Source organism: Arctopsyche grandis, chromosome 1, assembly GCF_051622035.1.
Source record: "Arctopsyche grandis isolate Sample6627 chromosome 1, ASM5162203v2, whole genome shotgun sequence".
Classification (NCBI taxonomy): Eukaryota; Metazoa; Arthropoda; class Insecta; order Trichoptera; family Hydropsychidae; genus Arctopsyche; species Arctopsyche grandis.
Genome location: NC_135355.1, coordinates 11,948,177 through 12,053,308, shown reverse-complemented (window position 1 = coordinate 12,053,308; position 105,132 = coordinate 11,948,177). Strand labels below are relative to the sequence as shown.

At 32.5% G+C, this 105,132-nt stretch overlaps 5 protein-coding genes across 5 annotated transcripts; 4 read left to right on the top strand and 1 right to left on the bottom strand.

Moving 5' to 3' along the window:
- Positions 1-7,008: 7,008 nt before the first annotated feature.
- Positions 7,009-7,609, bottom strand: LOC143919506 (endocuticle structural glycoprotein SgAbd-2-like). Its single transcript, XM_077441855.1, has 2 exons — positions 7,478-7,609; positions 7,009-7,406 (listed from the first exon to the last, which is right to left on the bottom strand). Exons 1-2 carry the CDS (start codon positions 7,484-7,486, stop codon positions 7,083-7,085), a joined length of 333 nt encoding a protein of 110 aa, XP_077297981.1. The 5' UTR covers positions 7,487-7,609; the 3' UTR covers positions 7,009-7,082.
- A 14,051-nt stretch (positions 7,610-21,660) lies between these two features.
- Positions 21,661-39,956, top strand: LOC143919491 (uncharacterized). Its single transcript, XM_077441852.1, has 37 exons — positions 21,661-21,914; positions 23,520-23,642; positions 24,979-25,157; positions 25,473-25,781; positions 25,903-26,107; positions 26,186-26,359; positions 26,675-26,809; positions 26,884-27,066; positions 27,258-27,395; positions 27,523-27,699; positions 28,050-28,187; positions 28,259-28,438; positions 28,565-28,702; positions 28,788-28,964; positions 29,084-29,215; positions 29,301-29,477; positions 29,597-29,728; positions 29,814-29,990; positions 30,110-30,241; positions 30,327-30,503; positions 30,597-30,725; positions 31,167-31,346; positions 31,573-31,710; positions 31,782-31,961; positions 32,088-32,225; positions 32,311-32,487; positions 32,581-32,709; positions 33,151-33,330; positions 33,614-33,739; positions 37,261-37,431; positions 37,502-37,639; positions 37,748-37,875; positions 37,944-38,474; positions 38,638-38,823; positions 38,908-39,203; positions 39,283-39,468; positions 39,567-39,956. Exons 1-37 carry the CDS (start codon positions 21,851-21,853, stop codon positions 39,886-39,888), a joined length of 6,582 nt encoding a protein of 2,193 aa, XP_077297978.1. The 5' UTR covers positions 21,661-21,850; the 3' UTR covers positions 39,889-39,956.
- A 1,794-nt stretch (positions 39,957-41,750) lies between these two features.
- On the top strand, positions 41,751-51,475 carry LOC143912817 (uncharacterized). The gene is made up of 4 exons (XM_077432238.1): positions 41,751-42,099; positions 50,301-50,804; positions 50,878-51,016; positions 51,104-51,475. The coding sequence occupies exons 1-4, from the start codon at positions 41,893-41,895 to the stop codon at positions 51,406-51,408; spliced, it is 1,155 nt and encodes a 384-aa protein (XP_077288364.1). The 5' UTR covers positions 41,751-41,892; the 3' UTR covers positions 51,409-51,475.
- A 1,457-nt stretch (positions 51,476-52,932) lies between these two features.
- Positions 52,933-63,213, top strand: LOC143921357 (proteasome subunit alpha type-6-like). The gene is made up of 5 exons (XM_077444643.1): positions 52,933-54,471; positions 61,033-61,209; positions 61,299-61,454; positions 61,528-61,801; positions 63,085-63,213. The coding sequence occupies exons 1-5, from the start codon at positions 54,396-54,398 to the stop codon at positions 63,140-63,142; spliced, it is 741 nt and encodes a 246-aa protein (XP_077300769.1). The 5' UTR covers positions 52,933-54,395; the 3' UTR covers positions 63,143-63,213.
- A 6,642-nt stretch (positions 63,214-69,855) lies between these two features.
- LOC143910998 (uncharacterized) lies at positions 69,856-99,398 on the top strand. The gene is made up of 11 exons (XM_077429681.1): positions 69,856-70,068; positions 75,625-75,824; positions 96,849-96,942; positions 97,138-97,303; positions 97,399-97,570; positions 97,661-97,761; positions 97,835-97,956; positions 98,043-98,281; positions 98,355-98,557; positions 98,633-98,786; positions 98,868-99,398. Exons 2-11 carry the CDS (start codon positions 75,762-75,764, stop codon positions 99,153-99,155), a joined length of 1,602 nt encoding a protein of 533 aa, XP_077285807.1. The 5' UTR covers positions 69,856-70,068; positions 75,625-75,761; the 3' UTR covers positions 99,156-99,398.
- Positions 99,399-105,132: the final 5,734 nt, after the last annotated feature.

Here is a 105,132-nt window from a genome sequence, read left to right as displayed (position 1 = left end):
TAAAGTTGTTGTTCTTATTAAAATTAGTACGTCCGTATTTTAAAAACCTATGAGAAAACTGGGGGAAAAAAAATTGGCAGTTTATTTCGATTAATATGAGACTGCATTATTAACTATGTACATTGTGAGATAAATTGTTACAGCGCATCAATGCTACAAATAAATCATTGCAAAATATGCAGCACAATTTGTTGTTGAGAACAAGATTGATAAAATCCCTTTCAGAATTTATTCAAAATACGAGAAATGAATTCAGTGAAATTGAAAAAGATGCTAGCATTCTTACTGAAAATCATAAATACAAGGACACTAGACGTAAAAAATAAAAATTGCAATTTGGAGAGATATGCGATGAAGTTAATTTTAGTCAAAAAGAAAACTTTATAATAATCATTCATAAAATTATCTGCGATGCATTCATTTCAGAAGTATCAAGAAGGAGCTCAATTTATGATAGTTAATTTAAAGATTTTCAATTATTTTTTAATTTTGAAATAAGTCAAATGTGTTGAAAAAATATTTTCAAAATATAACATTGATATTGACACATATCAAAAGCAAAAATATTAGGAATACTGTCGATAATTATAAATTATTAATTGGAGGTTTAAAAACAAATTATTAATTGTTTCAACGTTTCCAAATGTTGAAACAATTTTAAGAATATTTGTAACGCTTCCTATAAGCAATGCAAATGGAGAACGTTCGTTTTCAGTTTTGAAACGAGTTAAAAATAGTTTAAGGAATTCGTTACATCAAAACAATTTTAATAATTTATCGAAGATGTTTATTGAAAGTGATGTGGTGCATTTATTAGATTCTGATAACATTTTAAATTTGCGGCATCAAAATTTAAAATGTTTTCCTTTTTTTCTTGATTGTTTGCATAAGTTTGTAAATAGATTTTTGTTTATATATGTAATTGTATAATATATAATTTTTTGTTTGTATAAGTTTGTAAATAGATTCATATTATTTAATAAACAAAATACAAAATAGCACACGTTTTTTTATGTACATACATATGTACCTACATTTCACATTTGAAAAAAAAGTCACTTTATGATTAGTGGGGGGGGGGCCTCTAAATTACGTTGCGCTTGTGGCCTCCGAAGCGCTTAATCCGCCACTGCTCTTTCGTTTGGGAGGACATGCAGTATTATCACAATGTCTTGTAAACAACTCCAACTTCTTTTTTTTTTGTTTTACTTTTAACTTTAACTATAAAATTTTAATATTCCATATTCTTCGGTGAGCTTTAATTTGGAATCCCCATTTTTGACACTCTCAATTAACGTAAGTTTTTGTCTTATTTTGACCAATGTGTTTGCTCTGTACGAAAATTTCGCCTGCAGATAGTATGAGACCAAAGTATGTACTTTAAAACCGCACCTTCTAACTATGTATATATTCTGAATACGTTAGAATTAGATTTTTTACAATAGAATTTTTTCAAAGAAAATTAGATCATTTTAATAAACAGAAGCAAACGTTCAAGACAATACTTACAGTTCAATGGTAAATAAAATTACCAGATTACCGGTAGACGAAAAAAATACTGTTATTTGGGACTCCCTAGTCTATGTGTAATGAAATGGGGGAGAATATACAGGAAAACTAATGGATGGAGAATAATGTTGATGTTGCTTTTTAATATTTCAGTTACCAATAATGTTGCATAAAGCATGTGAAATTTGAAAAATTGAAATATAATAACATAATATTAGATATGGGGAACGCTATAGATAAAAGTAATAATATCATCTAACAGTAATACCAGAAGGCATCGAACGACTTTCTTCCACGCAATTGCACCTCAATCATTTGTCATATATGTACGTCTCAATTGCTTATTTGTACACTTGTGCTTACAAATATGCATTGACCTCAAATTGCCAATGCTACGAAATATATTAATGTATGTATATATGTAGTTATATAATATACTAGCGAATAGCCCGATGAAATATCATCGCATGGGTATAAAATTATTATATACTCGTATAAAACTAAAAAAAAAATCCGGAACCGGAACCGTTATTTTCGTAGACTCTCATAGATAGTTTTCATTTCTTTATTTGTAATAAGTTTCAATTCTTTAAGTTAACGTTAACAAAATGTAATATTTTCCGATTATACACAAACGGTCATTGACCTCGTAACGTTGAATATTATTATTAGACATAAAAAATTACTTGCATATACATATGATGTGTATTTACAACACGTATTCTGGGCGAGGATATGGCGTTCGGCGCGGGCTCGCGAGAACATTGCGTTTGGATCGGAGGGTCCGAGGTTCGATTCTCGGCGCCCGCGATGAATGAAATCAATTTTTTTTTTTAAATCAATGAAATTATTAAAATTACGTATTTTAATAATTTCAGGATTTGGCGTGATGTTCGTGACCATTAGCTCAATTTAGACCTATATTCAGGCTATTTGGGGTGCTCGGTTCGAGTCGCGACAAAGTCGACTCGTCGAAAAATGAATTTATCGATTTTTATCGATTCATTCATTATGTTCGGCGAGAGTTAGGACACACACACACACAAGTGGTTCCATCCGATTTCACATGTTCGAATCAAAAATGTATTCAATAACATTTTTCATATTCATATTCAACAAATGTACTCACTAACGAAAGACGAAAGACGAAAAACAATCACAAGGAAAATTTTCACAACGGTCTATATTTTATACATACATATATATGTATATAAGATAATATATATTATGTATTACATATGTATACATATGTATGTATTCAGGGCCATGCGGTAGATTTTCTCAGTATAATTCAAGCTCCGAAACGCCCCCCTCAAAATGTTTTTTCTAATCTTCAATTGTGATTTAAAAAAAACTGCACAAAATGTACGAATACCATTTTTATTTTGAAAATAGAAACAACTTTAAAATAATGATATCAACCACAATAATCTATGTACTACAGTTTTACTCGTCTAACTTTAACTTGAGCAAATTCGTTAACTATGTGATTAAATAGAAGTTAATGACAAGTTTTGTTGGGCTTATTGAACATCGTAAGTAGTGTTTTATTAATTTTTATTTGGAAAAACTTCTTTCCCTACTAGCTATAAAGACGTGGAGTATTAGTAAAATTCTCAGAACTATGGACATCAGTACATATATTCGGATACAAAGTAACTAAGTTATTTCGGCACAAATAATTTATTTGACAAAGGTTTCGTACAATAATATTTCATAAAATATTTTATAGTATATTTCATAGCATTCATAGAATATTTCAAAGCATATTTCATAGAATATTTCATAGCATATTTCATAGCATTAGGTTTCATAGAATATTTCATAGCGTTGGAGATACATCATTAGCATTTGCATATATCGGATTTATTATTAAATGACAGTATTACCTTTGGCATTATGAAAGTATTAATTAATACAGAATATGAAAGTATTAATTAATACAGACCAGGGTTTCCCAAATGTTCCGCTGAACCTGAATAGTTATTCCGCGACAATTTGGAAAGTGCTTATACACTGCAACACATTTAAAGATATTCTACTTCATAATGAATAATTCAACAAAACAAAATAATCCAGGCAAAATTTTGTTTGAAGTTTTAACAAATCCTACATGGTTGATAAAACTTGCATATCTGGCAGATATTTTTACCAAGTGCAATGAAGTTAACTTATCATTACAAGGAAAAAGTATTACAATTTTTAATACAATGGATAAAATTATATCTTTTGATAACAAAATACAATTTTAGATTTCATCTAGTTGAATCTAATAATTTAGATTTTTTTTCCTACCTTACATGAATTAATTAAAGTAGACGAAGAAGTATCTTTTAGAACACCTATATATGTAACTTGAAAACAACTTTTGCAATATTTTTCGAAAACTATTAAGGACGATTCCTGGGTTCGGAATCCATTTTTCGTAATCCATATTATGTAGAATGCAACTTACGTATCAATTAAGGCTTCCAATCCCGGGATCCTGGGCACCGGGATCCCGGGATCCCGGTGTTTTCTGGTACCGTGAATTCCGGTGCTGAAACTAGTCTGAATACCGGGATTACGGTGCTGGCAAAATTTATTTTTAAATATTATTTTTACAAAAATAATAAAGAAAAAACATAAAACAACATTATATAATGAAAAATGGTGGGATGAGCAATGACTAGTTACCGGACCCAGAAGGTACCGCGTATTGTTCAAAAGTTGTAAATGCATTGTTAAAGGTTTGCCAAACCTTTTTTACAAAGGATTTACAACAATGGAACAATGGATAGCACTGTGACTATCCTACCTCTAGCAATGACAGTCATAGTCCATTTGTTTTATTTGACCCGTTTTGACGCTGGCTTGCGTTCCCACGAAATGGTATCAACGGCCTGTATTGTATCGCAGATTTTGTGCTCAACTGCAATGATATTTGTAGCATATTTTGACTGATTCGAACTCAGAATCAATCACCGATCACGTTTTCACGTGTCTGTGTGAGTGTCCGTATGTGTGTCTGTACGTTAGTGTATTTTAGGGATTTTTTGAACACCGTTCGTCCTGTCGAACTTAAATTTAGTAACTCTCTTTTTTACTAGCCTCTTTTCAGCTTGCTTTCGATTTTTTCGTCTGACAATATTTGGGTTCTTATTCACACTCTTTTGTGTCGATGAATAATTACTAGACGAATTGCGAACCTAAAATTTAACCTATGATGCGAACCTAAAATTTAAAGAATGTAGCCAAACTCTCAAAACAAGAACGCCAATATGAGGAGTATTTTTTGCGTGAAACATCAGGAAAGTTTGCAAAATGCAATTGAACGGTTTTGAAATAGGAAAATATGCAATTGAACAATTTTTTCCTTTTTTGTTATACATTTGATTCCCGGTGCTAGCACCGTGATCTCGGGATTGGAAATTCCTAGCATCGCAATCCCGGTGCTGAAGTAATCTTCCGGGATTGGAAGCACTAGTATCAATAGTGTGCCTGATGTCAAGAAAATATGCAGCAATTCAAGGACTTAAATCATCAAAGACTTTAAGTGCTATATTTATTCATATTTTTATGTTTATTTATCTAGTTGTTTTACCCGGCTTCGCTCAGTATTTGTAATATCATATATATAAAGACGGTAATCGGTGTGTGTGTGTGTCCTAACTCTCGCCGAACATAATGAACGAATCGATAAAAATCGATAAATTCATTTTTCGACGAGACGACTTTGTCGCGACTCGAACCGATCACCCCAAATAGCCTGAATATAGGTCTAAATTGAGCTAATGGTCACGTATATCACGCCAAATCCAATTCTTCATTTCGCCTTTTTTTTTAAACATTAATTGAAATATTCCTTCTCGCCATATAAAAATACGTAATTTTAATAATTTCATTTAGCGAGGTTTTGAACCATTTTTTTTATACATTAATTTTTAATTAAATTTAAATTTAAATTTAAATTATTTATATTTTGATGACGATATTCGAGAAAAAAATTGATTTCATTCACCACGGGCGCCGGGAATCGAACCCGGACCCTCCGATCCAATCGCGATGTTCTCACGAGCCCGCGCCACACGCCATATCCTCGCCCAGAATACGTGTTGTAAATACACATCATATGTATATGCACGTAATTTGTTATGTGTAATAATAGTATTCAACGTTACGAGGTCAATGACCGTTTGTGTATAATCGGAAAATATTACATTTTGTTAACCTTAATTAACATTTTGCTAACGTTAACTTTAAGAATTGAAAATAATTAAAAATAAAGAATTGAAAACTATCTATGAGAGTCTACGAAAATAACGGTTCCAGTTCCGGATTTTTTTTTTTTAGTTTTATACGAGTATATAATAATTTTATACCCATGCGATGATATTTCATCGGGCTATTCACTATGTATGTATAAACAGCTTAAACATGGCGAATCTAATAGTAAATATTAATTTGTTTTTCTATTAAATTTATTTGAATCGAAAAAAATATAATATTCAACCAATTGAATTGTCGTGATGGAAATTGTATTTTGTTTTCGAAGTTCCCAACCAAAAATACAAACTTACAAAGTCTCTTTCAAAATTATATATTAGATAGTTACTTATAAGTATTTTTAAATAGGTATTTTTCTAATAGTTCTGATATATTTTTCGCATATTAAAAATACCTATATCTATTTTTAGTTTGTCATAGGGCCCGAAATGATTTTTCCAGGGCCCGAGATTCCTCTCGGCGGCCCTGGGAATTACCCAGCCTAAAAAATAAGCTAAGTGTTCCGTTAAAATTTCCGGGTTTACCAAGTGTTCCATTGCAGAAAAAGTTTGGGAAACCCTGATCTAATGAAACGCTATCAGGCATGCAATAACTATACATATGTATGTACCAAAAATATTATCTCTTTACAAAACATTCTCTGAACTATCTAGTAAGCCATACTGTTTAAATTTCCACACAATGAATCATTCAAAAAAAGTATTTTTCAGAATTCAATTTAATTTGGCGCAGTTCAGTTTTTGAAGTAATTGATATTTAAAATCGCTGCGCTACAAATGGATGCAATCCACGTGGCCGCATGCTCATTTCGTTGCATGCTCATTTCATACTTTTGTCTCGGCTATTGCCATTTTAAACTTGCCAGAAAGATCCAACTCAATTTTAAGAATTGCTAATCACAATGTACATCGAAATGTCATCTGCGCAACCCCATTAATATCTCGTCTTTCGTACATGCTGAAATTCAAACAGTCAAAATTCAATCGATTTAAAATCTGAACAGTACAATTTTTACGCTGTAAAATGATACGCAATGTACATATCTGTCATATTACTGTTATTCTGGTTTCAAGTTGCCACATTTAAAGTATAATATTAGCGTAACTGAAAAATGTATTGAACTGCAATAAAAATAATTTATAAATGTGTATATGTATATGTATGTTTGTACGTACATATATACACATATGTAAAGGTATGTTGTATATAAAATATCAAGAGACTAAATATTTAGATATCCATTTATTTTATTGAAGTACTTTATACATTATTGGGGCTTTGGTTGGTTGATCTACATACATATGTATTTAGGCGACGACGGATTTGGGCAAATGATCTCCTACGGCTCTGAATCCGAGATGATCAGCGACGTATGTTGTACGGAAGACCTGACCGTCTGGAGCGGTGAAGGTGAACTCTCCAATTTTGTGGAGGACATGGTCCTTTCCATCGAGGGTCGGCTTCAGGATACCCTGTTCGGCGACTGATGTTCCATCGGCACTCAAGTATCTCAAAGAGAATTGACCTACTTCGTCGTGCTTTTCAGTACGTTCCAAAACTGGAATGTATTTGATAGGGGCTTCTGGAGCGGCCATGGCTGCTGCAACAGCGAGGAGAGCGAAAACTGCTACCTAAAACACAAATAATTTATGTGATATTTTCAATTCACATTATTCTCTATACTTTTTGAGAAAATACTCACGGTCTTCATAGTTGGGTTTTTGTTTGTTGGTTGGTTGATTGGTTGAACTTGGAAGCACTAATCCAACTGATGAACATTCAACATTTCAAGGCCTATTTATACCAATTTGTAATGAGATGTAAACCTGTTTTACTAATTGGAATTTAATGCATCGCAAAATTATTTGCAAAATACTTCTTACACGTACATACATATGTACATATTTATATCCGAAATACATCAGACATACGCAACGAGAATATTCGAGGGAAAATCTGCTGCCCCCTTTTATTCATTAGTTGGGAGCCACGACCCACCATATTCTACCCTACCATCCCTCCTGATTCACAGTACATATAATATAATCAGCTTTGATGTTGAAAATATATGTATGTATGTAATACGTATAAAAATACCGACCACACCAACAACCATCAATCGAACTTCATATTAGTTTGTATATTCTATTCTACTATCTACATATCTATTCACGATTTACACTTACAATTATAATAATAATAATAGGTATACGGTGTTGTGATTTGAATCCAATCCTAAAATGACACATTGTTACTTTATATATGTACATATGTACTTACATACTAACAATAGGTGAAGTTTTATGATCATACGAAAATTCTAACTCGAGATTTTGACGGATTCAAGCTCACAATCGACCACTGATCACGTTTCCATGATCAAGAAAAGAATGTGAGAAAGTGTAGTTGTCCTTACTTTATTTTATTAAGTTTTTGGATTCAATTATCTCCCAAACCACTCAACGTATAAGACTGAAACCTTTTTACGTGTAATAGAAATGATACATTTCATACACTAATATATTTACCTGAACCGGAAGTAGTATTTTTTCCCAAAATACGCTTTTCTCAAAAACCTTTTAGTCTTTACTAGGGTTTCTGACCCGGGTCGGACCGGGACAGACAGTTTTTGTTGAATCCCGGTAATCATACAACATTTTCACGACTGCAAGAAGGGAAATAATAAATCAAATACACAAAGAATCGTAAAATATTCTCAAAAATTAAAATCGAAGAAAGAAGAAGCCTAAAACTGATTCTGATTTTATACCGGACAAAACATTCTTTAAACGTTGTAATAAAAGCGAATGTATACCGTACGGTGAAACTATTATTATAATCCTTCTTGTATTGACGATTCCACAATGGAAGAAACTCTTTTAGATTCCGATGAAGATGAAACAATTGTGTGTTTGACGATGAGTGAAGAATGAAATAAGGAGTTATCAAAGACGAGTATATAAAATAACGTAAATAAAAATAACCTCGACTTTAAAAGAGAAAATAAAATATACATGCTGACAGGAATAAAACCAATAATTTGAAAATATTATTTTCGTCTCTTATAAGTTATTGTTATAAGTTATAACAATAAAACCAACTTTAAATATGTGTGCTCTTCACGAGACGAGTGTAATCCTCGTATCAATATGATGACATCATTAAATTTAATAAACTCAAGTGGGATATTTTCCTCTTAAAAAACTCAAAAATGTTGTGACCACAGGATTTTTTCCAAGCCACTGCACGTATCAAGCTGAAAAATTATATTTGTACTATTTAGAGTTGATAATTGTTGGCTATTAATTGTTTTTAAAACAGTATTTCATTATTTTATTTTGAGCTTTTAAATTATTTCGATATTCTTGATATTTTATGTTTATAATATTTATAGTGATGTTAAGTAATAAAAAAATGAACAAAATCCGAAAACCGGTAGTAGAACTATTGTCTTATATACGTTTTCCTAAATTTGCGCTCAATTATTGAAAAAGATCTCATTGCCGTTACGTGTGAACGTGTAGATATATTTCATTATTGAATTTCGTTTTTTATATTCCTCAATTACAGATCAAGTCGTGGGTCGGTCACATCCAATTTTTCCGTGACTTCTGCAGAAACATAACGAGCAAACACAGCTAAATGCGGATTATCTTGAATCTGTACATAGATTGGTCACAAGCCAAACTGAATGCTACACCAGTTTACAAATCGTTTTTCAGCTTTAATTCGGAATCTTAAAGGAGCCGCAATTTAACCACCATAAAATATGTAACAACTAATCGGATTTTTATAATCAGTGCTTTTAAAATAATAATATCTGAAATCATATGTAATTAAAACTATCCTTAATGAATAAATATTATTTAGCAATTTTCTATATTTAAAAACATGTAAACAATCGATTCGATTATATTATTATTATAAATCTTATATACGATGCACATAATATAAAAACATTTTATTTAGATGCATGTATTACGAAACTAATTGCTATACATACTAAATCGATTTTGCAATAAGACATTTCAATTGAGCACGTCAATTATCACTAGATTGCAATTCGACTGGTTTATGTGATTTTTCAATAAGTTACACATTCCCACGAAAATGCATTTAAAACTAATTTATCACGTAATAATTTTCACATTGTATTATACCTACATATATACAATAATCAAAATATGTACGTATAATACATTATATGTATAGTACAAATATGCAAATCCGGTCCGAGGGTATGCCGTAGGCCAGGCCTGGTAGTATTTTGGTGCGGCCCGCGAGCAAAATTCAAAAAAGTTTACTTTTTTCTGATCTAAAAGTTTTTTGTTGATTTGTTAAATATTTTATCGTTTCTGACATAAGATAGAATTAGAATTTGAGCCAAACTAGAATACAAATTTTAATTAGCAATTCTCATCAATATTAGAATCGATCACAAGGTACTCGATAGCTCTCGGCGAAAGTAATGATCGAAAAGATACCGCACAGTTATTAATTTTCATACGCGGATGTAACTCAATTTGAAATTATTGAATGGCTTTTGTCATTGGAATCACTTAAAGATCAAACAACAGGAGCTAATATTTTTGAAAAAGTTGTTAATTGCTTAAAAAAATAACAACTGATGGGACACCGAGTTTGACCGGTAAAAATATTGGACCATTAAAGAAAATCCAGGATAAATTTGCGGAAATTGTCCTGATTACAATTTAATTATAATTCATTGTATTATATATCAACAAGTATTGTGCAAAAATGTGTTAAAAGTTGAACATGTGACATCTTGTATTATTAAACTTGTAAATTTAATACGATCGAGTAGCTTAAAACACAGACAATTCATTGCTTTTCTTCAAGTTATTAAATCTGACTTCACAGATATTATTTATCATAATCATATTCGATGGCTTAGCCTAGTAAAAATACTTCGGCGAGTATGAGATACAAAAGGAGAAATCGTTCTATTTTTAGAAATGAAAAATATTATCGACTTTCCCAAATTAACTGATAATGACTGGGTGTGTGATTTTGGTTTTACTTTGGACATCGTGACACATTTAAATACTTTCATCACAGTCTTCCAAGGGGAAAAATTATATGTCCATGATATGGTGAAAAGTTTGAATGCATTTAAATTAAAACTACGACTGTTTTTTTCACCATTTATTCAAACGAGTAGAACACTTTTCAACCATGAAATTGCTGAAGATACCAGAAAATAAATTTGAAGACTATGGTGAAATTATCAACGATTTAAGATGTGATTATATATTTACAGTGGGATAAAATAAATCAATAACAATGTAAATATGTTCGTGCCAAATATTTTAGATATGATCCGTCGTTTCCATTTTCTCTTTGTCGGGTAGGTTTATATCTAATATTGTATTTAGACTCACACTACATTTAACGACATCGGTCTTTCCGTCCGTAACAAACATTTTTTTCCTTTTTTAAGCTATTCAGCTCATTTTAGAGTATTATTAAAAATTTCGTCAATGAACGAGCATAGCAGGTACTAATATACCATAACTTATGGTCCATAATTATTCATTGCAGCTATTTATTTGCAAAAGATGCGAGAACAATATCTGTTTCTTGACTATTCATCCTTTATTAGTCGAAAATAAAAGGTTGGCGCCTAAAATATAAACTACGCCCAAAAAAAGTCGCGTGGCAACATTTACCGTAAACTCATTTTGACAAACTGAAACATGTCTGTATCTATCTATATATGTATTTATATAAAAATCAATGTCTGTCTGTCTGTCTCGAATAGGCTCCTAAACCAAAGAACTGATTACGATGAATGTTTCAGGATTTTTTGTATGCATATCCGGAAAGATTACTGTGAAAAAAAAAGGGAAAAAACCTCTTAAAAATAATAATATTCGTAATTACATTTTATCGACGAGAAAGTATGAAGCGCCAGATTGTACTTAAGGAAATGTTAACGTTGGCAACCAACCAACAATTGCCAACGTACAAATACATTACGTATCACTCATACCAACCTGACATTACGTACCACTCATACCAATCCTACATATCTATATAAATCAATGTTCGTCTGTCTGTCACGTATGCGTTCCTATACTTTACTATAATTTAATTTGATTATTAAGTACTAGCTGTATTACCCGGCTTCGCTCGGTAGTTTATTAAAAAAAATAATAATTTTTAAAAAAAAATTTAAAATATATTTTGTTTACGGATTATTTTTTGAAACGGAAACGGGAACGGGAATTGCATGCGTTATTGGACGATGGAACGATGAAACTTTCAGGATTTATTGTATGCATGTCCGGGAAGCTTACTGTGAAAAAACGGGTAATAATATTCGTAATTGCAATTCGTTATTCGTATTATCGAAGAGAAAGTATAAAGCGCCATTGTTGTAAAGGAAATTAGTTTGTTGACACCAACGATAGCCAGTTGGTTTTTACAATACGGTTTTGAAAAGACGTTGTTTGTTCTCCAACCATTACTTGAAACGCGATATACAAGTCCGCCAACTACAACCATTATTTGAAACGCGACGTCTCCCAACTGAAGAAAGCAAATTCGTATACGCGCAAGTCGCGGAAAAAACAGACGATCAAAGAAAACCAACGAACAATTAAATTTACAAAAACAAAGGAATATTTACAATACCAATTCAAACATTCAATTAATTATGCCACCCAAACGAAAAGCGATTGGTCAATATACACCTCAAGCACGAAACAAACAGACGAGCAACGGGGTGCAAGACTGGAAACTCTTTTACTGCAAAGGAGTTTATGAAAACAAGCGCAGTATGTGGCCTGCTCACGCATCGGAAAACCATCTATTTTATTCGTGTAAAAACAGAAACGGAAACGGGATAAACGGGTATGGAGGATGAACGAATGAGATGACTGGCATGTTAATGCACGTGTTTATTATATGACAGCTAAAGGCAGAGTGAGTAGTGGCTCTCCGAACCCAGCCGAGTTGGTTCCCACTCGCAGGAAGGCAACCAAACTCGACCATGTCGTATAAGCGAGCCGCCACACGGGAATGAATTGCAACGAAATAATTTCGTAAATAATAACGTGGCATTGCAACGAAATAATTTCAAATATTTTTTAGGGTAAAACAAACAAATTATTGAATAATTTCAAATGTGTTCGCTGCCTGCGTTTTTCCGACAAATGGGAACAGGAACGGGAACGGGAACGGGAACGAGTACGGGAAGGGGAACGGGAAGGGGAACGGGAACGGGAATTGCATGCGTTATTGTGGCATTGCAACGCATGCCGGGTTCAGCTAGTATATATGTATAATACATACATATGTACATAATTATATATGTAATTCTATATCATGCGATGTACATTTTCATTACCGCAAAAAGATGACATTTCAATATTACTTAGTATGTAAATCGAAAATTTGAATTTAATTGACTACGTTTTTTGGTTCTTCGCACAAATAACTCAATGTACAATATAACATCGCGACTTTAATATTCTAAAAGTAAGAAACACATGTCTACGGAAAATTCAATCTGTAACATTATATAATATGTATATACATACACACACATCTCCGTTTAATGAGTTTTGGGTAATTTCGATACACAATAATCAACTATTTCCATCGTTTTATATAAATCGTAATACAAGGTGTCTCAAAAGAAAGTTTATATTTAGTGGATCGATTAAAAAAAAAGTAAGCCGTGTATCGGAAAAATATTTATTAATTATTAAAGTACACAATTTGGGAATTGATTTCTTAAAAATAATACCGTCCAAATGTAGACTCTCGCGTTCGCGGCACTCATTTAATCGAACAGTAAAATTACTTATGACGGCTCGGCAGGTGGACTCAGTGATGGCTGCCATTTCGTGACGGATATTTTCTTTCAAATGTGCCAGGGAAGTCGGTTTATCTTCCAGCGGGCGCGCGGAGTTATTTCCTTTGAGCGGGCGCTTGTCGTAAATTTTACGTCATCAAGTTTTCTCCATGTAAATGGTGTTTTATTTATGTAAATGGTGATTTCTTTATGTAAATGTTAAGGAAATATTGTAAGGTTATGAAAAATGATAAATGACAATACTTTAAAAAATATGTATTTTACTTTTTAAACAAAAAACCAAAACAACACTCTAAATATGCTAACATTTCAAAACAAAAGATTTTATCGACTTATTCGATCATTAGTCAGAATTATTAATCAGAATCAATATTACGTATTAGTCAGAATTAATATTTTCATCCTTACAATTATTACAAACCACCTCAACTGCAGATTGCATCTTGCGTGTAAAGGACTCAACGGAACGCTCAATGGAAATTCCCAAATATCGATGACTCACAAAAACTTCTAAGCACGACCGATTCGCCTTCAGTTTCGTGAAACACTGACCTTCGAATAGCTCGAAGCTCGATGCTTATCACTAAGTGGTAAAAGTAGGAGATGCGATAAAGCGCATTTGTCGTAAATTTTACGACAGCGCGCCCGCTGGAAGGTTAAGATAACCCCATAGGGGTTAAATCAGGACTGCGTGGAGGCCAATTTATGTCACCTCTCCTGGAGATCAGTTTGCCTTTCACGAACTCGTGGCAGAGACGTATTGGACGTGTGTGACGTTGCTCCGTCCTGCTGGAACCATGTTCTTTGGTTATAGCCAGGAAAGTTTTGCAGTTCAGGCACCAATAAATCGTCTAACATCTCCACATAACGCTTTGAATTCAATTATAAACTTTCTTTTGAGACATCCTGTATAATCAGAGCATTGAATTGACTAGAATCTACACTGTTGATAGATGTGTGCCTTAAACGTGATTCAATCAACGATTAACCAACGGGATACCGATGATTATTCTTCCAATCAGAACAAAACAAGGACGTAAACAATTAAATTGTAACCCAATAAAAATACAGTGGAAGTCATTCGGCCCACAGTGCCCGCCGAGTGTACATAAATCGTATCTCGAAATGGGCCTCTCGAAAATATCGGCAAAACTTTACAGAATCACTCCTGTGCTCTTGCTGTTCGAATTGATAACATTTGGCACTACGAATAGTAAGTATTTGTTTTTTGTGAAACTTGAAATTAAATATCCGTATTAGAGCTACCGTAGACATCACAGTTTTAGCTGGCGATGGAAAATATTGTACGATGACGGCCTGCGAGGTGTACGAGTTGCTGAAAAAAGATAATTTTCCGAGTGACCAACCACCCGAGACAGACGATGCATTTTCCCAAGAAGCTCAAAATGCCGAATTTCGATTAAGAATGCTCGAAAGAAGATTGAGAGCCATCGAACAACCAGGTTTGATCTCGATTTTATTCCGAAATATTCGTACCTGAAGTTTAGACATTTAATTTAGACTATCAGCTTATAACATATTTCAAACCAATCGGAAAATGGAAAAAAATGGACGCAGTTGTTGTGCATCAAATAAATAGATATACGCGCGCCTAGTAATTTTTTTCAATTAACTGTATATACAAATTATTAATAAGTATTATTTCATTGATACGTTTTATGGATTATTATAAAGATTTTATAAAAAATACGATGAATACAGTGTTATTTTATACACAACAAACGGAAATAACAAGGACGATGATGGAATCTTCTCTCAATTATTTATCAGTTGAATACATTTCTTTGTCTTATTCTTCCGAGCAGTTTTAAAAATTACATATTTAAATATCATAGAAAAATTCTAAAAACAATTATACGTTTTCTTACAGTTTGGGTTATATCGAAACAATCGGATCGTTGGAAAAAATGCAAACTTGGCTCATGCAGATGCGAATGGGAGACCCTCAGAGTGACTTGTTGGAGAGCGGGTATATCAACATTGCCCAAATCGCAAATTATACCGATCGAAGTTTCTCTAATGTAAATTTTAATATTATATTGAAAATATTCCAATTCAGTGTAAGCGAAATCTACATCAATCTAAATCTAAAGTCAAAAAGTATGCATGATATTATGTTAACAAAAAGGTTGATAGTAAGATTCATATAACGATACATGCCGCATGGAAAATGCGGGCACGGAAAAATTCGCACATGGAAAATACGCATACGGAAAAATAATTAATATCACAAAAATATTAACAAACAGATAAATTTCAAACCGTTTAAAAAAACCCTATTCGTCATTGAATGTTTTCTAAGGAAATAAAATCTGATTATTTTTACGTATTATTAGGGTGACTGTAGGTATGTGCCGTTTTGGCTATATATATGTATATATATATATATATATATATATATATATATATATATATATATATATATATACATATACATATACATATATATATATATATATATATATATATATATATATATATATATATATATATATATATATATATATATATATATATATATATATATATATATATATATATATATATATATACATATATATATATATATATATATACATATATATATATATATATATATATATATATATATATATATATATATATATATATATATATATACATATATATATATATATATATATATATATATATATACATATATATATATATAATATATATATATATATATATATATATATATATATATATATATATATATATATATATATATATATATATGTCTATCGATTTTCGTATCTCTAGCTACAACCCTAACAGACTCAAAGGGTTCCCAGAAGAATGCACTGAATAGTGGCGCAGTTTCGAGAAATCCTAATTTTTAAAGGTGCCCAAGAACTTACGCAATAAAATTGCCCAAAAAGGGTTAGCGCCCTCGGATAACATACAAATACCCCTTGACGCTTTTTTGTGTAATTCTATTATGTTAGTTCATTTTGAGCAGTTTTGCAAGTTTTGGTGTCTCGAGAGTGCGGCTCTCTCAAGAGCCTTAATCCGATCACCGACTCAGAATTCTACAATAGACTTGAATCGAAGTTGGCATTGTTCTAATTTCGTATAATTCTGGTTTTGTTCCAATTGCACGCAACTTAAGTATTGTTCTAATTGCATAAAATTTTGGTATTGTTCTGATTACATGCAATTCCTGTATTCTGATTGGATTTGCTTCCCGTATTGTTCTATATAAGTATGAAAGTCGATATGTCGTGTACAGCGGCAAGTTGAGTAAGAATATTAATATAATTGAAAATCATACATAAATTCGTATCGAATATATTCTCGTGTATTCCGTATAATAAATTTGATGATCAATTATGTTGATCATCAAATTTATCAACCACTTTTTTGAGTTGCTCCGCTCCATGTATCAAGTACTTGCTCATTTATCAAGTACTTGCTCCAGCTCCACTCCATGCTCCGAATAGTTTTAATAGGAATCATATTATTTATTTAATTTATTAATTTTATTCATATACATATGATAAAAAATTACAAAAGTTTATTTATAAACAATTTATTTATTATTTAATATGTATCATGAAAATACATACATATTAAATACAAATAGTATAATTATACTACATGATGCGCACATGGTTTTCCCAAACTACCATAGTAACAAGAATAGTAAAAAAAGAATATAATTTGATCACGATGGAAAAATAAAAAAGAAACTGCACAAAACAATTACAAGAACGCACACTTCTTTAAAAAAAATAATAATGAATATGAAGCAAGATAAAATCTAATATATAATTTCGAAAAAGAGTTTGTATGTACGTATGTATGTATGTAAGTTTTGGTTCGTAGAATCCATGATGTTAAATTTAATAAAAAAACAAATAAATATTCAAATAAATTTAATAAAATGTTTACTATTAGATTGGCCATGTTTAAGCGGTTTATATTACAAATACCGAGCGAAGCTGGGTAAAACGACTAGTATTAGATATTTTGTAAAATGAATCATATTATATTTTATATAATCATATAAATACATTATATTATATTATTTATAATCATATAAAATAAGTTATATTATATAATATATATCATTATATTATATAATGAATCATATTATATTACATATATAGTATTAGATATTTTGTAAAATGAACCACTGCTGGATGAATGAGTGACTTACTCTATCCACTATGTCCACTACCCTTGTCATACTTCTCACCCACGTTTTCCGCTTCCTGTCTTTCCTCGTAATGCCGAGCATACAGCGTTCCATACTTATTTGAGTGTATTGGACTTTGTGTAGCATCTTGGCGTTCAATGTTCAAGTTTCACATCCATAGGTCATCGAAGATCTTTTTCTTCAGGCAGAGTGGCATTTTTGATTTAAAGACAACATTCATTCGTTGAAATGCACTCCATCCTAATTTCATACGTCTCTTTATTTCTTCTTTTTTACTACCGGACATGTCCATTATTAATATGTAATATAATATGTACATATATACAATATTATATATACATACATACGCTATGTCATACATATTTATATGCTATGCTGTGATGATTTTTTGTAAGTTTAAATAGTAAATAGCTAATGGCAATTTAAAAAATGAACAAATTTAAATCATTTACAGCGATTTGGGAGTAAATTCACTGACTACTTTTCACAAAAACACATTCCGCGGCCTTTCCAATCTTACCGAATTAGATTTGTTTGACAACGCTGTTGATTTTCTACCGCAGCAAATATTCAATGACTTACGCAGTCTTAAAAGTTTGTAAGTACACACACAGCTATAGTTTATACGAAATATTTGAATAATCATAACTCATAACAACGTATTGTCATTTTATTGAAGGAGACTTCAAAGGAACCGTTTGGAGGAGTTGCCATCACAGTTGCTCAAGGGGCTTGGAAATTTGAAATCAATGGACATCTCATACAACCAGCTCAAATCCCTTCCTAATTTACTGTTTGTTAACAATGTGCACTTAGAATCTTTAGATCTATCAGAAAACCGAATATCTTCTATACCGTCTGATGCATTCGTCGGAGCGGTCAGTTTGATACTGCTTGATTTGTCAAACAATCGCATTGCGGCGGTTGAACCGTGGACTTTCGCTGATATGAAGTCGTTGAAAATGATGAAGATCACTGACAATAGCCTAGAAAGACTTCCCGGTGATGTTTTCAACGATCTGATGAAATTGGAGACGTTGATCCTCAGAAAAAATAAATTAAAATCAATAAGTCGACATTTATTCAATAAGATGACATCACTCGCCTTGTTAGATTTGTCTTTCAACAGAATATCGATGGTGACGTATTTGATGCTAATTTAAATTTAGTATTGCAATATATATTCATATAATATTTTTAATTCGACGTGAAATGAAATTACAGTTGTACGGGGATGAGTTCCAATATCAAACAAATTTAATAAACCTGAATTTAGAAAACAATGTGATTCAAGATGTGCCAGAAGGGTTGTTTTCGAAATGTAGCAAATTGGAAACACTCAATATATCTGGAAATAAAATAAAATATTTAAATTCCACAGACTTTCAAGGGTTGTACCAATTGAAAAGTTTGAACATCGGCAGAAATCAATTAATCGAGATTCATCATAAAGTTTTCGCTCATCTGTCCCATTTGAAAACGTTGTTGGTATTTTTTTAAATGTTTAAATATTGTATGTATGTATACGTTATGTGTAAAAATCTACATGTTTTCATTATTAGACATTTGAACGACAACAAATTTCCATCGTTGCCATCGAGATTATTGGACTTTGTGCCTCGCTTGTCGATGATCAAATTAGCTGGTAATCCGTGGAACTGCAACTGCCACGCTTTATACATATCATCGTGGGTTATGTATATATATTTTTTTATAATATTAAAACCATAAGAAAGTATTTCATATGTTAATATATTTTATTTTTAGTTGGTTGAAATTAAATGATGAAAAGGTATGGGATTTCGCCCCCACTTGCTCAACCCCATGGAGTTACGAAGGTCGTCTTCTTGCTGTTCTGACCTTTCCCGACTTATGCACCGGACAGTGGGCCAGCATGGTGAACCTATCGCCAAGATTACCCATCCAACAGCTGCTTGCTTTGAACATAACCGTCAACCGAAAGCCGCAATTGACAAACCGAGGAAATTATTAATACTAGTAGGCATTATCTTGTCTCGATCCCCATTGATGTGTGGATCACATCGCATCGCGATGAATCAAACCTTTATTGGAATTGCGTGTAATCACGCAATTCCGTTCGAATATATAATAAATAAATTTATTCGAACAATGGAGATACGTATTGTTTCATTTACACTTATCATTCGAAGATAGTGATTGCATTATTTTATATATTTACGATTGCGAATCGAAAATACCTAAGATAAGAAATTATATTTGAAAAAATGGAATTTTTTTTACATTACATATATCAAATGAGGATTAATACAAAATAAACTTGATAAAATTTTTAAATCAATTCAATGTTTTGTTTAATCGAATTAAATAAATCCAAAATAGTCATTAATCATTCTAGACATTAATCATTCTAGTCATGAAGCATTAATTTTAGTTATACTAAAATAAAGCTGCAAAATTATTCAAAAAATATATGGCACAATTAAACGAAAAATTCCTGATCTCCTCAAGCAAAACTCCTACCGCTTACAAAACACCTTTGATTTTATCGCGAACAACAAACGCTCTTCTCCCGTGCTGCTTCTACGAGCTTGCGCAATAAATGAAAATATTATGCAATTGTGTTTAATCCAGGGCTTTGAAGCACGACCACTTTTTTTAGTTACTCCGCTCTAGCATCAAAATACTTGCTCCAACGGATCGGAAGAGTTTCAGGAGGTTTGTGCTTTAGAACGCGGGAAGGTGTGTTGAGCAGTGTCCTAGCCTATGGAAACTCGGTTGAGTTTTTAAAAGCATCCTTTATTTATATTCAGTATACAAGTTTATTACAAGTATTGTAAATTCGCGAGGAAGTGGGCTAGTTGCACACTTCAGCGGAAGGGCTGGCTGAACTGGCATCTGAGTCTGCTGCTCTGGATTATATACTAGTTAAGTGATGTCATCCTGCTTTCGGGAGCTCGAGGTTATCCTTTGTCTCCGGGTGACGAGATCATACTTGTGGAAATTTTCACAGGTATGTGAGCAAGTGATGAAATCATACTTCTGGAAGCTTCTACGAGTCGAATTGGGTCGTTACCCTTGAGTAGCGAAGATAATTCCAGGTGAGGTTAGCTCTGCATATTTGTACTGGAGCACGATGATGCCATCATACGACTTGTGTATTGTTGTGAAATAGATGAGATCACTGATTTTTATTCGGAATAGCACAAGTTGTGCTATATTCTTACAGTCCAAAAAACGTGCAAAGTGAAACTAAGTAAAAACTTGTATTAAATATTGAATTGAATTTTGAGTTAAATACTGCAAAAGCCAAAAATCTGTAAAAAGTGCGATAGTTTTTTAAACGCTTATTTTGTATATAATTTCGAAAGAGACTTTGTAACTATGTAAGTATGTAATGTTGGTTGGTAACATCGAAAACAAATCAAAGTTTCTATGACGACGATTCGATTCGATATATATTTTTTTCGATTCAAATAAATTTAATAAAAGAACAAATTAATATTTACTATTAGATTCGCCATGTTTAAGCTGTTTACATTTCAAATACTGAGCGAAGCCGGGTAAAACAACTAGTATTTCATAAACGAGAAGAAACCAACAAAAAGCAACAAGCACACTTCTCTAACTCGATAACGTATTCATATTTTTACAAGGTTCTTATTATTTATGAATTAAGTATTTATCAAGTGTTCTAAAATGTTGTTATTTGTTTAAAGAAAACAATGTGTCATCATACAGACGTACATATGTATGGACATGTGTACATACATACGGATGTATATGTATATTATTGTATATGCGTATGTACATATGTATGCGCATATCTATAGTAATCCGTTATCGATGATTATTACGAGTATTTCACATGCATATCTCGTCCAAAAGAGAACAATTTTATCTCTTCTATTATATATATTTTTTTCATATCTTTGCGATACACAGTCATCGATCGCATTCGTCCAGCGTAGCATTGTAAAACGATCCAGCTAAACTAAAAGTGTGTATGGTTTGAATCAAAATAAAATGACAATCGGTCCATATACAAAATGAACAGCGTTGTGACCTTTTATTGGACAGCTATAGTTTTAGGACTTGCGATATGCGTTACTGGTGAGTACTCTATAAGAAATAATAATAAATTTAATCATTCATCGTATATTCGTGGTCGTGTAAAAAAAATGTATTGTGTATTATTACATACATTATGTATCTATAAATGTACATACATACATATGTATATATTCGAACAAAAAACATCAGACAAGTTTGAAATTGCATGTTTTTTATCTTCAATTCAAATTCAACAATTCATTAAAATTCAAAATGAACATTTTTTTTATGAAATGAGTCATTTATGGTTTCAAAAATTTACTTTCATAATCTAAAAAAAAAATCAAAGATGTACATACATATGTATGTCTCAAAACAATGAGAGCCATTTATCGCTAAATATTGTTATCGCGTAATTTATATGAATGTTTCGATCTTTTATCAAAAATGTTTGTAATAATTTATTTGAGGCTAAAATGGGAGAACAATGTAATGAACAATTTTGATACATATATTGCAACTAAATTTTTATGTGTTCTATAAATATATTTGTAAATCGTGATTGATAAAAATAATTTAAATCAATTTTGGGCATGACGGTATAGCGATAGTGAACCCGTTTGAACTTATGTGCCTAAAATTTCTAGATCAAATGAAAAAAAGTTCCGTATTTCAACAGTGATAAAACTTTTTTTGCTAAAAATAAAACATGCAAAAGTGAGATTTTTGCAAAAGAAAAATGTACTTTTAGCAACTAACTATAATTTTATTAAAAAAAAAACAATGAATATATACTGTCAGTTATCTTTCATATCATATCTTTCAAATCCTCCCAACCACAGATTGTCCTTCATTTATGTATCTGGAAAAGTACATAATTTTCTTAAAAACTGTCAAAATTGTGCAAAGGCATTTGAATGCTACGCTGAAACTCTATCACGCTCAAATCAATATACATACATATTTATATTATTAACTATAATAACATTATATAAAATTCATTATATAAAGTCATTATATAAAAGTTTTACATACTATTTTACATTTTTTCTTTTTGATTATATATGTAGATATATTTTCTTATACATATGTATATGTATATATATTATATCTTTTTGATTATGTACTTATATATTTTCACTTAAAAATCCTTTTGCGTCGCAAAAGTGGTCACACGTGTCATAGATTCAACATTGTTTATCTAGTAAATATAATAAAAGTAAATAAAAGTTGTTTCTGTGTATAGATGAAAAATCTATCAGAACTATTAGAAAAATATCTAAATGTTGGCCGTTATTTTTTAAAATAATTGAATTAAAAATTTAGATTTCACCTGGACATAAAGAATGCATGGATCGAAAAATAATAAGCATTTAGCATTAAATAAATATAATACATGTGTTTTACATACATATGTATGTAGAATAACATAAAATATAATTATCGGTCAGTTTGACATCCCGACACGGGCCCCCTCGAAAAATCCGGACCTTGGAACTTTACCCTGGCTCCCCCCTCCCCCCCTCTCGTCAACCATGTTTATAGGATTGCGATTTACATACATATGTAAATCGCAAAGTGTCTCCAATGTCAGTAGGATCGATGTTTACCTTTGCCTCTACTACGCAATACCAACATTCTAATTTATTTATCAACACACTATAGGACAATCAACTCAATGTACAATTGATGGCGTAGGAGATAGTCAATGGAACTCTATATTAAACATTCAAATTAATGATACTCACAAAGGAACGACTTTTACAGGAGCAACTAGTAATACAAACTGTAAGTTGAATATTATGTAATCTTTGAACATCACGATTTCACAACACATCTGCATATACATTGTACATATGTTTTTGAAGAAATGCATATGTTACACCGAATCCATGAAATTGTCTATTACAAGCATTCGGCAAGAGAATTGCCGAATGCGTGAAAAATGCAAGCACGTTGCCCAGTTCACGGATTCCGTAAATTCTTTGCCGAATGCGTGAACTGGACAGCGTGTTATATTATAACCAAGTGTCAAAGTGACAGCTGAATAAGGATGTTTAATTTATTTTAATTTACATATTATTATGTATAATATTACTACATACATACGTTTCACTGTTAAAATATTGATCAAAATGTATAAAAATGGCATGGAGATGATCGAAACATATGTATGTAGTCATATTATACATAATAATATGTAAATTAAACTAAATTAAACATCCTCATTCGGCTGTCACTTTGACACTTGTCCACGCTGTCCAGTTCTAAAAAACAGCACCGGAGCGCTGCTGTCTATTTGCCGACTCCATGCTTTGAGCAGACAAATTCTTGCCGAATACACGCATTCGCCAAAAAATTTGCCAAATCCGTGAACTGGGCAACATGCTTGCATTTTTCACGCATTCGGCAATTCTCTTGCCGAATGCGTGTAATAGACAATTTCACGGATTCGGTGTAACACATACATAAATGTAAGATTCAATTTGAGAAGTGACACGTAGGTCTGAAAGGGTAGCCAATGAGTCAATTAGCATTCACACGACACGAAACGTTGCATGAAACTGTGAAAGTGTCCCATCCCCCCTTCTCCCCTCCCCATCCGTCTATCCTAAATTTTGCATAAGGATACTTTTTACTTTTGCAGTATGTAATGTAGGTATATGTAAAACGCTCGATTTTTTTTTTTAATAATAGATTCACTTTTGCACACCTTGCACAGTAAAGACAGAATACACTACATACTACATATCTATTGGCAAACAATAAACAATAATTGGGTGGTACTGAGGACCTGCAAAGACAATATTCAGAATGAAAGAATTTAGTTATCGATGAAACGAAAATGAACGCAAAGACAAAAATACACACATTTTCTAAAAATTATCAAAAACAAAATCAAAACTTAATTATCGATGCATATCAGTCAAAATCTCATGGTTGAAATTTTACACGAAATACTTATCCTTTATCAAACAGTTCATATGCATACAAAATATACAGCAATAAAATATCTAAGCTTTACTTTATTGTAATAATTACATAGATGATAATAAAAACATACATGTGTGTATGTACATTGTATGTAGTACATTTAAAATCAATTTTATTTTATACCTTTCAGCATTAATTTCTGTCGACGATTTATCAAATATGAAATATCCATATGTCAAGGTTGAGTTAATAGATAAAGAATTAATTATTACACTCGAAGAGATGTTTAACGAATTCGAAGAATATGAAACAGTACCACAAATAAATATAAGGTTAACCTTCTCCTGTACTGGAAGCAGCAGAACACTGGTATTAATATTCAAAAATATACTACGCAAATTTATTAATTTTAATACAATTCAAATATATGTAATATCTTCTTTGCATTTATTATTTAATGAATTTATCACTATAAAGTGAAAAAAGAACTCTCTAACTTCGCATGCATCTTGAAATATCAATTTATTATTCATTTTCCCGCAAAATTTATAAAATAATTTTACATGATCTAAATGACAACGCATACAAAAAACGATCAGAAGACTATAGGAATAGATTCTGAATCGTTAAGGAAGTGAAACATACAAAATAACAGAATATGTTTGTAAAAATGACTATTTTCAGATTGTGCGTCACACCATAACTGATACCAACAACCATGAACCTGTATTCTTACCGAATAACAATTTCAACATTCCTATATTCACCCCACTGGCAGTTGGTTTTCCCATTGTGCCTATATTCGAAACAATTTATGTCAAAGATGTGGATTTAACAAACACTGCAATAATTCCTTCCATAGAACCAAATGAATATTTTGATTTCACTTATGATGGTACCAATGGCACTGTGAAAATACACAAGTTTAAATTGGTGGTTAAAAAAGTATTGTACGGTCTTGAGGAACCGGCGATACTTCAAATAACAGCAACGGTATTATATTATTTTACTTCGTTAAATAATAAAATTTCTCACAAATTTATTCAAATATGATGCGTTTTATTACACGTTTTAGTGACGTCAGTGCTTATGTAATTTAAGAGATTTTTTTTAGGATAAAGATAATACTGGTGATCCACCACATACTACCAATGGTATTGTAAAAATCGATTCTGATCCTACAGTAAAAATTCCTGTTACCCCATCTTTTTCGATGCCTTTCTACAGATCAACTTTCATTGATGGAGAATTGATATTTGATGAAAAAATAGTTATCGATCAAGGATATGATGAGTTAGACGGCTTAAAACTTGATGGGGGTGATTATATATGTATTATCTACATTAGTAATAATACGGAAAAAGTATTCAAATATATAATTTCACTATAATTTTCAGAACATTCCGAATACTTCGATTGCAATCAAAATGGAAAAGAAGTTGAAATTGTAATTCTAAATCCACTTCCAGAAGATGTTATAAAACAAAATTTTTTCCTTCTATTTTCATTGGAGGCTACAAAACTTGATACTCCAGGTGGAAAAACGGCAATCAACGTTAAGTTGCCACGAGGTATTATTACAGAAAAAAATTCAATAATTTTATCTATTTTCCTGTGGAATCCAAATATTAAACACTATTTAAATATCAAAAATAACATAGTAATAAAATATTATCAATATCATAATCTAGTACATTTAATACATCTGAATGTACATAAAATTCAATAAATTTAAAAGTATTCAAATATTTGGATTTAAAGCCCAAGAATAAAAATCACCATATGCATAAAGACCAGTTTAATAAAGAAATTCCATTTTCATATACATGTATGTGTTTTAATTTTTTTATTTTATTCAATAAAAAAGATAAACAAGAAAATTTCAGATGATGCTACTTTGGAGATACTACGATTTAATGAACTTTTTTACAACTATACATATGAAGAAGAAAAACTTTCTGGACCTGGCATCATTTTGATTGAGGGTTACGATAATAACATCACAATTGCATTAGATGGCGGTAAATATTGGAAAAAATATACTTTCACAGTAAAAAATACTACATCATGAATTTAAAATTGTATTGTTTTTTAGATCATCATAAATATTTTGAAATAAAAGTTAATTCTGAGACAATAAATATTGAGCTAAAAACCGAAATTCTATTACCACCTGAAATAATAGATGACAATAATTTCATAGTATTATACATCAAAGCTGAAAATTCCAGACAAGTTTCTACAAAATCCGTTGTCACAGTCAATTTTCCAAAATCAGGTAGCATATCTTTTTTTAACTATTTAAATTCATTTTGGGTATTTAAATGAGTAAAAATCAAATTTAAAACATATATCTAAGTATGTACTTGGGTATTATTTGTGCTGGAACATACAAATAATACATACAAATAAGTTTATGTATATACAATTCAAATATAATCCATATTTTATCTTTTTAAATGGTTTTAGATATTTCACAAATGACAATCATCAAATTCCAAAAAGCATTTTATAACTATAATTACACAGAAGACGGAATATTAGATGGCCCAAACGTAATCGTGTCTGAAGGATATTCCAGCACTATTGATTTTGATATAAAAGGCGGTGAGCATTCAAATCGCCGAATGACATTGAATCGATTAATAATAGTTTTATAATATATAATAATAACAGTTATACTATAACTCCAAACTATGTGAAATTATTATAAAACAATTTTTATCTATTTCAGAATTAAGTTCACATTTCACTCCAATACATTTAGATGGAAAAGTTCAGTTTCAAGTAATAGATCCATTATCAGATGACTTCTTAAAAGAAAATCAACATATACTTTTGGTCTTGGACGCCAAAGACACGATTTCAATCCCTGCTAACACAACAATAATTATTACATTGCCCCCAAGAGGTTATTTTCATTGTCAACATTTTTAATTTACTTTATCACAATTGCAGAAAATACTTGTCATTATGTATTTAAATTTTTATCATTTGTGTTATAAAATTAAATCAGTCTTTTCTGAAAAATATCACTTATCATAATGACCAGACTTATTGAACAAATCTTTTGATCATATACATACTACATATTTACATAGGTATATCCATATTGTCGTTCGTTTTTAAGATCATATTATTCAATAATAAAAATATGAATAAGAATATTTCAGGGGATGTTACTTTGGAGATACAACAATTTGACAATTAATTATTAATTTAATAATACACCTTAATATTCTGTTTAAATGCATATTTCAGAAGACAATCCAGAAAAAATTTTGAAATTTAGAGATCCATTTTATGACTACACATACTTGGCCAATGATACGCTTATAGGTCCAGAAATTGTATTGTTAGATGACCACAACATCGATATACAATATAGTCTCATTGGAGGTTGGTAAATAATTATGTTTTTAAGGCAATCAAAGGTTCATTAAAAAACCAAAATTATTTAATACTTACAGATAATCGAGAGTATTTCAAAATCACACCGAAAGAAAATAATATAGTAATTTTAGAACTCGACGGGGTATTATCCCACGAAATATTGAATGGAAATATCTTTTTGATTTTAATTTTGGAAGCAAAAGGAGACAATATGATGCCGGGTTCTACTATTCTTACAATTGAACTTCCCAAAAAAGGTTTATGTCATACTGTTATATAGTACCTACATATAACTACAAAATAAACTCCAGAAATTCAATATTATCAATGGGGAAAATTTTACCTGTGTATCTTATTAATAAATTTGTTTATTGATTTTTCAGAAACTATCCTTGAAAATGTATTAGAATTTGAAAAACCTTTTTACAATTTTACATACACAATTGATAACGAGATAACTGGATCAGAAATTGAATTATCTGTAGAATATGATATTGAATTAGATTTTGAACTAATTGGAGGTATGTTAAGTCCAAAGCCTGTTTTTCAGTATTCCTATTTGAAAATAATATTTGCTGACACGAAAATTCATAAATATTTTTTTAGATACACAAAATTTCTTTTCAATCGAGCATTCCGAAATGAAATTAACTTTGGGTGTGAAAGAAAACTTACCAGAGAGCGTAATCATGAACAACCAATATGTAACCTTAATATTAGAAGCAAGAGGAGATAATTATAAAACTGGAATAACAGTATTGACGATTGAACTTCCCAAAAAAGGTTTATGACATACTGTTGTATACTTATAAATACAAAATAAACTCCCGATATTCAATATTAATAATGGGGAAAATTTTAGTTCTGTGAGTTATTAATAAATTTGTTTATTGATTTTTCAGAAATTATCCTTGAATTGGAATTTAAAAGACCTTTTTACAATTTTACATACACAATTGATAACAAGATAACGGGATCAGAAATTGAATTATCTGAAAAATATGATATAGATTTAAATTTTGAACTAATTGGAGGTATGTTAAATCCAAAGCCTGTTTTTCAGTATTCCTATTTGAAAATAATACTTGCTGACACGAAAATTCATAAATATTTTTTTAGATACACAAAATTTCTTTTCAATCGAGCATTCCGAAATGAAATTAACTTTGGGTGTGAAAGAAAACTTACCAGAGAGCGTAATCATGAACAACCAATATGTAACCTTAATATTAGAAGCAAGAGGAGATAATTATAAAACTGGAATAACAGTATTGACGATTGAACTTCCCAAAAAAGGTTTATGTCATACTGTTGTATACTTATAAATACAAAATAAACTCCCGATATTCAATATTAATAATGGGGAAAATTTTAGTTCTGTGAGTTATTAATAAATTTGTTTATTGATTTTTCAGAAATTATCCTTGAATTGGAATTTAAAAGACCTTTTTACAATTTTACATACACAATTGATAACAAGATAACGGGATCAGAAATTGAATTATCTGAAAAATATGATATAGATTTAAATTTTGAACTAATTGGAGGTATGTTAAATCCAAAGCCTGTTTTTCAGTATTCCTATTTGAAAATAATACTTGCTGACACGAAAATTCATAAATATTTTTTTAGATACACAAAATTTCTTTTCAATCGAGCATTCCGAAATGAAATTAACTTTGGGTGTGAAAGAAAACTTACCAGAGAGCGTAATCATGAACAACCAATATGTAACCTTAATATTAGAAGCAAGAGGAGATAATTATAAAACTGGAATAACAGTATTGACGATTGAACTTCCCAAAAAAGGTTTATGTCATACTGTTGTATACTTATAAATACAAAATAAACTCCCGATATTCAATATTAATAATGGGGAAAATTTTAGTTCTGTGAGTTATTAATAAATTTGTTTATTGATTTTTCAGAAATTATCCTTGAATTGCAATTTAAAAGACCTTTTTACAATTTTACATACACAATTGATAACAAGATAACGGGATCAGAAGTTGAATTATCTGAAAAATATGATATAGATTTAAATTTTGAACTAATTGGAGGTATGTTAAATCCAAAGCCTGTTTTTCAGTATTCCTATTTGAAAATAATATTTGCTGACACGAAAATTCATAAATATTTTTTTAGATACACAAAATTTCTTTTCAATCGAGCATTCCGAAATGAAATTAACTTTGGGTGTGAAAGAAAATTTACCAGAGAGCATAATCATGAACAACCAATATTTAACCTTAATATTAGAAGCAAGAGGCGATAATTATAAAACTGGAGTAACGGTATTGACGATTGAACTTCCAAATCCAGGTTCCATTTGCTATCCCATATTTAATAGTATTTATTTTATATAAAAACAAATATAATTCTCATATGAATCATTTTTATCAATTCAAATTCTAGCTGTTCAAAATATCTTGAAATTCGAGGTTCCATTCTACAATTTATCTTATACTGAAGATAATGAGCTTCTCGAACATGATATAATCTTGCAAGATTGTGCTGAAGGAACCAAATTTATTTTGGAAGGCTGTAAGTCACGCGACTTATTAATTTTATAGCATACTAGTTGTTTTACCCGGCTTCACTCAGTATTTTTAATATAAACAGCTTAAACATGGCGAATCTAATAGTAAATATTCTTTTTTTTTTATTTAATTCATTTGAATAAAAAAAAATAATTCCAATTCAACCACATCGAATCGTCGTCATAGAAACTTTATTATGTTTTTCGATTACAAACAAACCTTACATACGTACAAAGTTTCTTTCTAAATTATATATTAGATATGTATGTACATTCATACATATGTATACGATTTTACCTACTTATGTATATTATATACATACATATGTATGTACATAAGTTCGTATTAATTTTCATATTATGCGTTCTTTTTTTATTACATAAAAACAAACTTACATTTTTTTGTATCACTTTGTTTTTGAACATCTTTTGTGATTATATTTTAGATGCCAAAGAGTACTTCGTAGCTGAAAGTAGCAATAGTAAAAATGTTAAAATAAAAGTCAAGGAAGAACTTCCCCCTCATATTCTAGAAGAAAATTGTTATTTAATATTGGTACTTCAGGCAACAGCCGATAATATTGAATCGGGAATTACCATTGTTAACATTAACTTACCAAGAAAGGGTAAAAATTCAAACGAAATGCTGTTTTATTCACATCAATAATTTTAAACCAAATCATAATACCATAAGCATTTAATCACTCACGTTCAACTAATCTGGTCTTTATGATTTATTTGAGTTTTTGTTACCAAATTAAAATATTGCTTTTAAGACACCACAATTTTCCTTCCACACTAGATTATGTATTTCATAATTATAACATAATTTTTTTATAATATATTTTTCAGAAGACAATCCAGAAAACTTTTTGAAATTTAGAGATCCATTTTATGACTACACATACTTGGCCAATGATACGCTTATAGGTCCAGAAATTGTATTGTTAGATGACCACAACATCGATATACAATATAGTCTCATTGGAGGTTGGTAAATAATTATGTTTTTAAGGCAATCAAAGGTTCAATAAAAAACCAAAATTATTTAATACTTACAGATAATCGAGAGTATTTCAAAATCACACCGAAAGAAAATAATATAGTAATTTTAGAACTCGACAAGGTATTATCCCACGAAATATTGAATGGAAATATCTTTTTGATTTTAATTTTGGAAGCAAAAGGAGACAATATGATGCCGGGTTCTACTATTCTTACAATTGAACTTCCCAAAAAAGGTTTATGTCATACTGTTATATAGTACCTACATATAACTACAAAATAAACTCCAGAAATTCAATATTATCAATGGGGAAAATTTTACCTGTGTATCTTATTAATAAATTTGTTAATTGATTTTTCAGAAATTATCCTTGAAAATTTATTGGAATTTAAAAGACCTTTTTACAATTTTACATACACGATTGATAACGAGATAACTGGATCAGAAATTGAATTATCTGAAGAATATGATATTGAATTAGATTTTGAACTAATTGGAGGTATGTTAAGTCCAAAGCCTGTTTTTCAGTATTCGTATTTGAAAATAATATTTGCTAAGACGGAAATTCATAAATATTTTTTTAGATACACGAAATTTCTTTTCAATCGACCATTCCGAAATGAAATTAACTTTGGGTGTGAGAGAAAATTTACCGGAGAGTATAACTATGAACAACCAATATTTAACCTTAATATTAGAAGCAAGAGGCGATAATTATAAAACTGGAGTAACAGTATTGACGATTGAACTTCCAAATCCAGGTTCCATTTGCTATCCCATATTTAATAGTATTTATTTTATATAAAAAGAAATATAATTCTCATATGAATCATTTTTATCAATTCAAATTCTAGCTGTTCAAAATATCTTGAAATTCGAGGTTCCATTCTACAATTTATCTTATACTGAAGATAATGAGCTTCTCGAACATGATATAATCTTGCAAGATTGTGCTGAAGGAACCAAATTTATTTTGGAAGGCTGTAAGTCACGCGACTTATTAATTTTATAGCATACTAGTTGTTTTACCCGGCTTCACTCAGTATTTTTAATATAAACAGCTTAAACATGGCGAATCTAATAGTAAATATTCTTTTTTTTTTATTTAATTCATTTGATTAAAAAAAAATAACTCCAATTCAACCACATCGAATCGTCGTCATAGAAACTTTATTATGTTTTTCGATTACAAACAAACCTTACATACGTACAAAGTTTCTTTCTAAATTATATATTAGATATGTATGTACATTCATACATATGTATACGATTTTACCTACTTATGTATATTATATACATACATATGTATGTACATAAGTTCGTATTAATTTTCATATTATGCGTTCTTTTTTTATTACATAAAAACAAACTTACATTTTTTTGTATCACTTTGTATTTGAACATCTTTTGTGATTATTTTTTAGATGCCAAAGAGTACTTCGTAGCTGAAAGTAGCAATAGTAAAAATGTTAAAATAAAAGTCAAGGAAGAACTTCCCCCTCATATTCTAGAAGAAAATTGTTATTTAATATTGGTACTTCAGGCAACAGCCGATAATATTGAATCGGGAATTACCATTGTTAACATTAACTTACCAAGAAAGGGTAAAAATTCAAATGAAATGCTGTTTTATTCACATCAATAATTTTAAACCAAATCATAATACCATAAGCATTTAATCACTCACGTTCAACTAATCTGGTCTTTATGATTTATTTGAGTTTTTGTTACCAAATTTAAATATTGATCATCAAATCATTTCATATTTTCCCCTTCATTTACCTGGTCTTTATGCTTAATCTGATTTTTTTACTGGATTACAAATTGTTTAAGAAATTATAATTATGCCTTGCGCCTGTGACTGACTACAATTTAATCTTATTACAGACGCTATTACAACTGCTTTATTTAATAAACCATATTATGAAGGTACATACAGCGATGGCAACTTGGATATGGCAGATATAAATGTCAATGGATATGAAGATGACATTCAGTTTTTCATCACTGGTGGTAAATATATTAAAATTGTAAAATTGTCAACTGAAGATTTAAATTCCATGAGGCTGCCATGTGTTCTATCCCCCCCCCCCTCAACCCCCCAGGACGAATTTAATTTCATATACATACATACGTTTAAATTTTTCACATTTATGTAGTGTTGGGATTGAACGAAAGGCTGATGTATGGGCTATGGCTGAGAAAGGATATGTTACGACCGATTGTAGAGGGGGGATGGAAAAGTGGCAGAGGGCGCGAAAGGACCGCTATTTTACAGTTAGTAGAAGTTAACCTTCCACTGGGGGCGGTTGGTCGTTAAACCACCGCGTGGTGTCGTTTTAATAAACAACATGACTGAAAACGCACGTGTTTGATCTTCAATTCCACCGCCACATCCCGTCGTGGTCCTGAATAGCGTCATCTATTCAGGAATTCCACCCACAATTGGGGGCTCGTCCGGGATTTGCGCGGCAGTTTGAAGACCACGTGCTACAATGTATCGGAGGAGGTTTGGTCGTGGGACGTCGAGAGGGGCGCGGGAGAGGGCGACCGAAGAGCCAGTCGCCAGCCGAGTCAGGCTGACTTTCCAAGACGTGGAGGGCGTCGTCCCCAGTTTCACCGGAAATGACGACCGTCCGGTAGAAAAGTGGGTGGCGCAGTTCGAAGAAGTCGCACACTCGGCAGGCTGGGGCAGCATGGAGAAGCTGCTGTTTGGGAAACGCCTGATCAAGGGGACGGCCGAGAGGTTCCTGCACACACTAGAGGGCGTCAATTCGTGGGAGAAACTCAAAAGCGCATTACTGGAGGAGTTCGCTCGGATGGTGAGTGGGGCGTCAGTCCATAGGAGGCTGTCCAAGTCGCAGAAAACGTCAGAGGAATCGGTCAACGAGTACTTTTACCGGATGCGGGGGATGGCGAGCGTGGGTTCGATCGAGGATCGCGACCTCATGGAATACGTCATCGACGGGATCCCTGGCAGGTCTTCTATGAAGGGGATGCTGCATGGTGCCCGCAATTTGAAGGAGTTCAGGGACAAGTTGAGCGCCTTCGAAGGGCTGGTGGAAAAGGTAAAGGCAGAAGAAGCAGCCGCAACCGTAGCCACGGCCAAAGCAGTGCCCGCACCCTCAACTGGAGGCGGCTGGAGACCCAAGGCGAGGACGCCGGCACTGATCGACACAGGCAGTGAAGACAACCTCGCCGGCGAGAACTTCGTACATCGATGCGGCATCATCACTAGTGAAAGTGTTCCTGTGGTAAGAGACCAATGTAACAGCTCCGGTGCCATTCGTAGAAAAGCTGCGGAAGGAGTAAGGAGGGCTGATTCGGACTTGAAGGATGGAGAGCAAGAAAAAATCAAAGTGGAACGCGATAAAACGTCAAAACCACGAGTTCCGATCGAGGTTAAGTTGGAACAGAGTCTGCGGAGGGAAAAAGAAGAACGGGCTTCACAAGAGATGTCTGCTCGTGCAGAACCCAACGATTCCTGTTCAAGCGAGGCTGATGGAACATCAAACATGTCACATGGTCAGATGGTGAGGACTCCCTTAGAGCCTCCAGCGTCGCCGTCTCGAGCTCATTTGGACTATTCTTCAGTGCGACCGAACACAGAAAATCGATCATCAACCACAGATTCAGTTAGGATGAAGAATGATGAAAGTAAGCATCGCAAACCATGTGGAATAGACGTTTCCAATAATGAAGAGGACGGTGTAGACATGAGTGATCGAAGTGAGGACACGGGTAATGGAGGCCTGGACATGGGTGATGGAAGTATGGACGGTGATGGTTTGCATATTGGAAGGCTTTGGGACAACGGAGACATGGCGTTTTCAAATAAAGATGAACCGCCCGATGGTCAATTCAGTAAAGGGTCTCATGGTCATTCGAAGAATCCTAAAGATGAAGATGAAGAAAATGGGAAATATAAAGAAAAATATATGGATAAATCACCAGAAGAAATAAGAGACCCAGCCAAAATTTCAACACCAAAGGACAATGTATTCACTTTCAAGCTTGGTCGTAGTCAGATTGATGTTACTATAATGGAAAAGAAAATAAGACCATGGATTAAGAAAGGAGTTTTTGGATATATCGGTGAACCAGGAACGATATTGGTCAACTTCATATGTGGCAAGATACCATATGGAAAGCCGTGGGGCGACGGGAGGTCCATCGCGGACAACATCATCGGACAGCCGCGTGGAATCGCGACTGGCATCGGATAGTGTTTAGGTTGTGCCGATTGAAGTGAAGTGTGTGTCAGTGAATTAGAGAATAAGTGGAGTACCCGGAGGGGTTTTAGTTAAGCCTTACATGATATTTGATTATTGTTTTATTTTGTTAGTAGTTAAGATTTGAAATATTGTTAATGTTTTATTGATTATTCTAGTGTTTTCATGTTTTGGCGAGTGTTTGGTATGTTGAATAATGTTTTAATTTGGTCACATGCCTAGAAGAATATGAGATAATTGTATTGAAATGTAATTCTAGTGGTGTTTTAAAATGTGATTTGTTTCCGATGTAAAGGTGTTAATTTTAATGCTATGTATTTCCTGTAATGATTTTAAAATGTGATTTGTTTCCGATGTGAAGGTGTTGATTTTAATGCTATGTATTTTTTGTAATGATTTTAAATTGCAATTGTGATGATTTATGTGTAACTTTAATTGTGATGATCTGTGTGTAACTTTTTTGAAGATTGAATTGTATTGAAACGTGAAAAATTGATATGATACTGAAATATGTTTAAGGTTACTGTGGAGTAAGTTTGAGATTATTGTGGAGTATGTTGAAGACTACTGTGAAGTATGTCTGGGATTATTGAGAAGTATGTCTGAAAATTATGTGTAATATGATTGAGGAATGGCCCGGCAGGTGAGAGAAACCTGAGGGCAGGTTTGTGGTCAGGAAAGGCCGAGTTGTAGTGTTGGGATTGAACGAAAGGCTGATGTATGGGCTATGGCTGAGAAAGGGTATGTTACGACCGATTGTAGAGGGGGGATGGAAAAGTGGCAGAGGGCGCGAAAGGACCGCTATTTTACAGTTAGTAGAAGTTAACCTTCCACTGGGGGCGGTTGGTCGTTAAACCACCGCGTGGTGTCGTTTTAATAAACAACATGACTGAAAACGCACGTGTTTGATCTTCAATTCCACCGCCACATCCCGTCGTGGTCCTGAATAGCGTCATCTATTCAGGAATTCCACCCACATTTATATACATTATTTACATAAATATGTTTTATTTATTTCTATTTTAATTTTACATTTTAATTGCACGATTGTTTTTATGTATTACGAACCTTCCAGATAGATAGACAAAGCATAATGCAAGATGAAATTGATCGTTCTTGTTATTAAATATGCAAAAAATAACCTCTTACAATTTATGAACTAATGCTTTAGCAAGATCTTCTTTATGTATATTTTTTTAAATTTGAATGCCCCTCCCCAACATCCTCCCTTGGCCATTTTCTAGATACGCTAGTGATTCCATATAAATAGACATATATTATATGAAATGATTTTAATTTTAGAGAATAGTGAATATTTCACCCCAAAATATGAAAACGAAAAAATAATTATCGAAAGCGATGGGCTTCCAGAATTGATCGCCAATACAGATGGAATTATAGTTCTTACTTTAGATGGGCGAAAATCATTTGATAAAATTGCGTGGGCCACTTTAATCATTACCGTTAAAAAAAGTTGGTATTTCATAATACTTTTTCATACCTTATATAAATATCGAATAATAATTGTTACATTTTAATTCAGGAACTGATATAAAACTTGAATTTGATTCCCAATTTTACTATGCAAACATTTCAACATCCACAATGGGAACTATTATTAAGGTTCGTGCTGTAGCTAGTGACAACTCTAAAATTCGTTACGAAAACATTATCACTGATGGTAAGCTTCTTTTATATATAATATAATACTATTATACAATAAAACTGTAAGTTCAACATTATGTAATATAATTAGATAATTAAATGACATAAGTATTTACTATAATAGATTATTTGAGACCACTAATCGAAATCGATGAAGAGTTTGGATCAATATCAGTTCGATCGTTCATCAATGAAGGACATTACAAATTTCAAGTTAAGGCAATGACTGCACAAAATGAAGACTTCGCAATGGTATATACATATTCACTAGTGAAGAACACTTTAACAATTTTAACATTTAAAATATTTTCAATCAATAGGTTGAACTTGGTGTCTTTGAAGACGGAACATTGGAAATTCACTTAAATCCTTTAGTAGTGGTTGACATAACTGAGCACCATCCATCCAGCGATATTGGTGTAAAATTAGATTTAATGACTGGATGTATATACGAAATTGAAGATGCTTGGCCTACAGGTAGAGATTGGTTTATAATCAATCAAAATGATGGATCTATAGCTTGCAAAGATATCGATAGGGAAGACGATAAAATAGCGCATATGCATGTGTCGCAAGTACAATTGAAGCTAAGTTGTAAGAATACTACCCCGGAAAATACTCGAAACGTGTGCTTAAATCCAACGGTTCAAAGTTATGATAAAACCAACGTTACCAGAACTTGGATTTTCACAGAAGACATAATATTATCAAATAATAGATTCATTACTGTAATCGTGAATGATATAAATGATCAAAAGCCTGTGTTCAATGAAGATAGTCCACTCACTGTTGGATACCCTACAGGCCAACTCGCTAGTATACTAAAACCACCATACCTCGTAAAAGTGCATGTAAGTTTGTCTGGACTTTGAATTAATTTTGTAATAAAACCCAGCAAAATATATACTATTTTGTATATTGTATGTACACATTTTATTTATTTTTTTACACACATGTTATTCAATTTCAATCCACTAACTTAAAAAGGTAATTAATAATGTAAATAAATTTTAGGCAACTGACAAAGATATTGGTCTTAATGCTAAAATCAAGTACGTAACAGAGAGTGATTACTTTGCAATACATCCAGAATCAGGTGTAATATATCCGAAAGAAGACTTTTTGAATCAAGATATGAAATTAACAGTTTCAGCATGGGATCAGGATGGTGAAGGAAACAAAACAGATCTATCTATTTCTGTATGAAAAAATATTATAACATTATTATTATTCATTTATTAATTGAAAAATTATTCAATTTCATGTGTATGTTTACGTTTTCAGATCAAAATGATTGATATTGATCATTTAACAGTAATACATATTAAAAAAGCTCTTTCAGAGGATACCAATAATGTGTTGGAAAGTATATCAAACAAAATAAATATCAAGTTGAAATCTTTAATGTCTATTGTATTGCCTCCAAACGAAGATAATACCAGAAAATATAAAAATGTGTGGTCATCCAATAGAGTTATTCGTTCTAAGAGATCTGAAGTAGACTCTGACTCTGTGCTTACAATCTTTGCATATGCATTTGATGAAAATGGAAATTTCATAAGTTCTGATGATTTAACGAGGTATGTTTATATGTATAAAGCATGAATTTAAATTCGATATCGAAATTCGATTAAAAATATGAGTTCTATTTTACAACAGTAAAATTGAAGACGACGCAGAGGGTATGCCATGGTCTATCGACAGTGAGAAATTATCACAGAGCTTCTTATTAAGTGGTGGTATTACATTTACCGACAATGGTGGATTAGTAATTGCAGTATCCATTGTTTCTGCTCTTCTCATTCTTTTAATTATTGCAATAGTTGTTTGGTTTTTAGTAATTCTGTAAGTAAAGAGATACTTGATATTGATAAATTAAAAAATAATAATCATTATTATTTATTTTCAGTAATTAAAAAATAATCATCATTATTTATTTACAGTCCAAGAAATTACCTTCGATTTGAAAACGATAGTAGTAGAGGAAGTGTTAATTCGATGAATTCTGAATATGAAAAAAATAGTGAAATTTCTCCCGATGATATACCAAATATAATTAATAGAGATCCAATGATATCTAGTCTTGAAGGGGGAAACATACCAGAACAAATTACTAAAGACAAGAAACCCAATAGTACTGCAGAGGAAGATAATTATGGTAAAATAGAAATTACTACACCGGACAACTTCAAAAAATCAACTGTAAAGTTTAAGGAGACTGTTCAACAAATTGATATTATTGAATATGAAGAAGATAAATTTTAAAAAATAATTATACTAAATTATATACCTACCTATTAAATATAACATAAAATAAATATAAATTTTGTGATACATTATTTTTTATTACAATACTTGCTGATATGAGTTACTATTTAACAAGTACACTTATTTTATCTAGTGGCACGCCTAGAGGGCCTTTTTCGTCTTAGGAAGATGTTCACATGACATTTTATTTCGATGCACTCTCTCTCGTGTCAGATACACGCGCTCAGCAAGTTAACTAGTCTTAACTTAATTCATCCACTTGGATACCTTTTACATGCAATACCAATGTTTTACGATTCATTTACATATGTATGTAGAGTTCAAGATATAGGGAGGATTGCAGGAGAGAGACATTAAAAGGCGATCTTGATTCTTGTTTTTTTTAGGTTGTGTTGATAAGCGTGTCAGTAACTAATATTAAGTTTCGGTGTGATGGGATTAACGGTATTCGAATTATCCCCAAAATAATCAAACACACATACATTTATTCTAAACCATGAAAACGAGTTCAAATCAGTCAAAATCTTGAAGTTGAATTTTTGCATTATCACAATATATCTATTGTTACTACGTACATACAAAGTAATAAAAAATATTATTCTAGTTAAAAATGAGGGGTTCAATTAATATTTCTGTAAGGAACACTGTAATAAGATGTAGCGAGCCAGCAATAAGTCGTCAGTTTGACAGTTATTTTGAGACACTACTGATGATTTTGTAAAAATGGCTGAACTAATGCTTCCTTGATTGGCGTGAACTCGGTTCACGCAGCGCATTTCCTCACTCCCGAGTCATCATCAGTTCGATTCTGGTGATCATGCTGATACTTGGAGACGAGATCTAGTATCCGGCCGGGTGTGAAGTGAGGAACCCTGGTCTCTATTCGTCGAAGTGAGACCACGTCGCCACGTGTTTGGGTGAGGTTGTTGCATAACCACAAACCAGCACGTATTCGTTTGTACTCAACCCCCCTCCCCGTGCTTGCTCTCTGTACATTTCAAGTTTAAATATAATTATAAACAGATTTACGACCTGTTTTCATTGATATATAACTTCCCGCCATATCCTTTTCCCCACATCACACGCTGTACTGGAGAGAGAGGGAGACAGAGAGAGCCATCAGCAGAGACGACGACAGATGACACCGTGGGGGAACCCAGCACCGCAGCCCTCTATCTGAGTAAATACAAACACGTCACGGAGTTGCTCGTTTGAGAACGCCTGGCGTACGAACATTTATTCTTAACTACTAAATGAAATTTGATGCTAAATTGTAATCCCTACTGCAGATACAATGTATCCCTACAGTTTCATTTTTGAAATAGTTCCGAACAAATTGAAGGCCCACCCTCATTTGTCACCGTGGTAATTTATCGTTTTAACGTTCTTCAAGATTTTACCAATTTGAAGCGTGTAGCATTTACTCGCGCGCACATTTGTAATAATGACGTTCGGCATTTAATGTTAACGCGCTTGACTTACATCTCATCCAACACCACGCTTCTACTTCAACTTCTCTCATCCACTTGAACCATCTTCGACTCCAAACTTTTTCTATATGCTACACATGTTCTTAATTAATTTTACAAAATGTGATTAGCAGCTGGTTAAACGTCAAACTACGAACGAGATTGGAGTGTGAGTAATACAGATATGCAGGGCTGCCAACTTAAATCAGTCAAATCTTAAAGGTCGCTAAAACGATAAATTACCAAAATAAACTCTGGTGCTGGCTGGAAAGCGTTGCGCTACGGTTACGGCACTCGACAGCAAGTCGAGTTCGATAGTTTTAGTTGAAATTCTTTTGCCAGTTGGGCTCGGCCCGCCGGACGTTTTGGTTGTGTGTGTGTGTGTGTGTGTGTGTGTGTGGGTTTTTTTTGTACTTCTGTTTGTGCTATGTAAATAAAAACATTAAACGTCACATTTGACAATATTAAAACATGTTCAATTTGAAAATGATACCCATTCCAAATTAGCTTGCAAAAAGTGAACCGAATAATAATGGCGTTCTCGCTGCTGAAGGTGAAGAATATCTTGAATCAGAAGAGGGGCCGTTTAGCCGGAAGCGGGAGCCTCGAACCGGAAGTGGGTGTGCGCGTGTCGACTCGTGTGGGACCTCCGGGCCCTTCGGTGCGAATTACTCTCATCGGGGCCAGACATCTGCCTTCGCTGTTTGGTCTCACGAGGGCCAAGGGATATGTTGTTAAGGTCATACATCATTCATCATTGCAATATTTTCGATCGATTTATTCACAATTCACAATATGTGCTTCTTTAAGAGCACATATTATTACTTTTACTGTCGTTAATTTCATTCAATTGCAATCGATTTTTTGCTTTGCACATTACATTTTCGCAACGCACGTTATATATGTATGTATAATATATATATATATATATGTATGTGCGTATGTACATATATATGAACATATATATTTCCATTTGATAAAGTATTCTCATTACAATTCAGAATTACACTATTGACTTTCTCAATTATGTTTATGACTTATACATATATCTTATTATCATCACTTAACTCTGCTTTTGAAATAATTTACATATGTAGGGAAGATCTTATCATGCGTAGAAAAACATCATATATTTTACAATACATACAGTCGCGAACACATAAACTGGAACACTAGAAAAATATATTTTTGCGTAATATTAGACATTAAAATGTTAAATTATACTGTATTTCATTATTTTAACACCAAAAATTGGAAGAAGGACCAGTGCCGGCCTTACACCCAATGGCGCCCTCGGGCAATTTTTTCTAAACACCCTTAGAAAAAAATTTCGCCTTTGGCGCTCTAATCTAAAATTTTGTATGGCTTTTGGCGCTCTAATTTTAAAATTTAAATCGCCTTTGACGCATCGAGCGGCGCCCTCGGGCACCGCCCGACCCAGCCCCCCCCCCCCTAAAACCAGCACTGAGAAGGACAAAAGTAATGGGCTAGGGACATTTTCAATGCGAGACTGTTTTTCGACCAAAAACATTGTATAATGAAATTTGGGATTAAAAAAAATTACTTTTGTCTTCATTTTATATTTACTTAATCACATAATACTATGTATTTACAGATTTTAAGTTTAATATTTCGTTGCAGCTCCTTTTGATTTTATAGCAGCTTTTATCCGGTTAGTTATAGAATCGATTAAATTTTGCAAAATTTTAATGGGGAAATCGTTGTACCAAACCGTTTCAATTTTTTTATAATAATTTAAAACTCGACATATTGCTTTTACTTAACCTATATGTATTTGATTCTCACCAGGCGCGTAACTACTATGCCGCACGGGCATGCAGTGTATGCGGGCCTTTACGATTTAGGGGCCGAAAAGGTTTTTAAATAAAAATACTAGACATATAAGTTTCTAAAAATTATTCATATGACTAATAGGAAACACTAGTTACAAGTTTATACTCCAAATTTGATACGAAACACTTTCATTTCATTTTCATTTTTTTTTACGTGTCGAATTTTCAAGATTTTGTACTCCTTCTCACGACATTTACTAGTTTTCCATTATGGTACAGTTCTAAAAATACCATGTTAAAAAAAATAATGGTAAGTAAAATATTTTAGTTTCATTTGTGTATATGAATCTCAAGTTTACTTTGAGAAACTCTAGAGAAACTTTCTGGCATTTGATATCTTTTGAGATTTTCGGATAGTTATTTCATTTTAAATGAAATATTCGATAACGTTATTTGCTAGTGTTTTTTTTAAACATAATTTTTTAATTGCTTTTCTATTATTTTAAGGCAACAAATTAAACGGTCAGAATTTAAATCATTTTTGGGTCAGACTAAAAATCAAATTTCGGTCAGAATGTTTGGCTGTTGTCGCCTTGACCACTTGTACTAATCTCCAACGTTGCACTCACTAGTAATGATACTAGTGCCAACTGACAAAAATGAGTCTGACCATCTGTCAACATAATTCTGACCATTTAATACAAATATTGACCAATCCAGTTTAAACTCTGACCATTCAATATAAATTCTGACCAATTATCATAAATTCTGACCATTTAATATTTATTCCAGTTTTAGTATTCTGACCGTTGTATTCTGACCGTTTAATATTAATTCTGACCAATGTAATATAAATTCTGACCCGAAAAATACGAGCCTTATTTTAATCAGAAATTTTAAATTAATTAAGTATACGAATAAAATTGAGTGTAAATAAATACATAAATTAATTGTAGTATAAAAATAATTATAACAATGCAAAAAGGATAGTTTGAAAAAAAAACACAGTGGAACACAGAAAAGCAAAATGAAAAAAAAAGAACATGAAGCATTAAATAAATTTCCAAAACTTGACCAATATTTATTGAAAAATCATTGAAGAATTGGTGAGGAGTAAACGTCCCAATTAAAGCGGTGATCTTTTCGGATTAATCTAAACAACGAGCTAACAGAGGCGTGTCGAATTTTGCAGAAATTATCAATATCCGGACAATTACTGTAGAGTTTTTATTGTGAAACGTGTAAGAAATTGAGAGTTGGTGATGTACATACTGCTATGAAACGCGTTTACCTCGATAAAAATTTCCCCTGCGGCACATTTTTGAGAACTAAAATTAATACGCTCTTCCATTTTAAGGCACATATTGTACAATAAATACGAATTTATTTGCAAAACGACAAAGACAAAATACAATGGGACTTTTATTATGAAGACCTATAAAACAAATTTATTTACAAAATGACAAACGAAAAGTAGAAAAGCACAATATAATATGAATGGGGCTTTCGTAGAAATTATAATATGAATTCAATCAGCATAAACTACATAAATAAGCTTGGGAAAACAATTGATCAAACTTTCAATAAAACAAATCAATTTAATTTTAATAAATAAAATATTAAGGGGGACTTTTTACAAAAATTATGAAGAAAAAATATAAAACAACATTATATAATGAAAAATGGTGGGATGAGCAATGACAGTCATAGTTTATTTGTTTTCCCTGACCCGTTTTGGCGCCGGCTTGCCGTTCCCACGAAATGGTATCAACGGCCAAATTGTGTCGCAGATTTTGTGCTCAACTGCAATGATATTTGAAGCATATTTTGACTGATTCGAGCTCAGAATCGATCACTGATCACGTTTTCACGTGTGCTGCATGAGTGTCTGTATATGTTTCTGTACGTCAGTGTATTTTGGGAATTTTTTGAACACCGTTCGTCCTATCGAACTGAAACTTCGTTTACTGAACTTATTATCGATACGACGAAATTTTTTTCAAATTTTCAAGTTGACCGGAAATGGTACCTCCCATTATAGGTGTTCTCTTTTTTACTAGCCTCTTTTCAGCTTGCTTTCGATTCTTTCGTCGTGACAATATTTGGGTTCTGATCCACACTATTTTGTTTCGATGAATAATTACTAGGCGGTACAAACTATTTGTAAAAAACGAATCAATGAATCAAAGTGATGTTTTTTACTTTATTTAATTATGTAGATTAAAGGATGTCTTTTATTTAATCTTGAAATCTAGAAATGGATGCGAACCTAAAATTTAAAGAATGTAGCCACACTCTCAAAACAAGAACGCCAATATGAGGAGTATTTTTTGCGTGAAACATCGGGAGAGTTCGCAAAATGCAATTGAACATTTTTTCCCTTTTTTTTTGTTACACATTTGATTTCCCGGTGCTAGCACCGGGATCCCGGGATTGGAAATTCCTAGCACCGCAATCTCAGTGCTGAAGTAATCTTCCGGGATTGGAAGCACTAGTTCCCAATCTGTTCTTTCGTCGATTTCAATCGAGTTTTCATCATTGTTTGTGCCAGAAATGGTTTTCTCGCTGTTCAATCATGTCATTGATATTGATTGAAAATTCATCAACAATATTGGTTCTTATCCATACATCAGTTTTAAATCGCTGCTATGGAGATAATCGAGTTTTCAGGGAATATTGTCTCTCGGATAGGTATCTTTTCAGTCTGGTCCCCTTTTTATTAATACCAATTACTAACCTCTTCTTAGTTCGGAATCGATTTTGTCGTTTGACGAAGTTTGGGTTCTTATCCAATCGTTTTCAAACTTTGCCATTTTGCTCGGTTTGGTCATCAATATAAGTGGAAATAACGTCCGCCATTACGATGGTGAAAAATAATCGTAATAGACACGTTTGAAAATACTGCATCTTCATTCACGGTGACGTCTATCGTCCACACTGTCGCATTTGTCCACACGGTTCTGATTGTTTTTTCCCTTTTCGCCCCCCCCCCCCCCCCCCCCCTCCCGCTATGGCAGATTGAGTACTTTGCCTTACTCATGATCAAAGTTTACGGAGAGAATTGGTGATTTCTCAATTAGGTTTTTTTATATAGGTACATTTATTTTTTATATATTATCCTAATTTTATAAACAAAATATATGTAGAAGAGGCTAGTTTTTAAAAAACATTTTTTTTATTATTACGAGAAAAAATCCAGATTCCTTCTTCTTTTCCAATATTCTTGATACAATAGATATGGAACATCCAATTTGTGTAGAAATTAAATAAGACGATATAATTGACCAAGACGAAATTTTGATCACGCATGAAACTGAACTTAATTATTAGAAAAAAAATTATATTTCAAAGATGCAATCATTAAAAATCCTATACATAAAGGGATAATGCTTTTATTGCCCAAAAGTCATAAAATCACAAGCGTTCCGGTTTGTGCTCGCAACGGATGCGGTGCATCCGCTCTAAAATCGCCAGACAAATTGAACGACAGATTAACGGACGGCTGCTTTAAATGCAATTCTCATCTTCTCGAATGATAGATTGCACATCAGATGATGGGTAACCTTTCGATGTGCACAGATGCAATTATTAAAATGGTAATTATTAAAATTGAGTTGGATCTTTCAGGCGAGTTTAATAAGGCAAGATTCGATAAGTTCCGAGCACATCGAAAGGTTACTCGTCATCTGATGTGCAATCTATCATTCGAGAAAACGAGAATTACGTTTAAAGCTGCCATTCTGTTAATCTGGCGATTTTAGGGCAGATGCACCAATCCCGTTCGCAACTGTATGTACATAATGATATATTTTTGCCAATTAGGGCTAAATCAAACGTGCTCATGAACTCCCCCCTCTCGAGAGCTGTTCGACTCCTTAACTTACTGGCACATTACTTGGACCTATTCGATGCCAGTTATGTTGAGTTGGTGGAACACATCCTAAATAGCACGATATAAATTTTTCAATCTTATTTCTTTGTTTTTATTTTGTGTACATATTTTTTACTTGATTTTTATTATTTTTTTATGATGTTTTTTTTTTATTTATGATTTTTATTATTTTCTTATGTTTTTTTTTATTTATGATTTTTATTATTTTTTTTATGATGTTTTTTTTGTAATTTTTATGATTTTTATTATTTGTATTAAAATCACATTGACGCTTTGGGGCAACCTGTCAAGTCTCTGTGGTATTGATTTTTTAAAATAAAATAAAAAAAAAATAAAAAATAATATGTCAACCTTTTTTCTAATTTTGATATTTCAAACACGTTAGACTTAAAGCTAATTTTAGTTTTGTTTAATACATATTTCCAAATTAATTAATGAATTGTTTCGTTCGTGCTATCACATTGATAAGATAGTGTCGTGATAATTTTCCATGTATGGGTTGTGTTTAGTAAAATGCATATACATATGTATGTATAATGTTAAAACAGTATGAAATGTTATTCACAAATCACTGTTATTTGTTAGTTAATTAAACAATTACTTTGATTAAAACGAAATTTATGACTAATTTGATGCCAGATGAATAATTGAAAAGATCTCACTCTGCAACCAATTATATTCAACACGTGAACGCATGCATAATTGTGTATTATAATTTCATTCTGAAACGGTGTTTATCATCACGTGCATTTTACTTGTTGGAATTTTTCAAGAAGCATGCACAATGCAATAATCTGCATGCTTCATCGTCTCTATAGAATATCTCTTTAAAGATCTTGAACAAAATATAATATTAATAATCGTATATTACTACGTGTACATACATTAATTATCTACATACATAGATATATATGTATACATATGTTATCCTCAATATGAAAACGTAAATAATTTAAGATTTAACAATTTATGTATTTTTTATCACTATCGTAACACGCGACCTCTATATTCAAAGCACGATTTATTATCAAACACTAGACGTGGAAACTTGTATTATAATGTGCTTGAAGGCCACGTCACATTGTAACGATGATCAACAATGGGTGAATGCTCATAAAATATTCAATGATAAAATTTCAGATTTTAAAAAACATTTGAAACCACTTACTCCTTAAATGTGCAAATTTCACAATGACTCTCTAAAGCAATGGTCGAGAACATCTTAAATTCAATGAGCAAATCATTTTATTTTTGAAAATTTTTCATGGTTAGTGGCCTACTAATAGTGGATAAATTTAATACTACTAATAGTGGATAAATCTAAGCTCACTTCTCCATAAAATACAGTATTTGTTACACACAGTTGTGTTTTAGGTTGGATTTGTTTACTAAATTGTATTTTTCTACTAAAATTATTTTTTTATGATATCTTCTTATACCAGGCTTGTTTTTATTTGTCTATATTTTTTCAACATTTATATTTTTCTACTAAAACTACCAAAGTCTTGGTATAATGAATAGTATATATAAGTATTCGAAATAAAGTTAAAGTTTACCAAGTGAATAGTATCTAATTTAATGGTAAAGTAGCCAAATTAAAGTTCAGTGTACTTAGTGAATACTATCTAATATACATATATTCCCCAAAATAAATTACCACCATTTGGTTATGCTCGATTCTGTATCAAATATGTTGAAATGTATTATAATTCTAACGAGTTCTAAGTTCCAAAACCTTTTCCTTAACACACTTGACACGAGGTCAATGGCCACCACCCTAGAGGACTACATAATATTATACATATAAATAATAGCTCAAATTCGCATTCGGCATTTAAAAACGCAATTCAAACGCGCCTTTTTGGTCCAAAAAGTAACATTATTGAATTGGGGGTACGAGCAGACCACTCTGCCCTTCAAGTATAAAATGTTATCATGTGCATAATCAATGCATCTGATCCATGATCTTTCGTCTACACTGCGAATTTCCGCTTTTACTGTATAAAGTCGATTTCCGAGATAAAGTTACGTTATTATGCCTGCAAAAACTAGGTTTTTGCAGGCATAATAATGTAACGAAAAAAAATTTGTGTATTAAAAATTAAAAATGGCCCCCACCTTGCAAATTTCTTGGAGCCGTCACCGCTGGATACACTCATATGTATATAATTAAATTAAGTCGTACATAGTTGAATTAAATTTCGATTCCTTTGTGATTTTATTACTTAAAAATATTATTATGAATTCATGCTCCTAAATTATAGCAAATTGAACTTAATACATATTGTATAAATAGCTGTTTTAAATTAAAATTGTTGAAATTAACAAATTATTTGTATTTAAGGTGTCTGTGTTTTCGTTCAGAACACATTTATAGACCGATCTGTGTATAAAAACCTGTCGGCCTTCATATCCCATACACATAGGTGGCCATCCTTCGTCTGTCACTTGCGCTGTAGTTCCACAACTGCTCGATGAGGTCATCAATTGACCACAATTGTCAACCTCTATATCACCTTTGACATGAGTTTAATTGAAACAATCCAATACTTTTCATAATTTAATCACCGTCTATTGATCGTGTACTTCTTTTAACATTTCTAGAAAGAACTATTTTTTGCTTGCACAAAAATCACAATTTCATTTTAGATGCTCTTTACAATGAATATGTTGTGTTAGCTGGTCTTGAAAGAGCGTACATTTAGAATGAGTTGTATTTATGGCATGTTTTTTTAAGTTGTTTGTGTATTTAACTTTTCAAAAAGATTTTCTGTAATTGCGAACGTTCCTATCCAGGGCTTATCGAGGTGATTCAGAACGTTTAAGTTTCGACGTGCCTCGCAGTTAGGAGTGGCTCAGAGCCAACTACCTATTAGCTATGTGAATTGATAATAGTGAAATCAACCGTAATGTTGCTCAATTTAGCGTACGCGTGATGCATTCCTATGGCTAGCCTTTATATGGAGTCAATAATTAAGTATCTACCAGCACATGTGGGTTATTCGTATTCACTGCACCAATCCTGATCTGTGTTAAGGTAATAGTACTGAAATTCCAATTAAAATTCAACTGGAAACTAAACAAAATGCTTATGTGAATTTATAAACATACATACATATGTATGTGAAACATTAAAGAAATTTTTTGGCAAATCTGATTATTGAGTTGGCAGCAATTAACATTGTACTTTTATGTGTGTCGAACTCAATGCATACTGCGTTCGATTTACTCAAATTATGCTGTTGTCAATTTCAGGTAAAACTTTTCCCCGGAGATGCCAAATTCGAATCGCAAATGCAGGACACATCGTGGCCTGTATGGAACGAGGACTTCACATTTCAAATCGATAACAAGAAGTCCAAGAAATCCAACGAATCAACCGATTTGTCGCAATTCAACGGGTACTTTGTTTCCTTGACTGTATATGCAGTATTAGAAATTGCCGCTCCTGCAAAAGATGATAAAAAGAAGAGAAATGGAAAAAATGAAACTAATTCAACCGAAAAGACTGAAAATGCTGAATCCACTTCAACTCTGGCCAAATTTGAACGTCTCATGTCCTCTTCTTTTAAAGGGTCGTCTAAAAGTTCACAAGGCAGTTCCAGTTCTCCGGACAAACGGAGAACGGTCGGTGTAGCTACATGGACTTTCGACTTGAAATTGTTTCAAAATAATCTAAAAAACAATTTTATGGGTACTCCTGATATATGGAGACCTGTGGAGCAAATGGGCAGTGGATTGGCACCAGCTAATGGCCTTGTAATTTTTTTTACTGTTATAAAAAGCATGATTATTATTACAACAAATACAAACATATTTTATATCGTTTTAGCGAGAGAATAAGAAGGGACAAGTTGAAATTACATTATTATATACCAATAGTGAAGATGGCTGCAAAGATACTATACAAGTTAACGTCAACAAAATGCGTTGTACTGTTCAAACAATGCAAGAACATGAAATACATAAAGGTAATTTTCACTCTAGCTAAGTATGATATGTGTGTATATTAAATTAATCGTGTACCTGATATTCAATTCGATTGTATATATTTTTAGAACCCTTATACATCAAGGCAGCTATATCAGACCGCGAACATGAATCACATTGGAAGAGTGACAGATTTTTCCCAACCATCTCGGCTAGATGGGATGTTAAGACATCTTGTGCGCGACTACGTTTCGATTCCAGGAACTTGTCCAACGTGACCGTATATATAAGTATTGGATGTAAGAATTCTGTTGGCGTGAAAGAAATTCTAGGAAAAGTCGTGGTTGGCGAGAAAACGCCCCATGCTGATATTTGGAAAAGCTTGACAGATTCCCCGGGTGTTTCAAAAACTCATTGGTTGCCATTCGAATGATTTGTATTTAAGTCAAAATTTACTTTCAATATGTGACATAAATTAAAATAAAAGTGCCCTTATATATATAAATATACATTTCATTATAAATATTATATAACAGTATTAATATTTATTCCATATATTAAGTATTTATAAATTTTTAAAGTTTAAAACTTTAAAAAACATCATTTTTGTGAAATTTGCATTTATTATTTTGATCTTATCACAAATTAGCCAGGTGGATTTATTTATTGATATCTCAAAACCAATTTTATATCATATTTTAATACTCGTATACAAACTTTTAAAAACGATCCCGTTTTTATATAAATATAAAGTAAACAATTGGATTGACAGCAAGTACAATACAGTATGTACTTGCTAAAATTGACATTTGCGTATTATATTGTTGTTTTTATTACATTTATATTATTTCTTATTTAATAGTTTTTACAAATACAAAATTGAATTTTCATGAAATTAATGTCATTGAATGATAACTTTCATTTTGATGAATCAAATTTATGTAATATATTGTTAATTATATAATATAATACATTTATATTGTGTTTGTGATATTTTTTATACTAAATGAAATATTTTTTTGTAAAATTTCTAAACTTTTGTTTTATTTTCGAAATTACATAAATCCCTAATGAAATGTAAGATTTAAATTTGCTGAAATTCATCATCTTCAGTCTTGTTATTCTTCAACTGCTGTGTTCTACATACATACGAATATATGTATGTGTATGCAGGGCCGTCGAGAAGGGGGGGGGGGAGGTTAGTGCTAAAGTTCCAGGGCCTGGACTGCCTGAGGGGCCCTGTGATGGGACGTTCGACTGATCGACATTGATATTTTATATTATTCTACATAAAAATACATCTATTTCTTTAATGCTAAATGTTTATTATTTTTTGGTCCGTGCATTCTTTGTGTCCATGTGAAATCCTACCTGTTATATCATACTTTCTTATTCGATTATTTCAAAAAATAACAATTAACACTTTTGGTATATTTCTAATAGTTCTGATAGATTTTTCACATATTAAAAATAAATTTATAAGATTTTTTTTGATTAGTCATAGAATATGGAATTATTTTTTCAGGGCCCGGGATTCCTCTCGGCGGCCCTGTGTGTATGTATACATCGGTAACCCAGATTTTTTCTCAATTTAACTATTCATAATCCACTCTGCCTTTCTTGCTTTTTTCTTTGTCGTTGTAATGAATATAAAAATATCGAAGACATAAAGTGGTTGAGCATAAGTATTGTGGAAAAACTAATGTGTACTTTTGAATTGGAAAAAATTGAATCTGAACATTGAAAGTTAATCATTGCTATGTACAACTTGGTTGATCCACACCTGTTGTCCATATTCAGAGTGAATATGATGGCGTAATAAACCACATTGAGGAACATTTCGTATTCATTTGTAGACAGCTGATCAGGATCACAACGTATTTGAGTCACTTTTGGACGCAATCAAAAATCTTTGGCCTCCGGAATCTGAATTATAATTTAATTAAAAAGTACTTACACAAGTTAATTCAACTTTTGAAACAATATGTGAGATTAGGCTAGTTATGTTTATATTTATGCTATGTAAACATAAAGACATTCCTCCGAATAAAGGTCTGTTCATACCTAGTCGGCACGAACCTACTTCAGCAGGTATCCGGCCGTACGAAAAGTATTCTTTGGTACATTTTGTATGGGTATGTTCATTTTAACCGTCACGTTTACGCCACGCCAGGCTTACAGCAGTACCCGACATTTCCTGTTCATATCTTACAGCGACATCCGTCAACGTATCGTATCCGTCTTTTTGGCCATCGTGGAGATATACACTCGAACTACGTGCCATGAGTCTGCCGCTTTGCTGTTTTGGACCAATTATCGATAGTGACAGTTGACAGCTGTTCAATCTTTCGACATGGTTTTGGCGCTTACTTTCGGTGATTACTGGTCACAAAGGACTCGTCACCAAGTCACTAAAATCTCTATAACGGAACATCTAGCAGCCGAAAAGTCCATCATACTAACGAGAACTTGAATGCCAAATATTGTGTATTTACGATTTTCATGGCAAAAATTGTCTTTGTGACCACCGCAATGGGACGAATAATCCAATTACCAGAGGAAGTTCAACGGTTGGGTGACTTTGTAAGTTTGTATGTAAGTATTTTTGGTTGGGAACAATTCAATTGGTTGAATATTATATTTTTTTCGATTCAAATAAATTTAATAAAATGCACATCAAAACGCCTCCGTGCTTTTTATTGCCTTCTTGGGCTTCTTCTTCCAACAACAACGCGATTATACATAATTTTTCGTTCGATAAACGCCGAAACATTTTTGCTGACTTGTATTTTGACGCCTAGCTACGAATGCACGTGTATATATTCATATTGTAAGAACTCAACAATATTATCGACGTAAGCAATATTGCGCCGTATCGTCATGGCCTGTAATGTATAAGTAAGCCGATTTTGCCTTGCACTCAGCCAAAGAGCTGTAAGTGTGACGTGACCGCGACGTGTAGGTAGATATGAATAGAAATGTAATAAAATGACATATTTGAAACGGAGTCGTGCAGTGCTGAAAACGTGTAGTGCTGTTATGTGTGAAAAGACCTTAATGGGGATAGTACTCAATGATGTTCTTGCTTCGAATAACATCTGTTAAAAAAACCCTAATTTATTTTAGGGTGACCAACCATTGCATTCGAAATGTTCTGTTGTGAAATTGAAAATCAAATATCATAAATGTTGAACTTATTTTATTCACATTTGAGATGAGTGTGTGGTGATATGGACAATATGTGTGGTGTTAGGAGTGAGTTGCGTCGAATGACACGGTGAAAACCGGTGTCAGACGCGGTCGCGGGCGTCACGTCTCTCACTTTGGATCAAAGGAGAAGTAGAAGTAGAAGTAGAAGCAGAAGCAGAAGCAGAAGCAGAAGCAGAACCAGAACCAAAAGTCAAATACTCTCTCGCTGAAATGGCTCGCGGCAGCAGTGCTGGCTTCGATCGCCACATCACCATCTTCTCACCCGAGGGCCGACTCTATCAAGTTGGTGAGTTATCCAGAATACCGACACCGACACCGACACCGATACCGATACCGATACCGATACCGATACCGATATCATCTCGCATCCACCTGTTTCTATTATTTATATACGCCTTTATATGGTTCAATTCAACTTTGCCCAATCACTCTCGCATAACCTCTAAACTTATCATAGCGTCAATTCACTCGGATACAATTAACATTCTTGTTGATTATACTCGTCTGAATATAAACATTACGTTATTCTTCAAATATTTATTAGTGTATAAATGTCATATATATATATATATATATATATATATATATATATATATATATATATATATATATATATATATATATATATTCCAAAATTTTAATTTTAGATGGCAGCGGCGTTGCCAATGTCACCTGGTGCGTGGTGGTGTCACCTAAAAAATATTTTTTATTAATTATTAATGTTTGTTTATTGTTATGACTTACGAGAGAGAAACGCCAAAAGAGAAGCAAGTTCACACTTTGTTTCTGAATTGCGACTCCGTCTGACTGAATCAGTTAACCTTCTTACCTTTAGGTACATACACTGGTTTCTGAGGAATTCGAACAAAATCCAATTATGGCTCATATTTGATGCTATATATACACTACCGGAGTTCGGTCTATCGTGTCATGCGGGGAAGACGTGCTCTGCGTTCTCCCCGCTACTACTCGCTTAAACCCGGCTATTGCACGAAATTAAATCTAAAAACTTAACCATCCACTCACTTATTTTACTAATTGCATCCTAGTATAATTTAAGTGTAAAAATAATCAGCAGATCGGTCGTAAAGCGTATTTATATCAGTGAATTCGTAAAATTTTGTCATATTAGTTTTTTTTTGTTTGTGTCTAAAATCTGTGCAAAGCCAATACGGCCGGGGTATATTCGTAATATCTCCCTACCTGAATACAAAAAATAAGGTCCTTTCCCGTCAGTCAATAGTTTGTCCCACAGAAGCAATAAATCTTCCACATAATTGCTTCCAGCAAAATTTTTAACGAACTTTATTTAATAACAAGCAGAAACAGTGTTTCCCAACTTTTTCATATTTAAATTATATCAAAGTAATTCGTGTAATTTTATATTCTTTACTAAATTTATTATTAAAATATTAAATTGCAAACCGCACTCACACATATATAAATCCGTTGTCTCCAAAGAGGCGTCTCACGATAAAGATCCGTAAAAAAGTAGTATAACAATTGCTAATCTATTATTATCATAACTAACTACTTTCACTTACAAAGTAACCCTGTTAAATGGCATGTAATAATTCATAAGTGATCCAAGTGATACCTAGGATGACTATCTGTCAAAGCTGACCACAGAGAAGAGTCTATGGCGGTAAGAACTCACTCCTTGAATGGAAATCTCTCTCAAGTACCGCCTTTTTCTCAACACATCTTGGATAAATGCGAGAAAAATAATATCCAAACCTCCAACAAGGTAAGAGTGACGATGGATGATAGCTTAGCTAATAGAAACCTGTATTTAGCCACGTACAATGTAAGAACGTTATCGAGTGAAGGAAGTGTGCTTGCATTAGTGAATGAATTAGAAAGTATCAAATGGGATTTAGTAGGACTTAGCGAAGTAAGACGAAAACAGGAAAACCAAATAATCCTAAAAAGTGGTAACTGTCTCTACTGGAGAGGGCTACCAAATGGTAGAATAGGAGGAGTAGGGTTTCTTATCAATAAGAGAATAGAAAGAAATATTATAGAAATAAACGACATATCGGAACGTATATGCTATGTAGTATTAAGAATCTCGAGCAGGTACACTTGTCAAATCTTCCAAGTGTACGCCCCCACATCTAGCCACCCAGACGAGGAAATAGAAGACTTCTACGAAAAACTACAGGGCGCATACGATAATAGCCGCCACCACTTTAAAATAATCATGGGCGACTTTAACGCAAAAATAGGACAAAAGGCAAACACAGAAAGAGCAGTAGGCAATTTTGGTACCGGCCAAAGAAACGACAGAGGCGATCGCCTCATAGAATTCGCAGAACACAACAGGCTCTTTATCACTAATTCATTTTTCAGGAAAAACGCCAACAATAAGTGGACTTGGGAGAGTCCTAAAGGAGACAGAAACGAAATCGATTTCATCCTAACAAATGCCCTGCACTCCGTTAAAGACGTTAGTGTTTTAAGTAAAGTAGATATAGGTAGCGATCACAGATTAGTCCGTGCCAAGATGGCCATTAATATAAATTGCGAACGTAGGAAATTAATAAAAGGATGCAGTAACTCTCCAGATTTCGCTCAACTAAGGTCTAGGAAAAAGGAATTCGAACTCGAACTTGGAAATCGATACGGGAAATTAAACCCAGAAGCAGACATCGAGGAATTGAACACTGTAATTAATTCGGTTCTAGCCTCAACAGGTAAGAAATTAGTTGGACTCAGGAAACAGATTAAGCTAAGTAAAATTTCAGAGGAAACCAAAAATCTAATTAAGCATAAAAGGAAGTTAGATAGGGATAATAATAAGCAAGAATACAATCTAGTAAATAAGGAAATTAAGAAGAGAATAGTCAGGGATGTCAGGGATTTTAACAGCAAGCTAATAGAAAATACCATTAAGAATAACCGTAGCCTGAAAAAGTGCAAACAAGATCTTTTCTTAGGCAAAAACCAAATGATCGCAATCAGATCAGAGAGCGGAGTAATAATTAGGAATAGAGAAGAGATCATAGACAGAGTTTATACGTTCTATGCAAAACTTTACGAGAACAACAACGGTCAATTTCCCGCTCCGGAATCGACACACGGCCAAAGGGTTCCTGCAGTATTGCCTAGCGAAGTAGAGGCCGCGCTAAAAACTGCAAAGAACGGTAAAACCCCAGGGGAAGATAATATTCCCATTGACTTACTAAAATGTGGCGGCCCCCCCCTAATTAATATCTTAGCTAGGCTTTTCAGCAAATGCATCCAGAACCAAGCTATACCAGAAGGATGGAATAACGCAACTATCATTTTAATACACAAAAAAGGCGACAAAAGCGATATCAAGAACTACGGACCCATTAGTTTACTTTCAGCGGTCTACAAGCTCTTCACGAAGGTTATTACAGAAAGGCTGAAGAATATCCTCGACGAGAACCAACCTATAGAGCAGGCAGGGTTTAGGGAAAATTTCAGCACAATGGACCACCTCCAAGTAGTTGGCGAACTAATCGAGCGCGCCAACGAATATCAACGGCCATTGTGCCTAGGTTTCGTCGATTATGAGAAAGCCTTCGATACAGTTAGTCATAATGCAGTACTTAACGCTCTACAAACACAGGGAGTGCCGGAACCCTATGTGGGACTGTTAGCTGCAATATATAAGAATGCCACAGCTTCGGTTAAAATTTTTTCAGGTACAGATAGATTTAGCATAGGAAAAGGAGTAAGACAAGGAGATACAATCTCGCCCAAGTTATTCAATGCGGTGCTTGAGGGAGTTTTCAGGAACTTGGATTGGGATACAGCCGGAGTAAGCATCAATGGTCGCTTTTTGAGTCACCTTCGGTTCGCAGACGATATAGTTTTAGTAGCTCGTGATTCAGCTGACCTACTTATCAGACTAACACAGCTGGACAGGGAAAGTAGAAAAGTAGGATTAAAAATTAACGTAGATAAGACTAAACTAATGTTCAATAGTTATTGCATGCCTGATAGCATCCCCTTAGATGATAAACCAGTAGAAGTAGTAAATAATTATTTATATTTAGGTCAAATAATTGACATGTCTGGTAGTAAAACTGAAGAGATAAAGAGACGTATGAAATTAGGATGGAGTGCATTTGGACGGATGAATGCTGTTTTTAAATCAAAAATGCCACTCTGCCTGAAGAAAAGGATCTTTGATCAATGCGTTTTGCCAGTGATGACGTATGGATGTGAAACTTGGACACTGAACGCCAAGATGCTAAATAAAATCCAATGCACTCAAAGAAGTATGGAACGCTGTATGCTTGGCATAACGAGGAAAGACAGAAAGCGGAACACGTGGGTGAGAAATATGACAAGGGTAGTGGACATAGTGGATAGAGTGAAGAGATTGAAATGGCAATGGGCGGGTCACGTAGCTAGGAGGATGGACGAAAGGTGGACAAAAGAAGTGCTTGAATGGTACCCGAGAGAAGGCAAAAGAGTAAAAGGAAGACCGCAAGGAAGATGGGTGAACGAAATTAGGAAAATGTGCGGAATGAGATGGATGAGTGTTGCGCAAAACAGAGACGAGTGGAAGCGTGTTGGAGAGGCCTTCATCCAGCAGTGGATGGGGAATGGCTGTAAATAATGATGACATATGTATAGTTTTTTTAAAGGGAAAAAAATGTTTCCAATCAAATTAGTTTGCTAATATATGTATATTCAAAAGATGTAAATCTTTAGCTTAAATGATGATGATGATGATATACACTACCGTCCATATGTTTAAGACCAAAGTGTTTTTGGAGCATATTTTACACAATTTTGGACCAATTTAAAAAATATAAACTCAGTTATGTTCAAAAAATACGCATTTATTAAAATAAATAAAGATATTACAACAATTAATAAACATAAAATTATAAAAAAATAAAAACGTCAAACTGAACTTTCGTCAAAAAACCCACCCTTACTTTTAATCACTGCTGCACATAGTCTCGGCATTCTATTTATTAAATTTTGAAGTGTGATGTGAGGTATGGACTTCCAACTTTCCTGTAGATGATTCCAAAACTTATTTATGGATGTTGAGCGATGGATTCTGGTTCGTCTGTCCAATTCGTCCCACAAAAGTTCTATTGGGTTTAAATCGGGGGATTGAGGAGGCCAGTTCATGATTTTTAAATTATTTTTTTCTTCTTGTTGTAAGAAGTCCATGCATAGCTTTGATTTATGTTTTGGGTCATTATCTTGTTGGAATATAAAATCATGCCCACATAAGTTCCGGCCGCACGGCAAAACTTGTTCTTTTAAAATTTTCAAATACCCTTCTTTTTTTAAAATTCCATCAATTTTGATTAAATTCCCAACTCCAGCTCTTGAGAAACATCCCCATATCATTATGGATCCACCACCATGCTTGATTGTTGGCAGCACACAGTCTGGCATCATTTTTTCTTGGGGAGTGCGCCGGACGTAAACTCGTCTTTTCGAACCGAACAATTCAAACTTCGATTCATCGGACCAAATCACTTTTGACCAATCTTCAATTGACCAATTACGATGCTGAAGAGCCCAAGCTAGTCTTTTCGCTTTATTATTTCTTCTTAATAATGGTTTTCTTACTGCTATGCGCCCTCCCAGCTTCACTTCCATCAGCCGACGTTTAACCGTGGTGACCGATACTTTTTTGAAGGCTGTCTTTTCTATGTCAGAGGCGATTTTTGGTGCCGTTATCCTTCTATTTCGCTTGCTCAATAATATAATTTGTTGATCCAATGCTTGTGTTGTGATTCTGGGACGTCCTGATTTTGATAAATCCATAATGTTGTTAGAATTTTGGAATTTTTTTATCGTCTGTTGTACTGCAGTCTTCGAAATATTCAGATTTTCGGCGATATATCGTTGGGTTTTTTGCTGTTTGTAAAGAGCAATAATGGCTCCTCGAGTTTCCATGGTGAGATTTTTATTTTTTCCCATATTTCTTCAAAAATTTTTGTCCTCTTTATGTATTATAAATTTTTCGCTAATACGACTTCAAAGTCTGACTGGTCAGATTAAACTGAACCAAATTCATTTAGGGTTTATTATTTTGAACTGTTTCGATGTCATATCAGCAGGATAAAATAACAAAAAAAGTTCGTAACATAAACTGCGTATAGTAGAGTTGTCGAATTGCAACATGTGTCGATTCGTCACGCGGTGTCTTTGAGCCCATTTTGAACCCTTATATAAAAAAAACAACAAACCAATGGGATAATCCCTGCTTTTTTTTGCTCAAATTAAATCCAAGGGTGTAGGGAAACAAATGATACCCATTTCTTTGAACTATTTTACGCTAAATTATTTTAATGGACATTAGAAATCGAGTTATAGGTTTGGTCTTAAACATATGGACGGTAGTGTAGCTGCACCAGACGGGTTTCGCGATAGCTGTATAAATACAGAAAGCTGTATATATACAGAAAGCTGCATATATAAATAAATTGTAATGAGGTGGGTAGCCGCTCGAGGACCGTCATACAAAGAATATGTTAAATTAGCGTTTTCAATTTAAACAATTTGGTGGAAGAATGGACAATGTGGACAAATCAAGTGCTGGAATGGTACCTGAGAGAGTGTAAAGGTGTGAAAGGAAGATGAGGACGAACTTAGAAAAGTGTGTGGGGTGAGATGGATGGGAATTGCAAAAAACAGAGACGAACAGAAGCGTGTTGGAGAAGATGTTGATGATGATGATTTCCTTATGTTATTGTAATTTGTAGATGGGTGCTATTGAAATAATCTTTTAGGTTTCTGACTTTATCCGGCATATTATTATAATTGACGAAACTGCAAATTGTATGTATTTCTAAAAAATTTAAAATTATTTACTGTTCTTTATTTTTTTCTGCTTCAGAATATGCTTTCAAGGCTATCAATCAAGGTGGACTTACATCTGTCGCACTTAAAGGCACTGACATAGCCGTTTGTGCAACTCAAAAGAAGGTTCCTGACAAGTTGATAGACCCGGCTTCTGTATCACACATTTTTCATTTGACGGAAGACATCGGATGTGTAATGACTGGAATGAACGGTGATTTATTGATATAATTAAAAAAAAATTTCATATAACTTGAAGACTACAAAGTGATTTAGATAATTCATTGAAAATTTAAATTCTAGCTGACAGTTTGTGCCAAGTGGAGAGAGCTCGTTACGAGGCAGCTAATCACTATCATAAATTTGGCGTTGACATATCTGTCGATATGTTGTGTCGTCGTGTAGCCGATATATCTCAGGTCTACACACAAAATGCTGAAATGAGACCGCTTGGTTGTTGTAAGTATCACTCGATCTAACTTATCGCTACGAGCGAAGCAGTACAAGTATGAAATGTCCTATTTTTTTCCAGGCATGCTTCTTATTGCATATGACGAGGACAAGGGACCGTGCATTTTTAAAACCGATCCGGCTGGATATTTTTGCGCTTGTCGTGCTATCTCAGTTGGCGTCAAGCAAACTGAAGCTAATAGTTATTTAGAAAAGAAACTCAAAAAGAAGCAGGACTATTCTGGCGATGAAGCAATCCAACTAGCGATATCGTGCCTTTCGACCGTTCTTTTCGTCGATTTCAAAGCTTCTGAAATTGAAGTTGGTGTGGTCACTAAGAGTGATCCTAAGTTTAGGTATATGAAATGAAACTACATATTATATTTGATAACATAATTCGGATGTGACCAACCCAAGACTTATTCGAGGAACATAAGATGGTTACAAAACAAAATTCGATAATTAAACATGCATAAACATTCACACGTACCTACTATGAGAGAATTTTCGATACAAATTGAGCGCAAATGTAGGGAAACTTTCACAAGATAAAAGTTCTATGTACATATGTACTTCCGGTTGGTAGATTTTGTTAAAAAAAAATTATTTCTTAAGATCACTAAACATACATATTAAATATCAATAAAATAAAAATAATTTAAAAAGTCAAAATAAAATAATGAATATTGTTTAAAAAATATCACTTCTTCTGGTTTGCGAATTCTGATCAAACCCTTATCAACTCTAAGTTAGTACATAAAGAATACAAATATAAATTTTCAGCTTGATACGTTCAGGGGTGTGGAAAAAATCGTGTGGTCACAACATTTTTGACTTGAGGAAAAAATTCTACTTCCGGTTTATTAAATTTAGTATTTTTTTATTATTTTCATCACATTAATACAGTCATTATACTTCAATTTTCTCGTGAAGAACGCACATGTTTCAGGGGTCGAAAAAAATAGTGGAATAAAATCCAACAGGAGTAAACTGTCACTTTCGGTTGACGGGTGCTCACTTAATTTTAAATATAACTTGTTATTAAGTTTAAACTTCTAGATATGAAATTTCAATTCAATAAACCAAAAAGTTTCTGAAAAAAACATAAAAACCTCGATTCACTAGAGTAAAAGTACTACTTCCGGTTATGGTAAAAATATTTTTAAATTTTTAGTCTGATTCAGCTAGCTTTTGTTTGGAAGATAATTGAATTCAAAACTTAAAAAAAAAATAGGTCACCTACATATGTATAGGCAGGGGTAGCATTTCCAGTCAACTTAAAAATTTGAAAAAAAATTACATCGATAAGCATTTTAGTAACCGATACCAAGTTTCAGTTCGATAGAACTTACGGTGTTTAAAAAATCTCCAAAATACACAGATATTTTTTCTAGATCATAAAAACGTGATCAGTGATCGATCCCGAGTTCTAATCAGTCAAAATCTCGAGTTCGAATTTTCTCGTGATCACAAAACTTCATCTATTATTATTAAGTACATATTAAGTTAAAATTGGCATGACTAGCAAAAAGTAATTTGCTTGTTGCCGATATATGGGGGCGTTAATTAAGCCACTGATTACAATACTTACATATAGAAATGTTTAATGTATTTTATTAATCACTCTTTTTATTTATAGGGTGTTGCCTGAAGCAGAAGTAGAAAAACACTTGATAGCAATATCTGAAAAGGATTAAGTTTATTTTTTACATGCTTTGCTTACATTATTTTAATTTCTTTTTTTAATTCAATAAATACTTTAATACAATTAACTCTATTTTATTATCCCTGTAGTTATGTTTATTAAAATTTAAGCTAAAGATTTACATCTTTTGAATATACATATATTAGCAAACTAATTTGATTGGAAACATTTTTTTCCCTTTAAAAAAACTATACATATGTCATCATTATTTACAGCCATTCCCCATCCACTGCTGGATGAAGGCCTCACCAACAAGCTTCCACTCGTCTCTGTTTTGCGCAACTCTCATCCATCTCATTCTATAAGTTTTCCTAATTTCGTCTACTCATCTTCCCTGTGGTCTTCCTTTTACCATTTTAGCATTTATTTTGTCTATCTTTCGTCCATTCTTCTAGCCACGTGGCCCATCCATTGCCATTTCAATCTCTTCACTATATCCACAACCAGTCTCATACTCCTCACCCACATATTCCGTTTCCTGTCTTTCCTCGTTCTGCCATGCATACAACGTTCCACACTTCTTTGAGTGCATTGGACTTTGTTTAGCAACTTGACGTCCAATGTCTCACATCCATACGTCATCACTGGAAAAACACATTGATCGAATATTTTTTTTTATTCAGGTAAAGTGGCATTTTTGATTTAAAGACCGCATTCATTCTTCCAAATGCACTCAATCCTAATTTCATACGTCTCTTTATTTCTTCTTCTTTACTACCGGACATGTCAATTATTTGACCTAAATATAAATAATTATTTACTACTTTACTGATTTATCAGCTAATGCAGGGTTTCCCAAACTATGTTCTGCGGAACACCAGTGTTCCGCTGAACCTGAATAGGTGTTCTGCGACAATTTGAAAAGGTTTTATACACTGCAACTCATTTAAAGATCTACTTCATATTAAATAATTTAGCAAAGCAAAATAGTTCAGGCAAATTTTTTTTGACGTTTTAACTAATCCTTCATGGTTGATAAAACTTGCATACATATCTAGCAGATATTTTTACCAAATGCAATGAAGTTAACTTATCATTACAAGGAAAAAGTATTACAATTTTTAATACAAAGGATAAAATTGCATCTTTTGATAACAAAATACATACAATTTTGGATTTCATCTAGTTCAATCTAATAATTTTGATAGTGCCGCGTATTGTTCAAATGTTGTAAATGCATTGTTAAAGGTTTGCCGAACCTGTTTTACAAAGGATTTACAACAATGGAACAATGAGCGGCACCTTGGCTATCCTACCTCTAGCAATAACTATACGTATTTACATATGTACCAAAAATATATCATTTCTTTACAAAACATCCTCTGAACTATTTAGTGAGCCATACTGTTTAAATTTCCACACAGTGAATCATCCAAAAAAAGTATTTTTCAGAATTCAATTAAATTTGGCGCAGTCCAGTTTTTGAAGTAATTGATATTTAAAATTTGAACAGTACAATTTTTACGCTGCTATGACTCACGTAGAACAATTTTGCGTTGCCGATCATAGCGAGACCTTTTAACAAACGCATACGAGAGCCAAATTTGCATTTATCTGCATTCAAATTTGCATATCGCTGAGTGATACAATTCATGAAAGGTGTCCCAAAGTGGATTGACATATGAAATGATTGCTTCATATGTAGACACAGTGCTTTAGAAATTTTAATACCCATGTCATAAAACTCTCCCAACTAAAAGATCGAAAGAGGTCTGTTGGATGTATGTACATATTTCGTTGTATCATGATCCAATTGATAGATTTCTCGAAATTGGTGATTTAAACCCGACTGGTTGTCGCCTATCGTTTCCATATACGGAGACAACAATCGAAAGTAAAAACATATACTTTTGGATCGACTCATGAATATTCGAATGTGGGGGAGTCATTCAAGAAATTGAGAGTCGTGTTCATATCTATTATTGGCCGTGAATGTTTATTAATTGAATTATGTAAATGATTTTATATAAAATTAAGTGTCCACCTATGGTGAATGATCCCTATAATAACATGATCATACTTTTTGATATTTGTAACTGTTGGTAAATTAATATGTTATTTTTTTTATGAGCAACTAATACAATCATTAATCAACTTTGAAGCATTATTATATATAGTGTTTTTAACCGGCTTCGCTCGGTATTTGCAATATAAACCGCTTAAACATGGCAAATCTAATAGCAAACATTTTATTAAATTTATTTGTATAGTTTTATTTTATATATGGTTCGTAGGAAAACAAATCAATATTCAAATAAATTTAATAAAATGTCTACTATTACATAGATTGGCCTTGTTTAAGAGGTTTATATTAAAAATACCGAGCGAAGTCGGGTAAAAACACTAGTTTCCTATAATATTTTAGAACTTGGATAATACCTTTGCAAGTTCTAAAATATTATAGTACCCTTTCGCTATTGTTTTTATATTAATATACATTTAATGATTATCTAAATGTAATCTGAAAATATTATTTTCTAAAACGTTATTAACATTTAATAAACGAACTTTATTTTATACGAAGTTAATTTTTAGTATTCAAATATTATATTTCTATATTTGATTTTTAAAAACTTTTTATTGTTCGTATGTTCACAATTAGTGTTTCAGCTCTAGAATTTCTCGAAAAAAAATCATTTTTGCAAGGATTTTGTTAGTTCTCTTTGTTCAAAAATTTTATATTACGAAAATATGTAAAAGAAACTGAATAAATGAAACGTAAAGGAGGTATGTAAAAAAGAGCTATCACTGATTTAAGATTGCAAAACGAGGTGGGAACAAATGGTTGAATCAGTCAAAAAGGAGTGAATTTATTTAAATATTGATAATATTTATAATGAAGAATTTGTTAAGACTGCTGAAATATCAATGGGATGAAACCCATTAGAAAACTGACGCATCTTCGAGCAGAAAAGATTTTACGCTGATTTTATCAGAAAAGATTTTACGCTATTTGATGAAGTAGCACTCTGCACTTTAGAGAAGATCAATAGTCAAATAAGTTCGGAGCTTATTTTTGAAAAAAAAAAAATTGTATCCCTATGTAAATTTCTTCAAAATCCTAGTGTACTCAGCAGTGCCGGTTTTAAGGGGAGGCTGGGTCGGGCGCCAAATAAGTTAGGGCGCCACACGATGCGCCAAAGGCGCTCTAAAATTTAAAATTAGAGCGCCGAAAGCCATACAAAATTTTAGATTAAAGCGCTAAAGGCGAAATTTTTTTCTAAGGGCGTTTAGAAAAAAAATCATTGGGTCTAAGGCCGGCACTGCTACTCAACTTTAAAACTTGTTTCTAATAATAATTCACACAGTATAGCGAGAGAAATGTTTAACAGAATCTTTGGAAGTAGAAAAACCGAAGAAAAAAAATGATATAGAATCGAGATGGAGCGAGAATTCCTTATTCCTTATATTCCTTAATAATCACAATATATTTTTAATTTATTCCAATAGATACTGATCCAGTGGTCATTGTTTATTTTATACATTATTTGTCTTGTTAGTTAGTATTCATAATATTATCTTATTTTAATGTAAATGCTTAAGCAAAGCATAATAGGAAAAAAGCTCAAAAATCTGTTTACGATTCAGTATTCATTCAATATGCTATTTTTAACGATCTAAAGCAGCGTTTCCCAACCTGTGATACGCGGTTCATGGTTGGTGGTACGCGAAAAAAAATCAGTACTGGCGGACATGCAGGAATGAATGATTTACAATCATAAATCGAAATCTGGCAATCGATTTTAGAGTGCATTTTTAAATTTACCGCGTTAGCGCTCCAATAAATAAATAACTTGAATTTGACAATTGAAAACAACTCGATAATGATCTTTAATGTTGCAGATAAAATTGAAAGTATGATTAAGAAATTAGATTTTGGAATCTATGTTTCGAAAATGATCAAACTGAAGTATTTGAAACTTTACATAATTTCTTATCTGAAAACAAGAATAGTATGTCTCAGGATATATGTACGTGAAAAAATAATTGAACATTTAAAAGGGTTGAAATCGTCTTTTACGCAGTGCTTCCCCAAACCTTAAGAAGCAAACAATTGGATTTCAAACCCTTTGATAATGAACATTTTCGGACAGCTACCAAGGAAAAGGAGAACTTGATTGAACTTTCAAATTATAGCATTTAAAAACTGAATTCGAAATAAATAAAGTTAATATAATAATATGAACTGCTTTCTGACATAGAGCTTATTAGCGATAAATAGTTTTGATTAAAACCATTTTTCAATAATAGAAGTATGACAAAATAGCAGATAAATATATTAAAATTTGAGCACTTTATAATTGTGACTCGCAAATAACTTTTTTTCCACAAAATTTCTTACCAAAACGTGTATCCTGTCTTTACACTCCTGCGTGTATCCTGTCTTTACACTCCTTACCATGCAAATACTATATATAATAATTACACTTGCAAAAACAAATTCCATGAAATACAATCATTTTTTTTATATCGTGGTACAAGTTAGCGCTATCCATTGTTCCATTGTTGTAAATCCTTTGTAAAAAAGGTTCGGCAAACCTTTAACAATGCATTTACAACCTTTGAACAATACGCGGCACCTTCTGGGTCCGGTGACTAGTTCTGATAAAACTGTTCGACACGAAAAATGGTTCAGAGACGAGATATGACTTTTCTTATTGATCTATGCCCAGTAGACACGAATCTGGTAATAAAAAAAATGTTGATTGGCTCGATATTCGGAGATATGTGTTTTTTAAATCGCGCGATTTTTCTATATCTTCGTGTTGTTCGGTCGATGTCTCAAAATTTGTCAACTTCCTGTTCAAAATGAATATTGGAATCTATAGTCGGGTATTTTATCTTTCATTTGTAGTACTTTTAAGCTTTCAAATCTCTCTAAGTAGTCGTCCAGTTCAAATCAAAAGTCAAAAGTACGTATTTTCACTTGGGATTTTTTCCCACTGTTAATACTATTTTATATTCAGTATTTTCTATTGAAGCATGTTTATTGGGATAGTGTTCTAGCCACACTATTTTTTGTTTTCGTTTAAAAGGGTTAATTGGAAGTGTGAATTTTAAATCGGTAAAATTGCGAGCTTAAAGCTCGTACTAGTATTTACACGAATCTGAATTGAATTAATAGGGATAATGTATTAAATTGTCTTTATATAAGAATTAAATAAAATTCCACTTTCGAAAAATCATATTTCGACTATTCTTGTGGATTAATAACATAAATTCGTTTGATAAAATAAATGAAATACGGCTATATCCAGGGCCGCGCCTAGGAGTTCGGCCGCCTGTGTGTAAACTTAAATCGGCCGCTCTTTAATTTATATCAGCATTTGTATAAATCATATTAATAAAAATAAAAAAATTAAGTGCATGCGAGTAGTGCAAAAATCTTACCTTGTGATAAAAATTGTGTTGAAAATTTTGATCACAATAAAAATTAACCAGAAAAACAGACAGAAAACCAAAAAGTTTAGTTCTGAACAGGACCATATGACAAGAGAGACTGAACGTTTTCAAGTTCACTCATGAAAATATAGTGCTTTTATCCCAATCCCATATCTAGGACATTGTTCTTTTGATGACCAACCAATAATAACATAAAAGACATAGCTCTGTGCGGACCGAAGCTATACCTGCTATCCCGTTATTTCCCAGAAGTATTGTTCGGGTGTGTTACAAGCTGTAACTTGCAACAGCAATCCACAAGTATACAACAAGACAACCTAAATGCATTTTAAAAAGCACGATGTCTTGTTTCTTATTTTTTAAGGAATATATTTTTTTTGACGAATGCCAACCAACAAAATATGGTTTTGTAAAATCCCAAAAAAAAATGAAAAATCACATCCTGAAAAGGATGAGTGGGGGCCCCAAATTTTAAATACGCCTGCCCCCCCCCATTTACTTAATCCGCCACTGAGTTTATCATTCAAACATGTATGTATATATATATATATATATATATATATATATATATATATATATATATATACATACATATGTCTATGTCTATATATACGTATGTATATGTCTGTTTGTCTGTCTCGTATAGGCTCCTAAGCCACTTAACCGATTACGATGGAACTTTCTGGATTTGTCGTATGCATGTCCGGGAAGCTTACTGTGAAAAAAAACGGGAAAAAACCTCTTAATTATAATATTCGTAATTACGATTTTATCGACGCTAATGTTTGAAGCGCCATTGTGTAGTCAAAGAAATGTGTTCGTTGCTAACCACGTTACCAGTTGGTTTATGACGACACGGCGTTGAAGAGACGTTAGTAGAGCTCCCACCATCATTTGGGTCGGGAACGGGAATTCATTGCATATATGTATAATACGTAAAATAATATAATATCCGAAGAATATTTAGGGAATGATGTCGTTCCTAAAATTGAAACTTTCGCAAATATGGCCATTAGATGCATGCTTAGCATAATTATTTCGGGATCTTCAGTACATGCTGATGACGACACACATACATATGTATGTACTCGTATACACGAACTTTTCTGAAAATAAACAAACTGCTCAAATAATCATAATTGACAAATGAGAATGTTTGTGAAGCGTAGCTCAATGGGTATTCCCTTAGGTGGGATCCGAGGGGCTTACGAGCTTCAACTTGTGTATTGAAGCAGCTAAGCACTGAAATGTCGTATTTGCTGGAAAGTGGGGTGTCATAAAAGCCTAACGTAAACAGCACGTGAGTCAGTGTGAACTCGACGTTCACGAGGCGTGTGCTTGTGCGGTATCGGACCGGTTGTGAACGCGCCATTATACCAATTTTTAAAAATACGTACGCTCTCAGCAAAGTTTCAAATTCAAATCCAGTGTATTGTTTGACAGATAAATAGAAAAAAAAATAGTAACGACAGTGACAATGTTGAGATTGTTTCAAAATTTTACAAAAAGTTTAAGGTATTAAACTATTATTTAATGAATTATGTATTTACAGTATTAAAAATATTTCAAAATTTTCCCTTTTTCCAATACGTGTTTGTAATTTTTTCATACATATAATGAAAGAAAATGTCGCATATGTACGTATGTACATATGCGACAGTTAATCTCTGTATTGCAACTACTTATTTAGTTATCATAAAATCTAAAAGTAGCTGTTTTGTTTAATATAATACATTAAATGCTAAAATATGAAATTAATTTTGGTTCAATTAAAAAAAAGCTTAAATTTTGTAATAGTAGACTCAAAGATTCCATCGGTTCAATGTGATATTTTTTTCAAATTTCCTTTCCAATTCATCGGAAATGACCTAATATTGCACCACTTTTTGCTTAGCAACCTGGACAGACTACCTTCCGTATAAGTAATTTTATTGATAGATATAATAAAACAAGCGATAAGCCCGATGAAATAGCATCGTATGGGTTATGACTTAAAAAAAATAGTAAAAGAATCAAAATCAAAGTAGAAATCGGAATCAGGAATCGAAATTGGAATTGAAATCAGGAATCGGAATAGAAATCGGGATTGGAAATTGGAACCTAGGATCGGAATTGAGATTAGAATCGAGAATCGGAATTGAAATCAGAATTGAAATTGGAATCGAGAATCGGAATTAAAATCAGAATATAAATCGGTTTGGAATCGGGAGCGTTAGGATACACACTCACACATACACAAAATAGCGTCTTTAAATATATAATTACCAGATATTTCAATTGATTCGTTGAAAATAGTTAAAATAGAACATTTAATAAATCAAACAAACATAACTCTTAACCTTTTTCAAACTGGCAGGGTCAAATTGACCGTAATAACTCAATGGCTCCGACCAGCTTCTTCGATACGTAATCTGATCCGTTGGCAACGTATCATATTTCACCGTTTCAATCATCGTTTGTCAAAATTTCTCCATTGAAATTTTGACACTCGTCAAAGAGTTGAATGCTATTTTTCGTACCAGTTTATCTTCTTATTCTAATGCCGCATCCGTATTTGGATGTAGGCGACTACCATGGGCAGACATTGTTTATGGCCCTTGCAAATTCTGCCCTATCATGGGCAAGCCGAAACAATTTTTCGAGTCCCATCCATGACCTGATTGATGTTCCAGAGCCAAGAGAGCTCCTTTCCCCCAAGCCACCGTTTGTCTTCTATTTTCCCCTCCATGATTGTTTGTAGAAGGCGATATTTAGGGCCGCGAATAATTCACGTCGCCAAAATATTCCATCTTACGGCGCTTTGACGTATCGAGAAGCTCTCTCTTTTTAAATACCTCCTTTATTATGAAGAAGCTGGAAGACCGTTTCGATCCTCACAAGCTCCTTCCATGAGATCTTTAACATCCTCTATCTCTATCCTGTTCTTCTATGCTTGATGCTAATTTTCGAAACGAACTCATTCTGACAACGAAAACTTGGTCATCCCAATTTTTTGCACTAGAATTTGCAATTCGAGATGAAATGCAATGGTAATAACCGGACAATGTGCGATGCATTAATAACGAGTTGTAAATTAACACAAATGAAGTGCAATTGGGAATGCACCCAATAATTACTTCGCCAGACGTATTCTAATACACACTCGTCAATTATGTATTCTCATACTAAATCCGGAAGTGTTTTTCCTGTCTTTGAAAATATTCGCCCCTGTCGTATTAATTTTATTTATTTGGCAAATCTTCAAATATTCCAGCAAATAAAAATATGTTTTATGCGTATGTAAAATTATATTGATATTCCGTATATGTACATAAGTACTGTACGTGATTCGAGTGATAGTGCAATCGTGAATCATAATAATGACTCATAGATTCCCTGAAAACTCTTTTTTTCTTTTTGTTTTGATAATGTTCGTTGAGTATACTAGAATTAAGTGGTTTTCCTGTGTATATTTTCCAGTTGTTATAATAATAATCTAAATCATAAATTGAGCTAGTTAATGTTTAATAACTAAAACTATAAATTGCATAGTTACAATCGTATTACGTATATATATACATATGTACAATACAAATACAAATAACTAACATAGATAAATCATAATTGATGGTGATACATAAATAATAGATTCAGATTAAATTAAATCTTGACAGTGATCAATATTTTTTTCCAGGAATATATGCAGGCGCGGCTCGTGCATAGGAACTGCGGCGCTGCAGCACCCCCAGAAAAAATACAAAAAAATCACATATGTATACATTTACAACTTGTGAATATAATTTAAATAAGAATGATTAGATATTTGACATAATCATTATTAATTAGTATGTCAAATATATTTAAATACAAGTTGTAAATGCGTTTGTAATTTTTCTGGGGGTGCTGCAGCGCCGCAGTTCCTATGCACGAGCCGCGCCTGAATTTATGTACATCAAAAAGTAAATCTTATAGATATAATACATACATACATATATACTTATGTATGTATTTATACATTTATTACCTTTGAATCAATAAATTTAAAATTAATATGTACATATATATGTACATATGTAGGTACAATTTTTACTAAATAATTAATGTAATAATACAAAATAATGAAGTTCGTTATATCGTTATAGCCATTATATTTGAAAGTGGCGGAAGTCCAATTTTCAGCTCCAAAAATACTCTTTTTGTTTGACTTAATTCACAAATTGTAATCACTTATTTTAACTCGATATGTCCAAAATCTTGGAAAAGTAGAATAAACGTATAGCAGGTCACCAGTATTTTTAAATATTGTTATTAATAGAAAATTTAAATGTCGTAAACTATGACACTTTCCTATTTCGGTGGCTTGATTTTTATCAAGTCGTCTTTGATAAAAAAATTATTACGAAGTAACATGGCATAACAACAATAACGAGGAAATAAGTGTTATTTCTACAATTATTTCTGATTCCAATGTAATATATGTATGTGTGTTAAATAACTGGTCAATTATTTCTGGTTCTAGTTTATTATTTGTGCATATGTATTACTGGGGATTTTACAATGTCAATGTACATTGCACGGCGTCCAGTCAAAACCGCTCGGTCAATAAGCGCCCCGACATAGCCGCGCCGACATTACCGCGCCGCGACAAAACCGCTAGAGCCAAAACTGCGACAGAAATAACTACGCTAATCTATCAAAATCGAGATCGAAGTCAAAATTTATGTTTTATTTTTTTCATATATTCTGGCGCGGTTTTGTTGCCGAGAGCTTATTGCTGGGGTGGTTTTGTCAGCGCGCGGTAATGTCTGTCGCGGTTTTTTCGCAGCGCGGTTGCATGTCGGGGCGCTTATTGACCGAGTGGAAAAGTCAGGGTACCACATTGTACATCAATCATTTTGTTGATTAATTTAATAACCACAACAATGGTATTAGTAAAAAGATTGACCATACTGCGGATGTCAAAAAAATACCCATAAAAGTTAGTTCCATTAAACAAAACTATTGAATAGAAATATCGACTATCTATTCGATAGTTTTGTTTAATGGACCTAACTTTTATGGGTAATTTTTTGACGTCTAATACACATCACACGGTTTTAGGTGCCGTATTAATTTATTTAACTCGTTGAAATATAACCTTTTGTCAGTAGATAGGCTCACTGACTAGTTCTATACATTCCACACACACCTACACAGGTATGTACATTTGGTAGATAATAATCTTTAAGGATAACTATGCACATATGTGATACATAAACCAAATTAGTTACTGATAAATTTCTCCGAGTGATCTTTCAACATGAGTGTACATATGTATGTACATAGATGGATGCAGACGAGACCGGAGCATCCATCGATTAGGACTTAATCGAAGTGATGTCGTTTGCAATATGGGCAAAGTGGTTTGGCAGCACAGTATGGGATTTGAACTGGTGACCCTCGACTCGGTAGCCGTGACCGACGCGCCAGCACGGATCAACGCCCCAAAAAGCCGACCATCCGTGGTCAAAAAACCAGAACACAGATCCGATCATCCCAATAATCAATAGCTCCAAATTCGCACGCTGTGACTTGACTGAACCAACGGAGCTCAAACCTTTGGTATTTTAGATACGGTTGCACTTTTTATTCAATTTCATTTTTGAGCAGTGCAGTGGCGTAACTACTATGTCGCGGGGGTATGCGGTACATGCGAGCCCGTGGGTCGGGAGGGCCTTCGGGAACATCTCCAAATATTTATATATATTAAAAATAAATAAAAAAATATAGGAAAATCAATTCACCCTAATTGAAAACAGGTAGAAGTGCATATGTATAAAAAAATTCTACTTGCTCTACGAACTTGAACACGCGAACTATCGTACTAACGAGAACTCGAGTGCCAGATATTTCGTATTCGCGATTTTCGTGACAACAATTGTCGTGTGGGCGATCGCAATGTGCGAAATAGTTGCAGCCCGAAATGATTTTTTTCATCACCAAGTGTTTCATTGAATATATATCAAAATCCAAATAACGAATCTATATTCACTGTATATCCTACATCGAAATCTATATAATTTTAGAATGGTTATTTTCATAAATATCATATATTACCTTCTTTTATATATTAAAAATTTTATTTTCTTTAAAAGAAAAATAGAGTATTAAAATAGATTTTAACTTTAATCAAAAAAATATATTTTTACGCACTGCAACCCGCGAGCAATTAGAAAATACATAGATAAATTGGCTCATCTGTACATAAGGTTGCGCATCAATGTTTATAAACGCCTTTGTGACTATTCCGCACATGGCGATCTCGAAAAAAAATTGGCACAAATTCTGTTACCTTGCAACTATATTTTTTTAAAACAGTGTACATATGTATGTATACATATACATACAATATTCAATGACACAGTAATTTTCATCTGACTATCAATCTATAATGGATTTCAAAATAAAAACTTTATTTTAATAAACATTTTTTTTTTAAATAATATTTTTTTTATTTCATAGTATAGGTATAAACTATTTCAAAATTGTGTAGTGTCAAGAGTTTTGACACGGTGATAATTGCTTGGAGAAATTAAAGTAAAAATATCAACACTTGAATGAATTACATAAATATTATTTTTAAAATAAAAATCCGACACATCCTGAGTATATATGTATGTATGTAGAAGCTAAGTGCTTCTGTAACTATAGCGTGTGGCGTTGAAGGATTTTTTTCTGCATTTGAAGTGAACAATTAGTCGTTTCAGCGTTGAATCAAAAGTGAAGGTCGTAAACGCACCTTGAAATGTCAATATAATCAACTGGAGTTTATTTACCTCTTGTGCACACGCGTTAACCCATTAGGTGACATTTTCCCACAAGGCAATGCATATAAAACACCCTTTTCCAATATACACATCTTTGAACGGGTTTTATGACTAAATCAACCATACCGAAATAAACACACTTGCGTATTAAAAGTGGCAAAATTACAATTTTATATGATGTAATACTGAAATCAATGAAATCGAAAAAAATTGGAAAATTTTGAAAAATTCAAATAAAATTTATGATCTGTAATGACTAATTTCATTCTGTGCATCTTCACAATAGATCATATAAACTTAAGAAGAGATGAATGAATATGTAAACATGAAAAAAATAGCACTGTGATATGGATCATCATGTGCGAGACATTTTCTTATTAAATTATAGTGCTTAGTGATTTAAAGTGATATTAAGTTTTTAAAATGAAGTGCCATTTTTGGACATTGTATTTTCTTATGTTCCTGCAATTCGGTGACTCTAAAAAGGTAAGATTTTTTTTATTCAAATCGCAATTTGTATTTAGTAAGCCACTTACTCGAATTATCTACATAATATGATAGAGATTGTGCGTCTTTTCCAATCCCAATGGCTATAATTAGGGATTGCAATACCGGTATTCCGGTTCACCGGTAAATCGACACAATGTCGCCATCGGTAAATACCGGTGAATTAAAAAAAATACTGGTAATAACAGTAAACTATATTATCGCGAATTAAGTACATATACAGACATATTATTGCATAATATTACATTAAAAATCGATGCAAATGGCGTATTGTGGATTAGGTTGTCTGGAATTTGTTTATTTTCAGTATATATTAAATGTGGTAAATTGATAAATTCACAGGCTAACCAAATCGTAATAAATGCGATCAGACCGAAACTTTCAAATGGTCCAAACTTTATATAAATAAATATGATTGGTATTTATTTATTATTGCGAATTAACTTTAATGCATTTATATGACATTATTCACCTGAAATTTTTTTTAATTATTTACGATTCAATCTATGTAGGTTAACGTTTTTTGGAAAAAACCCGAAACAGTTATCTAATCCACGATTTTTTTTAATTTACCCGTAAAAGGAAAAATCATTTACCGTTTCACTTAAATCCTTTAAAAATACATCTGCATACTTTTACTACCTATACATATGTATATGTAATCATTTATAGTATTTGGTTTTCTTTCTTTTTTTTGCTAAATGCTTAAAAAAATATTTTCATAGTAAAGGCACATAAAGTATTCATATTTTTGAAATTTTGCGTTTTTAAATAAAAAATTCCACTTTGCCTGAAGAAAAAGATCTTCAATGTGTTTTGCCAATGATGACGTACGGATGTGAAACTTAAACATTGAACGCCAAGATGTTACACAAAATCCAACGTATTCAAATAATTATTGTAGGCTGTATTCTTGTCGTAACTAGGAGAGATAGGAAGCGGAGTGAGAAGGATGACAAGGGTAGTGGATATAGTGGAGAGAGTGATGACTAGTCACCGGAGCCTGAGGGGGCCGTGTATTGTTCAAAGGTTGTAAATGCATTGTTAAAGGTTTGCCGAACAATGAATAGCACTGTGACTATCCTACCTCTAGTGATGACTGATGAAATTGACATGCCAATAGACGGGTCACGTACCTAGAAGAATGGACGAAAGGTGGACAGAAGAAGTGCAGGAATGGCACCCGAGAGAATGTAAAAATGTGAAGGGAAGGCCGCAAGGTAGATGGATCGACAAAATCGGAAAATTGTGTGGGGTAAGATGGATGAGAGTTACGGAGAACAGAGACGAATGAAAGCGTGTCGCAGAGACCTTCATCCAACAGTGGATGGCGAATGGCTGTAAATAATGATGTAGTCTAATCTGTTCCGCAAAAAAAGTAAGGGAAAATATAAATAATTGAATTTCTGAAGAAAAAAAAACATGATTCACTTCACATCTTCACTTTTTTTATTTTCTCACATTTATTATTATTTTTTCGGAACAGATCTAGCACATTATATGAAGGTTGGCTGTATTTATACATTTTCCAAATCGTTTGTAAAAACTTCAATATACATATATTTTCCATTTGTGAGTACATACATAGTATTTTTTATGAACCATCTCGTCGCAATACGTGTCATAAAATCCAACTTATTAAAATGCTTCGCTAATTTTAATACCAAGTGAATTTTCTCAAAACGAATTAGCAAAGCAAATATTTGCTAATTTACCCCAACATCGACTTAGTCGAAACGAAACACACGTTCGTTCGATTAGCAATTAGCGTAACTTACCGACTTTTATCAATCGGTTATTTATTTGATGGCCAATATCAATTTAATGTGGTAGATTAGCGCAGTAAACGGCACTCAACGCAACTTGCGCAAGACAACCCGGTGCTTTATTACCATACCAGTATAAAGCCGTCTTCGATGATGTTTTTTTTCCAAGTGCAAATTTGATAACGTTACACTAGGAAATCGAATTTTTCTATATGTAAATTAAAATCGTACCATATACGGTACGATTTGGTTCACGAAATACAAATCGCTTCCCAACAAATGTAATCTTTTAACAAATTCGTTTAATGATATTTTTATATTCGATTATAGTAATGATAATTAAATAAAGCAAAAAAAAAAACATAGCCTTGATCTGAAAAGGTCACCAGAATACAAAAAGAACACAAAGACACAGCTCAATGAAAAGAATAACAATCCAAAACTGACATCAATACAATGCACAGTGATTTAATCTCACGAAGACGTATTTTAAAAATATACTGTCTAGACTTTCAATGCATATCATTGGCTAATATCTAACATTTTGTATATTGAGTAGGTACATTCACTAAAACTTTTTTCGAGGAGAGGAAATATGTATTTTTTGCTATTGCGAGTCGTGAAATAAGAATATATATGTAGTAAGAATATATATATATATATATATATATATATATATATATATATATATATATATATATATATATATATATATATATATATATATATATATATATATATATATATATCTATTAAAATTTACGTGAAGTAAGAATATATATATATATATATATATATATATATATATATATATATATATATATATATATATATATATATATATATATATTAAAATTTTTCGGGTTAATTGTTATTTCTAGCTTAAATAATCTTTTAGCAGTTTTTATTTATTTTTTGTTATGTTTTATGCTGCGCGTATGTTTTTTATAAAATAAATATTGTCTACGTGTATGTGAGAGATACAGCATTGGAATGGTAATTAGATTATTCGTCACATTGCGGTGGTCACAAAGACAATTTTTGTCATGAAAATCGCGAATACACATTATTTGGCACTCAAGTTCTCATTAGTATGATGGACTTTTCGGCTGCCAGATGTTCCGTTATAGAGATTTTAGTGACTTTGTGACGAGTGCTTTGTGACTAGTAATCACCGAACCCACTGGAATATCTCCACCAGCATATTTTACAGTGTAAAATTTAACACGCACATAATGCAATTTAGAGTTTATGTATGTAGATATCTTCTTGTATTAAGACTTCTGTCGTGCTCGGGCTATTTTTCATCTTGCTCATTATAAAAATTCTAGTGGTTTTACCCGGCTTCGCTCCGTATTTATAATATAAACAGCTTAAACATGGCTTATCTAATAGTAAGTATTCATTTGTTTTTTTATTAAATTTATTAAAATCGAAAAAAAATTATATTCAACAATATCGATACCCCCGTCATAGAAACTTTGATTTGTTTTCGATGCTCCCACCCAAACCTTACATAGTTACATAAAAAGTGTCTTTCGAAATTATATATAAGATACCCCCTGATCATGCTTAGCAAACATAAATATGATTTAGGAACTAGTGATAAAAAGAAACATCCCATTACTATGGAGACCAAAGTTGACATTATAAAACAATATGAAAAATACATGTTCTCTGGAAAAATATGATAAGATGGCAGACATCCAATGGATCAAAGTGTAGTACATACATTTAAAAAAGGCTTTACCTATGAAACACATTTAGGCAGACAATTATAGCTATTGATGGACAAAACAGCAAATCGTTTTTTGTAATTTTGTAAAGAGTAAGGCATTTATAAAACTGTTAAAAATATTGGTGATGCCTGGAGTGAAATTTCAATATCTAGTGATGGATTGGGACTCCCCAATAGTATACAAACTGAAGAAGTGGACAATTTTATTAGCGAGTTGGTCAAAATAATCAAAGAACTTGACCAAAATCTGGAAAAGGAGAATTTTGTTAATTTAATCGATAGTTTTGATGGAACCATCAGAATGACCAGAAAAAAATACTCTTTTTCAGTAGAACAGCAAAAAAATGAACAACCAAGAAGATGACTTAAAATTTAAATATGATCGAGAGTGGATTAGCTGGCTTAGAGGCTCACATCTAGGGTTTCTGAAAACTCGGATTTTCAAAACCCGACGGATCCGGGTCCAAAATCAAAGCAAAAACTTATTTTTTTCATTATACAATTCTGGAAAAATATTATAGAAAGTGATAAAAAACATATAATAAACAAATACAAATACAAAAAAAAATTCGATAAATCCAAAAATGTATATTTTAATGTCGAGGCTATTTTTATTTACGTTATTTTGTATGTTTGTCTTTGATAACTCCTTATTTAATTCTTCATTCATTGCCAAACACACAATTGTTACATCTTCATCCGAATCTAAAAGAGTTTCTTTCTAATTTTCAATTTTTGAAATAATTCATCGGTAAGGTCAAGTCCTTCAAGGTCAAGAATTACAAGAAACGATTTTTGCCAAACGCACAGAACCATTATGAACTTCCACGATCGGGGAATGCGCTGTACTTACTGCTAAACAACAAACTTTTGAGAATATTTTAATTAACACATATTATTTCAAAAATTGCCCAATTTTAGGTTTTCCTCGACTAGACTCGAAAACCTCTGGAACGAATTAATCGCGTAAGCGAGGATTTGCTGTACATACATACATACGATGTATGTATATCCGCACGTATATACATATGTATAATATGTGTGTACGTATCTGCATATATTACAATATGTATTTGCAATTTGTTATGTTTTTTCTACCATTGAGCGTCCTGTATTCAAAAATTTTGGATAGGAAATGTGGTATTTTACATATGTAAAGTACCACAACTCAAATAGGTGCCGGATTTCACTTATTGTCTAGATTATTTTGTAGAAAATTATATTCAATTATCATTTAAATTAAATTTTAAAGAGTTTTACCAATGCCACGGAGCGCATACAAAATTAAACATAATTTATCTTTATTTAAAAAAAGCTTTAAAAAAGGTGCGGGAGCGCCGTTCCGGTGCGTTATGTCATAAAAAAGCACTAAATATATATATGAATGTAAAAAAGTATGAGTTTTTAATTTAATTAATTTTCGTGTTTTCATTTATGGTTTAAAAATTGAATTACATATAAACAAAATATTTATTTACGAATATTTCATTATTTACAAATTATTACAAACTACCGTTCGATTTACTTAGCGTCATTTGGGTGTGCCACTCTTTCTTTGATTTCTCTTCTTCACCACTGTGAATTACTTTTCATATTTTTACATATCAACACATTTGAGAATAGCTAAAACTAAAAGATACCAATGAAAAACCGACGTCACAGTCCTACTACAGTTTTTTGCAGGACTGTGGAGTCGCTTCAAAATTTACCGACTACGACTTGAACTATATTAGTAAGATCGACTTTTATTGCCAACGTCTAAAATAATAATAACAATAATAGCGTTTTTCAGAATATAAAGAAAATTTTATAAATCACTAAAACAATAGACATTGATCAGAACCTATCAAAATATCTGCAATTTAACGATTTTATATATAACTAGCGGCTTTTACCCGGCGTTGCTCGGGACTCTGTGAAGATAGACTTTAAGCGATTGTGGACTGATTACATGTTGTATAGTATTTATAAAAGAATTGTAAAATAAATAGTTTCTCTGAAGTTGCTTGAACTTTTAGTCGATGGCAGATTAGTAAGTATTGGTTGTAATGGGGTGATATAAAAAATGATATTAACAACTCAAATCTTCATGTGTTATTCATCTTGGTTACTCGATAAAGTAGTTTCTTTAGTTAATTTTTTTTTCTAAGACTAGTTGACTAGTTGACGCATACCGTAATACTATTAATTAAAAAAATATATATTAAAGATCCATTTTTTACGACTCCACATCCCCTGGTTTTTCGTTTTAGATATGTATGTACATATGCACGTATACAATATATTGTTGGATTTATGCGAATATACATATATGTATAGCTAGTTGTTTACTTTCTGTGACTTTTATCAGGATTTATAATATTAAAAATTACAGAAAAACCAATCAAAAGAATGTGTTTATGGATTTGCAATGGCGCGTTTTGTTCAACTAATTTTCAAAAGAAAAAAAAATGATATATCCGACCGAAATTCACAGGACTGAGCTGGTTATTATTTCCAGAGAAATGCATGCATTATTCACGACCGATCAAACCGAAAACGACCCACATACCTTTCTTCGTCTCATAAAATGCGCATTGATGTGAAGGAAAAAACCAAATACCTCTCCGTTTCGCATAAATGCCCGTTAAGAATAGTAATTATAAAGATCAATTTCAATTTGAGCTTCTCATTCGACCATCCAACCCCATTTTTTTCCCGTCATTACATATTTAATAATCGATTTTTGTAACTATGATATGAATACCGGAAATAAAAAAGGACCCCGTGTATGTGCCAAATATTAGATTTAGAGATACATTCATCGATTTCAAAGAATTCCACCTTGCTTTTGATATATAATACATATTTATACAGGATTTTTTGGTTCTTTTTTATTTCCGCTATTCATATATTATTTCCCTCTTATGACCAAACTAAGTCAAAATACAAGGATGTGTGTATTTGTAATAAATAAAGAGCAGCTTTCAGTCGATGCTCTATGCACAAAAAAATGCTGCATTATTGTCAACCATGTTTTTTTGCTCTCTTGCTTTATACGGCAATAGAGAGGTCTATTGTTATTTGACGAGCACCAAGCCATCGCCGAAGTCTGGTAATAAATCATTTCTCGTATGACATCGTCATTATTAGGTGTAGGATAGTTACAGTCAGTGGCGGACTGGCCATACAAGCGTACATGCCCGATGGCATGTGGGCCCCACTATCCATTAGAAAATATGGGCCCTCAGTAAAATTAAATAACTTTTTAATTTAACTATTTCACGTGTGTAAAAATTTATAGGATATTGCACTTTGGAACCTAGAGTTTGGGTATTTCAACAAAACAAATTTCTTACGATATACACAAACAACTAATGCCTGCTTTAACAGCCCAAGGATCGGTTAACTTTTTTTATTAGGCTCGAAATGTAAGTTTCAACATTTGCGTGGGCCCTTTTACCGGGCCCATTTCCAACCTCAATATTATGCATATACCAATACCTATGTAACAACTACCTACTGAAATAAAAATGGGAATAAACAAATTTTCCTGAATAATATAAACTGAATTGCTTAAAACAATTTTGATAGGACGATTCATCATCAACCAGCGATTTAAATTTACTTCATACATACTTTCAAAATAACATTTGATTATACTTCGACGATATAGTAAGATTTAAATACACAATTTTAAACAGTTTCCGAATATTAAATCTATTCCTAATCTAGACAAATCCATGTATATAGAAACATAGGATAGGGGCCCCCTCCCCAAAATCCTGATTTTCGATTAACATTAATTGAAAATTTTATACATTTTTTGTTTTCAGGGACGTAATTTGGGGGGGCACTCGCCCCCCTAAATTAAGGAATAGTGTGAATTTAGAAAATATTATGGATTTAATGATTAATGAGATACTATGGATCTATGAATGCTGCGTTTATTTCTTATGTACATATGTTACTTTTGGGTAACTAATAAAATAATCGCTGCTATGTGCTTTGAAAAAAAAAGATTTTATTATTTTGAAGCAAGTATATTTTGGTTTTTAAGTGGTATGCCATTAGTAACATTCTTAGAAATTGTTCATCCCATGGAGCGAATCGTTAGAAAGGTCCCCTTTACTTTATTTTGTCTCAAAAACAGATGTGTATCGTTTATTTTTCCGAATGTACGTATATTTTTTGATATAGTGATACATTTTGATGGTCGATTTTTGTCAACCATGTGAAGATTTTTGGAAAAAAATTTTCGCCTGCGGCGCTTTTTTGGCTTTTTACATAATATTTTTTTATAATTATTCTTTCAAAAATAAGCTTAATTTTTTCATATATTATATTTTCCATTTTTATTCCGATATAAAAAAGATTTTTTGAAAAAAAATTCAATTTAACCAATCTTTGCCTGCCCCCCAAGAAAAAGCTGAAATGACGTCCCTGATTGTTTTCTACCGAAAGTGAAAGCCGCTTTTATGCCGCATTCTTTTATGATCCATTATATGACAAGGATTAAAACGAAATATACAATGTAATTTATGGATCTATTTTGCTTTTGCCATTTTTCTTGTACCTAAATTTGTTTATTCCCATTTTTGAAAATTTTATTTATTTTTTGCCCTTGATTTTTAGCGTGATGGAAAGAAGAAAATTTTGTTATATGAGGGGGGGGACAAATTTTTTTAACCCTGGGTGGGGGCCCCCTTTGACTCCTGGCATGCACTGATTTCAGTCCCAGTCCGCCACTGGTTACAGTGCTATCCATTGTTCGGCAAACCTTTAACAATGCATTTACAACCTTTGAACAATACATGGCCCCCTCAGGCTCCGGTGACATCGTCATTATATGTAATCCCAATACGCTTCTGTCTTGCTTCAAGTTCAAACAATCGAATCTTAAACACTGTCGCACTAAGAAGTTGTCGGACTATTGGCGATTAAATGACCCGAAACTCAAGGCCATTTCCAGGTCAAGAAACACTGGCAAAAGTAGACGAGGGATTGAGACGGATTTGAACCAGAGATATCATCCACGGTCTGTCGAAATGGGATGCTGACTGATCGAATCCTTCAGTGCCTTCAAAATTACGGTCTGTTTATTGTTCCAAAGTCTGAGGAGTTACTGTTTGTTTTTTTTTAATGCCACAGATTCCGTTTCTAGTTCCTAAAATAAACTATTCTACGACGAAATCTTCACATACTCGTATGTAAACAGAGGTACATATGCATACATACATACATTTGTAAGAAAGTTTTGTCTGGAATACTTTAATTTTATTTTTGATTTTATCTTAACTGTTACTAATCCCAATGTGGTTTCTCAATCAATAACAAGTGTCGTTACGGTGTTGATTATTAGCATTACTGCCAAATTCGTTCACCCGGACAAGTCCTTGATGTTTCGAGCGATGATTTTAACGTATTATTTTTTTTGCAAATTTAAAACAACCTTCACACCTTTCAAAAACTTTTTAGATTCAGACTCAATTGTCACGTTTCGTGTTAAATATAATGCAAAAAAAATTACATTTTTAAAATCTTGTGCTTGATTCTGTTTCATTGATTTTTGTTTTCAACATTCAATGGCTTAATTTATCTTTTAATTGTATAAAACGAAAAAAAAACTATAAACATTCCAAATTATAATGTGTTATATTAATATTTCTGACTTTTTTACCTAGATTTTCTCTTATCTTTTAAGAAAATTTTGAAAACTTTCATAGAATTGTCATCGAAAAAAAAGTGTACAACATGCGAACAGGCGCCACTTTTATCATTTCTTGTTCAACAATTCTCTTGTGCTTACGGATGAAAAAAAATAATAACAAACCCTAAAACCGTTCCATAAATCAAGGTATAACATCTTATTTGTGTCCGAGCAAATAAACAATAATAAAAGGTTCTTTGTTCAGATTTTGAAAGCAGACTGACAGGTAGAAGGAATATGAGTAACCGGTCTTCCGTACTGTCAATGTTTATCCACGAAACACACCTTTTTATTATTATTAGGTTTTTAAACAGTCAGAAAAAGACCCTAGTCTCGGTAAGTTTATTTTTATTGACGACCCATAACTTAAATTTTGATATATTATAATTTGTAATACCCAAGTTACACTTTAACTTACAATACTGTTGAAATGTTGTTTTATCGACGTTTCGTTCCAGTTCGTCGCACGTGCGATAAACTTTGTTCTATTACTTACGTATATATGTAGAATGTTATATAGGACCAGCTTTCAAAATTTTTGTCTAAAATTGGATACGAAAGGTTTGAATTCTGTAACCTTTTATGTACAATAGATATTTGAGATGGCGTTAATGTGCCCTTATACGTTACGATTGCAAAACATCACGTAAGAAATTGATATTTCTAAATGCACGAACGATGATGCATTTAGAAATATCAATAACTAAACATAGATATATGTATGTATGTATAATCACAAAGAAATGCAAAATAGATGATTCCATTTTAAAAGTTTATATTTATGTACACATACAAATTAGGTCATCGTAGTGTGCAACAATCACTTATAATTTAATATGTGTCTTCCTTTTTGTTCTTTTCACATATTTGAGAGTTGCCGCTTCCTCTTTACCTCTGTGGCACAAGGTTGTGACCCAAATATTCAGTGTCCAATCGTAAATAAGTCAATTCAGAGGCGTAGAATAGTATGTATGTATCATACGTAACAAGCGAATACATAATCTATGTATACATTGTATGTACGGCAAAGTTTGCAGGATAAAACTAAACAGAAAATTTAAATAAAATTATGATAAAAAGTCGTGATGATAGAACGGCGGGTGCCCAACGTCATAAATCAATCAACAACGTATAACGAATAAAAAAAGTTTATCCAATAAAATGATCGACATGTTGAACGGCTTTTTATTTTTTCTCGCGTCGTTTCTAACTGTGTTTATAATCAATAATGATTCTGAAGTCAAATTTGGTTTGGGATAAGTGACAGGCTTACGATACAATAATCTCCAAACGTAATAGCAGTGTTAAACTTTAACCTAGCAATAGTCTTTATCGAATTAAAACTTTGTCTTTATGTGCACAAGGTCATTGAGCTATCATCTCTATATATGTACCTACATAAAAATGTGTATATGTAATATATCTGTCATCGGTGGCCTACTTCGCATTCGCAATCTAAAGTTTTTACAAATTTGATACACATAAAGTAATTTAATTTTATATAATCAAACTTATAGACATACCAATGCTGAATATTCAATAGTACCAACCTATCCATACTGATGCATATTCTATCTACTATTATGTATGTATGTATAAAGATGAATGTTTGTTGTTTGCAAATCTACGGTTTTTTTTATCTAGATCTGCCAAATTTGATACAATCTCACGGTAGTTATCCCTTTGACGTCTTTTCTGTTGAAGGCCGCCACGCTGAAAATTTCGCCAACATTTCCAACTAGAACTATATAGAAATCCAATAGAAAGCAGGTATAAAAATTGTAGCTAATCCAAACAAACCTTAAATCGCTACCCTAGATAACTACCGCTGATGATTTCGATTGTTGTAAAGGTGTGTTTAGACTCTCTAATATATGTATGTATCTTGCAACAATATATAATAAACAAAAGAAGTTTATTAATGAATGTATTTTTCCAAAACTAGTTGCATCTTCTTCATTGTTATTAAAATGTAATGCTCACAATCTAAATGCCAAGCCACAATCTAAAATACTCAGCAGTTAGGGATTTCCATCGGGTAATACTGCAATGGTTATAAATTCAGAAATTCCGGTGTGAACGAGTCTTTATAAACGTTGACAAATGAATGACACGGATTGCACGACCCATGTTTAATGCTACCTTTAAAGGCTTTAGCAGGTAGTATTCTTGTTTACTTTGTACATGCTGAATATACAACGCCTATCGGTGTTTTGCAGGCCCATGGACTTGTCAGCAAAACGCCGATCGGCGTTGGTCAGCATTCAAAGGGTTAAACATGGTAATAATGGCGCACCTAGGGTATAATTTTGGGCAGGAGAGAAGGGGGAGATTTTTTGCAATTTTAATGTAATTTATTAACCTTTCTTTTTTATTGTAAATATGTTGAATGACTTTGATCGTGGTTTTTTGGTAAGATTTCTATTAATTCTTCTTTTATTTTGCGAAGAGAATGGGGGGGAGGGGGGGAAAGGCCCATTGCGCCCTATTGGGTGTGCCACTGAATAGCATTGCTCTGATCTGGATGAATTATATAAAACTATATAAAAAACAATGAGAAATCAGCCTCGGTGACGCATTTTGCAACTGATATTCCAAACGTGGGTCTACATAGGCACCATATAATCAAAAGAGAAATTATGTTATTTGATTGGTTTTTTTTCATTTGATTTATAAGTTGAATTTTAATGTCTTTGGGATCAAGTTGTATGTTTATTTTTTTAAATGTTGCAATTTTACTTCTTTTATTATCACTATATTGCAAGATCTCATTCTCTGCTTTGTATTATATGTACATACATACATACGTGGGAAGGCATTGCAGTAAGTGTGACGTACATACATACACGATGAAATGTCCTATAAGTTAGAACCGTATATACCTGTCCATCTGCGTTTTAATCGGCGATACCTTTGGGCCACTCTGTGCCGAAGATACGAGAAATCATCAGCAAATCGCCTGCAGCATCAGTCGTTCCTGATGTGTACCCTCTCTTATTCTTTTATGATACCTGATTGGTGTATCCTGACAGCGTGAGAACCACTCCACCAGATAACTCAATTGGGCGTTAAATGTTATTCTAACAACACTCGCAAAATCCGAAATAACCAACACGCGATTTTGCTTATAAATACATATTCAATTCTATATGAGCTGACATAAAACATGGAAGATTGAAAATTATTAGTTATTAATTACACTGAGCAACAAAAAAAATTACCAGAGCGGAGACTTATCAATCTAAGTTTGACCCACTAAATTCGAATATGATAATGATTTTTGTTGGTTCGCTTTAGTTTACAAGATATGCAATTTTTACAGTTTTGTGGCTTTTGCGGTCTTAAACTCAAAATCTAGTATTGCTGCATTCAAAATGAGTATTGGAATCAATAGTCAGATGCTTTTCCTATTGATTGTAATATTTCATTGCTTTAAAATACTTATAATTAATAATCTAGCGAATTTTAAAAGTCAAAAATATATATTTTTTTTTCATGCTATTATGCGTTTATTTGGCCAGTTTTTTTATTTCACCACGTTTATAAGAATTGGTTTTCTATTTTTTTTTTTATCTAAATGTACTAACTCGAGCGGTAATTGCGTTAGAAAGGCTTTCGTTGGTGTCCGTCTCTATACACGCAGATAGCGTTGGTGCAAGCGAGATTTTTTTTTATTTATTTATTTTTAACATACATATATGTACATATACTAGGAAGGCCTTACAGGTCAACCCAATGCGCCTTCCTGGCCAATTACAAACATTGCAACATTTTTTTTTATTATACAAGTCACTGAATTACGAGACACTGAAAAACTCTCAAATTAACGAGACATATTTATTTTTTACATATATATCAGGAAGGCCTTACAGGTAACCCCAATGCACCTTCCTGGCCAATTACAAATAATGCAGCATTTACTGAAAACTTGAAAATTAACGAGACATCTATGAATTTTACATAAATTTTATTGTACATTAATCAATCAATCAATCTCAAATAGTGGTGACATAGTAGGTAGGAAGGATATTTAGCCAATTTTACCGGGAACCATCGAAACAATGAAATCAGAGAAAATTAGCAAACTCTGATAGGAAACGATGAACCTGAAGTCACAAATATCCAGGTCTGACCAGCATCACTACAGATATAATCACAAAAATTATTTTCAGTCGAGGTCAGCTCACGGGATCGAACCCGACGCTTCTCGACGCTAAGCAGAAGCTTAACGACCGAGCTATGCTGCTGGCAATTAGTCCACCTCACAGAGTGCAGCGGTCGCTTCACAGCATTTATTGGGTGATTAAGGAGGTCCACGCGCAGTCAGCGCTCGTCCCAGAATAATCTGATATGGCCTAAGTACCCCTTTTTAAAGGACAGGTTCCTCACCACAGCTTCCTCGATCCGAATGTTTATCTATTGTTTAGGCACGTACGGTATCACGGTCTCAGGCATGCACAGTCTCACGCTTTTGCGCTCAGTTCTGAGAATTCTACCCGCCACTTAGTGCGTCCCGTTAAGCCAATTCGGGGATCTCCATTGTCCACTTCCGACTGCACTTTAGGCGGAGGATAATCCCTGCACTTAATGCACTTAACCGGCGACTCCTCTTTTCTATTGTATTGTTACGTACGCCGCGGATTAAACGAATATAATCCCAGAGACTATGTGACCGTTCAATGGTTATCTGTTATCGGATTAACTAAGTGCTTGCACTTAGACCAACGGATATCTGTTATCGGATTAACTAAGTGCTTGCACTTACTTCTAGGATTATATCTGGACTCTAAGTGCATTTAGGCTAAAAAATTACCGTTATTAGGCTTTTCTCAGAATCGGTACGGGGAGACCCAATGTCGTAGAAATACATATCCGAATATATATATATACTATACAACAGGTAAACAGATTAGACGTCCTGAGAGATCGACCCCTTATAAGGCGGTACGTAGGCGATATCATGTCATTCTGGACTGAGCACTGCCAGTGCGTGTATCTCCTTAATCATCAATAAATGCTGTGAAACGACTGTTGGCCTTTTACTTGGATCCTCCACCCACCCCTACGCAACAGTATTGTTAAAAATGTTCCTTCTTCAAACGTAATGTTTATGAACTCTATTTGTTCATTCTTCAAATAAAATTATATGTATTTTACTCTTTATATATATGTACATAGATGATCTCTTTACGGGGCTGGCTGTAAGTTTTAATTTACAAATGTAGCAATAAAATCATTACTAAATATATAAGTATCAAAGTAAGATCATAATTTTTCTAATATTTTTCTTGCTAATTTTCATCATAATTTATGATTTAATCGATACTAAAGTATTAAACCAATTTTATAAATCAATCGTTGCTCTTAATTTAAGACCTCACGTTGTTCGATTACGAGAACAGCTGTGAAAACAATTATCGAATTAATTCAAAATATGTCTGAGGCTCGGATTTGACTTGTTAAGCCATACGATTGATTGTCTCCAACGTGTACATATTTGGTTGCACAATATTGTGCGTTGCAATATTGCATAATAACACTTCTTGGATTGGTGATTTTCAATATTTTACTATGAATAACAATTCATTGGGAATACGTGGATTAAATTATATTTACTTAATGTAAATATTATGTAATAGGTGATAAATTAAATTATATTATGCATACAAGCAGTGGTGTCACCCCAATTTTGAAACAACGGGTTTCCAATTTTTTTTCAATTCATATATATGTATACATATATACATATAATTTTTTTTCGTCCAAGGCACTATTATGTGAAAATTTAAATAAATATAAATTTCATTTTTTACGTAATAGTGACTTGGATGAAATTTTTTCTTATATATTACTTGAATGTTATAATATTTCAAATGCTTATTTGTATAATATAAATCCACTACCTGTTAAATTTGAATTCAATAGTGTAATTCGATTTTTTACGTCGCTAATTTTAATACACAGAAAATGGGATTTTTCTTATTTTATGTACATAGTATCATCACTGATGATGAGTGATGATTCATCACTCATCAGCAGTTTGATGCCCCTGACATAACCACAATTCAACAAATGGCTTTGCATCGAATTCAGAAAGTGACTTTCCAAGAAGTTTAATAGTCATTAAAGGTCTGCCCGCACTATACGGCCGTCGACTGCTGCAGCACGACACAACACGGTAAAGTTGATACAAAAGGCAACTCTGTCGCGTGACGCGTAGTGCGTTATATCTCATACAATTTCATACAAACAATATTTGGCCGCAAGCTGCCGTTCGTGTCGCAGACGCATAGTGCGGTCAGACCTTAAGTGGGATATGTTATCTACAGTTAAACAATTTCTTTGATCATTAGGAATATTATACATTAAACTAAATACCCTATTAGCTGCTGTAGAGGTAACAGCAAAAGTTAGTTATTTTCTTACCTTCTTAGATACTTTTCGGAATTCGATTTTTTGATAAATCGCTATCGTCGACATAATCTTGAAAATCGTTAATCAAAATTTACGAGTTCATTGAATTTTCAAGATTTGTATATTTGCGCGCGCACATTAATACGGGAGGAAAAGCCTGTTCCTCTTGTTCCTGTTGTATCCTGCTCGCGCAAATTAAGAGTATGTACCGTTTACCATGCACCTTTTTTTTGATCTTTCGACTTAAGATCTTTCGATTTTCGATCTTTGTCTTCCGATGTTTGCGTTTTCTGTCATTTAACATTCTGTCTCGTCACGTAGACCCACAAGTTACATATGTTGAATGAATGTATAAGTAATAGTTAAAGTACTTAATTTATGTAAATGTTAATAATTTTTTTACAGGGCTAATTAACCACGTAGTTTCATCCATGTGCAAAACGTTAAATTGTATTGTGTAACATATTAAACATATTCATGAATATATGTATGTATGTTTGTATGTGGTTGCGGTGTGTTGCAAATGGTTGTCAAACTTTTTTATGTCCCTTCGTGACGAATTAGTCACAATGTGATTGAATCGATCAACTACATACAATACGTCGGCATAAGTACTCGCGTAGAGTTATTGACCCGTTTCGAAAACTCGTAAAAAATCAATTTGCATGATTGCCATGAATGAATATGGCACCAAACGATAGATTGGATTCAGTTTTTTTTATTTGATGAATTGCAAATTGTCGACATCGGACTAACAACATACATGTGTACATATATGTATATTCACAACAAGAACTGCATTCAATAACACGGGAATGTATTTTCAATCGATCAATCATGATTTGCGTTTGTGATTCGTTTCTTGATATCGAGCAACTTTTTTCTATTAACGAACCGAAAAAAATTAAGATGAAGATGAAAAAAATTTAGTTATACGTTGCAATGTTGAGTCATGTCTAGAGGTAGGACCGGAAGCGTGATTTTTCCAGGAAACAGGGCAAACTACAAAGCTAGAGAGCATAAAAAAGGTTCATCATAAAAATGAACAAAGTACGACTAACAATGAACAATGAACGGCGCAAAGTTGGTCCGCTCTTTAGTCATGACAGCTTCGGCGCGACACTGCTATTCTCCAGGAAAGATAGTTTGCCTATTGTCAACCTACAAAGATAGAGAGCAAAAAAAGGTCAATAGGATCTCTGGTTATGACCAGAGATCGGCGTTTAGCGTGCAAAATGGGTTCACTATTGTCAATTTCTATTTTTAACCTTTTTTTTGCTCTCTAGCTTTATAGGTTGATAATAGGCAAACCCTCTTTTCTGGAAAATAGCACTGTCGCGCCGAAGCTTAGTTATGAATAATCTTCGGCGTTGGCTGGGTGCTCGTCAAATGAAAATCCAAGCACCCAGCCAACGCCGAAGATTATTCATAGTCATGACCAGTGGCGGCTGGTCAAATGCTGTATCTCTATCGCACAGTCCATAGTTGCATGTGTGTGAGCAATGTTTCCGAGCAACTTGGACTGTGCGCTAGAGATACAGCATTCATGACTAGTGGCAGCTGGCCAATACATATATCCATGAATCATGAATATACATATGTATATTTTCTTCTAATTTTTTCATAATATATATAATTCTTAGAATGAAATTGTAAACTTAAATCATAATAACTTGCGACAGTATAAGTACATACATATTAATGTATAAAAAAATCACATATTATCTACATATGTATTAGGTGGGCTGAAAAGTTCGTAGGCTGACACATAGATAGCGCTACTAGTATTAAATCCATATGATTTTTAGTTAGCCCTAACCTTAAAAAGACACGTGTATAAATTTGACAGCTGTCGTACTATTAGTTTGTGAGTTATAGCATTTTGAGTGAAGCAACTTTTATTAGTTTGAAAAAATGGATAAAAAGGAATTTCGTGTGTTAATAAAGCATTGTTTTTCGGCGAAAAAAAATACTATTGAAGCCAAGGTTTGGCTTGATAAACATTATTCGGACCTTGCACCAGGAAAATCAACCGTTGAGAAGTGGTTTGCTAAGTTTAAATGAGGCGAAATGAGAACCGAGGACGATGCACGCAGTGGACGCCCCAAAGAGGCTGTTACCGACGGAAACATCAAAAAAGTCCACAAAATAATTTTGGATAACCGTAAAGTGAAATTGATTGAGATAGCTGAGACCCTAAAGATATCAAAGGAACGTGTTGGACATATCGTGAATGAATATTTGGGTATGCGAAAGCTCTGTTCAAAGTGGGTGCCGCGCGAGCTCACAATCGACCAAAAACAACAACGAATTGATGATTCTGAGCAGTGTTTGGAGCTGTTCAATTGTAATAAACCCGAATTTTTGCGTCGATATGTGACAATGGATGAAACATGGCTCCATCATTTCACACCGGAGTCCAATCGACAGTCAGCCGAGTGGACTGCACGTGATGAAGTGACTCCAAAGCGTGGAAAGACGCAAAAGTTGGCTGGCAAGGTTATGGCATCAGTATTTTGGGATGCGCATGGTATAATATTCATCGACTATCTTAAAAAGGGAAAAACCATAAACAGCGACTATTACGTAGCGTTATTGGAGCGTTTGAAGGACGAAATCGCGGAAAAACGGCCCCATTTGAAGAAGAAGAAAGTGCTGTTTCATCAAGACAATGCACCGTGTCACAAATCAATGTAAACGATGGCAAAATTGCATGAATTGGGCTTCGAATTGCTTCTGCATCCACCGTATTCTCCAGATCTGGCCCCCAGCGACTTTTTCCTGTTCTCAGACCTCAAGAGGATGCTCGCTGGTCAGAAATTTTGTGCCGATGAAGAGGTAATCGCTGAAACTGAAGCCTATTTTGAGGCTAAAGACAAATCGTACTATAAAAATGGTATCGAAAAATTGTATGACCGCTATAATCGTTGTATCGCCCTCGAAGGCAACTATATTGAATAATAAAATCAAATTCTAACAAAAAAAAGATTTTTTCTATGCTAGCCTACGAACTTTTCAGCCCAACTGTTATGTATATGCTAGGGCTTTCAAGCGGGCTTAAATCGAAACCGAAAAACCGGCTTTTTGACCATCTTTCAAAAAACTGAAAACCGGCTTTTTTGGCTCGATAAATCGGCTTTTAAGGTTTCCTGTAATTGATGTTATTTTCCCTCAAAACTAACAATTATGAATTTAAAATTTCTATGAAAGATCATAAAAATGTGTGTTGGATTCAAACTTTCTTTGAACAACAAAAAAAAAGGTATGGCACTTAGCAGTGGCTTTAAGATATAGTAATGGACAAAGTCATAAGCCAATAAAATATTATTGAAAGTAGTTTCAACAACCTACACAAAGCATTTCAGAATTTCGGCAAATTGTCTTTTCCATAATTTGTAGTTTTTGCGCGTTATTTTTCTTGATAGTAGCTGATTTAAATCATTTAATTATTTGTGCGTATTCAGGATCTGCCATTTTACGGCTGTGATATTTGTAATAACAATATATATTTTTAATAATGATCTTATGAAAGTTCATAATGTTATAGCTCAATTTAATTTATAAGCAATTATTTTTTTGCAAAATAAAATATATATTTACAATATTTTTTTCGACATAAAAATTTAAAACTTCCAAATAATCTTAATTTTCTGAAACTGGTGAAAGTCGGTCAACCGGCTTTTTATTTGTAACAAAACCGAACACCGGCTTTTTCTTTCGGGTGGTTTTTTGAAACCCCTATGTACATACATACATCCATATATTTAAGTGTACACACTTCCTATATCCGTTTTAATTTTTACTTAAAATTGAATGATTTATAATATTTTTATGAAATGTTTAAAATTAAAATTGGTTTTACTTGTGTGGCACAGATATGTATGTATTTCTTTAGTATGACATTTTTATACGAAAAGCAATTATATTAATATAAATGATTAAAATCGCTATAATTTCATAATTCTCTTTTATTCATTTCGTGTGATTTTTTAAAAATTTAAATCAAGTAAAAATACATTTCCATATTTTTAAACTAAACTATTTATCAGGGACCCGAACCGTTATTTTTTTTCGTTCTATTATTTAAGCACATAAATAGATTTTTGTAAACTGTCTTTTATGAAATAAATAAACTTGATTTATTATTGTAATATTTGATTTATAAATTTACTCCTAAGTATATGAACTCCCAAAATATCAAGTCAAGAAAAGATTTCATATGTACTGTACCTACAAATAGTCAATAATTCGTCGATACTGTATCTACAAATAGTCACAACCTAATAAAAATTCCAAAGGAGAATATTTCCTAGCGTGTGCAGCTTGCCGGTGGTGCACTGCAGAATAGAGGGTGGATTCTGATGTAGCAACATTTTTTTATTCACACTTAATTGGCTTTCTCTAGGCTTAATATTTATTAAATTTTACTCGGGCCCTGCTTTTAGGAACAAAAGTGCCACAATAGTATACAAAGTTTCTAGTAGTTTGTTTTATTCTAGAAATTAATTTTTACAGGTATGGGTGTATCTACAATGTTTTTAAGTTTTGTAGTTTAAATTGGAATCGTTAATAGAATCTTTGATTGCTAATTGTAAAGTATGTGCTACATATTGTATTCCGATGAGTGGGAAAGAACAGTCCTCAATGGAAGGTAGCATATTTGCTTGATAATCTCTTTCATAATTAATATTCGGTTTCTAACAAATTGACAAACTTGATCATATTAGCTCCATTATCTGATGTAACAGAGTAGACTTGTTTGATATCGATATTATATTTTTCTAAAAGTTTCAAAAACATATTTTTAATATACATTCTTGTATTAATTCTATCATTCCCAAAAAATATATATATATGAATATTAATTTTACCAAACCGAAAAAACGAACCGCAAAAAAATATCAGTTCGGTTTCAGTTTTCGTTCTGGCAAAAAACACGTTTATTGCGGTTTTCGGTTCGGTTACGGTTCGGGTCCCTGCTATTTCTATACATTCGTTTAATGAAATACAGAATTTTTTATTTTCCAAGAACACATAACGTTTCAATTCTATATCATATAACTTTTATATAAATATGTATTTAAAGTGGTTCAAAATCAAATTATAGTACAAATAACATGTTATTAGATTAATGAAGTGTTTTAGTACACAAAACGGAAATATTTGATATTAAATGAATGACGTTAGGATATCTGTCTAGTCATCACTTACGTTAATGAATTGCATGCAAATACAAATATAGTAAATTGATATTAAGTACACATTGTAGAAGGTCAAGTTTATTATTGATTTGTCAGTACATATTTGCATTCTTTAATAATAAAATGTTGATTTATGAATTCATTCACCATTTGACTTAATATAATTTAATCACAAAGTTCACTTTTCAATTGCAGAATCAAAATGAGTCACTATCTGAAAGTATAAAATCAACATTAGGTGAGAATCCTACAACTTTACTGCCTTCGAGCAACGCATTTAATAATGGAGGTATGTTCTTATATTGCAAAGTTTAGTGTGACATTTTGTGTTGAATTTATAGTTTAACTTGAATACAAAGTTGACATTTGGTCGACCTACTCAAATTATGTTCGCAACAAACGAAGCGAAACTAATCAATCAATAAATACCATATTGTATGTCATTAGTGAACATTTTATGTATGTGTGTTTTTTGTCATTATAGATTTTAAAGTAAGCAAAATTGATATAAATAGTAGACCTAAGTATACTATGTGGAGCAAGTGGAGCCGTTGGAGTGATTGCAGAGAGAACGCTTGTGTACAAACCCGTAAAAGGAGGTGCAAGTTGAAGCAAAAGTGTGAACATACAACTCAAACTGAAGAAAAAAGGTAAATTTTATGTTAGAAATTATGACAGAATTTCAATTATTTTGGTTGAAAAATTGTTTATTCAGTGGTATAAAACTTTTCCTGAAAAATCACAGATGTCGATTTATAAAGAGAAGAGGAAGAAAACGTACAAAATGTGGAAGAAAACGATGGAAGGAAAGAAATCGACCAGTTAAAGAAATTAAATCAATCACTCGTCAAAATGTTTCTGTATCAGAACAAGATTGGTTAATTGACAATAGGAAATATAAATTTAAAATTGTTCCAGTAAGTTTTATTTTCCCTAAAAGAAAAAAAAAAAATTTAATAGTACATTGATATTTATTTTAATTATTACACGTAATAATTTGATTACAGAAAAATAATAAAAGAATTCTTCCCAGCAAATCAAGTAAATGGTATACCAAATGGACTAGGTGGTCACCTTGCAGTCAAAGTTGTACGACCCAAAGAAGAAGGTTTAGTTTAACTAATTAAATATAAACAAATTATTTATAACAGTTTATTTCAATACAATTTCATACTGTATAGGTTTTGCAAACGACCGAAATTGTGCACTCAAGATATAATAAAAGAAACGGCTTATTGTTACGTTGAAGGAACATACTGCCACCGTTGGATCAATAAAAAGATTCACACTAATAGAAACGATCGTAAATTAACTGTTTTATGGTTACTAAATTGTATTTTATTATATAGTGTAGTTGCTATAATGCTATTATTATTATCACTATTACAGCCAATGGCGAGTTTTTCGTCGATACTGTTATCGAAGAAGTTCCAAACAGGAACAGAAATGATATATATGATACAAACTACATTCAAAACTCACTGGCTCCAAATTCATGTGGAATTTTATACAACGGAAGAAATCTTACAGCAAGGAAGAGCGCTTGGTCGTTGACACGTATCATAGGTGGACGACAAGCTCCTAAAGGAAAATGGCCTTGGCAAGTAGCGGTTCTCAATAAATATAAGGTAATACTTTTTACAGACAACTTGAAAAGGCTAGAAGATTGATTATTTTATGAATTTTGATATAAAATCTTAGGAAGCATTTTGCGGAGGTACGCTGATTTCAAATAGGTGGGTCTTGACGGCGGCTCATTGCATCAGAAAACGTCTCTATATTCGTTTGGGCGAACACAATCTTGCAAATAGAGATGGAACTGAAACAGAAATGAGAATCACGCAAACCACTGTTCATCCTGGATACGATCCTGATACTGTCGATAATGATGTTGCTCTTCTAAGGTTTTTACACTTTTTTTTCTGAAATAAAAAAATTATTTTGTACTAATTTTTATAACGCCTTTTCATATTACTTAGGCTTCCTACTTTAGCTAGACACTATAGACATGGAATTGCATGTTTACCAAAACCCAGACAAATATTGCCTGTAAACAGAATGTGCACTATAATCGGTTGGGGAAAGCGACGAAGTACTGACGCTCATGGTTCTGATATTCTCCATGAGGCAGAAGTAAATATTCATTGGATAATTTTATATTGTTTTATTTAATGTTGGATAATGGTGCTCAAAAGATGTCATGTTTTTTGGCAGGTTCCCATTGTGCCGACCGACATTTGTAAAAACACGTATATTGACTATTATATTACCTCCAATATGTTCTGTGCTGGCCATAGAAAAGGAAGGATGGACTCTTGTGCTGGAGATTCAGGAGGTCCACTGCTTTGCAAAGATCCCACTGTACCGAGTCAGCCTTGGACAATTTTTGGTATCACTAGCTTTGGTGATGGTTGCGGAAAAAAAGGGAAATATGGAATATACACCCGATTGCCGAACTACGTTCGATGGATACACAAAGTTTTGAGAATGCCAGATCCATGATAACCATTTGTGATAATCGCTTATAAATTTTAAACCTAAGAATAACAATAAATTTAAGTGTTTCCTTTTATCTAGCAATGAGATATGTTGTATAAATAATAAATTCTATGAAAGTAAAGACATTTCAATGTTAAAAAAATACATTTATTGATGAAGGCTCCGCACATCTGAAGGAATTCATGATATGTGTATTTTTTCATCTTGATTTATAAAGGTTTTTTTTAATAAAAATTTATTTATATAAAATATTAATTTCATTTATACATACTATCTTTTTATTTCATATATTTTTACAAAAACACGATCCATATTTTGTATAATTTAACATGTATACATAATACAAATATAATTTATTAAAGCGATTTAGATCCAACACAAAAATGGTATTTCTTGCGATAATTATATTTATTGATTCTGATAGCTATGCTGAATAGACTAGCAGCCAATACTGCACTTACTATGTATATATGTATCAGTCTCATCAGTTGACCATGGATCTTCAATACACGTGGAACATTGCATTGGTTTCAAATACACAACGTTATTGAAATACATACTCACACGTCTTTATGTGTATGTTTGAATCAGTAAACAAGACAACTACAATAAAATTGTTTTGTTCCCTTGGTAAGCTAGTCGGTAGCTTTTTGGCACACATGCCAATTCAATAAACACGAAGCTTGGTATTTTTGGCTTTCACCAAAACAGCTGTCACTGAGATGAGATTATTGTAATCAGGGCTGAACGTTATAAATCAATGTATCACATATGTATGTACATATTATATGAAGTTGGGAGTTTCAAGTTATATAGAAGAACGAACCAAAGCGAAGTTTCTCGTAAACTTGAGAGTCGAGTTAAGATTTCAGAGACAGTTTCTGTATACACTTTTAAAGAACTTCTACTTTATAAAATTGCAATAGACATATCAAGAGATATTTTTAAAAACTAAAATTTCGTGAAAATAAATTGTACTATGTATATTTATAAAATAATTGCCAAGAATCATAGAAAAACTGTTTAATTTTCATCACTTTCACACACTAAATATTAAGCATTTGCAAGCCCTAGTACATAAATTCTCGTGTTTGTAATTTATTTATTCTTTCATCCATTATCTTGCTGAATTTTTTTGTAATAAAAGTGTTTTTTTTCTTTTCTTTTGCTAAAATATTAGATTTTAGAATTAGTGTGATGATAAATGAGTGTCATAATAGTATGTTTTATACTAATTAATATCTTTTTTAAAGTAGTTTTGAACTAAATTATAAGAACAGATAATACCGCATATTTATTAAACACTAGTCAACAGAATATATTGATTTACATATATATGTACATATGTATGTATGTATATGAGTATATATTCCGAAAAATTTATGTGTACATATATTCATATTATTTTCATTCGCCAACAAATTTGCGAATTAAATTTATTTTAATATTTTCATAATACATGTTATTATATTTATTGCAATGCACTTCAAACGTTCATGATTCATGTTTCAAACACACAAGCCATCCTAAGTGATTCATGGCTTTTAAATTTGATAAAATAACCAGAGGCCAGTACATTCGATATGCATATGGAATTTTATTGCCAATTTTCAATTTGAATTCAATATAATTAGATGTTCCTTATTGTAGTTGGGGATTTGCCTATTGATTTAGGATGTATTTTTGTATTTAGTGAGACAACGATACAATTTTTGATATACATACAATAATAGCCCAATTCAACGATTAGTCTTCGAACATTTTAGCATTTTTGAAAATTTGATTCTTTTTTTTGATTTCCACCAAAATTTGACTTTATTTAACCATTTTGGATAATCATACCTCATTGAAAATTGCCATAGAAGTATTTCCTTGAAGCTTCTTGTCTATGTGTGTGCCTTGAAATAATGGTTCCATTAATAAACAGAACATGTCCAATAAGAACAATAACAAAACAGAACATGACAATATTTAGAACAAGTTAAAATATAACATTTATTTTTATCGTATCTTGATGTGTCCAGTTAGCTGCCATATATCCATATAATGGAGGATAATCACACTGAAGTACTAAATTATTCCTTCATACACAACTCACCCCGATGGAATTGCAGGAAAATTACCTCTCTTTCCAATTAGAATAATGAATCATTTTGAAACTGTTGCTGAGAGATATCCTAAGACTGCAAATTGTTGTGAAGGTTTTCAGGACGCCTTAAACTCATTGTTTCTTTGTAATCATCCAAGCATTTGGAACCAATTAGATGTATTAAGAAGAGATATAGCTTGCCAGCGATTATTATTAGCAAACTAGTGCTGTACCCGATGAAATATCATCGCATGGATTATGGCTAGAGACACGTATTTTGGGCATTTTGCTATTAATGCTTAATTGATGCTAACATTTTGAATAGATGCTAATAGATGCTAAATTCGTAAAATATGCGAATAGATGATAAAATAACAAACAAAAGTGAATTTTGCATAAAATTAATAGACAATTTAGAAGGGTCTTTCTATCCCTTTGCTCATTTATTATGTGAAGAAATTGAGGGGATAAAACAGAGCTTGCAGTTTACCATAGACGGTGATTTTCCTGTCGAAACCAAGCAACTAATTTGGTCTACTACTGTAAACAAAAGAAGACAGTTGGAGCGGGGTATCCAAAAGGCTGCTCAAAAAAGCGTCTTAAAACTAGACTCGCACTCAAGACTAAATGAGAAAAATCTATTCCTCCAAACATTGAGTAAACTATTCAATCCATCTGTGGCAGGTACAAAGTCTAATATTAATTTTAAAGAAACAGTTTTGTTTTTTAGAAACCTGCCATTGTTTAATGTATTAACAGAGGCTCAATGTTTGGAAGGATATCAGCACTTTTTTTAGACAATTAATAGAGAATATAAAAAGTGAATCCACGCCGGATATATTGTTACTATTGATGGCAACAAAAATTAAATATGAAGAGTTTGGTTGTGCAGCTCTAAAATCTATTTGGTGTACCGTCAATAGTGTGGATTCTGAAAGGTATATTTTAATAAATACAATATATTTGTTACCGATCGTCGCACAAATCTCAAAAAAGAATCTGTAAAAATATGCTCCATGTTGAGTTTTAATTAATTTTAATTGGTATTTTTTATATTTTATATTTTTATATTCATATTTTTTGTCTTTGTATTTTTATATTCATGTTTTTTTCATTGTAATTTTAATTCCAAAATATTTTTAAATTTTTCTATTATATTTTAATTGTTGTGTTATCTTTAAATTGTATATACATATGTATGTATATAAATTTTATTAAAATTAATCGAAATGTTTTATTATTTAAAATTAAACACTTCATAAAAATAGATGCTAAAATTGAACATTTTTAATGCCCTAAAACGCTAAAATGCAAAATGAAAATGCTAAAATTGACAAAAATAGATGCCCAAAATACGGGTCTCTAGTTATGGCATATCAAGTTATTAAATAAAAAAAAAATAAAAGAGATGTGTCAGTGCTGTGTTCGATCCGCACGCGGTGGTGTTTTTTTCAAATACCTTTTAAATATATTTAATTTCATATTTATATTTAATATGAAAAAAAAGGTAAAAACTACCTATCTATCTGCATATGAACAATGTAAAACACCAATAGAAAAATTAATGAATTAAAAAAAATTTCAACAGATGGCGATAAATGCTCAGAGACTAATTTGCCTAGAGGAAGCATTGTATATATAGAAGTTTTTTTCTTTCGTAATTATATTCGTGTATTATATTCGTACATTTTGGCAGTAGTTTAGCTGTGACGTAAAAAAGTATGTCGAATTGAAACGACTATTTTAGTACGATTTAGCGTTATCTCAGATACACAGACACACAGACAGAATAGCGATATTATATGATGTCCTTAAATTTGGCCCCAAATTCCTTATTAAATCAAGTGGCAATAGTTGTGCAACAATATCAAAATCAAAAAAGATCAAGAAAATCGAGGTTTTTACGCCGAATGGCCAAAATGCAGTAATGTATGTTTAATGTTTATTATTAAAGTATTATGATTTAAAATATTTTAGGATTAGGAAAAATGCAAACGTGCATTTTGTGAAAAAATTCTTTATCATATTTTATTATTTTTAATTAATTCGAAATTACATCGAAATGTCATCTGCGCAACCCCATGAATATCTCGTTTTTCGTACATGCTGAAATTCAAACAGTTAAAATTCAATCGAAATGAGCATGCAGCCGGGTGGTTTGCAATCATTTGTAGCAAACCCACGTCGAGCACCAAGCATCAAATACGACTGATGCTAAAATTATTTAGGATTGTCTGTGGACAATCGTCACTTGACAACAATATGACGCCTAAAGGCACTTCTATTAATATAACATTTCTCTGACTAAATGTATTTAAATACATTAAATGTATCTCACTCTGTGGTTAAATGTATTTGAATTTTTATAATCCTATTATAAATACATATTTGTTCTTATACCATTATTTATAACTATTTTAATTATATATGAGTTTTTTCAGAATATATTTTTTTAATTTGAGAAAAAAGTAGCATGATTCGAATTTACAATCAGTGGTGCCATCTTGTCAATGGTTTGGTTGTCAACCTGGGGCTCACTAGGCGTCTGCCCACTAGCTGAAATACATATTTTGTGTTGAGCGAGTGACCTGTGTCGCCACGCCAACATGGTCTCTACGTCAACAGGAAATATGGCTCAAAATCGGGCGGCAAGCCAGCTTTTTGATAGATGGAAATAGTTTATGTTTAGACATATAGTCGGCGAAATTTAAAGCTTACATCGATGTTGATGTGCCTCGACGAAACGTGCACTAGCAGCTACCCATATTATATTTAAAAAAAATTAAATCCCTGTCTTTATAATCCAACAAATATAAAACAAAAAAAAATAATTTCTCACCTTTTCACAGCAACGAGAGTTTTCAGCACTTCTCCAAAATAAGTAATACTTTTGTTCAAGAAAAGCAGTTACTTTCACTACTCACTGCTTCTTGCAATTAAGTTACAAAGCTTAGAAATCAGCCCAGGAGCTAAGGTTTTTGTATGTATTTGAAATGAAAATAAAAACCAAACAAGTTTAATTCAAATTTTGATGGAAAAATTATTGACGTCGAAATTTCTCGTGATCACAACACTTCAACTATTGATACGTTGTATAATAGAAAAAGTAAAAACTACCCAGGATTGAACCTCAGATTGATCTGGTATGGATACGATGGTTCTAAATTTTGGCGGAAACTGCATAACCACCTCATTCATGATGCGATGTCGAATCGGTGGCTTTTCCCACAGGTCCCCCGGGACCCCCGTCTGAATCCAAAAAGTCGCAGACGAAATTAAAATGGAGCAGCAACAAACTCCTTACTTCGGTCACAACAGCCGCACGCAACGGTGGGTCAAAATCGCGCGCTTGATTTCAAAGCATTTCATTCATTCAAAACGCATTATAAACGACTAAAAACTTACGCCAAACCTAACAAGGGGGACGCTACCCATTTTTTCGGATCTTTTTTGAATTTTTCACTCGAGACAACGCGAGGGGATCTCCCCGAGTTGTTGGCAAGGTGATTCGCGCCACGTGGTCTTTATCTCTCTGACCAAAGGTGAGCTCCGACCACACCTGCTAAATCAGCTGGTATCTCGGGAAATCCCAAGCGCGACAGCAATCGAATATTCCAATCTTAATTTCGACAATTCGTCGTTCAATATAACAAATTAATTGCGACACTGTGCAATCGTGTGACGTCAACATCGATAAATGTACACATACTAAAAATTAAAAATAATACATGAAACTGTTGAAGGTGCATCCAAATATTAACAGTTATGAATTTACCTAATAATTTATGTGTCAATTTATTTAACATAAAATATTTGTGCTAAAAATATGTGCGTTCTGTTTGAGTCTACAACTATTAATTAAAAGTAGTTTTGAAATTTATTACTTTATTG

Coding starts and splice junctions, on each gene's coding strand:
- LOC143919491 (XM_077441852.1), top strand. CDS start 21,851: ATGAACAGCGTTGTGACCTTTTATTGGACAGCTATAGTTTTAGGACTT. Junction 25,782..25,902: donor TACTTCAAATAACAGCAACG/GTATTATATTAT, acceptor GATTTTTTTTAG/GATAAAGATAATACTGGTGA. Junction 38,475..38,637: donor CATACCTCGTAAAAGTGCAT/GTAAGTTTGTCT, acceptor AATAAATTTTAG/GCAACTGACAAAGATATTGG.
- LOC143921357 (XM_077444643.1), top strand. CDS start 54,396: ATGGCTCGCGGCAGCAGTGCTGGCTTCGATCGCCACATCACCATCTTC. Junction 61,210..61,298: donor TGTAATGACTGGAATGAACG/GTGATTTATTGA, acceptor TTTAAATTCTAG/CTGACAGTTTGTGCCAAGTG. Junction 61,455..61,527: donor AATGAGACCGCTTGGTTGTT/GTAAGTATCACT, acceptor ATTTTTTTCCAG/GCATGCTTCTTATTGCATAT.
- LOC143910998 (XM_077429681.1), top strand. CDS start 75,762: ATGAAGTGCCATTTTTGGACATTGTATTTTCTTATGTTCCTGCAATTC. Junction 97,304..97,398: donor ACTCAAACTGAAGAAAAAAG/GTAAATTTTATG, acceptor GAAAAATCACAG/ATGTCGATTTATAAAGAGAA. Junction 97,957..98,042: donor TCACACTAATAGAAACGATC/GTAAATTAACTG, acceptor TCACTATTACAG/CCAATGGCGAGTTTTTCGTC.
- LOC143912817 (XM_077432238.1), top strand. CDS start 41,893: ATGGCGTTCTCGCTGCTGAAGGTGAAGAATATCTTGAATCAGAAGAGG. Junction 42,100..50,300: donor CCAAGGGATATGTTGTTAAG/GTCATACATCAT, acceptor TGTCAATTTCAG/GTAAAACTTTTCCCCGGAGA. Junction 51,017..51,103: donor AGAACATGAAATACATAAAG/GTAATTTTCACT, acceptor ATATATTTTTAG/AACCCTTATACATCAAGGCA.